Source organism: Pseudophryne corroboree, chromosome 12 (assembly GCF_028390025.1).
Source record: "Pseudophryne corroboree isolate aPseCor3 chromosome 12, aPseCor3.hap2, whole genome shotgun sequence".
Lineage (NCBI taxonomy): Eukaryota > Metazoa > Chordata > Amphibia > Anura > Myobatrachidae > Pseudophryne > Pseudophryne corroboree.
This window is the reverse complement of record NC_086455.1, coordinates 155,219,821-155,363,999: the sequence shown is the minus strand read 5'-3', so window position 1 is coordinate 155,363,999 and position 144,179 is coordinate 155,219,821. Positions and strand designations below refer to the sequence as shown.

At 46.9% G+C, this 144,179-nt stretch overlaps 1 long non-coding RNA gene across 1 annotated transcript; it reads right to left on the bottom strand.

The window, feature by feature from the left end:
• Positions 1 to 42,541: 42,541 nt before the first annotated feature.
• On the bottom strand, positions 42,542 to 130,061 carry LOC134980543 (uncharacterized). Its single transcript, XR_010190427.1, has 3 exons — positions 129,747 to 130,061; positions 45,592 to 45,696; positions 42,542 to 44,153 (listed from the first exon to the last, which is right to left on the bottom strand). It is a non-coding gene; the product is annotated as an uncharacterized LOC134980543 (long non-coding RNA).
• Between the last annotated feature and the right edge of the window lie 14,118 nt (positions 130,062 to 144,179).

The following is a 144,179-nucleotide window of genomic DNA, read 5'->3' as shown; positions in this document are numbered from 1 at the left end:
ATTTACCGCTGCTCCTTCTAAAATTAAATTTAACCTGTCCAGAGACGAGTCCCAAGCCTTGGTTGCATTGGGCTCGTATGATGACATAGTGATCAGGCCCGCCGATAAGGGCGGGGCCATTGTTATTTTGAATCTGGATGATTATAAAGCCGAGGTATATTCGCAATTGGCACATATGGAAGTTTACCAAAAACTGACTGTGGACCCTACTTCTAAATATCAGAAGGAACTAACCCATATCCTCAATATGGCTGTGACTGAGGGCAAATTACCGCCTAAAATGTTGAAGGCACTCTCCATCAAATTTCCTCGTGTACCGGTGTTGTACACATTGCCTAAGCTACACAAGGACAGTTTAAATCCTCCGGGCAGGCCTATCATCTCCGCTCCTGATTCCCTGTATAGGCCAGTGGCACAGCTCCTGGACTCGATCTTGCAACCGTATCTTCCATTAAAATCAACATTTTTGAAAGACACTACTTCATTCCTGCTGAAACTACAGGAGTATTCATCAGTTCCTGAAGGGACGTTACTCTGCTGCTTAGATGTATGCAGTCTGTATACTGTGATCCCCCATACTGGGGGTTTGGCGGCCATGTCCGCTTTCCTTAGTACTCATCTCCCTGTTGACAAATTTGACCATGAGTTGTTTTTGACCTTGCTAGAACTTACTCTCCGTCGCAACTATTTCTTGTTCGACGGACAGTTTTTTCTGCAACTCAGGGGTTGTGCGATGGGGTCCCCTGTGGCCCCGTCGTACGCCAACATCTATATGTTCGTCCAAGAACAAGAATTGTTTTTCATTAATCAAGATATCAGAGATAATATTCTTATGTTTTGCCGCTATATCGATGATATTTTCCTTCTATGGAAAGGGGGTGAAATGGCATTTAGGCAAATGATGTCGGATATTAATGGTAGAGATGGTCCCGTTAAATTTACCTTTACCTGCAGTACCAGTGAGGCACACTTCCTTGATGTAGCCATTAGTGTAGTGAATGGCGTGTTGACCACTGAGGTTTTTCATAAAACTACAGATCGTAACACCCTTTTAACATCATCTAGCCATCATCCAGAATCTCTAAAGAAAGGTTTACCTCGATCCCAGATGATGCGTGTTGCACGCATTGTCAGTGATCCTGAGGTTCTTAACAGAGAAATTGATGCTCTTGTGTTGAAGTTTCTGGCTCGTGGCTATGATAATAATTTACTTCAGACCTCTAAGAGGGAAGTGTTGGCAATACCGAGGCATGTGCTTTTAAAATCCTCTAATAAGCAACGGAAACCGAAAATCCCTTTTCCCTGTGATTTTTCCACCTCTAATCCCATTATGAGACGGGCCACCCGGGCACTATGGCCCATAGTTTCTACTGACCCAGATTTAAAAGGTCTTAAACAGTTTACTCCTATGATGGCTTTTAGACGGGGGAGGAACATTAGAGACAGGGTGGTCAGAACAGATATCACCGGGATGGGGGTTTCCCAATTGCCTAATGTCCATTATAAAGCACCCGGCTGCTATCGTTGCAGCGGATGTACTACCTGTAGGTATATGTTTTCCTGTAAAGCCTTCCAACATCCCCATCATGAGAACAAAAAATATGACATTAGATTTGTTCCCACTTGCTCCACCACCCATGTCATTTATATTATTATCTGCCGCTGTGGATTGTTTTATGTTGGGCAAACCATTCGTAAATTTTCTGAACGAATGGCTGCCCACAGATCAGCGATTAAACTGATCCTTGAAGGCAAGTTTGTTGACCAGCCGGTGGCTAAACATTTCAAACAGGCTGGCCACTCCTTAGAATCCCTCAGGTACTTCATGATTGATCATGTCCCCCTAGCAATCCGTGGGGGTGATAGATCTAAATCCCTACTTATTAAGGAAGCACGCTGGATTACCCGATTGGGGACTATATCTCCAGGTGGCCTTAATGAGAAAATTAATTGGAGTACATTGATGTAGTCTTGAACTCTGAATATTTGTCTGTGCTTGTCAACTGCGTTGAGAAGACACGTATATCCTGATATTCTGTGTTGTATCGTTTATGGCCATTAGTATGTTTTTTGCTACAGATGTCTGATAATGTATTTTTTTTCAATCTCAGTACATGTTCTTAACATAGTTTTGTTTTGTTAGTTATATGTTTTCTGCTCCTGTACAATAGGTATGGGGACGTTATGGTTAAATTTTTACTTTTCGGTGCCTCCGACCCTCCCCTCTCCCTATGCAGAATCTCCCCTGCTTGACCCTCCTACTTCTTACCGAGGTGGATCCAGCGATTGGCTGACGGTGAAACGCACACCAAAGTGTTCCCTTAGCAACCATCAGCGGCGGATGCGGAAATGACATCGCGGATAGAGCAGTGGGACCGGAACGCGAGGGAGCAGGCGAGGGGAGGAGACGCCGTTGGTGTGGGTCTCTATTTATTGTGGTAAGTGTCTTTGTATTTCATTTCTGTCCATTCTGAGGACGGGGCTTGTCGCCCCGAAACGTTAATGGTATGAATTAAACCTTTTTTCTACGATTTTTTTGCCTCTGAGTGCCGTTTTCCATTGGACTGCTATATATATATATATATATATATATATATATATGAGATTTTTTTGTATAATCATTGGTCCTCAGAAATGAATAAGTATTAAAAATTAATATTAGGAAGGCCTGCATTTATATAATGTCACATTTATTGTGCAATCACAAACAGAAATATGCATCAAAAATATACATCAATAAGCAACAATAAAATGGTAAAATTCCAAGGAGAGAGTGATAAGATCAATTATTTGTTCTCTCCTTCATATGCATACATTACAAGTAATTTAATTCCTATAATAGTATAAAATACTTTGGAAATAGTAACTATTGGATAGTGGATACATGTTTAAAAATGGTGATTAACATAGGAATCGTACTAAGAAGGAATCGTTGCCCTGAGTAAAGATGGCCACCGCAGCACCTGTCTTTGGTGAGAGACTGATACCATTCTGATGTCCCTTATGCACTGTGTCACTTTAATTATGGTACTGTGATGAGCAAAATTGCACTAGAAAAATTGCACTATGTCACTTTACCAATGTATATATATTTTTGTTTTGATTTTGTCTCTTTCATGTGAAAGCATATGACTGATTCAGTTATTATATCCAAGTTGTGTTGGATTGTACAATAAAAGTTTTATATAAAATAAATATCTCTGTACTCAAGTATCTAGTGGATACCTGCGCCCATAGATATACACTATACCTACTTTTACCTTTGTTTCACATGTGGAAGTGAGTGCCCTGTTCCTGAATAGTGTATTAAAGGCTGCTCGGTTTCTCCCGCACTGCGCGGTAAAAAGGTATTCACACTTTCCTTTTCTAGGGTGGTCATTCCGAGTTGATCACAGCCAGAAACTTTTTGCTGCTGCTGCGATCAACTAGTCCACTCCTATGGGGAAGTGTATTTTAGCTTAGCAGGGCTGCGATCGCTTGTGCAGCCCTGCTAAGCTAAAAAAATGTCAAGCAAATCAAGACTAGCCCTAGACATACTTACCCTGTGCGACGATCTCAGCGATGCTGGGGCCGGCTTTGACGTCAGACATCCGCCCTCCGTTCTCCTGGACACGCCTGCGTTTTCTTCTCCACTCCCTGAAAACGGCTGCCAACGATCCGGATCCGCACAGGAACGCCTTCTTTCTGTCAATCTTCTAGCGGTCGTCTCTGCGACTGCTTTCTTCGTTGTCCGCAACGTAACCCGGCGACCCCTGTCGCCGGGCAACGATGTGCGTGCGCAGTGCGGCCGCCGCGCATGTGCATTCCGGACCCGTTCGCACCGCAGCGACAAACCGCTGCGTGCAAATGGGGCGGAATGACCCCCTAGAATCAGTTGATACTGTAACTTTCTTGGTTTGCTAATAAACCTAAATAATCCCCTAAATCTTCATTTTATTCCCCATCTGCCAACTGCGTGCCACCCTGCTCCCCCAAAGTCCTAGTACCCCAGTCTGAAGGCTGGTTAATCAGTCACTGTCACCGTCTGTGTCAGCTCCGTTATCCTTAGTTATTGTCGCCATCTTGGCGTCCAGCATTCTAACGTCTTGTACTGTATGTCTACTGCAATTGTGGATTATTTATGCTTGCTTAGTCTAGCAGTTCTACACTTAGCCTCCTGTTCCTACGATATGTTATACCCTGAGCAGATGTGCATATGATTCTTGGCCTCTGCCGGTGTAGAGAGTAATGGGTACCCGGCTGAGTGACAGGTTTGTACGTGTGAGCTGAATAATGCTGCTTTGGATGTAAATGCCATATGTTGCAAAGAATAGCATTTTGATGTTGCGATGGAAGTTGATGGCCAAGAGACAGCATTCATGGCTCCTCTCATTGATCCAGCATTAGTTATGTCTCATCCCCCCACATACATACACACAAAGAGAAAATCTGCTATCAAGGGAGCCCGCAGATGCCCAGTGGTGCTGGGTGAGCTGCAGCACGAATCTCCAAGTACAAAGAGATATATAAACTGGACATGTGCTTTTTATGAGAGCAGGACTTTGTGATTCACATGTGAAGGTTATCCGTCTAACACACTGGTGCAATTACCGGGAACTAGACCTGAAACACAAATAACACTTTTTTAGCATTCATAAATGTATATGTCTGGTTTCATTCCCTGGAAAATACAAATAATATACAATAGCTTCTTTTCCGCACTTCAAAGCTGCCCTTCCAACATGAATGTGAAATACAATACAAATGTTAAATCACAGCATTTACAATGTAACATGATAGAGACAGCTGAATCCCATTTACAGGACAGCCAAACAATGAAGACTCATATAAAGTATGAAGGTAAGACCTCCGCTTTAGTCTTATCCTGAATTCCCTTTGTAGGCTTGTCAAACAGCAAAGTGTAATGGAGTTTTCCCTCAGCCTTCATACATGGCAACACACAAATCACAGGGTTCAGAGCCACAGGCCAAGAAGACGCTGTGAGTAACAAAGATATATTTACTAAGCGGCAGGTTTGGGCTTCAGTCAATTTTGCAAACTGCTGATTTACTAAAGGCAAAACAGCTGAGATTTGACAGAAAATCAGACTTTAGAATGCAGCGTACCAGCCAAGAGTAATAGGCCAGAAGCAAGTTATCATTTTGGGGGGAACACCACTTTTTATTTCAATTTAAATTTGCCTGTTTTTATACTTTTTTTAAAATAAAATCTGTTTTATTATTTTCAATACAGAACATATACAAACATAGTTAACATCAGTGGTGGAACTTGTGAGTTTTGGGCCCAGGTACAATAATATTCTTTGGGTCCCCCTCCACAGGAGAGGCCGAGGCTGGTTGAGATAGGCAGAGGAATCTGGGCAGAGTCAGAGGGTCCAGGGGGAGGCATTGGGTGAAAAGTGGTGACTGGGGAGGCGGTGGCTGATAGAGAGCCTCAGAGTGACAGGGAGAGACAGTGAGTGACAGGGAGTGGTAGTGGGTGAAAGGGAGAGGCAGAGAGTGACAGGGAGAGGCAATGGATGATAGGGAGCAGCAGAGAGTGACAGGGTTGAAAGGGAGAGGCAATGAGTGACAGGGAGAGGCAGTAAGTGACAGGGAATGGCAGTGGGTGACAGGGAGAAGCAGAGGGTTACAGGGAACAGCAGAGTGAGATAGGGGGAGGCAGAGGGTGACATGGAGCTGTAGTGGTTGATATGGAAAGGCCGTGGGTGATGAGGACAGGCAGCAGATTATGGGGAGAAGCTGATAGGGGGTGGCAATGTGTGACAGGGAGATGTAGTGGGTTATAGGCTGACGGAGAAGTAGTAGGTGACAGGAAGAGGCAGAGGGTAACAGGGAGTGATAGTGTGTAACAGGGAGCAACAGTGGGTAACAGGGAGAGCAAGAGGGTGACAAAGAGGTAGTAGGTGGCAGGGAGAGGCAGTGGGCAATAGGGAGAGTCAGAGAGTGACAGGGAGAGGCAATGGGTGACAGGGAGAGGCAGAGAATGATAGAGATAGGCATTGGGTTTAAGTGAGCTTCAAAAAGTGACAAGGAGAGGAAGTAGGTGAAGAGTACAGGCAGCAGGTGCCAGGGAGAGGGTGACAGTGACAGGCAGTGGGCAACAGGGAGAGGCAGAGAGTGACAGGGAATGGCAATGGGTGACAGGGAGAGACAGTGGATGACAGACAGTGGGTTACTGGGAGAGAGGCTGTGGGTAACAGGGAGCTGCGGAGAGTGACAGAGAGAGGCAGTGAGCGACAGGGACAGGGAGAGAGTGACAGAGAGAAGCAGTGGGTGACATACTAGCAGAAAGTGACAGGGAATGGCAGTGGGTGACAAAGAGCAGCAGAGAGTGACAGGGAGAGGCAGTGGGTGACTGGGAGAGAGGCAGTGGGTGATAGGGAGCTGCAGAGAGTGACAGGTGACAGGGAGAGGCAATGCTACCCAGACCAGCAATAAGTTATCCCTAGCCCACTCCCCCCACCGCATAGACCATTTTAAGCAATGTCTGATGAATGGTCCAGTGCAGAGAGTAGAGACTGACCCCTTACCTTAGGTAGACAGGCCTTGTGTGTGCTGTGCTGCAGTAACATGCGGTGGGGTGAGGCAGGTGAGGTAGAGCCTTTCCTGTCATACTAACGTTTGTGCCAGAGTTTTGTCTGTATAAAGTATATGAAAAATACAAAGAATATGTTTAAAATATCTTTTTTGCATTATTCTAATTATTTTAAGAGCTAGAACTCTGGAGTGAAAAGTCTATGGCAGGTGAGGCAGTGCCTCCGCTGTCTATCTTTTCCGCACATCTCTGATCAAAACTCACCACATTTCCAGGAGTTTATTTATACTGCCGCACCAGTGTATAATGCCCAGATGAATATACTGCTGCACCTGTGTATAATGCCCAGATGTATATACTGCTGCACCTGTGTATAATGCCCAGATGTATATACTGCTGCACCTGTGTATAATGCCCAGATGTATATACTGCTGCACCTGTGTATAATGCCCAGATGTATATACTGCTGCACCTGTGTATAATGCCCAGATGTATTTACTGCTGCACCTGTGTATAATGCCCAGATGTATATACTGCTACACCTGTGTATAATGCCCTGATGTATATACTGCTACACCTGTGTATAATGCCCAGATGTGCCCTTTGGGTCATATATTGCGTGCATGGCTCCAGTGCTAGCCAGTTCCTCCTGAGCCATTTAGCTCACCGCACGTCCCTGCTAGTGATTGGGGAGTCCTGCCACCTATCAGGGCTGATGATCACCGTCACATACTACCTCTAATTACTGTAACAGATAGTTGTACATTTTTTCTCATTCACTGCTGTCAGTGAATTAAAGGCAGCTCACAACCAGTGTAACTGGCGCTGTCATAGTCTGCCTGACCGAGTGCCAAACCGAGGAAAGCACAAGGGGTGAGGGCCCCTGTCACAGACAGGGCAGAGGCCACTGTATTCCTGCCCCAACCTTTTCTCCACACCATACAGGACATAGTGTTTGTACCCCTGTCACCCACTCTCCCTCCCTGTTACCCACTGCCACCCCGACTTCTATTGTCACCCTCTGCTGCCCCCTGTCTTACACTGCCACCCGCTGCCTCTCCCTTTCACCCACTGCCGTGTGGCATATTGTGGACTTGGGTTGGGGTGGAGGAGGGAGGCCCAAAATATATTTTTGCACCTGGGCCCACCACTTACAAGTTCCACCATTGCACCTCTCAATATGTTTTAAAATAGGGTGTGCAGTCCAATCCTCCCTTGTGGCTGTGGATTTTGGGGATAATTCAGACCTCATCGCTAGGGTGTGTTTTTTTGCAGCCCTGCAATCTGATAGTCGCCGCCTACAGGGTGAGAGGAAATCGCTGTGCAAGTGTGCGTTCGCTTCATTAGCAGAGCTGCACAAACATCAGTTTGTGCAGCCTTTGCTCAGTCCAGGACTTACTCAGCCGCTGCGATTGTATCCTCCTGATCCGGGCCGGAGCTGACGTCAGACACCTTCCCTGAAAACGCCAGATCCCACCTGGGTTTTTCTGGACACTCCGGTAAAACGGTCAGTTGCCACCCACAAATGGCCACTGCCTGTCAATCACCTTGCATTCACACATGCGATCAGTTTTTCGCACCATCCCGTCGCTAAGCATGGATGCCCGGTGCTGCGGTCCGTCGCGCCTGCGCTTTGCAGTGCATACGCATGCGCAGTTCAGATCGCCTGCTGTGCGAAAACGCACAGCAGCAATCAGTTCTGAATTACCCCCCTTTGTTGGATTTGCAAAAGGGTGGGATAAGGGCCTCAAAACTAATGAAGATACGCCACTTAATGTATAGACAATCCTCCATAGTACATCCTTATAATGTATAATAGCGGACAATCTCCATTAATGTTTCTGACTCTGTCGCAATTACCTGATATTCTGCCATCAGAACACACTGATTATACAGTAATGAGGACCCAGGTATCTTGTTCTTACAGTATGTGAAGCAGGGACGTGCAGGCAGGGGAGGCAGTGCCTCCCCTCTCATTAATGAGTAAAATAATACAAGGGAGATACTTATGACACATTTTCTGTGTCAAAAGTATCTTCGTTATATTATTGTATTCATTTTGAGACATAAAAGGAGTTTAGGAGGCACTGATAACAGTGCCGCCTGTTGTGAATGGGAATGAGAATCAAGCGGGGGGCGGGGCCAAGCACTGGTCTGTAAAAGCCCATTGAAAAAACTTGTCAAAGCGGCACTAGTATAAGTGCCGCTTTGACAGGGGCAGATGTGATTGGACAGCGGATCCAGGGCTGGATCCGCTGGTCCAATCACCCATAAGATGCGGCATAAGTGCTCACCTCCTTCTCCTCCACGTCCTCCGTTACCCCAGCAGATACACCTGCATGTGCGCCGTGCGGAGACTTCCACCACCCCCTCCTGTGTCGCCCTGTCCCCCGGCCCGGTAACCTCGATCTTGAGGACCAGGGACTCGGTTTTTAAAAAAGGGTGTGTCCCCAGGGACGCGCTCCACTTGGATTGGCTATAAGTTTAATGAATGATGTCTCCCTTGTCCGCTGCAGAGAGGACTATAAAAGTGAAGGAGGAGCCAATCGGGCAAGGGAGACATCATTCATTAAACCTGTGGCTGTCAGCTGGCTGAGAAGGACGTGGTGACCCCTCTCTCCCCTACCTCTAGTGGCAGTGTAGATTGCGGAGACGGGGTGTGTGGCCTACTGCCCTGCAATATGCCAGGACCTCAATCTGCAGGGGACGCGGCGGCGTCTATACCGCTACCGTGAGCTGGGGACCGGAGACTTCCTGCATCTGCCGCCCGCTGCCTCATGCATCTGCTGGGTGACCTGGCATTGCTATCATCACCCAGAGTGGAGAACTGTTGACGGGACTCCGACGTGGATGACATACTGCTGTGATGCCCGGGAGTGCAGACGTCCTGACTGCTCCCGCTGGTCCCCGGTGATGAGGTGGGCTGCATCCCACTCCCCTGCCTGTGCTCCATTCATGCTTGGTGGGAGCTGCTACAGACACTACAGCCGAAGTGGTGGTGGTGAGTCCCTGGTGTCAGATAGTGTGGACACGCAGTGCTCCTGGTAACCACACTACGTTACACACTCCCCCCCCCCCCCTCCATTATCTCCAACTAAGCTAACTATACATACACTACGATCTGTGTATTGCCCTATCTCTATCAGGCGGGTTTATTAATGTAAACCTGTAGCCAGTCCTAGTGGAGCGCATTCCCGGGGACCTAACCTTTTTTTAAAAGTACATATGCCGCCAGCAGGGAGCCACGCTCAGGGATTAAAGCAGGGGTCTTCAACCCGTGGCCCGCGGGCCACAGGTGGCCCGCTGCTATGGTTTCCATGGCCCGCCGACGCGCCCGCCCGCAGCGCACATATGAACACAAAAACAAAAAAAAATTATTTTTTCCCTTTCCCGGAGTCATGTGACTCCCCCGCACTGTCACTGGTTGCCTGTGAAGAAGGGGAGTAGCTCCTCTTAGGCTGGTCAGTGGTCTGGTCACCCTTACTGTGTCTCCCTCCCTGTGTCTCCCTCCGCCTGCAGTGTTGAATAGGTGGGTGAGAGCGGCGGGGACCCGGCTGGGGGGGGTGCGGCAAGTTACCATTGAGAGCAGGGGGCAGTGCGGGAACCCGGCGGGCGGGAGCGGAGGGGGTGCGGCAGCATGTATGCAGCCTGAGCATGGCTGTGTGCGGCGGGGACCCGGCGCGGGGGGGGGGGGGGGGCTGCGGCAGGAGAATAAAAGTGTATAAGTGTTGAGGGCAGGGGGCAGAGCAGGAACCCGGCGTGCGGGAGCGGCGGGGACGGGGGTGCGGCAGCCTGAGCATGGCAGTGAATAAATTAGTATTGAGGGCAGGGGGCGTGGCGGGGGACCCAGCAGGGGGTGTATTAAGTATTAAGAGCAGAGATGGCAGGGAGCATGCTTTGACAATGCTGCTGTCTGTCTGTGATGGGGAGGAGGGAGGGTATGATAGCACCTATGTCTTGACATAGGCGCTATCATACCCTCCCTCCCCCCATCACAGACAGACAGTAGCAATATTGTGAAAGCATGCCCACATTATACCCACCAGTCCAGTGATACTGCCGTATGAGTCCAGTTCAGTGCTTACAGACCAACATCTTGAGAATACTCTGCGCATAGCGACTTCTAACATTGATGCCAACATCGACAAGCTGGCCAAGCAAAAACAATGCCAAGTTTCCCACTGATATGAACTTATTATAATAACAAAGGTAAAGTAGACCATGTTTCATTCATTAAATTACAATAATTATCTTTTGAAGTCTTTTTTATGGTCTTATGAGTCTAGAAAAGGTCTCATTACAATCATAAATTAAAATTTAGATTCTAAATACCGCAGTATAGCTTAGTGGCCCTCGGCTTCGTTTCATTTTTTTATGTGGCCCACACTGTCTTAAAGGTTGAAGACCCCTGGATTAAAGTGTTCCCCCTCCATCCGCCCACCCACTAGTTCCTCCAGCAGCGAGCAGTAGCTGCAGCCTACGGTGACATTGGAGAGCTGCTGGAATCCCTATTCCCATGGCCTTAGCACCGCGCCACAGTTCTCCACACACCGTGCAGCTGTGCCACCAGCGGAGGGGAGCCGTGAGGAGAGAGCCACCTGAGCGTGATGCCCCCTGGATCAGTTATCCAGACACGCCAATTAGAGATGAGCGGGTTCGGTTTCTCTGAAACCGAACCCGCACGAACTTCATGTTTTTTTTACGGGTCCGAGCAGACTCGGATCCTCCCGCCTTGCTCGGTTAACCCGAGCGCGCCCGAACGTCATCATGACGCTGTCGGATTCTCGCGAGACTCGGATTCTATATAAGGAGCCGCGCGTCGCCGCCATTTTCACACGTGCATTGAGATTGATAGGGAGAGGACGTGGCTGGCGTCCTCTCCATTAGAAATTAGATTAGAAGAGAGAGAGAGATTGTGCAGAGTCAGACAGAGTTTACCACAGTGACCAGTGCAGTTGTTGTTAGTTAACTTTTATTTATTTTAATATAATATATCCGTTCTCTGCTATATCCGTTCTCTGCCTGAAAAAAAACGATACACAGCAGCAGCCAGTCACACAGTGTGACTCAGTCTGTGTGCACTCAGCTCAGCCCAGTGTGCTGCACATCAATGTATAAAAGGCAAAGCTTATAATAATTGTGGGGGAGACTGGGGAGCACTGCAGGTTGTTATAGCAGGAGCCCCCAGGAGTACATAATATTATATTAATTTAAAATTAAACAGTGCACACTTTTGCTGCAGGAGTGCCACTGCCAGTGTGACTAGTGGTGACCAGTGCCTGACCACCAGTATAGTAGTATATTGTTGTATGTATTGTATACTATCTCTTTATCAACCAGTCTATATTAGCAGCAGACACAGTACAGTGCGGTAGTTCACGGCTGTGGCTACCTCTGTGTCGGCAGTCGGAACTCGGCAGGCAGTCCGTCCATCCATAATTGTATTACAATATATACCACCTAACCGTGGTATTTTTTTTTCTTTCTTTATACCGTCGTCATAGTGTCATACTAGTTGTTACGAGTATACTACTATCTCTTTATCAACCAGTGTACAGTGCGGTAGTTCACGGCTGTGGCTACCTCTGTGTCGGCAGTCGGCAGGCAGTCCGTCCATCCATAATTGTATTATTATTATAATATATACCACCTAACCGTGGTTTTTTTTTCATTCTTTATACCGTCATAGTGTCATACTAGTTGTTACGAGTATACTACTATCTCTTTATCAACCAGTGTACAGTGCGGTAGTTCACGGCTGTGGCTACCTCTGTGTCGGCAGTCGGCAGGCAGTCCGTCCATCCATAATTGTATTATTATTATAATATATACCACCTAACCGTGGTTTTTTTTTCATTCTTTATACCGTCGTCATAGTGTCATACTAGTTGTTACGAGTATACTACTATCTCTTTATCAACCAGTGTACAGTGCGGTAGTTCACGGCTGTGGCTACCTCTGTGTCGGCAGTCGGCAGGCAGTCCGTCCATCCATAATTGTATTATTATTATAATATATACCACCTAACTGTGGTATTTTTTTTTCTTTCTTTATACCGTCGTCATAGTGTCATACTAGTTGTTACGAGTATACTACTATCTCTTTATCAACCAGTGTACAGTGCGGTAGTTCACGGCTGTGGCTACCTCTGTGTCGGCAGTCGGCAGGCAGTCCGTCCATCCATAATTGTATTATTATTATAATATATACCACCTAACTGTGGTATTTTTTTTTCTTTCTTTATACCGTCGTCATAGTGTCATACTAGTTGTTACGAGTATACTACTATCTCTTTATCAACCAGTGTACAGTGCGGTAGTTCACGGCTGTGGCTACCTCTGTGTCGGCAGTCGGCAGGCAGTCCGTCCATCCATAATTGTATTATTATTATAATATATACCACCTAACCGTGGTTTTTTTTTCATTCTTTATACCGTCGTCATAGTGTCATACTAGTTGTTACGAGTATACTACTATCTCTTTATCAACCAGTGTACAGTGCGGTAGTTCACGGCTGTGGCTACCTCTGTGTCGGCAGTCGGCAGGCAGTCCGTCCATCCATAATTGTATTATTATTATAATATATACCACCTAACTGTGGTATTTTTTTTTCTTTCTTTATACCGTCGTCATAGTGTCATACTAGTTGTTACGAGTATACTACTATCTCTTTATCAACCAGTGTACAGTGCGGTAGTTCACGGCTGTGGCTACCTCTGTGTCGGCAGTCGGCAGGCAGTCCGTCCATCCATAATTGTATTATTATTATAATATATACCACCTAACCGTGGTTTTTTTTTCATTCTTTATACCGTCGTCATAGTGTCATACTAGTTGTTACGAGTATACTACTATCTCTTTATCAACCAGTGTACAGTGCGGTAGTTCACGGCTGTGGCTACCTCTGTGTCGGCAGTCGGCAGGCAGTCCGTCCATCCATAATTGTATTATTATTATAATATATACCACCTAACTGTGGTATTTTTTTTTCTTTCTTTATACCGTCGTCATAGTGTCATACTAGTTGTTACGAGTATACTACTATCTCTTTATCAACCAGTGTACAGTGCGGTAGTTCACGGCTGTGGCTACCTCTGTGTCGGCAGTCGGCAGGCAGTCCGTCCATCCATAATTGTATTATTATTATAATATATACCACCTAACTGTGGTATTTTTTTTTCTTTCTTTATACCGTCGTCATAGTGTCATACTAGTTGTTACGAGTATACTACTATCTCTTTATCAACCAGTGTACAGTGCGGTAGTTCACGGCTGTGGCTACCTCTGTGTCGGCAGTCGGCAGGCAGTCCGTCCATCCATAATTGTATTATTATTATAATATATACCACCTAACCGTGGTTTTTTTTTCATTCTTTATACCGTCGTCATAGTGTCATACTAGTTGTTACGAGTATACTACTATCTCTTTATCAACCAGTGTACAGTGCGGTAGTTCACGGCTGTGGCTACCTCTGTGTCGGCAGTCGGCAGGCAGTCCGTCCATCCATAATTGTATTATTATTATAATATATACCACCTAACTGTGGTATTTTTTTTTCTTTCTTTATACCGTCGTCATAGTGTCATACTAGTTGTTACGAGTATACTACTATCTCTTTATCAACCAGTGTACAGTGCGGTAGTTCACGGCTGTGGCTACCTCTGTGTCGGCAGTCGGCAGGCAGTCCGTCCATCCATAATTGTATTATTATTATAATATATACCACCTAACCGTGGTTTTTTTTTCATTCTTTATACCGTCATAGTGTCATACTAGTTGTTACGAGTATACTACTATCTCTTTATCAACCAGTGTACAGTGCGGTAGTTCACGGCTGTGGCTACCTCTGTGTCGGCAGTCGGCAGGCAGTCCGTCCATCCATAATTGTATTATTATTATAATATATACCACCTAACCGTGGTTTTTTTTTCATTCTTTATACCGTCGTCATAGTGTCATACTAGTTGTTACGAGTATACTACTATCTCTTTATCAACCAGTGTACAGTGCGGTAGTTCACGGCTGTGGCTACCTCTGTGTCGGCAGTCGGCAGGCAGTCCGTCCATCCATAATTGTATTATTATTATAATATATACCACCTAACTGTGGTATTTTTTTTTCTTTCTTTATACCGTCGTCATAGTGTCATACTAGTTGTTACGAGTATACTACTATCTCTTTATCAACCAGTGTACAGTGCGGTAGTTCACGGCTGTGGCTACCTCTGTGTCGGCAGTCGGCAGGCAGTCCGTCCATCCATAATTGTATTATTATTATAATATATACCACCTAACTGTGGTATTTTTTTTTCTTTCTTTATACCGTCGTCATAGTGTCATACTAGTTGTTACGAGTATACTACTATCTCTTTATCAACCAGTGTACAGTGCGGTAGTTCACGGCTGTGGCTACCTCTGTGTCGGCAGTCGGCAGGCAGTCCGTCCATCCATAATTGTATTATTATTATAATATATACCACCTAACTGTGGTATTTTTTTTTCTTTCTTTATACCGTCGTCATAGTGTCATACTAGTTGTTACGAGTATACTACTATCTCTTTATCAACCAGTGTACAGTGCGGTAGTTCACGGCTGTGGCTACCTCTGTGTCGGCAGTCGGCAGGCAGTCCGTCCATCCATAATTGTATTATTATTATAATATATACCACCTAACCGTGGTTTTTTTATACCACCTAACCGTGGCAGTCCGTCCATAATTGTATACTAGTATCCAATCCATCCATCTCCATTGTTTACCTGAGGTGCCTTTTAGTTCTGCCTATAAAATATGGAGAACAAAAAAGTTGAGGTTCCAAAATTAGGGAAAGATCAAGATCCACTTCCACCTCGTGCTGAAGCTGCTGCCACTAGTCATGGCCGAGACGATGAAATGCCAGCAACGTCGTCTGCCAAGGCCGATGCCCAATGTCATAGTACAGAGCATGTCAAATCCAAAACACCAAATATCAGAAAAAAAAGGACTCCAAAACCTAAAATAAAATTGTCGGAGGAGAAGCGTAAACTTGCCAATATGCCATTTACCACACGGAGTGGCAAGGAACGGCTGAGGCCCTGGCCTATGTTCATGGCTAGTGGTTCAGCTTCACATGAGGATGGAAGCACTCAGCCTCTCGCTAGAAAACTGAAAAGACTCAAGCTGGCAAAAGCACCGCAAAGAACTGTGCGTTCTTTGAAATCCCAAATCCACAAGGAGAGTCCAATTGTGTCGTTTGCGATGCCTGACCTTCCCAACACTGGACGTGAAGAGCATGCGCCTTCCACTATTTGCATGCCCCCTGCAAGTGCTGGAAGGAGCACCCGCAGTCCAGTTCCTGATAGTCAGATTGAAGATGTCAGTGTTGAAGTACACCAGGATGAGGAGGATATGGGTGTTGCTGGCGCTTGGGAGGAAATTGACCAGGAGGATTCTGATGGTGAGGTGGTTTGTTTAAGTCAGGCACCCGGGGAGACACCTGTTGTCCGTGGGAGGAATATGGCCGTTGACATGCCAGGTGAAAATACCAAAAAAATCAGCTCTTCGGTGTGGAGGTATTTCACCAGAAATGCGGACAACAGGTGTCAAGCCGTGTGTTCCCTTTGTCAAGCTGTAATAAGTAGGGGTAAGGACGTTAACCACCTCGGAACATCCTCCCTTATACGTCACCTGCAGCGCATTCATAATAAGTCAGTGACAAGTTCAAAAACTTTGGGTGACAGCGGAAGCAGTCCACTGACCAGTAAATCCCTTCCTCTTGTAACCAAGCTCACGCAAACCACCCCACCAACTCCCTCAGTGTCAATTTCCTCCTTCCCCAGGAATGCCAATAGTCCTGCAGGCCATGTCACTGGCAAGTCTGACGAGTCCTCTCCTGCCTGGGATTCCTCCGATGCATCCTTGCGTGTAACGCCTACTGCTGCTGGCGCTGCTGTTGTTGCCGCTGGGAGTCGATGGTCATCCCAGAGGGGAAGTCGTAAGCCCACTTGTACTACTTCCAGTAAGCAATTGACTGTTCAACAGTCCTTTGCGAGGAAGATGAAATATCACAGCAGTCATCCTACTGCAAAGCGGATAACTGAGTCCTTGACAACTATGTTGGTGTTAGACGTGCGTCCGGTATCCGCCGTTAGTTCACAGGGAACTAGACAATTTATTGAGGCAGTGTGCCCCCGTTACCAAATACCATCTAGGTTCCACTTCTCTAGGCAGGCGATACCGAGAATGTACACGGACGTCAGAAAAAGACTCACCAGTGTCCTAAAAAATGCAGTTGTACCCAATGTCCACTTAACCACGGACATGTGGACAAGTGGAGCAGGGCAGGGTCAGGACTATATGACTGTGACAGCCCACTGGGTAGATGTATGGACTCCCGCCGCAAGAACAGCAGCGGCGGCACCAGTAGCAGCATCTCGCAAACGCCAACTCTTTCCTAGGCAGGCTACGCTTTGTATCACCGCTTTCCAGAATACGCACACAGCTGAAAACCTCTTACGGCAACTGAGGAAGATCATCGCGGAATGGCTTACCCCAATTGGACTCTCCTGTGGATTTGTGGCATCGGACAACGCCAGCAATATTGTGTGTGCATTAAATATGGGCAAATTCCAGCACGTCCCATGTTTTGCACATACCTTGAATTTGGTGGTGCAGAATTTTTTAAAAAACGACAGGGGCGTGCAAGAGATGCTGTCGGTGGCCAGAAAAATTGCGGGACACTTTCGGCGTACAGGCACCACGTACAGAAGACTGGAGCACCACCAAAAACTACTGAACCTGCCCTGCCATCATCTGAAGCAAGAAGTGGTAACGAGGTGGAATTCAACCCTCTATATGCTTCAGAGGTTGGAGGAGCAGCAAAAGGCCATTCAAGCCTATACAATTGAGCACGATATAGGAGATGGAATGCACCTGTCTCAAGTGCAGTGGAGAATGATTTCAACGTTGTGCAAGGTTCTGATGCCCTTTGAACTTGCCACACGTGAAGTCAGTTCAGACACTGCCAGCCTGAGTCAGGTCATTCCCCTCATCAGGCTTTTGCAGAAGAAGCTGGAGGCATTGAAGAAGGAGCTAACACGGAGCGATTCCGCTAGGCATGTGGGACTTGTGGATGCAGCCCTTAATTCGCTTAACAAGGATTCACGGGTGGTCAATCTGTTGAAATCAGAGCACTACATTTTGGCCACCGTGCTCGATCCTAGATTTAAAGCCTACCTTGGATCTCTCTTTCCGGCAGACACAGGTCTGCTGGGGTTGAAAGACCTGCTGGTGACAAAATTGTCAAGTCAAGCGGAACGCGACCTGTCAACATCTCCTCCTTCACATTCTCCCGCAACTGGGGGTGCGAGGAAAAGGCTCAGAATTCCGAGCCCACCCGCTGGCGGTGATGCAGGGCAGTCTGGAGCGACTGCTGATGCTGACATCTGGTCCGGACTGAAGGACCTGACAACGATTACGGACATGTCGTCTACTGTCACTGCATATGATTCTCTCAACATTGATAGAATGGTGGAGGATTATATGAGTGACCGCATCCAAGTAGGCACGTCACACAGTCCGTACTTATACTGGCAGGAAAAAGAGGCAATTTGGAGGCCCTTGCACAAACTGGCTTTATTCTACCTAAGTTGCCCTCCCACAAGTGTGTACTCCGAAAGAGTGTTTAGTGCCGCCGCTCACCTTGTCAGCAATCGGCGTACGAGGTTACATCCAGAAAATGTGGAGAAGATGATGTTCATTAAAATGAATTATAATCAATTCCTCCGCGGAGACATTGACCAGCAGCAATTGCCTCCACAAAGTACACAGGGAGCTGAGATGGTGGATTCCAGTGGGGACGAATTGATAATCTGTGAGGAGGGGGATGTACACGGTGATATATCGGAGGGTGAAGATGAGGTGGACATCTTGCCTCTGTAGAGCCAGTTTGTGCAAGGAGAGATTAATTGCTTCTTTTTTGGGGGGGGTCCAAACCAACCCGTCATATCAGTCACAGTCGTGTGGCAGACCCTGTCACTGAAATGATGGGTTGGTTAAAGTGTGCATGTCCTGTTTTGTTTATACAACATAAGGGTGGGTGGGAGGGCCCAAGGATAATTCCATCTTGCACCTCTTTTTTCTTTTCTTTTTCTTTGCATCATGTGCTGATTGGGGAGGGTTTTTTGGAAGGGACATCCTGCGTGACACTGCAGTGCCACTCCTAGATGGGCCCGGTGTTTGTGTCGGCCACTAGGGTCGCTTATCTTTCTCACACAGTCAGCTACCTCATTGCGCCTCTTTTTTTCTTTGCGTCATGTGCTGTTTGGGGAGGGTTTTTTGGAAGGGACATCCTGCGTGACACTGCAGTGCCACTCCTAGATGTGCCCGGTGTTTGTGTCGGCCACTAGGGTCGCTAATCTTACTCACACAGTCAGCTACCTCATTGCGCCTCTTTTTTTCTTTGCGTCATGTGCTGTTTGGGGAGGGTTTTTTGGAAGGGCCATCCTGCGTGACACTGCAGTGCCACTCCTAGATGGGCCCGGTGTTTGTGTCGGCCACTAGGGTCGCTAATCTTACTCACACAGCTACCTCATTGCGCCTCTTTTTTTCTTTGCGTCATGTGCTGTTTGGGGAGGGTTTTTTGGAAGGGACATCCTGCGTGACACTGCAGTGCCACTCCTAGATGGGCCCGGTGTTTGTGTCGGCCACTAGGGTCGCTTATCTTTCTCACACAGCTACCTCATTGCGCCTCTTTTTTTCTTTGCGTCATGTGCTGTTTGGGGAGGGTTTTTTGGAAGGGACATCCTGCGTGACACTGCAGTGCCACTCCTAGATGGGCCCGGTGTTTGTGTCGGCCACTAGGGTCGCTTATCTTTCTCACACAGTCAGCTACCTCATTGCGCCTCTTTTTTTCTTTGCGTCATGTGCTGTTTGGGGAGGGTTTTTTGGAAGGGACATCCTGCGTGACACTGCAGTGCCACTCCTAGATGGGCCCGGTGTTTGTGTCGGCCACTAGGGTCGCTTATCTTACTCACACAGCGACCTCGGTGCAAATTTTAGGACTAAAAATAATATTGTGAGGTGTGATGTGTTCAGAATAGGCTGAAAATGAGTGTAAATTATGTTTTTTGAGGTTAATAATACTTTGGGATCAAAATTACCCCCAAATTCTATGATTTAAGCTGTTTTTTAGGGTTTTTTGAAAAAAACACCCGAATCCAAAACACACCCGAATCCGACAAAAAAAATTCGGTGAGGTTTTGCCAAAACGCGTTCGAACCCAAAACACGGCCGCGGAACCGAACCCAAAACCAAAACACAAAACCCGAAAAATTTCAGGCGCTCATCTCTAACGCCAATGCCTCGCCTCACGGAGACCCCCAACAGAGGCCAGGGCTGTCACCTCCTCCTTACCCCGAGTACTGTCTGCCCCTAACCCCCTCCTTGCCCCCCAGCACTACCCCAGATGCTATCTACCCTTAGCCCCTATATACCCCCAGCACTGCCCCTAACCCCCTCCTTGCCCCCCAGTACTACCCCAGATGCTATCTACCCTTAGCCCCCATATACCCCCAGCACTGCCTGCCCTTAGCCCCTTCCTTGCCCCCGAACACTATTCCAACTCCTGTCTGTACTTACTCCCTCTCTACCTCCAACACTGCCTGCCCTTACCCCCTCTAATCAGCTTTTTCCTACCTCTCCCCCCACAATCAGTGTTGTGACCCAGAAACTGTGGAGTAGGACACCAACTTTTTAACGTAACGGGCCCCCGGGACCCACACATTTTTTCGCTCGTCGCAATCACTGCTCCTCCTCTTACATTAGCAAGGCCCTACTGCTATAGAAATGTATGCATTCTATAGCAGTGGGGCCTTGCTAATCTAAGAGGTAGCCTGAGCGCTTAGGGAGGGAAGTCTTAAAGAGCAAGTTGTGTGCCATCTCTCTCTAGAGTTAATGGAAGCCCTGGACAACAAAATTGCATTCATGTCCTCCTCCCATCCCTTCCCAGCCCCAAACATTAATTTTATTTTTTCTATGAAAATGTACAATATATCACAAGTATAATGAGCAGGCAGTAGCGGGCATTGGCGGCAGTGACAGTAGGGGTCATCGGCAGGATTCGGCAGACATTATGGCTGCAGTGCCTCACCAGCCACTGACCTCACTGCATGCCACTGATGTGAAGCATCAGTCTTTTTCCAGTTTTCATCCTGCCACACAAGCGTATACAATTAATATTTTATACATTGGCATTTACATAGAGTATTAGAGGAATCTCACACATTGAGGGTCATTCCGACCCGTTCGCACGCAGTGGTTCTTCGCTGCAGTGCAAACGTGTCGGAACTGCACATGCGCGGCGTCCGCAATGCGCACGCGCGTCATTGCCCAGCGACGGGTGTGGCCGGGCAGCAGCTAGAACAAAGAAGAAAGTGATCACTAGCGCGATTGCAAGAAGATTGACAGCGGGGAGGCGTTCCGGAGCGTATACTCACCGTTTTCCGGGCGTGGAGATCCGAACGCAGGCATGTCCAGGCGTTTGGAGGGCGGATGTCTGACGTCAATCCCGGTACCTTTGTCGCTGGATCCGTCGCACAGGGTAAGTAGGTCTGACCCTGGTCTTGTTTTACACAAAACTTTTTTAGCATAGCGGGGCTGCACAAGCGATCGCAGCCCTGCTATGCTAAAATACACTCCCCCATAGGCGGCGTCTAGTTGATCGCACGAGCAGCAAAAAGTTGCTACATGCGATCAACTCGGAATGACCCCCACTATCACTACATATGTCCGTTTCCTCTGAGAGATCCCAATAGCCAGAATGTTACTGAGTTTATTGTACAAACAGAACCAACTGTATTTCAGGGGCAGAGGTCTAACCAATCAGTAACATCTGTTGATTCAGTGTGATTTGTGCAAGGCTGTGACAAATACTTTGTGCACCAGAGAGGGAATCACAACATACTGTAGTATGTAAAGATAAGAGAATTGGTGGAAAACATTTTTCTTTGAAGAGATTAAAACAACATATGAAGGTCCACTGGAAATAATAACTTTATCACAGAAAGTATTTGCACGCCCCTGAGCTTTTCATTCCTCTATTACTGATCTTTTACCGATCAAGGGCCCTCATTCCGAGTTGATCGGTCGCAAGGCGAATTTAGCAGAGTTACACACGCTAAGCCTACGCCTACTGGGAGTGTATCTTAGCATCCTAAAATTGCGACCGATGTATTCGCATTATTGCGATCAAAAACTACTTAGCAGTTTTAGAGTAGCTCCACACTTACTCTGCCTGTGCGATCAGTTCAGTGCTTGTCATTCCTGGATTGACGTCAGAAACACACCCAGCGTTCGCTCAGACACTCCCCCGTTTCTCCGGACACTCCTGCGTTTTTTCCGGAAACGGTAGCGTTTTTATCAACACGCCCCTAAAACGCCGTGTTTCCGCCCAGTAACACCCATTTCCTGTCAATCACACTACGATCGCCGGAGCGAAGAAAAAGCCGTGAGTAAAAAAACTATCTTCATAGCAAAGTTACTTGGCGCAGTCGCAGTGCGACTATTGCGCATGCGCACTAAGCGAAATTTCACTGCGATGCGATGAAAAATAACGAGCGATCAACTCGGAATGAGGGCCACGGTTCGGGTGTGTCTGCAGTACCTACACAACAAAGCATACTGATAATAAATCATTGCAATGGACCTTATTCAGCTTCAATTGCAGTTTTGCTATTTTAGCAAAACTGCAACTGGCTGCGATCGCATGCTGGGGGCTGCGCAGCATGCAAATACCAGGCAGCGATACGATCACAATGCTAATGCGATCACACCGCTGATTTATTGAAGCCCCCTGCCTCCGCAGCCAGGCTGCAAGACAGCCATTTTTCTGGTTGCAGTGGCTGCATGTGATGTCACTCGGCCGCCCTGACACCGCCCCCGTTTCTGACAACATGCATGCCCAATGCTGAGTCGATGTCTGCGCAACACCGCGTAGATGCCCCATTCTGCCCCGCGAACGCCACAGCCTGTCAACACTCCCATTTCACTAACTGTAATTAAGCTCTCTTGTGTATATCAAGGAAATACCTTCTCTGTATTACATGGCAGTCACTGATGCTCTGTGTATTACATGGCAGTCACTGATGCTCTCTGTATTACATGGCAGTCACTGATGCTCTCTGTATTACATGGCAGTCACTGATGTTCTCTGTATTACATGGCAGTCACTGATGCTCTCTGTATGGCAATCACTGATGCTCTCTGTATTACATGGCAGTCACTGATGCTCTCTGTATTACATGGAAGTCACTGATGCTTTCTATATTACATGGCAGTCACTGATGCTTTCTGTATTACATGGCAGTCACTGATGCTCTCTGTATTACATGGAAGTCACTGATGCTTTCTGTATTACATGCCAATCACTGATGCTCTCTGTATTACATGGCAGTCACTGATGCTTTCTGTATTACATGGTAGTCACTAATGCTTTCTGTATTACATGGCAGTCACTGATGCTCTCTGTATTACATGGCAGTCACTGATGCTTTCTGTATTACATGGAAGTCACTGATGTTTTCTGTATAACATGGCAATCACTGATACTCTCTGTATTACATGGCAGTCACTGATGCTCTCTGTATTACATGGAAATCACTGATGTTTTCTGTATTACATGGCAGTCACTGACTGATGCTCTCTGTATTACATGGAAGTCACTGATGTTTTCTGTATTACATGGCAGTCACTGATGCTCTCTGTATTACATGGCAGTCACTAATGCTCTCTGTATTACATGGCAGTCACCAAGCACTGGGCTGTAAAAGCCCATTAAAAAACAGAGGGAAAAGCGGCACTTATACAAGTCCTTTGTTGACAGGGGCGGGTTCACAGGCCACATAAAAACACGCCCCTGTCAGCGAGGCAGATGTGATTGAACAGTGGATCCAGTGCTGGATCCGCTGATGGTCCAATCACCCATACGCGGCGGGGTGAATCGGCAGCGGGACCCGGCGATAGTAATGATAAAGCTGTCACTAGAGCAGCGGCAGCCCCGGAGGCAGCGGGAGCCCCAGAGCTGGAGAGCGTGCGGCGGCAGCCAGCGCTCTTACCTCTCCTTCCTTCTCCTCTGTCCTCCCAGCCAGCAGGATCACCGGCACCTATACTCTCCCCGACCAGGGGCCCAGGACCACCCAGGTGAGAGAGGGGGGCAGTAGGCCTGGTGGTAAGTGACTGGGTAACTCACCTCCAGATCACTTTGGCTGCAGGGACAGGGAGGTGCATTATATATATATATATATATATATATTATATATATATTTATATATATATATATATATACTTTACATGGGAATGGATCGGCACTCCGTTCTCAATGATATAGGTGCGCTGGTGCCCTCTCTATGGTAATGGTCAAACAAACAGGAAGAAATTGAGCGGCACTCAGCGTCTTGTTCAAACGTAAAAAAGTGTATTAAAACACCAACATGAACCAACGTTTCGGGACGCGCAGGTCCCTTTGTCAAGGTGTACGGCTGTACACCTTGACAAAGGGACCTGCGCGTCCCGAAACGTTGGTTCATGTTGGTGTTTATATATATATATATATATATATACACACAGGTCTATTATTCCCAATTATCTGGTCCACATAGTCATAGCGTGCCGATCCAAAGCTTGTCAACATTTTATTTTAATAAATATAGTTTCCTCTGGACATACAAGTGTACATATAAGAATCTTACCTTGAATAGCATGGAGAGATAGAGACCCCCCACCGGAACTATCACCACACGCTGCGCACACGCCGTTTGGTTCTAGAGACGTCACGATTGCCGCGATGTGACATAACTGGACCCTGACGGCGTGTGCGCAGCAGGTGGTGATGGTTCCGGTGGGGGTCTCTATCTCTCCATGCTATACAAGGTAAGATTCTTATATGTAGACTTGTATGTCCTGAGGAAATTATATTTATTAAAATAAAATGTTGACAAGCTTTGGATCGGCCCGCTATGACTATGTGGACCAGATAATTGGGAATAATAGACCCGTGAGTGCCGCAGCACCCTCCTCATTGCTACCTGCATACTTCTGTACACTATATATAAATCTCAGTGCCTCCCCAGCCAATGACCTCACCGCACGTCACTGGTATCTATAAAAGATGGGGGGCATACGGTGCACGGGGGTCCATTAGTCAATGGGGAGGGGGGGGGGGGGCACACTGTACCTTACTTTGGGGCTGCCACTGAAGAAACCACTGGGATAGTGTCACACATAGGGGTATATTCAATAAAAGTTGGATCCATTCCGACACGCAGTTGTCGGAATAGATCCGACAACCCCTATTCAATGGACGGCCGCTGCTGTCAGTGGCTGCGGATGCGCTGACAGCAGCGGCCAGGAGTGCAGATGGCGGCGGGGGTAAGCTGGGCCGCATGGGGAGCAGAGATCGTCGGCCGGCGGGGGGAGATAGCTGCGGGGGGGACATGTCTGCGGCGGCGGGGGGAGGCACTGCAGGAAGAGAGGTCTCCCTGCAACGCCTCCCCCTGCCGCCGCACACATGTCCCCCCCCCCGCAGCCATCTCCCCCCGCTGGCCGCCGTTCTATGCTCCCCCTGCGGCCCGCAGCACCGCTTGTCTCCTCACCTCAATCCAACTTGTTTTCAAGTCGGATTGAGTTTGTCGAAAAGGGGGCCAAAACCTGTCGGATTTGGACCCATTTCTGACAGAAGCACTTGGATCGGCGGCTATTCCGCCAATCCACGTGTTTTCCGACAAGTCGGGAATTCCCGACTTGTCGGAAAAAATCATCCTCTATTGAATAGGTGGGAACCCCTTCCGACCTATTTCTGTCGGAAGCTGCTGTCTTTCCGACAAGACGGCAGCTTCCGACAGTTATTGAATACAGCCCATACCATTTCCCTGTATTAGCAGTAGACTCTGGTACTTGTTCCAGCGTGACAGAGATTGAACTGGGACCCCCACATCCGCCTGATAAAACCCTCCTGCCTCTGACCTTTTGTTTGCAGTCTCCTATTGCTGAGATCCCAGGGCAGAACTGTGACGATTCTATCAGCACTTACTCCTCCAATGACGGGCCAGCCATCAGATATTCCGGATTGTCAGTCATTGTATTCCTATCACTGGCTTTATGGAGCGTAGAGTGTCCGGACATGTGTATCTTGTATAGCTCATTTCCCTGACAATGGCAGGCCTGACTTTCACTAAGTTTAATGACTTGTAAATTCTATTGGGCTCTGTGTGCGCAGTGGAAATATTGGGACCATTCGACAAAGACCGCGCTGCAATTATTACAGCAGCTTTACAGAGGCTGGATGAGATAATGGTGGTTTCCCGGACAGTTAGCGTGCCCCATCATGCCGCGCTTATCTCGCCATCCAGAGGCTTCAATTAATTTTCAGTCAGCCTCACGCAGATTTGGTTTTGTTTTCATGGCTGCCTACACTAGGGCTAATTAGCAGAGACGGGCTGCTGAGCATCCAGCCGCGTCCAAATTAATACCTAATGAGTTTGTCTTGACATGTGCGTAAAATAATCTCAGGGGCACCCAGTTCCTGACACAGAGTTTGCTTAAGTTCAATATATAATCAATAATTATCATTTATATTATATGAGGTATTGCCAGCGTTCGTATTGAACACCCTGTGCCAGCTTTGATCTATCTTCAAACACCTGGCAGTTTGCAGATTTGTGTATACGAAGCCAAAACCATGGGCTGCAGCATAACAAAAAATATATACAGTACTCTATACTGTACAAGTGTAAGGGTTGTGTCTATACTTACTGTAGCAATTATTTTGAGTAATATACCTCTAGGGACTGTTTATGAACCATGGAGATGAAAATAAAAATGTCAGAATTTTTGTCTGTTTGTTCCAACATCACACAAAAACTAATGGATGAGTTTGGATGGTTTATTTTTCACTATTGTATCACTTAGTGACCTAGAAAGTAACTGAGGTATGTATGACCTCAATGGGACATCAAGGAGAGGAGCAATACAGGAAAACCCAGATGCTTGACACCCAGTGTCATGTGTCCATATATTGCACACCACGATTACAAAGAGTTATAGATGTGTGTGTGTGTGTGTGTGTGTGTGTGTGTGTGTGTATATATATAAATACATAGATATGTATTGATATACAAGATATATTTTGCATTAAAAACTGATTATATATCAATCACTAATCAGGCAGGTTATCTTGACTTATGAAATTTCATCTTACAGGAGAATGCACACCAAGACAAATACTACATGCTATGGTTACGCCTGATGCGAGTTGATATATACAGTATCATAGTCGCTGTTCATGTTACTTGCAACCTTTAAGTGTTAAATTAAGTAGCAACAGATTTTTGATCTTTAAGATAATATTTGTTTTACTAAAGTGAACTTATGTCGCTGTTGTGCGAATTCGCACAGTGGCTGATTATCGAATACCTACGCATGCGTATGTACCACAATACGCAGGCGTGTCGCCAAACAGCGACAGAATGGTGCGAAAATTTTGATTGCAAGGCATTTGCAAGGTGATTCACAGGAAGAGGACATTTGTGGGTGGTTACTGGACGTTTTTCTGGGAGTGTCAGAAATAACGCAGGCGTTCCCAAGTGTTTTCAGGGCTTGGCTATGACATCAGCTCCGGCCCCGAACAGCCTGTTTGTATCGCACTGTAGGAGTAAGTCCTGGGCTACGCAAAGACTGCGCAGACTGGAAAAATCAGTACATGGCGAGTGAGTTCCGAACGGATTTGCAGCTGTCCACTGGCTGGTGGAATTTTCGCATGGCGTACACATGCAATCGCACACTTGCACGGAGCGGGTTTCTGATCGCAGACCTCTGCAGTACGCAGAGAAGTGATCAGGTCTGAATTAGGACCAATGTTACATGGCACTACTGTCTTTTTACTATAAAATGAGTTCCCAGAACAGTAGTGCCATCTAATATTGTGATGTATATTTTATATTGTACACACTGATCACAACATTTCTTTGTAAACAATAATTTGCAGTTTCTCCTTCAGTAAGTAACACAAAAAGATGCTTGGGGATACTAACTTGTGAGCAAGCCATGTAAAGCTGACCATGGGAGAAGCAGCTGGTCCTGAGATCTGCACCTGCAGCCCTGAGCGTTTGCCCCTGCGACTTGATCGCCACAGCAAAGCAGATGCTTACAGAAAACTGCAGGCGCGTGAATTGAAAAGGAAAATTGTTGAGCATAAGGGGTATTCGTGGTATAAACACAGTCTCACCTGCACCACATCTTGTTAGAATCTCTGCCTCCATTAGGTTTCTCCAGTGTCAGACTGGGGTATGAAGGGCCCGCCGGGGGAATGCAGTGATAGAAACCCATACTTAAGGGTGTCTACAAAGGGGGTGTGGCCAGCCTCCACAGAGGCTTGACATACAATATAGTCTAGTGCAGAGTAATGCAACATATCTACCATGTATAATACAAGTGCACAGTCTGGAACCTGATCCCTAGAGGAGGGAGTGGACCCTCAGGCAGTGGGGCCTACCGGTGGTTTCCCTGGTACCCCTGTGGGCCAGTCCGACCCTGGGTCCCTCTGCAGAACAGTCACTGTAAGTCGGGTTCCGTTGCATAACTTGGGTGGAGTCAAGTTTCCTTTATCGCTCCTCTCCCTGATATCATCGAGATCATACATACCTCAGTTTCTTTCTAGGTCACTAAGCGATACAATAGTGAAAACGACATCCAAATTCATACAATAGTTTAGTATGATGCCGGAACGAACAGACAGATAAACAAACATGGAAAATTTAGATTTTGTTTTTTTGTCTCCATAGTTTATAAACTATAAAGTATACAGTATTTCTCAAAAAAAATGCTATGTACAGACACAACCCTCGCAGTTTCATTACATGTATAAATATCCGAGTATAGAAAACTGGCGCTGCAATATTTGTGCTCCTGTTATTAAAGCAACTTTGTCATTTTATTGAAAAGATATGCCAATGGGACTGGGCATCGGAAAAATGTCTGTGTTCGATGTTACTAGGACAAAGTTAAGGCTGGTATACACGGGAGAGATGTGTACTGATCGCACGTGGCTGTTTCTTTGAAAAAAGTTTCTATTGTTTAGTCCAAAAGAAGTAGAATGTGATTTTCATTGACAGCATGGCTTCCATCTAAATATATGTTATTAGTAGCGAATGTACAAAAGATTTTATTGCATCAGAATGGGCCAGACACATGACATTTGCAACGCTAAATACATACTGTAGAGGAGTTGGTGTAACAAGGAGAAGATATGTATAAATGTATATGTATCTCGCAAGGCAGGATTAAGAGTCATATGAGCCTGGGGCTGAAAATAATTAAGGGCCTATTGTGAGATGCCGAGGAACTGTGACCAGTACCGCATGGGTGTGGCCAGTGCTTTGTGGGTGTGACCAGTGCTGTGTAGGTGTGGTCAGAGCTATGTGGGTGGGCCCAGTGCTGTGTGGGAGTGTCCAGAACTAAAATACATCAAATACTTCTAAATACATAAAAATAGATAAGTTGCATCATTTCAATTCTACAATTCTATGACTTAAGATTTATGGCCATCCGTGAAGGTGCTGGACAAGTGGTTGCCCACTCATTTGTTAACTGGGGATGCAGTCAGTTTACCTCCATTTAAAATCCCGACGTTCAAAATCCCGACACCAATTGACCGATGGTCAAAATCCCGACAAGGTCAAAATCCCGACATGGACAAAATACCGACATTTAAAATACCGACAAGGTCAAAATACCGACATGTAAAATGCCGACAGGTCAAAATACCGACATGAGTTTTTCATGATTTTTTTTCATTGAAACCGACTTGTTCATACTTTACCATCCCAGTGGACCTGGAGGGGGAATATAATAGTGTGCCGAGCGCAGCGAGGCACCGTGCCCAAAGCATGGCGAGCGCAGCGAGCCATGCAAGGGGACGCAGTACACTTTATATGGTGTCCATGTTGACTTATGTCGACATACACACAAAAACACAACATAAACTGCAGGTCGGTATTTTGACCTGTCGGCATTTTACATGTCGGTATTTTAACCTTGTCGGTATTTTGTCCATGTCGGGATTTTGACCTTGTCGGGATTTTGACCATCGGTCAATTGGTGTCGGGATTTTGAACGTCGGGATTTTGATTGGAGGTATTTCATATCGATCCCGTTAACTGCTTACCATACAGGCTAATTATATAGAAACAGAGAGAGATACAATTCTTTTTTTGTGGTTATTATGAAGCTGGAACCAAGTTATTACATTATTAATAAAAATGAGATGAATCTGTTTCTTGATACTAAGATTATGTTACTTCTAACCAGACGTTGCCTTGAATTGCGCTGGCAGCCGATCAGCAGTAAGTCACATGGGAAATGATGATTTTCTGCTAATGTCATTTTCACAATTATTAGAACCTGAAAGTGATTATTTTTACTTGTTTGCGGGAAAAACCTGGCAAACACATCTGTATTTATTTTGGCTTTGAGATCAATATTGGAAGAGAATGGAGACTGATTATGGGAAATAAAAATTATTCCTCAAGTCTTTTCCAAATTTCTGAAAATGGCAATTTGATGTGTTGCTGTCTTTTAAGAGAATATCATCCGGATGATACAACGCTTAACATGCCCATCAAGATTAATTTCGCTGGATATGCGGGAAAAGTTCCCGGTGAGGCAGAAATGATATTATATTATAATATTGTTATCTTATAATAAAATAATGACCAATCCCTGTTCTGTTTTCAATGAGCCAATGATGTATGCTTACTTGTAAACGAGCCCTAAAATTAACTTTGCCGTTCCCTTTTTAAAACACAATACCCGTAATGATGTGCGCTGCATGATGGTGGGTACAGAACGCTGTACATATGCCCTGTTGTGCGGTAAACACGCATTACATGTTACTTTATTTACTGTTACATTCTTGAAGACGTGTGAAAAAGATTTGATGGTTTGCCTAAAAATAACACAATTGTGTGTATATATATATATATATATAGGTTAGAGGAGAGGAGAATTCGCACACAGAGATGTACAGGTTTTCCACAGTAAGGACAATGGGGGTCATACTGTCCCGCTCGCACGCAGCGGTTTTCGCTGCGGTGCGAACGGGTCTGGAATGCGCATGCGCGGTGGCTGTAATGTGCGTGCGCGACGTTGGGATAGGCATATGAATATCCTTACAAAGAATTAAGGTTCAAAAAGGGTTGCGATTACCTAAAGGATAAAAAAAAAATGGGCAGACTAGATGGGCCAAGTGGTTCTTATCTGCCGACAAATTCTATGTTTCTCTGTTGCCGGGGACGCCGGGTTACGTTGCGTCCTACGAAGAAAGCGGTCACAGAGCCGACCGCAAGAAGATTGACAGGATCCTGGGCGGATCTGGACCGTTGTCTGACGTTTTTGGGGAGTGGTAAGGAAAACACAGGCGTGTCCAGGAGAACGGAGGGCGGATGTCTGACGTCAAAGCCGGTTCCAGCATCGCTGAGATCGTCGCACAGGGTAAGTAGGTCCAGGGCTAGTCATGTTTTGCTTTAATTTTTTTTAGCTTAGCAGGGCTGCACAAGCGATCGCAGCCCTGCTAAGCTAATATACACTCCCCCATAGGCGTGGACTAGTTGATCGCAGCAGCAGCAAAAAGTTGATGGCTGCGATCAACTCGGAATGACCACCCATATGTGTTTGGAATTCCCTGCCTGAGAGAGTAGTAATGGTGGACTGTGACTTTTAAGAATGGGCTAGACAAATTCCTAATCGATAAGGATATACAGGGTTATGGTGCGTAGTCACGCACTATAGTTATAAAGAAAAAAGAGAAATAAACACAACGGACGAAATTAGCAACAGACAAAATTAGTCCTAAAAATAATACAGCGTAGGAGACCACAAATAGGTTGAACTTGATGGACAAATTGTTTTTTTTTCAACCTCAGAAACTATGTTACTATGTACTATGCTTTTAAACTATCCCTTATTGGTTATTGAATGCCTGAGACAAATCCATGGTAAATGATCAGAAAACTGCTTTTCAATGGTAAATTATATGTTTTCTTAAATGTGAACTTGTACAGTATACAAGATAGGAACAAATGCTAAGAATTACGCCTAACAATAAAAGCAATTCCGAGTAAGGAAAACACTTTCTTGGGCAAATATCCAAATTCTGATTCCGTCCATAAGATTTACATGGCACAATTGGGATCTATTTACCAAGCCCTGGGTTGAGATAAAATGGACGGAGATAAAGTACCAGCCAACCAGCTCCTGACATTTTTCAAACCCAGCCTGTGGCATGGCAGTTAGGAGCTGATTGGCTGTCATGTTATCAAATGCAATTTCCACCCAAGGCTTAGTAAATAGACTGCTAAATTTGTGAAACTCCAATATCTCACTAGTACTATGGGGGTCAATCCGAGTTGATCGCTCACTAGCTAGTTTTAGAAGCCGTGCAAACGCTATGCCGCTGCCCACTGGGGAGTGTATTTTAGCTTAGCAGAAGTGCGAACGCCTGTGCAGCCGAGCTCTGCAAAAACAGTTTGTGCAGTTTCTGAGTAGCTCTGAACCTACTCAGCGCTTGCAATCACTTCAGCCTATTCGTGTCCGGATTTGACGTCATACACCCGCCCAGCGAACGCCCAGCCACGCCTGCGTTTTTTTCAGACACGCCTGCGTTTTTGCAAACCCTCCCTGAAAACGGTCAGTTGACACTGAGAAATGCCCCCTTCCTGTCAATCTTATTGCGGCCGTCAGTGCAACTGAAATCTTCACCAGAACCTGTGCACAACCACAACGGGCTTTGTACCCATATGTCGCGCGTGCGCATTGTGGGGCATACGCGTACGCAGAAATACCATTTTTTTTGCCTGATCGCTGCGCTGCGAACAACGGCAGCTAGCGATCAACTCGGAATGACCCCCTATATACAAAGTTAGCAAGAAAGACTTATTAGGCGGACTCTAAAGAAATTTTTGTCTGAGCAATTTTAAGGTGCAAAAAATAAAAAAAGATAAAGTCACACCAACTCCTAATTTGTTATTCTTGTTCACAACACTACTTTACTTGCTAATGTGTTAATGTCTCCTCCAATACTTTGTTGCTTTACATTGGATGTGGACAGAAAAATGAGTTAGGGCAAATATACTTCAGTGCTACAGGCTGGGCTGCACAACTTGCACAATAAATTCAGTGACCCTCACCCTCAAGGTCTCAGGTCTGGAAAGATAGGTATAGTATCAGCTGTTCTTCCCTCTTCATTGATACTAAAATCCTGCCCAGGCGCTCTATCTGCCCCCCCCCGTGCCCCATATCTAGCCAGTAATTGGCCTATCTCTTGCACTATGGTGAAGGTGAAATAATATTTATTACCTAGCTTCCGTTCCATCTCATCTCCTCATATTCTGAGGCTGATGAGTGCTTAGACATATTGCCAGGGCTGTCTAAATCTTCCATCTGTGTCAGTATTAAAGATAATTCATATAACCTCTACGTAAATGGGAACTGGTGACTGACAACCAGACTGCACAAAATTAACTACCCAGGTTCCCCTCTTTACTGTAGAGACAGCACAGACCACGAGATAAAGTACCAACCAATCAGTTTTTAAAGGTCATTTTTCAATTACGGCCTGTAACGTGTTAGTCAGGAGCTAACGGGTTGGTACTTTATCTCTCTCCACTTTATCTCTTTCCAAGGTTTGATACATATATACCTCAGAACCCTCCCTCTAATTATCACTGATGTTTCTTCCCTCTCTTTCTTCTCTTCCTCTCCACACACACTTACTTCAATCCCCCTCTTGTCCCTTAAAGTTATGTTATGGAATCTGCTCTTCTGTAATTACTTACTAGGTTTTTTATTTACACTGTACATTTTTGACCTTTGCATAGGACTATTACTTTATGGCATTTTCTGTATTTACCTGATGCCTTCGCTAGACTTCACTGAACAACACAAAACAAAAACACCACCACTTACAGTACATAATTTTTCCTTATACTATAGTTTCCAGAAACACTTTGCGCCCACACATTTCAAGCACAATCACAGGGTTTCAGAAGAACTTAGTGCAGTACAATACAATTATGTAATGTTTGCTTATTTGTATTATACCTTTCGTGATCAGTCATGTTTTCTGATCTCAAACTATGGTATTTTTCGATTTGTATGTTGTATCAATGTATATTCTTCTTATTTTCAAACAGTATGGAAATTGCAATTCTGTAATTAGTCCAGGTAATTGAACTGAGCCAACAGACATTTGGTTTGGTTGTAAAATAATGTGTGTTTACTATACAATGCAGGGGTACCGTGTGTGGACTAGGGAAATCTAACATTTTTGCTTTGGATACAGAGTGTGCAAGTACACAGTATGAATAGCCGGCGGTTGGGATGCCGACAGGGGTGCGTTAGTTAGCATAAACTCCCTCCACTACCCCCTAACCCTCCCTGACCACAGCCTAACCTCCCCTATCGGTGCCTAACCCAAAAGCCCCCCCCCCCCCCCCCGTGGTGCCTAAACCTAACCTCCCCTTTCCCGGAGCCTAAACCTAACCCTCCCCCTTAGTGCCTAACCCTAACACATCCCCACGGGTGCCTAACCCCCCCCCCTCTCTGCAGCCTAACACAAACCTTCCCCACCCCATAGCTTAACCCTAACCCTCCTGGGGTGTGGCTACACCTTAGACCCCCTCTTGCTGGCTAAACATAAGGTGGCTGTTAATACTTATCTTCAGGATTCCATCGTCAGTGTTCTGACAGCTGTTGGGATTCTGGTGTCGATGTTATGGCTGCCTGGATCCCAACCAGAACGTATACCTTTAAAAGAACAAAAGAGGCTATGTCCCCATTCATCAATCAATTCATTTTGGCACCGAGGGAGTTAATCCTAAAGGTAGGGGAGCTGCTACTTAAGGATAAAAATATCTGTTGAAATGAAGGAAGGTGTGCATTCTTTGGGAGATGTTATTCCTTTTTGTTTTATTTAGGAAATTATTGTGCAATTATAACCTGTATGTCATTGTTATTAAGTGTGTTGATAAATAAGCTTTAGAAATATTTTTCAGATTAAATACATTTAATCTAGCGTATTCTCCATAATTCTTATTGAACCTGTGAGCCTTTGAGGCCCAATGCTACATACAGTACATATGTGTAATTAAGTGTGAACTATTACTATTTGTGCAAAGATTGTAATGACTCCCTTAAGATCCTTTGTGGTGGCATTGAAATTGTGTATCAGTGAGTGACGAAACTGCGCTCTGCCACGACCCAGCTGTCCTAGATTGTGGTATCTGAGGAAGGCTGGAACTGTGACAATACCACATACTTTTCACTTCATATCTGCAATATAAATTATGGGGAATATGTAATGAATGTAGGAATTGCTTCAAACGTGCAGAATAAGAGAACTTCTATAGCTCAGGTGGTCTACTAGAAAATAGGGACATCCTCAGGGACATATTGTTTAAACCGTGGACTGTCTCTGGCAATCAGGGGCACCTGGCAACTGCACAACAATATTTACAATTGTGTAGGGGAAAATGCAAAAAACAAGCATTACACTACTGGAGTACCTGAAGCGATAACATTAGCAAGGAATAAAAGTTACATAAATTGAATCTATGGGGTCCAGCTGACTGCTTGGGGAACTGTGCCAGAACAATAGCCGCAATCTGTAGCCCATAGGCTACAATGGACTACCATAATCTGATGACTGCATTAGTTACGGGGACCAATATCATGCATGCTTCTCATTCCGGGATATTGGTAAATCTGGCAGCATTGCATCCCCCCACCATGGGGTATGCGGCTGCCGACGTGAATTAAAGGGATCTCAGCAGGTATTGGAGAAATCTGCTGCAGTCCCTCCTTAATTTATTCCGGTGATACTTAATATTTGCATCTAATTTTGGGGCAGATGTATTAACCTGGAGAAGGCATAAGGAAGTGATAAACGAGTGATATGCACAAGGTGATAAAGGCACCAGCCAATCAGATCCTAACTGTTAATTTACATATTGGAGCTGATTGGCTGGTGCCTTTATCACCTTGCACATATCACTGGTTTATCACTTCCTTATGCCTTCTCCAAGTTAATACATCTGCCCCATTGGTTGATAAATAGGCCCCTGACACTGGAAGAGGCTGTTTCAGAAAGGTCACAATTCCAATAATACGATGTTTTCGACTTTCACTTATCCTTCAGTATATTGTCAATTCATGTTTTGCAGAATTGATAAAATATGAATAAAAAATGATGGTCAGTTATGCCAGTTGTATTGTCTGGTTGAGTTAGGACTGGAAACACAGAAACATTCCAGCGTGGATACGTCTAGAATATCCCGGCCAAAGAACAGGGAGATGTGTCGAAATTATGCCATCCCTACGTTGTGCAAATGAATGCCACACAATGGAAAGAGTGATGTTCTTTGTCCTCACCATATCTTCATGTTCTAGCTGTTGCCCCGAGGGAAGAAAACGATGATACAAAGAAAGTAAAAAACAGACCAGTCTTGTTTTTAATGTAATAAATGATGCACCAACAATTGAGTGACTCACAGACCAAAGTGATTGGATAAAGAATTGTCAAATTGAAGGTATTTAAATGGAAAAATGGAATCATCCGTCAGTGCCAGAATGCGCTACATGAGTCACCATTTGGCAGAGACTGTATTAGTTGCTATCTAGACATATGCAATGTTCTTACATTTTCTTAGGAAAAAAAAAAAACAACAACTCATGGCTCTCTGCAATAATATCCCTTGTTCTCGCTCGTAGCCCATTTGTGTTCCAGATGTGTAGAACAATTCTGGGGACGGAGCCAGGGTAATAGCAGGATGTGTCCTTTCTGCAGCACCCAGGGACTGTTTTATGGTGTGAGAGTTGGACAGAAGCTCTGTAATCTTACTATAGGATCTTGTTTTCATTATCTTATTGGGGGAGTTAATCAAATCTTTCCTTGCATAAAAGATAATTACTAACTTGCCGACCAGTGTATATTACTCACTTGAACCAGAAGTGATTGTGGGAACTGGAAGGCTGTAACGAGTGGCTGATGCTGCCTGGACACTTCAAGAACCTGTGTGAATATTACATGTGACTAACGCTGTGTAGCCTTTGGGATTTGTGCCTAGGCTGCTACTCTGGATGGTTAGTTGTACAGTACATATAGTATTAGTATTCGGTCTGTTCAGTCAGTCTCTACAGTGGAACCATAAGGGATGACCTGGTTTTGAAAGAGTGAAAATTAAATATACAGTAATGAACTTTGCAAAGTATTTCCTTAAGTAAAAACAGACTGCATTTCACTTTCTTTAGTCCATTTTCTCTCTAGAATGCTCAGTGGACAGCTGAAGCCACTGTTATTCAATTAAGAAAAATTGCATCATTCAGCTGTTGTTGTTTTTTTTTAAGCCAATGCACCAAGCTATTCAAGGCACTTTGCGGATGTGTTGGCAAATATGACAGCATCTGTGGAGGTTCAAAACTTGGGGCCTAAAGGCCAGTACTCACTGGCCGATGGCAGAGAGATGTGTGCTGAGCGAACCGCTCAGCACACATCTCTCCCGGCGCTCAGCACAGCGCGATCTGTGCTGAGCGGGCGGGGGGAGACGGGGGGGCCGCTCACTTCACCCAGCGGGTGAAGTGAGCGACCCGCTAGATTGGCCTGCATGCAGGCCAATCTAGCAGCAGCGATAGCGATGCGCGGGGCTGCGCATCGCTATCGCTAAGGGGGCTACACACGGAGCGATCGTGCTTAAAATCTAAGCAATCTAGTCAGATTGCTTGGATTTTAAGCAGCGATCGCTCCGTGAGTACCCCCCTTAATTCAGACCTGATCGCAAAAAAAAATATCCTCTAACCCAGAGGTTCCCAAACTGTGTGCCGTGGCTCCCTGGGGTGCCTCGGGACACTTGCAGGGGTGCCCTGGGTTGGTGGTCCAGGACCAATTCAAATTATTCATGGTCAATATAATAGGCAAAACCAGTGCTGGTGGCTGCCAATCATACAATATGTGGCCAAACAAAAGCAAATCTTGTCCCTCACCACACAACTGACCCTAAGGATGACATACAAACGCGATCTACTTACTGTAATATTTCTTTCTAAATTTCTCAATAAGAAATTTTTGGCCTAGGGGTGCCGTGAAAAAAAAAATTGTGATATTCTAGGGCGCCGTGATTCAAAAAAGTCTGGAAACGACTGCTCTAATGGGCTAAACCATGCTGCACTGCAGGTGGGGCAGATGTAACATGTGCAGAGAGAGTTAGATTTGGGTGGGATGTGTTTAAACTGAAATCTAAATTGCAGTGTAAAAATAAAACAGCCGGTATTTACCCTGCACAGAAACAATATAACCCACCCAAATCTAACTCTCTCTGCACATGTTACATGTGCCTTTAGATTTCAGTTTGAACACCCCACCCAAATCTAACTCTCTCTGCACATGCATACCTCCCAACTGTCCCGATTTTCGCGGGACTGTCCCGCTGTCCCACCTGCGGGCTGCAGTATCCCGCGATGGGGGGGACAGTTGGGAGGCTCTGTCTCTCGCTGCCCTGCTTTGCTATTCAGTGGCGACAGGAGGAGAGGGGGCATGCCAGCGGCTCACAGAGCACTGGGCATGCCCCCTCAGTGACGAAAATGGGGGTGTGGCTTGCGAGTCCTCCCGCGAAGCACGCCCCCTTTTGCACAGACCACTCCCCTTTTTCGGGAAAAATGTGTGTCCCTCCTTGGGCCAGGACAAAGTTGGGAGGTATGCACATGTTACATCTGCACACCTGCAATCGGCTGCACACCTGCAATTAACTTTTGATGTGAGTTAAAAACTGTGAATAAATCCCTCAGTGCAAGATCTTCCTCCTCGCTCTCTGTGAAGATGGAAGATACCTGTGGATTAGGAACAGAGACAAGGTACTACTTTAATAGCGTACCTGAATACTTACCTGCAGACTCTAACATACTGTAATACTTGCCTGGGTATCACACTAGGTAGCAGTCCTCTTCTGGAAAGCCTAGCAGTGAGTGGACAGTCTAGGCCCCTCTTTCCCCAAGCAGCTCCAAAATGAAATTAGTAAGCACCCCCATCGCATAAATAGGTCTCTCTCCCTCCAAGTAGCCCAGTCAGTATCTTATTAGCAGCATCTAAATTGAATGCAGAGACCCGCCCACCAGTGTCGGACTGGGGCATGTAGGGCCCACCGGGGGAATGCAATGGTAAGGGCCCGTGTTTAGGGGTGTGGCCAGTCTGCAGAGGGGGTGTGGCCTGCCACCTCATTGGTTTGACTAACCATTAGAGAGTGCAACATCTGGGCCGTTCATAAATATATACAGTAAATTCAGCTGCTGCATGCATGATAATGCACCAGATTAATAACAGATTAATAACAGCAATGCACTGTAGAAAGTACACCATAGTCCAGTATAAGGTAACATATGTATAATGTATAATTCAAGTGCACAGTCTAGAACCTGATCCTTAGAGCAGGAGGTGGGCCCCCAGGCAGTGGGGCCCACCGGTGGTTTCCCCTGTACACCTGTGGGCCAGTCCAAGCAATATTATCCGCCAATAGAATATATTAATTACCCCATCATCTTAACATTACATTAATAGCCCAACCACGGCATAACCGAAAAATTCTACCCCCGTAAACAAAATGACATTAAACCATGCCTCCCACACACATCTTATGACACTCTTCCCTACATTAAATTACCCCCCTACCCCAACCCACACATATCCCTGTAGTGTGTAGCATGTGTTATGTGGAAACTCCTCCGTCTGCTGTCTGTACACTCTCAGGAACCAGCACCAGCCGGCACCAGTCTCTCATGTGCTGATGGATGGAGGAACACGAAGAAAGATGAGGCTGGAAGGAGAACAGCAGAGGGGAAAGGGGGGAATGATCAGCCATCATAGGTAAGGTGTATCAGAGCATCCTACGCTAGGCTGAGGGGAAGCTGTGCCAGTCAGCTAGCTGGTCAGCCCCAGGTCTGGTCTGCAGGTAGTACAACAATGGCGGGTCGAGCCCTCATAACCACGGGAGCATAGACCAGGGCCTCAGACTCTCTCCCCTACTTCCAGTCCAGCTCTGGGTGCAGGGTGGGCCCATAATTCAGTCAGCACCAGGCAGGGCAGTAGAGAACTGGGCTGGGCCTAGGTACTTTTCAGGGGGTGTGGCCTAATCAAGGAGGCGTGGACATGCACCCTTAGAAAAAAAATACTGAAAAAAATGGTATTTTAAGCACATCAATGGCCACACTGCAGCCCTGGGCCCGTGTAATTTGTACCCTCTTCCCACCCCCTCCCCCCCGCACCACTGGCACCAGGGGCCCCGACTCATCGACTAATGTGCGCTGCGCATACACTGCACACATGGTAACTCGCCATTGATATTTTTGCTTTGATTTATGATGTCATTCCTATCTATATCAGCCCCAACATTAGCCAACCAATGCTGGTTAAGCACAATTTTCAAAGTATCTGAGAAATTGTTTTTGTGAAATCATCATTTTAATATTTTATGATTTCATGCCCACAGGCGATCATATAAAGTGAGCAATGGGTTGCGTGGCCGGCTCTCGTAGCGCTTTCCTTCTTGTCTGCTGTACAATGGCGTTCTATGGAAGGCGGTGCACTTAATTTTGTGGGAGGTAGGTGCTATTACATGGCTAATTGGATACCCCCATACTGTATACATAAATGCAAAACATAAATAAAAGAAACACACATACTGTACACATAAATGCAAAACACAAATAAAAGAAACACACATACTGTAAACACAAATGCAAAACACAAATAAAAGAAACACACATACTGTACATATACACACAAATAAAAGATAGACAGATACTGTACAAACACAAATAAAATAAACACATAGTGTATACACAATACACACAAATAAAAAAAACATGCATACTCTACAGTACACACAAACACAAAACATAAATAAAAGAAAGAGACAAAGTACAAACAAACATAAATAAATAAATAAATAAAAGAAACAGAGACATACAGTACTGTACACACAAACACAAAACACATAAAGCAAACACACACAAACACACCGCTTCTCCCCCACAATAAATAAAGATAAAGCACATTGCTTCTGTGTCAGTAAATAAGTTGTGTCGCTGCAGTGTCTCTAAGGAGCGTTCAGATAAAGGTTTCGCCATGTATCCCAGAGGCCACCGCCTGCAGGAATCTCTGTAGTTAATCTCTTGTTTGCATCCCCTGATTTGTTTCCTATTACCGCAGATGTCCTGTGGACAGGGCTGAGGACCGACGTGATGTTCGCCCTGGCGACTCTTGTAATTGGAGACGGTGTGGCTGGAAATGAATCATCTGGCTGGGCCGTGTGAGTAACATATGGGGCCTACCAGAGAAGCACATAGAGCGCAGGTAGTGTTACGGAATAATTGGACGAGATGAATGGAACGCGGAGGTGACGGGCCGGCATTGAGTCATTTCTCAGGGAATGCTCCCAGTGTAAACCTTTTAAACGATCATCACTCAGCGCTGATAAGATCTGACTAAACACCTGTTCATGAATATACACCTGGCTGACACATTACTGTTCCAGAGACGGCGACACAAGAGCAGACAGAAATCAGACCTTTATTCAGCGCACTCACGATCAGGTGTTTTTTAATTTTTTTGCAAAATTATTTTTTTTATCCTTTGAAATAAATGATTAAACCTGCCATTGCGAGAAGTACTCTCCACTGCTGCACTCTGCCTCTCCTATTTACATCTCACCCAGCAGAGTTTTATAGATGTGATGTCACTTAGGAAATGGTCCCCTTTATTACAGATGGGTGTAATATGGTATGCCGGCTGTCGGGGTCCCGGCACACAGTTTACCGGCACCAGAATCCCGACCGCCGGCATACCGACAGCGGGGTGAGCACAAATGAGCCCCTTGCGGGCTTGCTACACTCGCCACGCTATGCGCGCCACGCTATCTATTCTCCCTCCAGGGGGTCATGGACCCGCAAGAGGTAGTAACAGTGTCGGTATACCGGCTGTCGGGATTCCGGCGCCGGTATACTGTGCGCCGGGACCCCGACAGCTGGCAAACTGAAGACCACCCTTACAGATGGTTATGTGTACAGATTCCTGACATGGATATTTAGATGGATTGTCAATGAAGCCAACAAGCTGGATTATTATTTATTATTAATGTCTACTTATATAGCGGCAGCATATTCCATTGCGCCTTTTAATTTATTTTTGGATGCTTTGTCACTTTTCTGGCATAAAAGAGCCCCATTAGCGCACCGCGTCCCCTTGCATGTTCGGGCAAGGTGGCTCGCTCCACTACTGCTGCGCTCGGCACGGGTTACTATTCCCAATTGTAGTCCACGTTGGATGGTAAAGTATGAAGAAGTAAAAAAAAAGTGTGTAGACCGTATGTGTGATGACCTTTGTCATGTCGACCTTTTTGTACTGTTTACCTTTTACATGTCAACCTTTTGATTATCGACTTATAGGGCCTAATTCAGACCCTGTCGCTGATGTGCAAAAATCGCAATGAAGCCGGTACCGGCATGTGCAAGGTCCTAAACTGCCTTCTCCTCAGAATGCACTTTAAGACCTGGAGGGGGCGGAAATGGGTCATCAATGCCGCGTTTTGAGGACCGTGATGCTCCGTTTAAACAGAGGCATGTCTGGACCGTTGCTAGGTCAGGTCACTGTGTGTGTGTGTGTGTGTGTGTGTGTGTGTGTGTGGAGGGGGTTTGGACCCAGCATGTGCGGAGACTTGCCGTGCGCTGGGCATCCCCACACATGTCAAAGAATTTGATCGTAGATCTGTGTTTTTTGCACATCTACGATCAGATATGAATTGGGCCCTGTAGACCAGATACCAGGCTCCACGTGGTTCTTATCTGCCGTCAAATTCTATGTTTCTGCGTTTCTGGTCTTATAATGATTTGGACTAATAGAAATGTTTTTGAGTGTTATTTTTTGTTCATGTAAAGACTTATTTATTGTTGCAACTCCTTTATTATTATTATCAGTTATTTATATAGCGCACACATATTCCACAGCGCTTTACAGAGAATAATTGTCGATTCACATCCCTGCTCCAGTGGAGCTTGCAATATATAGTCCCTACCACATGCATTGCACACTAGGGTTAATTTTGTTGGGAGCCAATTAGACTACCAGTATAATTTTGGGTTGTGGGAGGAGTACCCAGAGGAAACCCACGTGAGCCCAGGGAGAATATACAAACTCCACACAGTTAGGGCCATGGTGGAATTCGAACCCACGACCTCAGTGCTGCGAGGCCGTCATGCTAACCATTACACCGTCCGTTTATAATACAAACATATTCTGGGGGAAGGACTGCACCCAAACCATGCCAGGAAAATGTGCTCACCACATTACGGAGCAAACAAAAGCTCAGGGTCGCAGAGTCCTCAGGTTTGCAACACACATGCAAATTGACCTTTGGCAAAGTAGATGGTGATTATACATGGTGCAAATTGCTTGTTTATTGCCGTGTCTGCCGGGCACACTTGTAAATCATTTCAGAAGAGGGATGCCATGTGAACCGTCATCTTCAGATTACGCTTAAGGCAGGGCCGGTTCTAGCCCTTTTTGCGCCCCGGGCTGGAAATAGGGGTGTGGCTTCATACAGGGGGCGTGGTCAGTTATGCCCCCTGTACAGTAGAGTAGCGCCGCTGAAATGCTGTGCGGTGCGCGATGACGTAATTGCGCACCGCACAGCAAAGGTCATCTCCACGAAGGGAAACTAGACGCATAGCGTCTAGTTCCCTTCGTGGAGAGGACCTTTGCTGTGCGGTGCGCGATGACGTGACCGTGCACTGCACAGTAAAGGTCCTCTCCACGAAGGAAAATTAGACGCTATGCGTCTAGTTCCCTTCACAGCGGGACACCGCGGGCAGCGGCAGTGGGACACAGCGGGCAGCGGGGGGCACAGCAGTAGCGGATCTTGCCATGGTGCGGCGCCCTCCGGATGGCGCCGGCGCCCTCCAGAAGGCGGCGCCCCGCGCAAAAGTCCTGCTTGCCCGTGGCAAGATCCGCTACTGGCTTATGGCCAGGTAATGGTGGTAGAAGGCAGCAACCACATTGGGGACAGGAGGCAGGAGGTTTCTGTGACTCCAACAAGCAACACAACCTCAGGGCAGCAAGATTGTGTATGAGATACAGTATGTAGCATAGGACCCTCAGATAACATCAGTCATTATTTTGTCTTTGCAGCATGTAAAGGGTTAACTGGTTGCAGTAATGTTACAGGTGAACAGTGAAATTAATAAAACGAAAAAAAAAAATCACATTTTCTCTTTGCAGTTTCCATTTTCAATGACATATCTGTAAAACGAGAAGAAATGAACGGGAATTCTGCCAGGGAAAGTTTTCTGTGAGTTTATTTTCTGACTCACATCTGCCAGGCTGGGTTTGTTGGTGCAGTCAGTTCATCAATCATCCAGGACCAGGGGCTGCGATCCGCCGTGGTATGATTACAAGTTTATCCACAGGGAGCTGGTACTGGAGCCGTCCCGGTTGGGTTAATAGAACAGTCCTGTACAAAATGGGTTTAGAACGTCATAGGGGCACAAAGCAATCTAAACGTCGGGGACACAGAAATGGGATTTGATTAGAAATAAACTTCTCTCCTCTTGCAAAAAGCAAAAACATCTCACATGGAAAAACAAAATAAATTATCATTGGAAGCTGCTGCCGTTGCGTTGCAATCTGGGGGCTGGAAGACAGCTGGAAATGTGAGAGGGAACGTAGGTAGAGGCTTCTCGCATCATTTTTAATATGAAGGAAAGAGTTATATTTTCTGCAAATCAGTTTGCAAATCGTAATATACAAACAGTGTAAAAATGGCAGCAGGGGTATAAAAGTCACTTAAAATGCACATTTATGCAGTTAGTTATTATTATTATTATTTTTTTTACCAATGAACAGACTGTAAAACTAACATCCTAAAACCCGGAACCTTTCTGAAACATTTAGCTTCTTCGGCTTTACCAGCAAGTTACAGTTCTAAGGTAATAGGATGGGTAGAACCTCTCCCCCCACCCACTCCCCAGAAGATGCACCAAATTATTAATCAGTATTGGGCAAAGAGGATTATTTTACGATGCCCCCAGCCCATCCTGGGACACACTGGCAACCTGCCAGTCTCCGCCCACTAAGTGTGTCCTAAGTGTCTTGTCATCATATTTAAGTTTACCATAAAGAAAATATAAAGTGTCACAAAAAGGTTGGTCTTCAGTTTGCCGGTGGCCGGGCTCCCGACGAACAGCATCCCGGCGCCAGAATCCCGACCGCCGGCATACCAACAGCTTTTCTCCCTTTTGGAGGTCTATGACCCCCCTGGAGGAAGAATAGATAGCGTGGCGAGCGTAGCGCGCCACTGTGTCCGCAGCGAGCCCGCAAGGGGCTCATTTGCGCTCACCCAGCTGTCTGTATGCCGGCGGTCGGGATTCCGGCGCCGGTATGCTGGCCGCTGGGAGCCCGGCCGCCGGTACACCATACTACACCCCACAAAACAACTGCAACATTTTGTATTAACACAGTCGTGTGGCAGAACTAGCTAAATTCCAACAATCTCCGAGATCTGCTGTTGCGTTGCCATTCTACACTGTGGATCTAATTCAGACCTGATCGCAACAGCAAACATCTCACATGGAGATCCGCTGTTGCGTTGACATTCTACACTGTGGGCCTAATTCAGACCTGATCGCAACAGCAAACATCTCTAATGGGCAAAACCATGCTGCACTGCAGGTGGGGCAGATGTAACATGTGAAGAGAGAGTTAGATTTGGGTGGGGCATGTTCAAACTGAAATCTAAATTGCAGTGTATTTACCCTGCACAGAAACAATACAACCCACCCAAATCTAAGTCTCTCTCCACATGTTACATTTGCCCCACCTGCAGTGCACATGGTTTTGCCCATTAGAGAAAAATGTTGCTGTTGCGATCAGGTCTGTCTTAGGCCCTGTACGTGCAAATTCACATCTCACGGAATATGCAATCTATAAGTAGACCTGGGACAGTTGCAGTAATTCAGCTGTGTGCTCCGGCTGGGGTGGAACTGGAAACCTTTAAGACCAAACACCAATGATGAAACGTAGAACGTTTTGCGGCCAAATCTGGAACAAAGGAAATATTGCATGAAACAGTTTTGAAACTCTGCACATCTCTAATCAATCCCTTGATATGCTGTTTGATTTCTTGGTATAAACATTCAATATTTAGGAAATAAATCATTTTTAAGACTTCTTCTTATCCAATCCAGGAATCAGTCAACTAAAACGATGGTCTGCGAGGCGCCTCGTTCATAACAGCCCTATCGTATGAGAATAAACTTATGATAAGATGAAAACAGAGACATACTGGCAGGGAAAAGGGTCAGATTTATTTTTATAGCTGAGGTTGTGGAGAAAGTATGAACGGCCCCTCAAAGCAATATTACCATCTGCTCCACTTGTCAACTCAGGATTATATGGGGGGTAACTGTCAGTCCACAATACAGGAACTCAAGATAACCATAATGACACAAAATGGACCAGGAACGTGGGGCTGCTGACCCCATAAGGGTAGAACCAGCCTAGCCTGTGTATTGACAGGGAGAGCACCTCAACACCAAAAGACAGACCACAACTGCTACCATTCCTACCTTCAGTGGCTAAATATTCATCATTTTCTGGTGGGAGGGCAGCTTGCAGATATCTCCAGTTCCTGGAAATAGATTTCTTAGCTTTAAATGGAATAAAACAACTATAGAGTCCCACCTTTCAGGAGGTACTGGGGACACCTCTCAGGAGATACTGGGGACTTGGGGATCAGAGTTCAGGAGCCAGAGCAATCCACCAATGAAAATATATAACTGCATACCAGGCGTGTGGAGCTGGAGCAGGGTCCGGCTGCTGGAAGGCTGATATCTCTGGTTCTGAGCATAGTAGTGACAAGCTGCCAGTGTCCACCAAAAGGGAAGAGTCCCATCTTTTGGAGAATAGTCAAATAGAACCAGAGATATCTGGCTGGGATGAGCAATTAATAGTCTCCGATGGGGAACACTGCTTGGAAGTCAGATATCTCTGGTTCCCCAGGGCCAGTTTTCAAAAATCTGATACCACTGGAAAGAGGGGACCCTCCGCTATCAGCCTAGGACCCTTACCCTCCTGGGGCCCTTGGGCAACTTCCCACTGAGCCCATACGAAAAGCGGCCCTGCGTGACCTGCCCACACACAACTGGATAACTAACAAGCTTCTTTAATTAACGTGTGTTGCCACCGCCAGCATGGAAGGAATTAAAGGGTCTATTTACTAAGCCTTGAATGGAGATAAAGTGGACGGAGATGAAGTACCAGCCAATCAGCTCCTAACTGTCATGTCACACTTTATCTCCATCCAAGCTCAGTAAATTGACCCCTCAGTCTTCATTTAATTCCCAGGCTGCTAACTCCATGGCACCCCAGGCTGCAGCCTAATGGTTAATCAGACTCCGAGCAGCAATCTAGGTTCAGGGCCTTAGCTGGTTCATTTCCTGACATCTATCCTACGTAGATTCAAGTCATCTTATGATTATTCTATTATCTCAACAGGTTACCTTAATTTATTCCATTCTTTTTCAGGTGTCACTGTATTTCCCTTATTTTTTTTCACTTTTGTATATCATTGTTACTCCCAGGCTATTTTGTGCCCGCTTTGTACACCTAGGTGTCCATTGGGGCACATGGTTTTGTGGAGGAAGATTTGCGGAGCAGCAGACGTTGCACGGGCAGAGTGGAAAGGCGACATTGCCAGCAAAGTGCAGCGTTGGTGAATCGTGCATCTCCTCTGTACGCCGATACAAAACGGAGATTTTTACAGCATGAGATCAGCAGTGAATTGAGATAAAGGGATGGAGACAGTAAACTTTCAGATGTGTTCATTGCCATAACAAGATGCACACAGCCACATCCATCCGCAAATAACTTACATACATACATACATACCTTCCATGTGACGTGTTTTGTATCTGCATTTTGTATTTCAGCAGAGAAGCAACTTTCTGGGAGAACTCTGAACAATGCAATACAGTAATTCTAAATGACCCTGGTAACACGCACCCCATATCGCTCACTCTCATGGTTAATATCAGTCATTAAGGAGGTGAATATGATCAGTATTTGTGATTGTAAATGTCAACCTAACCCTAAAATCAGCAAAAATCGTGTGTCAACATTGTGTCTGCCGACATTCACATTGTCGACATTCTGAACTTGAAAAAAACACAATAAAAGTCACTAGGGTAGAAAAATTAGTTTAAAACTGATCAGGTCACAATAGTTGAAGATATACTTATGAAAAATATTCTGGGGCAGATTTGTCAAAGTTTGGAGACAGATAACGTGGAGAGAGATAAAGTATCAGCCAATCAGCTCCTAACTGCCATGTTACAGGCTGTGTTTGAAAAATGACAGGAGCTTTTTGATTGGTAGTTTATCTCTCTGCACTTTATCACTGACCGAGCCTATGATAAAACTCCCCGCTATGTGACAAATGTCCTGACATTTACTGAAAACAATTACAAACACAAAGGGGGTCATTCCGACCTGATCGCTAGCAGGTTACTTTTAGCACTGCTGCGATCAGATAGTCTCCGCCTACAGGGGAGGGGGGATTCGCTGTGCAGGGCTGCGCTCGCTTGTGCAGAGAGCTGTACAAACAAAAGTTTGTGCAGTTTCTGCACAGCTCAGGACTTTCTCAGCCGCTGCGATCATCCAGGACGGAGCTGACATCAGGATTCCTCCCTGGAAACGGCTGGGCACGCCTGCGTTCGGACGGACACTCCCTGAAAACGGTCAGTTGACGCCTCCGGCCGGCCTCTTCCTGTCAATCTTCTTGCGGTCGCAGGTGCACCGCTTTCTTCGTTAGTTCTGTCGCTCCCTGACGACGCTATGTCGCCAGGGAGCGACGCGCCTGCGCATTGTGACCCATGCGCGGGCGCACCACAGACCTGATCGCACCGCTGTGAAAAACGGCAGCATGCGATCAGGTCGGAATGACCCCGAAGCACCAATACCAGCCACATATCATTATTAATGTATATGGAAGATTGGAAGTTTGTACAGTATCAATTTTTATTCGGTGCTTATAAAGTTACAGGGGTACTTAGTTTTATTCTTGTGCAGATCACTAAAAAGCTTTGTTATAGTGATTAACAAACGTAGCTGTTTTATACACCTGTAACTTTCCACACTGTCACTCACATCCAGAAGACGGAAGAAGTATATACTGTACAGATGGGTCCACATTTATCTTGAGTTCTTTGCTGCGCCTAGGCACACCATGGTTTATTGACATAAACCCTTAATCTATTGTTCTCAGCTGCAATACAATACAGAGAGAACAATACAGCAGGGGATTAAGTCATTACAGCAGGGGATTAAGGGGGTCATTCCGAGTTGATTGCAGCAGCAAATTTGTTAGCAGTTGGGCAAAACCATGGGGGTGATTCCAAGTTGATCGCAGCAGGAATTCTGTTAGCAATTGGGCAAAACCATGTGCACTGCAGGGGAGGCAGATATCACATGTGCAGAGAGAGCTAGATTTGGGTGGGGTGTGTTCAATCTGCAATCTAATTTGCAGTGTAAAAATAAAGCAGCCAGTATTTACCCTGCACAGAATTAAAATAACCCTCCCAAATCTAACTCTCTCTGCAAATGTTATATCTGCCTCCCCTGCAGTGCACATGGTTTTGCCCAACTGCTAAAAAATTTCCTGCTGCGATCAACTTGGAATTACCCCCCATGTGCACTGCAGGGGAGGCAGATATAACATGTGCAGAGAGAGTTAGAGTTGGGTGGGGTGTGTTCAAACTGAAATCTAAATTGCAGTGTAAAAATAAAGCAGCCAGTATTTACCCTGCACAGAAACAAAATAACCCACCCAAATCTAACTCACTCTGCACGTTATATCTGTCCCCCCCTGCAGTGCACATGGTTTTGCTCAACTGCTAACAAAAATCCTGCTGCGATCAACTCAGAATTACCCCCTAAGTCTGACTGACCTGGCTCAGTTAATCCTATTAAAAAGTTAAACACCAAGATAAACGTGGACCCATATATATATATATATATATATATATTTATTTATTTATTTATTTGTAAATGGTTTATCCTGAATACGATCATAAATATATATTAATTCAGCAAATCTTGGCCACGAAGCTCATTCATTGTAACCTGATGGTGTGTTATTTGCTCCAAATACCACATCAGTATTAAAATTGTTGTTATTTAGGTCACAATGATTTGGGAATTATTATTGTCTGTTCTTTCATAGAGTAAATGGAGCATGGAGGGTGGGACAGGGGAAATCCCTACTGCCTGAAGGCCAACCCCCTTCCTCTGGGATCAGTACTAAATGCCGGTGGTCGGAATCCCGGCGGTCGAAATACCGACACCGGAATCCCGACCACACAATCCCGACAGGGGTGGCGAGCGGAACGCAGCCCCTTGCGGGCTCGCTTCGCTCGCCACGCTGCGGGCACGGTGCCTCGCTACGCTCGGCACACTATTATATTCTCCCTCTATGGGTGTCGTGGACACCCACGGAGGGAGAATATGTCGGGATTGCGGCGGTCGGGATTCCGGCGTCGGTATTTCGACCGCCGGGATTCCGTCCGGCGGCATCTTGACCGGATCCCCTTCCTCTAATGTCAAGTTCCAGAACATGTACTAGAATTCTACATTGTTACAGTTACACGAAAATGGATGAATATGGGGGCTTGATTCACTGCTACAAACAATCCATCAAGTTTGGCCCTCCAGCCAAAGTACAGGAGCTGGTTGGCTCATAGATCTGATGTTTTCTTGTATGAAAACAACATTTTAGATACAGCATATTGCAAACTAAAGGGGGGTGCACACGTAAAGATGTGTGCCTAAATTCTAAGCAATCTGATTAGAGTGCTTAGAAATGACGCACACATCGCTTTGTGGGGCTAATTCAGACCAGATCGCTGCTGTGCGTGACATCACACGCAGCCGCTGCTACCCGGGATGAGAAAGGTAGCTCCCTGCCAGCGCACAGGAGCTGCGATGGCAGGGAGCTACAGTACTTGTCAAGTGCAAAAGCATCACCGCTGTGCTATGCTTTTGTACTTGTGCGGGGGGCAGTGTCAGACTGGGGCATAAAGGGCCCACCTGGGGGGGGGGGGGGGGGGGGATGCAGTGATAGGGGTCCATGTTTAGGGGTGTGGCCAGTCTCCAGCCACCACATTGATTTGCCTAACCATTATGGATTGGGCCCCTTGATAAATATATATATATGCAACATATACTGCTAGTGCATGCATGATAATGTACCAGATTAATAACAGCAATGCATTGTAGAAAATACACCATAGTCCTGTGCAGTTTAAGATAACATATGTATAATTCAAGCGCACAGTCTGTAACCTTGTCCCTAGAGGAGGAGGTGGGGGGCCATGTAGTGGGGTCCACCGGGGGATTTCCCTGTACCCCGGTGGTCTAGTCCAACCTTGGCGGGGGGGGGGGGGGGGGAGGTATAGGGCCAGACATGAGGGGCGGACTAGCCCCGTGCTGTGCGTTCCCCCGCATGTCATGGTAAATGATCATAGATTAGTTAAATTTAGCACATCTATGATCAACTCTGAATTACCCCATGTGTGTATAGCCCATAGCGAAAGCAATGGGGGTCATTCCGAGTTGTTCACTCGTTATTTTTTTCTCGCAACGGAGCGATTAGTCGCTAATGCGCATGCGCAATGTCCGCAGTGCGACTGCGCCAAGTAAATTTGCTATGCAGTTAGGTATTTTACTCACGGCATTACAAGGTTTTTTCTTAGTTCTCGTGATTGTAATGTGATTGACAGGAAGTGGGTGTTTCTGGGCGGAAACTGGCCGTTTTATGGGAGTGTGTGTAAAAACGCTACCGTTTCTGGGAAAAACGCGGGAGTGGCTGGAGAAACGGAGGAGTGTCTGGGCGAACGCTGGGTGTGTTTGTGACGTCAAACCAGGAACGAAACTGACTGAACTGATCGCAGTTGCCGAGTAAGTCTGGAGCTACTCAGAAACTGCTAAGAAGTGTCTATTCGCTATTTTGCTAATCTTTTGTTCGCAATTTTGATAAGCTAAGATACACTCCCAGTAGGCGGCGGCTTAGCGTGTGCAAAGCTGCTAAAAGCAGCGTGCGAGCGAACAACTCGGAATGACCCCCAATATACGGCCCCGCGCATCGCTATCGCTGACTCTAGATTGGCCTGCATGCAGGCCTGATCTAGTCAGATGGCTCAATTCACTGCTGGGTGAAGTGAGCGTTTTTTTTTTTTCTCTCACTCAACATCTCTGGGACACATCTCTTCGTGTATACCACCCCTTAAGAAAAAAAGTAACCAACACTTAAGTCATCCCATACTTAAATAATATATACAATTGAACTTACAAAAAAAAAAAAAGCAAATGACCTGCATTTGGCCTACTAGACCTAATGCAGTTCTCATGGAGGTTTAGACACTGGCCGGTGTGTACGGGGGTGCCCTACTCCAATCCCAGGACTATTGTGTATTCACTATATGAATTGCCAATATTTACTATATAAATAGCAGCATACCAGACTCTGCTTTTTGGCACTCTTTGAGGATAGGTGTAGGTGCACACCAGTGACATGCACTCAGGGTACGCAGGGGAGCCAAAGAGGGAGTGTCAGAGAGAGAGAGCAGAGGTGAGGCAGTTGTGAGCTGGGAATACAGGGAGTGTCAGGGAGAGAGCAGAGGTGAGGCAGCTGTGAACTCAGCTTCCCTTCTGTGATAGACACTGCCTGGAGCTGGAGGCGCACCACACTCTAGCCAATAAGGGGAGGGGCTATGATGTCTGCGTCACTGAGATAGCGTGGCTTTCTGCAGTGTCAGGTGACCTATTAAGGAAGTTCCGCGGCATGCGGCCAGGAGCAGCCAACATGAAAGAGAAGCTGATGATCTAGACTGCTAACACGTAGCGGAATGTGTAAGTGAGAGGCTGCTGGGGTTGTGCAAGTGGGCACAGGACTGGCACATGTTCCTCCTGTGGGCAACATACCTTCCTGTCATAGTGAACAGGTTAATATGTTTCCTTTTAATGCAGTATACTGTCAGTGTTGGTGAAAAAGTATCACCCCAGACAATTATTCATCACAGACTAATTTGTCTCTTCTCATAAATGATGCAAAGAACAATTGATTTATATTCAAAAATCAATTTACTACATATTTTAAATGGCCACTGGAACCCATTGTAGAATTTGCATAGGTAATAAAGTATAGTGTAACCTAATTTCGGAAGTAATAAAGACTATCTCAATTACAGAGCTTAGACTGGTGTTACTGTCCTTTAGCACAGAAGGATTTTCTGTACTTGCTAGTTTTTATATACTCAAGTTTCCTGTGCATGCAGTAGCTATACACTATGTATTGAGTTTTTAAAATCTAGTAACAATTGGTGTGGGCTGATGCCTTGAAGCCTAAGATCTGTTGTATTGACCTGTTTTTGCTTGTTAGCAGAGGGTGTAAGTTAGCCCAGTGGTTAGCATGCTTAAAAGTACAGATTTGCTATGCTGCTATGGGCAGCGGGCCTAATTCAGACCTGATCGCTCCTCTGCATTTTTGCAGAGGTCTGCGATCAGATAGTAGCCGCCCAGACAGAGTGAAAACCCACCCTGAGCAAGTGTGGGAATGCATGCGTACACCATGCAAAAACTTTGCCAGACAGCGGACAGCTGCAAATCTGTTTGCAACTCATTCACCATGGAATGATTATTCCAGTCTGTGCAGTGTGTGTGTAGCCCAGGACTTACTCCTACAGTGCGATACAAACAGGCTGATTGGGGCCGGAGCTGACGTCACACACCCTCCCTGAAAAAGTTTGTGAATGCCTGCGCTTTTCCTGACATTCCTAGAAAACGTCCAGTTACCACCCACAAACATCTGCTTCTTGTCAATCACCTAGCGTACACCTAGCGATTTAAATTTTTGCACCATTCTGTCGCTGTTTGGGCTCACGCCTGCACATTGCAGTGCATGCACAGTCATTCGATAATCGATCATTGCGCAATTTTGCACAACAGCAATCAGGTTTGAATTAGACCCAACCTCTCCACTGCTAAAAACCCTGCACTTTATACCCGAGTGGGACACTGCAGTGCCTGGGTGTGCGCCTTTTGCTTCTGTGAATATATGCAAATACTGCTATAAAACCTTTCCTTAGTGTACATCCGTGTGCCTACATGTGCAGAGTCCCCTGACTGTCTTGCTGATATATCGCTTGGGGCGACTTCAGACACAACCATCGATCACACCATGCTAAGTGAGCAAATATCCAATGTGAGCGATTATCCGCCTGCACTCGCAACCTCAATCGCAACTGCGACTCATGCGGTGAAGAAAATAATTGCTCAACTGCGTCCAACATCGCGTGCAGCTGAGAATCAGGCGCCATATGTACCCCATCACTGACATACCCCTTATTATCACGTTCCCTTCCCCGTTCATCGGGTATTAAATAAGAACAGTGCTTAGAGACTGTGGGGGTAATTCTGAGTTGATCGCAGCAGCAAATTTGTTAGCAGTTGGGCAAAACCATGGCCCTCATTCCGAGTTGTTTGCTCGCTAGCCGCTTTTCGCAGCAGTGCACACGCTAAGCCGCCGCCCTCTGGGAGTGTATCTTAGCTTAGCAGAATTGCGAACGAAAGATTAGCAAAATTGCGAATATAAATTTCTTAGCAGTTTCTGAGTAGCTTGAGACTTACTCCTACACTGCGATCAGTTCAGTCAGTTTCGTTCATGGTTTGACGTCACAAACACACCCAGCGTTCGCCCAGACACTCCCCCATTTCTCCAGCCACTTCCGCGTTTTTACCAGAAACGGCAGCGTTTTTCCGCACACTCCCATAAAACGGCCAGTTTCCGCCCAGAAACACCCACTTCCTGTCAATCACACTCCGATCACCAGAACGAAGAAAAATCCTCGTAAAGCCGTGAGTAAAATACCTAACTTTTGAATAAAATAACTAAGCGCATGTGTGATACCCTGAAACTGCAGCCCAAATCAACTGTGGCACTACAGGTGCCAGCATGACTTTAATAAAAGTAAAATGTTTGCTGGAGTTGCATAGCACTGTGCCAGCAGCCTACGGCTTGCAGCACAGAAGGAGTTAACAGCACAGCTCATAGCTATACAGATTAGTCTGCAAAATGCAAAGGGCATGACTCACTCATTTGCAGACTCAGAGCGGGAAACTGAGAGCGGGAAACAGAGAGCGGGAAATCCCAGATAGAATGTGTACCTGGGAATGCAGGGTTATAAAAAGGTTGTCCTGCAGCAGCCTAGGAGGAGGACAGTCAGTGAGGAGAGTGAGCAGACAGTGAGGTGGATTTAGCCAGAAAGATGTAGCCCCAGTGAGGGCTCCCCACATGTTTAGGTGGGGAGTGATGCCAGCCACAGCAAAGCACTTGATGACAGAGGGAGACATCGCAGTGTAAGAGCAGCAGTATGCAGAATCCAGCGAAAGGGTGATGCCAGGAGAAAAGTGTGCTAATGGTGTGAGTCTCAAGAGGTATCTGGGTGAAGTGGTCGGAAGCCACGCGGCGTGAGTAAGCGCCCCCATGGAAAAGTATCTCGAGAGGTATCTGGGTGAAGTGGTCGGAAAGCCACGCGGCGTGAGTAAGCGCCCCCAAGGAAAAGAATCCTCGCTAAGTAAGAGAGAGAGAGACGGTCACCTGATGTGTAGCACTACTGGTCACAGAATGCCCTGGTACGTAATGCTGTTTGCCATGTATATGCCGCTGCGACTAAGCGAGGCGCTGGAGGAGGTGCCCTGATATGGGATCCACTGTAACTTATGCTTTGTGCTGGAGGAGTGTTCACAAGTTATCCCTGCAATATCCCTGTTTGATGTTTAAATAAACTTTATGCTGTTTATCTGAGATGGCCTGGCGCCCAATTCTTTATGCGCTGCACCGACACCTGTAGTCCACACCCACAATGTACTTGTAGTTAAAGACCTGATTCTTCAGGGGACCCTCTGGTAACTGTGCCTGAACCCATGACCAGCCGGGGCAAGGTAAGGGTGATGTACTATACACAGTGACTGCAGATCTTGCATACCTAGAGCTAATACTAGTGGGCTATCACACATGCGCTCTGCGAACATTGCGCATGCGCAGTAAGCGACTAATCGCAATATAGAGAAAATCGGCAACGAGCGAACAACTCGGAATGAGGGCCCATGTGCACTGCAGGTGTGGCAGATATAACATTTGCAGAGAGAGTTAGATTTGGGTGGGTTATTTTGTTTCTGTGCAGGGTAAATACTGGCTGCTTTATTTTTACACTACAATTTAGATTTCAGTTTGAATACACCCCACCCAAATCTAACTCTCTCTGCACATGTTATATCTGCCTCCCCTGCAGTACACATGGTTTTGTAGGCCCAGTGCTGCCCCGCCACGGACTCTGTGCTGCATGTTTCCAATAAACATCTACAGAAGCCAGAGGAAGGTGCTATTACTCAACACCTAATCCGCATTCATGTTCTCACAGAGGACGCATTATGCCTGGTTTGTCATTGGGCCCCGTGTGCGTTTTTTTTCTATATGCCTTTCTAATGTGTGTGTTACCTAGACGCTCCAGTGTGCTGCAATTGCCGTATTACTGATCACAGTTCCATACGGAGTCCGCGGAGGGTAAACAGACCTGTCCGTCAGCAATCGCGCTCTCCAGGGCTGGTCTTTGGCAGTGAAAGGGTTATTTAATGCACATTCAGGACAACAAGTGTTTCTAACTATAATGATTAATAGTTTCGCCTTTGTTGGGAATACGTCCAGCTCCATCCATCTCTCCGGCTATAATTTAAAACACACTGGGAGAAAGTGAGATACACATCTTGTTATTAAATATGTTCTCGGTTGTGTTAAAGAAAAACACACAGTGTAATAAGCAGAGTCAGCGGCGGCATTACCTGGTACTGGCAATAGGTGTTTTGTAAATGTCAGGAGGACGGATGTTCTGCAGGAAATTCTATAATGTCCTACAGGGCTGATACAGTATTAGAAGCAAAATGGGCGCATGTTAGTAAAATAAACATCCCAGGCAAAATAGCGTAATTCAGTCCATGGGATATATGTATCAAAGCATGGAGAGATATAACTTGGAGAGAGATAAAGTACCAGCCAATCAGCAAATGCCATGTTATAGGCCATGTTTGAAAAATGACAGTTCGGAGCTGATTGGTTAGAACTTTACCTCTCTCCACTTTTCTCTTCCTGGTCGGCTTGTACTAAAGAAGTTCTTCTATCACAAAGGGGGCAGGAATGAATGGCATGTATTACAGTATATACTAGTAAAGGGACACAGGTTACCCATATGCCTTGTCACTTCAGTCTGCCCCCAGCTCTGACTGCTGCCCAGTCCCACTCCGCCCCAACTTGGTCCCACCATGCCCCCATCTCTGCTGCTTAATCCCACCCTGCTCACGCTCCGTCCCACCCCACCACCATCTCTGCTGCTTAGGAGCTGGTCGGTTGGTACTTTATCTCTCCACTTTTTCTCTCTCTAAGACTTAATACATAGACCCCATAAGTAGGGATGGCCATTGGTGTAATTGCCATTGATGGTTGCCATCGATGGCGATATGAAAAGTAATAATCGATGGCTGCTAACTATGCAGTGGATAACCATTGATGGTTCCACTATCGATGGTCATCCCTGTTTATTCACTGACTGGCCCATGGGCCAATCAGAATACAGGGACGGGGCTTTGCACGTGTCAGGGGGCGGAGCTATGCTCTGTGTCCCAGCACCATATTTAACAAAAAACATCCGGCTTGTTCTGAATGCGCACACTTTCAAGGCCATGAGTAATGTTAGCGTTCACTAAGGTGTCCCCTACCTGTGCCAGATTCAACCGCTCCTCCAAACACACCAATGACAGTATACTATTGGGCTAATTTATCAATGAGTCATACATTTCACTGTGAGTCATAAAGTGCACCAGCCAATCAGCTCCTAACTGCCATGCTACACACTGTCTTTGAAAAATAACAATTAGGAGCTGATTGGTGCAATTTATCGCTCACAGTGAAATGTATCACTCGTTGATAATTGAGCCCATATATCCCTCACAATTACTGGTAGCTAACCCCTATTTCTCTAAAAAAATAAATAAATAATAATTTAAAGCCCAACAATTTCCAGCTCTGATTTTATGGGATATTTGGGTGTCTCCGCAGTCTCCTCCTCCAACTGGAAGGACAATGGCCCTCATTCCGTGTTGATCGCTCGCTAGCTACTTTTTGCAGCCGTGCAAACGCATAGTCGCTGCCCACGGGGGAGTGTATTTTCGCTTTGCAAGTGTGCGATCGCATGTGCAGCCGAGTGGGATGAAAAAGTTTTTTGCAGTAGCTCTGGACTTACTCAGCCCTTGCGATCACTTCAGCCTGTCCGATCCCGGAATTGACGTCAGACGCCCGCCCTGCAAACGCCTGGACACGCCTGCGTTTTCCCTACCACTCCCAGAAAGTGGTCAGTTGACACCCATAAACGCCCTCTTCCTGTCACTCTCCTTGCGATCGGTTGTGTGAATGGATTCTTCGCTAGAAGCATTGCACAGCAACGATGCTGTTTGTACTCGTACGACGTGCGTGCGCATTGCGGTGCTTGCGCAGTAGTAACCTGATCGCTGTGCTGCGAAAAACGTCAGCGAGCGATCAACTCGGAATGAGGGCCTGTATCCCCAGCACCCTGACAGTCACTTGCATTTTGAATCAATTTTACAATAAGCGATTGATGGATGTAATGTAAAAGTTCACTCATCCAGCTGAGAATTTATTGAGTTCCTAATGATACATCAATTTGCGGCGCTACTGCCCATCGTTATTACAGTGTGGAAGGGTTAATGAGATTGTGTGATATCCGCAGTCTAGTGACAGCTTTATTAACATCTTTATCGCCGAATATCGCTCTGAAGTACGAGGCGGAGCCAGTGACCGGTGACAACTTCCACAGGACCCATAATATACAGACTTGGCTCATAGTGACTTTCATCTTTCCCACTGATTTATTCTCCTCATCCATACTGTTTTCTCCCCCATTTTATGTGTTTAATGGATGGATTTAATGCACTCTTTCGGGACTGAGGTGGTGGCGTTGTCACGGAAGCAATGATCTTCGCTGTGGTGATAAATGCCGGGTGACATCTTCCTGGCTGGGGATCTTCGCAGAAGGTCAAGTGTGCGTCTCTTTAAATAACATCAACCTGATAGACTGACAGGGGCCGGAGATATGAATATGTATCTGGAATATTCTGTCATAATGTCCTGGGCGAGACGCTTCCTGGCTGGGGACACATAAAGTTGTAGGAAGGCCGTGAGGTAGAACATTCCGGATAATTCATTACAAGGTGCCCCCCCCCCCCCTCACTACACACACCTTCCTGCCCCCTCTCCTGCTCTATCTACCTTGGGAATTCCATCACTTCCCATTTCCTGGAGTCTCAGGAAACACATCTCAGCCTGATAAGAACGTTTCTTGCAGATTTTGTCAGATGCTAAAGTGGAAACAATCGATGACGACATCAGGGTAACTGGAGAGTACTTATGTACTGTACACATTGGGGGTCATTCTGAGATGATCGTAGCTGTGCTAAATTTAGCACAGCTACGATCATTCACACTGACATGCGGGGGGACGCCCAGCACAGGGCTAATCCGCCCCGCATGTCAGTGCCGTCCCCCCCCCCCTCTGCAGAAGTGCAAAGGCATTGCACAACGGCGATGCCTTTGCACTTCAAGAGTAGCTCCCGGCCAGCGCAGCTTTAGCCTGCTGGCCGGGAGCTACTCATCGCTCCCCGCCCGCAGCGGCTGCGTGTGATGTCACGCAGCCGCTGCAGCCCGCCACCCGTTCGGTCCGGCCATGCCTGCGTTGGCCAGACCGCGCCCACGAAACGGCGGTAAAACACCGCCATTCCGCCCCCACCCAGCGACCGCCTGTGCCTGTCAATCAGGCAGAGGTGATCGTAGTGGCCCGATGGCCTTGGGCCGTCTGGCATGCACCGGCGCACTGCGGCGCCGGCGCATACGCAGTTCTGACCCGATGGCACTGCTGCGATAAACTGCAGCGTGCGATCGGGTCAGAATGACCCCCATAGATAGCAATACTGCACAACAATGCATTTTATATACTGTATATATACTGTATGTATAAACACGGTCAAGTCACATTATTATGCCCACCTCATACATGTGATGTTGGCAGCGCGTAGCCCATGAAGTACATCACGTGTCATGCGCTGGCTTGGTGGGTATATAAGGTGTTTGATAGGCCGTCTGCACGTATGTCATGAGTAAAAGGGGTGATTTATCTGAGTTGCAAAAAGGGATGATTATCGGCTTTCGGTCCAAGGGTGGCAGTATGTCTGACACAGCGCAGTGTGTGACCTCTCCGCGTGCTGCTGCGGTGAAGGTGTATCGTTACTGCACAAATAGCACAATGGCGAATAACAGGCGTGGAAACTGCGGCGCACCACGTGCCATTGATGAACGCAGCATCGCAGCATCACTTTACTGCACCGGGGGTCACGTGACAGCCCTCCAATCACCGGTCCCTGGGTCTGGTGAATATGTGTGTCCATCAGACACACATAGCTGATCACACTGTTGGCTGGTACTTTATCTCTGTCCACTTTATTTCTCTCCAAGGCTTAGTACATAGACATAGACTTCTTTGTCTCTTTATAAAAGTTGGCCACCCCTCCTCCTCCTAACTTTTTAGGCCATTTCTGCCCCATCTCCCTCTTTGCGTCCAGCTATGGCTCCTCTCTCCATTTGTGGTCACAATGGGCCTAATTCAAACCTGATCGCTGTGCTGCAAATTACACTGTCCTGCGATCAGATAGTCGCCGCCCAAGGGGAGTGAAAATTTGCCTTGTGCAAGTGTGCGATTGCATGTTTACACCGTGCGAAAAATTCCACTCAGTCAGCGGACAGCTGCAAAACTGTTCGCATCACACCATGTAATATTTTTCCCATTCTGTGCAGTGTGTGCTTAGCTCAATGCTTACTCCTCCAGTGCGAAGAAATCAGGCTGATCGGGGCCGGAGCTGACGTCACACAACCGCCCTGAAAACGCTTGGGAACGCCTGCGTTTTTCCTGACACTCCCAGAAATTGGACAGTTACCACCCACAAACGTCCTCTTCCTGTCACTCACCTTGCCGTACAATCGAATTGTTCGCACCACCCTGTTGCTGTTTGGCGACGCGCCTGCGCATTACGGTGCATAAACATACGCAGTAGTTTGATAATTGCCTGCGGTGTGAAAATGCACAGAAGCGATCTGGTCTGAATCGGGCCTAATGTCATTACTGTATGTATTATATGTATTTTGTGAAATAACCATCACGTGTGTGATGTAGGTGTATGTCTATCTCATATGTACGGAGATGCGGAACCACTGCTTCACCACATAAATATAAAATAATAGTAATCATATGGGGATAGTGGGAGAAAATCAGCCCCGTCCCTTACATTTGTTCTCAGACAGCTGGGATAAATTCGGTTTTGCAGGACTGCCAGACATCAGAACTCTGCGCAGAGCCAGCTTACAGCCTTTATGGAAAAATATATATTTTTTTTATTTTACTAGAATATCAAAGGGCATGAAAAGAAAGGAAAAAAAGAGGTGTGAGGAGCTGCTGGCAGCAGAGTCTCGCCCATTGAAAAATGGAATCTGTCTGGGATCAGCACTTGCTAATCTGCACAAAGGGAAAAAGATGACAACATTCGCCAAATGGATTGGCTTAAAGTAATTAGTTTGGGTTTCCATGAAAATGAAACACATGGGGACCGTGGATAAAGCTTTCTGCATGTGCTTCATGTACCCTGGCCTTATATTTGCGGCATGCCACCTGCCCGGCTTTGCACCCGACAAGTGACGTTTAACAGGTGCTTAGCCCGGACCTGTGATATACGGGGAGCACTCAATACTCCGCTCCGATTTATGTAGATGGATACAAAGCAGATTGGTGCTGCTATATTGGGAATTTTTTTCACCCTGAAGGGAGAAGGCTGCGAAACCAGAATAATCCTCTCTTTCCCCGCACTGAGCTGACAAAATGACACCAGGCTTTAATCTTTTTGAATGTGAATATTTTAGCTAGATGGTCCATGGAAAGTAATGGATTTCATTCATGATTTACCATGACCAGAATGTGAAATGAGGACACCGCCAAGCTACGGAGTCGCAGGGAGTGGAACTGCCTCTTCACAAAGCTATTAGTCAACAACTTCCTACATTACCGAGCATCTTTAAAGAGTAATTTCTCTCTTCAAAATATATTTGTTTAACAAAGTAAAACTCACGACTCTACCTCCTAGGATCCCTGCCTGTAGTTCCTGTTACACTCTGCAGTGTTTAGCATCCTGCCCTGGGATCTGTGGGCGCCGAAGATTTTGCTTTTAATATTGTAGATTTGTCTGGACGCAGCGTTTGCGGCCCAGTAGCAGATATTCTGAGGACCCCCCCAGTACCTCAATATGACATCATTTATTTGCAAGATACATTAAGGGGTAAATGTATGAAGCAGTAATAAGAGTGGAGAAGTGAGCCAGTGGAGAAGTTGCCCATGGCAACCAATCAGCATTGACATAAGATTTATCATTTGCATACTATAAGATTATACATAGCCATGGGCAACTTCTCCACTGGCTAACTTCTCCACTCTTTTCACTGCTTCATACATTTACCCCTATGTCCTGGACCGAACAACAGGGACATATAACAAGCACCCAATTTTCTCAGTGGAGCTATTAACCATCAAGGGGGCTTATTGTATCTTGCGCATGTTTGCCCAGTGTATGCTGTGGAGCCGAGCGAACGCAAGTTTGGGTGGTTCAGTCAGGCACAACTCAGTTACGTTCCTGCTGAGGGCGAAGGGACGTAACTGAGTGGTAACAAGGTGCACGTTGGCCGTGTTCAGGGATAGCGGGAGGATGAAATTGCGCGTTTTCCGTGGATCTCTTGTCCCAGGGATAGGGCTGGTGCCCATTGATGATAATGACAATGGGCATTAATTAACCAATCTGTTCTTTCCCTCTTCTTATTCTTTTGAAAATGAATATATTTGAATTGACTCTCTGCATTTTGACGACTTGAGTGAAGAAATGAAAAATAACACCCCAACAATGTTTCAGACTTCCTTTATGGTGGGTGGTTTTGTAGATTACTATTGCTGGATTTTATTTATATGGTGCCACAAGGCTCTGGCAATGGCGTACATATTGGCAGATAATATACGTCAAGAACATGCAAGTATGGGTTGTCTGCCCATGTGGCAAATTCCAGTGACAATAATACTTCCCTTTATAGATTCCTAGCTACACTTTGTGAAGTTTCAGGATAATATTACAGGTACTACATACCTACTCTCCTGGACGTTGCTGTATCCTCCAGGTTTTTCAGGTAGTCCCCCGCACCCCTGGAAGAGTGACCGGGTCTCCCACATACCGCCTGCTTCCTAGTGAAACGGGCAGGATGAGAAGGTTATGCCGGGAATTGTGGCTCTGCATAGAGGGGCGGGGCAGAATAACGCAAGTACGTCATTGAACCCCACCCCCTACTTGAAGTTACACGAAGCAAGGTATTTTGCCGCAAGGGGGTCGGGGCCTAGTGATGTGACAACCTAACCCTGCCCCCTGAAGTGGCCAATGACCTAAAATGTAGATAGGGCTAAGAAAAAAAAAAAGTGACATTACCAGTTCTAGTGATGAATTAAAGCAACAGGTGACAGAAGAGGATGAAACATTATCACCGCGAGATAAGTCTATATTTGCCATAGAAAGAAAGGACATAAAGGTCAAATGTGCTCAGACAACCCCACAACGCTAAGTACCTTTCATAAGAGAAGAAGCAAGGCCAGTGCTAATGAAGCAAAGATATGTAATCGTATTGCACTCTCATACTACTAATGTAGAATAAACTTAATGTAATGGGCTGCAAACATGTCCTCTGTGTGCATTACAAAGTCTGCATTTGCAGTTTAAGGTGATAGCCTCACACAATGTAATGGCTTTTGGGGTCGGAACAGTGCCTGCGCCGCAGTGCGCCGGTGCATGCCAGACGGCTGAAGGCCGTCGTTCCCTAGCGCCCCTCCCTGATTGACAGGCAGAGGAGGTCGCTGGGCGGTAGCAGGCGGCACGACGGCATTTGGCCGCCATTTTAGGGGTGCGGTCCGGGCAACGCAGGCGTGGCTGGACCGTGCGCGCAGCCGCTGCGACCAGGGGCAGCGACAAGCAACTCCCGGCCAGCCGCAGGAGCTGCGCTGGCCGGGAGTTACTCAACAAGTCCTTGTGCGGGGGGGGGGGGGGGGGGGCGGACAGACATGCAGGGCGTCCCCCCGCATGTCTGGGAACATGATCGTAGCTGTGCTAAATTTAGCACAGCTACGATCAACTCGGAATGACCCCCTTGGTTAGGCAATATATTGGGGGTCATTCCGAGTTGATCGCACGCTGCTGATTTTCGCTACACTGCGATCAGGTCTGTACTGCGCATGCGTATGCACCGCAATGTGCACGCGCATCGTACGGGTACAATGCGGATCGTTGCTGAGCTATGGATTTAACGAAGAATCCATGCGCACAGCCGATCGCAAGAAGATTGACAGAAAGAGGGCGTTTATGGGTGTCAACTGACCGTTTTCTGGGAGTGGTAGGGAAAACGCAGGCGTGTCCGGGCGTTTGGAGGGCGGGTGTGTGACGTCAATTCCGGCACCAAAAAGACTGAAGGGACGCAAGGGCTGAGTAAGTCTTGAGCTACTCTGAAACTGCACAAAATGTTTTTGCAGAGCTCGGCTGCACAGGCGTTCGCACCCTTGCAAAGCGAAAATACACTCCCCCGTGGGCGGCGACTATGCGTTTGCACGGCTGCTAAAAACAGCTAACGAGCGATCAACTCGGAATGAGGGCCGTTGTCAGGAGCTGCTTGTGAAGTTCTGTGAGGTTGTATGGAGCTGTAATGGTGAAGAGGAAAGAGGCACCCAACTGCCACGCAGCAGGCACATGATAAAACATTTGCCACCAGCAGCATCTGAGGAGTACAACGCCTCCCATCACGCCCCACTAAATAAGCCTACTGCCCTGAGAAACGCAGGGCGCGCACGGAGGAATGAATAGTCAGCTGTTGCACGCAGAGTGTTACATAAACAGCCGGTGGCCTCGGGGACAGTTGGACTGAGAGACAGGCAGCCGGCCACTGACATCTGCACTGCCAGACTCGTCCCAGTGCCAACTGGAACTGCACCCGGGCAGCTGTTTCCCTGCTCGCTACACAACTCCGGGCTAAAAGAAACTGTACACCAGAAAATCACTGCTGTATGTAAGAGTCTGCACGGAGAGATGGGCCATACTTTCCTGTCCTTCTGCTCTAATCTGGGAGAGTTCCCTGCCAGTGGGCAGTGGGGGGAAGGGGCAGCAGGTTGTGTGTACAAAGCGGCTGGATTCAGAGGTAGAAGTAAATGCCTTCGCCACTGCGATCCCGCAACCATCCGTGAAAATATGCATGTGCAGAGGCGCCCACCATCTGTACAAAGGGCCTAATTCAAACCTGATCACTTTTGTGCGAAATCGGCTGATTATCGAATGACTGCACATGCGTACGGATCGTAATGCGCAGGCGCGAGGCCAAACTGAAAAAAAAATTCCTTTTTTTTTATCGCTAGGCGAACGCAGGCTGATTGACAGGTAGCGGACATTTGTGGGTGGTAACTGCCCGTTTTCTGGGAGCGTCAGGAAGAATGCAGGCGTTCCCAAGCATTTTCAGGGCGGCTGTGTGACGTCAGCTCCGGCCCCGATCAGCCTGTATGTATCGCACTGTAGAAGTAAGTCCTGGGCTGCGCACACACTGCACAGACTGGAAAAATCATTCCGTGGTGATTGAGTTGTGAACGGATTTGCAGCTGGCCGGTGTTTGCAAAGCTTTACGCACGGCGTATGCAGACTTACACGGGGCGGGTTTTCACTCTGTCTGGGTGGCGACTATCTGATCGCAGACCTCTGCAAATTTGCGGAGGAGCAATTAGGTCTGAATTAGGCCCTAAGACCCTGTGGCTGCTCCGAAAGGCCATCGCAACTAAGCCGCCAGAAACGTAACAACTGCAAACGAAGTTGCAGTCGCAGGCTGAGACGCTGCCGAAATGCCTGCGTTTGACTCACGTCCCCTCCCCCAGCGTCATGACAGTGGCAAAATGAGCAAATACAGTAATTATTTGCGTCTTCTTTACTCCATTCAGCGAAGTGTCTGGAGACTGTAATTGTGCTACATTTGGGCATTAGTTAATGGGAGCTGAATTGTCCCAGATTGTCCATCAGTTTCCGATGAATTATGACAAGTAATAATGCTCTCAGCCCCGAGGCACAATTAACAAACAGGACAAAAAGTTATTTTTAAACATTTTATTCAGCTGTAGTGATGCAATATGGTAGGATTGTGATTTTCCAGAGTCTTCCGCTGGTAATTGGCGCCGCGTTGTCTTCTCCCCCCGAGCCACGCACGGGTTACATGTTGTCCGATAATGGTTTATCATGCTGGCACTGATGCTGAACACTCATCTAGTTCGTGTTTGTAAATGTGGATAAAAGCAAATAAATCAATAGAGAGAATGGTTCTATATAACCTCTCAGGACAGATGGAATTTCAATGTCTTATTAAAAACAGAATCACACATCCCCCCTTCTATCATTCGGCTGAAACACAGAAAACATTGGCCCTCATTCCGAGTTGTTCGCTCGCAAGCTGCTTTTAGCAGCTTTGCACACGCTAAGCCGCCGCCTACTGGGAGTGAATCTTAGCTTATCAAAATTGCGAACGAAAGATTAGCAAAATTGCGAATAGACACTGCTTTGCAGTTTCTGAGTAGCTCCACACTTACTCGGCATCTGTGATCAGTTCAGTCAGTTTCGTTCCTGGTTTGACGTCACAAACACACCCAGCGTTCGCCCAGACACTCCTCAGTTTCTCTAGCCACTCCCGCGTTTTTCCCAGAAACTGTAGCGTTTTTTCGCACACACCCATAAAACGGCCAGTTTCCGCCCAGAAACACCCACTTCCTGTCAATCACATTACGATCACCAGAACGAAGAAAAAACCTCGTAATGCCGTGAGTAAAATACCTAACTGCATGGCAAATTTACTTGGCGCAGTCGCACTGCGGACATTGCGCATGCACATTAGCGACTAATCGCTCCGTTGCGAGAAAAAAATAACGAGCAAACAACTCGGAATGACCCCCATTACCGGAACCTAAGCATCTTACTACCACGTTTATTACACATCTAAATGGACGCTAGCTTATTCCCGTGGCGTGTGATAAACGGGAATCGTGTCACAGCCACACAAACCACCTAAATGACAAAGTCCAAGTTCTGCAGTATGTTCTGTACCTTCCCCTCACTGAGGTCTCCTGACACATGGCTGTGGGTGTATTATATAACAGCTGCTAATTGAATTTCACCAAGGGTAAAATCATAAGATTAAGCAAATCTCTGTATTACCAAGATTTACTGTCCTCTGCCGCTTCCTGTTATTAAAAACTGGTTTCACACGGAGCGCACAGAGTAACTTCTTATTCTGTGTATAAACGCCAGGCGCTGTGATAGATAACATACTCAATATGGTATGTGGAAGATACATGGCGGAATTGTACCAACATCTTGCGGTACATCCCGCCACTTACCGCGCCAATACTAATCACATATGTACTAACAGATGCGATTAGTATCGTAAAGGGCAGTCCCTGGATTTTCGGGTTTCTGACCCGGGAGTCCGTTGTCTGCGCATGCGCAGAGTGATGCAGCAGCACCGGGGGATGCTGGGAGGGATCCGATTGAATCTCTCTGACAGCACCAATGCGGAAAGAAGCCCGGAAGCTTCTGGTGTTACCCTCCACATCGGCAACCCGGCATCCGGGTCTTAGTACATACGGGAAATGTGGTGAAACCACAACATTTTTTTTTGGGGGGGGGGGGGGTTTACTACATTTTCCGGTTAGAACATCCTGCCTACAATTGCTGCCGATCCTCCAACATGACCCCTTTCACTAGGTAAATAATGTTCTCCACCTGGACTTCACACTCCATGGGCCGTATGTAATGGCTTCCGAGATGTCCGAACTCGGATGCCATTTTTTAAAACAGCAAACATTTGTCAGGCAAAATCTGGTTGGTTGTGCCTTGTAAAGGTTTGCTGCTTTAAAGAAACGTTCAAGTTCGTCCGGAGTCTCGGAGCTCCGGCTGTCGCGCAAGCCATTACATCCGGCCCCTTGTACGATTGCCATCACCTGTGTGTTAAAAACTCCCTTCTAAAGTTGGGCCTACACTATACAATTATCTGGCAGATCATCTGCCATATCTGGCTGGTTGGAATGAAAATCTGGTTCTGGATGAGAGCATCCACTGGAAAACGGACAAAACTGTTGTTCCGACAAACTGGTTACATCTGTGAGGTTACTATTCCCAATCATAGTCCACGTGGATGGTAAAGTATGAAAAAGTTCCAAGAAGTTCACAAACAAAAACCTCATGTCAACCATATGTGTGACGGTCTAATGAGACGCTGTAGATCTATTGACCGCATACCCTGAAGTATTTCCAGCAGTGAAGTCCCTATTGCGTTATTCAGTCAGTGCATTGTTTGCCTTTACTCAATTGCCGCCCAAAAATTGACTCCTACCACCAGTAACGCTCAACTGGAAAAGCAATATTTATCTGATTAATACCAGCAATAAGTGACTTTTTATTGGCATGAAAAACTGCAATAACAAAAATAATAATAATTATATATATATATATATATATATATATATATAAATATATATAAACTAATTACAGCATTTGGGATAATCATACATAGAGAGGCTACTTAGGGCCTGATTCTGAGTCGGAGATAGTCGTGGACTCCCATTGGTGTCCGACGCAGTCCTATAGCAGGTACAGTGTCTCCGTCTCAGTATGACCTCCTATGTGAATGGTTGGGCCCATGGGCTTCTTTCCACATTGCCTTCTGAGAGGGATCCAATCGTGTGTCATATGACGCATGTGGAGACAGACTCCCGGATCAGTGATCATAAAGGACAGCTTTTATCAGGAGAGCTGCGTCATATGACACACGAGCAGACGCACTCCCGGATCAGTGATCATAAAGGACAGCTATTATCAGGAGAGCTGCGTCATATGACACACGAGGAGACAGACTCCCGAATCAGTGATCATAAAGGACAGCTATTATCAGGAGAGCTGCGTCATATGACACACGAGGAGACAGACTCCCGGATCAGTGATCATAAAGGACAGCTATTATCAGGAGAGCTGCGTCATATGACGCACGAGCAGACGCACTCCCGGATCAGTGATCATAAAGGACAGCTATTATCAGGAGAGCTGCGTCATATGACGCATGAGGAGACAGACTCCCGGATCAGTGATCATAAAGGACAGCTATTATCAGGAGAGCTGCGTCATATGACACACGAGCAGACAGACTCCCGGATCAGTGATCATAAAGGACAGCTATTATCAGGAGAGCTGCGTCATATGACGCACGAGCAGACGCACTCCCGGATCAGTGATCGCAAAGGACAGCTATTATCAGGAGAGCTGCGTCATATGACGCATGTGGAGACAGACTCCCGGATCAGTGATCATAAAGGACAGCTATTATCAGGAGAGCTGCGTCATATGACGCACAAGCAGACAGACTCCCGGATCAGTGATCATAAAGGACAGTTATTATCAGGAGAGCTGCGTCATATGACACATGTGGAGACAGACTCCCGGATCAGTGATCATAAAGGACAGCTATTATCAGGAAAGCTGCGTCATATGAAGCACGAGCAGACAGACTCCCGGATCAGTGATCATAAAGGACAGCTATTATCAGGAGAGCTGCGTCATATGACACACGAGGAGACAGACTCCCAGATCAGTGATCATAAAGGACAGCTATTATCAGGAGAGCTGCATCATATGACGCACGAGGAGACAGACTCACACATCAGTGATCATAAAGGACAGTTATTATCAGGAGAGCTGCGTCATATGACACACGAGGAGACAGACTCCCGGATCAGTGATCATAAAGGACAGCTATTATCAGGAGAGCTGCGTCATATGACGCACAAGCAGACGCACTCCCGGATCAGTGATCATAAAGGACAGCTATTATCAGGAGAGCTGCATCATATGACGCACGAGCAGACGCACTCCCGGATCAGTGATCATAAAGGACAGTTATTATCAGGAGAGCTGCGTCATATGACACTAGAGCAGATGCACTCCCGGATCAGTGATCATAAAGGACAGTTATTATCAGGAGAGCTGCGTCATATGACACTAGAGCAGATGCACTCCCGGATCAGTGATCGCAAAGGACAGTTATTATCAGCAGAGCTGTTATTTGCTGAAATCTTCAGGCATACGGCGTTAGTAAATGCCGACATGTACAGTATGTGATTAGCAATGCCGTGCGTGGTGCATCCAACCCGTTGTGTGTTGCGGTGACATGTCCTCAGTAGACATCCTCCACAATGCAGAGAAAAGTGTGTTGCATTTTGGAAAATATACTTACACAGCGAGGTTCCTTTAAGCAGAATTATACCTTGTTGAGCCCGTGTTTAATGTGACTGTAGGTAGACATTACTTTTAAGGCCCAAGTGACATTTGCAAACCGTTATTCATGTCCCTGTATTGCTGTTACGAGGGTGCGACGGGAGGAAAGCGCACGCTGAGACTAGATAAAGAGCTGTGAACATCTGGTTATAGGCAGAAAACAGGGACATATTTTTCCTTTTCGTGAATTAGAATTTCTCCAGTATGTGGTTTTCAGACGCTGGCAGATGTGGATGAAAATCATAATTCCTGGCACCACCGGGCGCGAGACATTTCTATCTTCTTACAAGAAAGTAACTGAAAGTAAGAAGTAAACAATGTAAGAAGACAGAGAGTTCCCAGGACGCGTCTTCCACATCAGAGGAGCGCAGCCGTTGCCGGGACTGTAAACTATCGACTGGAGATGAAACTGACACAAATAAAATCTATTTGTTTACCTCCTGGTTTTCTTTACTGTCAGACCAAATACAGCGGCCCACGGGCCTATGTGCTCTTTCTGTTTTCTGGGGATATTTATTTTTATCGTGTATGTATATACAGCGCAAATCACATTACGCAGCATTGTACAGGAACAGGTCCAGATCTGCTGATGTTATTTCCTTGTTTCTGGCTGTTGGATTCCATCCCAGAGAGGAATGCTACTTAACTAACTAATTAAAGCTTTAACTGCATTGACTGACTGTTTAAACTTACTGGGGGTCATTCAGCTCAGTGAAAAATGCGCGGGACCGTCGGGAGAAGGCACGCAACTAGCATCTTCCATTATCTCTCCTTGTAGAAAAGTGAGCAAACACTGCTTACTGCCATAAGAAATGTGCGCAGATGGACATTGCGGTAATACATGGCGGCACATCGCCCTGAATTGAACTGCCCCTGTTGCTTTCAAGCATGAACCACAAGATGCATTATTTTGCACTGTATTTGCAATTAACAGATCGGTTGAGGGGCTTCTTCAAAACATCAGATACGGGGGGGGAGGAGGTCTGCTGAACAAAATCTGGCAGTGGGGTATCTACAATGGGGGAAAAGTCAATGGAGACACCCATACCACACACCCATCACACAGTATAGACCCCACGGTGTGCCTGTAGTAGGGATGGCCACCTACTATCGATTTAAATTCATCAATAGTCTATGGCCAATGTAGAATGTTTTTCCATCGATGGAGGTGAACCAGATGGTTCCCCACAATCAGTGATACATAAACACCATGACACTCCTGCAAAGGTCCGTCCCCGGGCTCTGACTGGGCTCTGATAAGCCTGCAGCTTAATGAAGAGTAAAGCAAGAGTGACCATCGGTGGGTGAAACCATCGATAGTTCCCTTGTAGATGGTTTCCCACCATCAAGGTTACCCATCAATTGTACCATCCACATCTGTGTTGATATAAAGTTCACTTGCACAACGTAAAACTGAATTTTAGTGCAATTGTTGCCCTGGCAGCAAAGATCTTCATTCAGAGTTACAGATATTTTGCATTTGTGGCCAGAGCCGTTGAGACAGCTGCGCGGCCCCGGTACTGAAGGAGGTGGACCCAAATTCGGGAGGTGTAGCCATGTCCCCTCCGGGGAAAAAAATGTAAATGACGATGTACAGCGTCGGGAAGTGTCGCTGTGCACTGTAAAGGAAGGCATTGATGATGATTCCAGCACCACCTCACACCCTTCCATCCTTCATTTTGGTGTTCCTCAGGGTTCTGTCCTAGGCTCCCATCTGTTCTCCCTGTGCACCTCTTCCCTGGGTGCACTCATTAATTCTTTTGGCCTTCAATACCACCTCTATGCTGATGACACACAACTCTACCTCTCCTCTCCTGATCTGTCCCCCTCTGTCCTCTCTCAGGTTTCCAGTTGCCTCTCTGCCATCTCCTTCTGGATGTCTGAACGCTCTCTGAAGCTCAACATGGATAAAACTGAACTCATTATCTTTCCCGCAGCCAGAGTAACACCCCCGACCAATATCTCTATCACTGTTGACAACACCATCATGTCTGTCGCCCCTTCTCACTAGATTGGTAGCTTTTCTTTCCTCTTGTTGTCAAAGTCCTCTTCTCGACACATTTCACTCACAGCTCTTCTCTTACTCAGCGAGCATCTTTACCCGCTTTTTCTCCTGCTGGTAAAGGCTCATCTCTATCTATGGCCGCCAGCCCCAAGTAGTACGATGATTACTCCCTCGCTACATCTTAGCTGTATTATGTTTTGAGAATTGTGGTCCTCTTTGTTACCTGTACTCTATTTTTGTTATTTATTTACTGTAATGCTAAGTTTTGTCTCCCTGTACTGTCCTTTGTACGGCGCTGCAAAACACTTGTGGCGCCTTATAATTAAAATGTAATAATAATAATAATGATGAGGATAGGGGCATCTTTGAGCGCCAATAGGACAGCTACGCTGTAGATGTCTGTATGCGTTATAATCCCACCGCCTGCAGCCAGTGCAAATTGTTGCATCATCGCATTGATTCTTACAAAAGCAAACATGGACTTGCAGCGCTGCAATGCAGGGAGCCTCAGCTTCAGGGAACGTAGCAGTGTACGGCATTACCATGGCACTGATATACTATGATGGTGCTGAGTTATAGAGCGGCGGCACAGCAGAGCCATGTAAAGCAGAGCATTAGATGTTGTTTGATACAAAGACATACGCATGCCTAAGGAGTAGATCAAAGCTCCCGGGAAACTGCACTAGCCTCGAGTTAACTTACGGAGGAATAGATGCAGAGCTCAGCACAGTTCATAAATCTAGTGCAGGAGATATTCCAAAGACAGTGCTGTGCACCCTGCTGTGCGGAAAGCGGAGCACAGGGACTAAGCTCCGCACAAGAGCTGCTTCACCGCAGCACAGATAGGGACAAAAGTTGGACTTCAGCTCAGAATGCCCGATGGTGTGAGAATGCTAAGAAGAAAACTTGCTGCAATAATAATAGTATTAGAAAATATTAATATATGCATAAATCCTAAAAATTGTGTCAGAATAAAATGAGGGAGAAAAGAATGAGGCAGAAATGAACGTTACTGTGAAACCACTGAGGTAATATCACTCCACTGCACGGATCTGGCCATCTTACCCAATGAATCTAATGCTTTAGAAATTAATACTTTACAAAATTATCACAACAGTCAAATAAAATAAATGCCATTAGTCTTACAGTTACTCACCCAGCTCTTCACGCCACTGATAGCAGGCAAGAAACCACAGAGGGATAGAGGGAACATTCATAGGTTACGATCCTTGACCTGGCGTGTCTCACTAGCCTTATATTGCCCCACACCTCTAAGCTTCTTGAGCAGGGTGTCAGCAACCGCCTCTTCTCCATCATCTCCTCCCACTCCAAATCTGATATCTCCACTCCATTGATATTGCCATCACCAAGGTCACCAATTACCTCCTCACAGAGGAGGACTCTTCAAGAGTCATTTCTCAATGCCAATCTTCCCCTACACATGGAGGCACTTGATATCACTGCCTTCTTCTTCAAATGTATCTCTGCCTCCCTCCTCACCTGTGGCTCTGCTCCCTTCACCACCAGTGCTTCCACCCCTCTTGCCACCTGCGCCTCTCACCAACTGTGAAGAAAAGATACTATTTCTGCTGCAGTGCCTGATGGAGCAAGCGTAGTAGTTTTATCATGGAGACATTACAGTGCCTGACATGAATCATACAGGGGAGCCCTGAACAGGATGAGAAGATCAGGTCAGTAGTCTGTGTTGGGCAGGGTCGTAACTAGCACTGTGCCAGCGGTGCCTGGCACCCAGCACATATGCAGCGCATATGCACTGTGCACGCAGAACCGCTGACAATACTTGCACCACTGCTGTACTAGTATTGTATGTCAACCACAGCAGTTTAGTGCCTGACAGTGACTGGCCCCACCCTGCCTTCAGTCACAGAGATATGGGGGAGGAATGATGATGATGATGATGATGATAAGGAGGAATGAGGAATGGGGGATTTACTGTGGAGTAATGTGAATGAGGAGCTGTACCTGGCATAATGTGTATAAGGGTCTCCGCCTGACATTACATGTATAAGCGTCTCTTCTGTAGAGTAATGCATAAGGGACTCTACCATGGCATAATGTGTATTTGGGGCTCTTCTGTGGCATAACCTGTATAAAGGGGTCTACTGTGTGGTGTAACGTGTATAAGGGGCTCTACTGTGTGGTGTATCGTGTATAAGGGGCTCTATTTTGTGGTGTAATGTCAATAATGGATACTACTGTGTGTCGTAATGTGACTAAAGGACACTACTGTGTGGTGTAATGTGAATTTGCCAGCCACCCCCGGACTGATGCACTGTAGTGAGTTGGCAGACATCCAAAGTAGTCCCTCCCATCCCCAAGACAAAGTCCGCACCCTTCCTGTTCCTATACCTGGCTGCGCTCTTTTAACTTCTACTCCTCCCATCCTCACTCTCAGGCCAACCCCTCCTTTCCCCCTATCCTGTCTGTACTCTAAACTTCTCCCACGTCTAGAGACCAGGGCAAAGACGTGTTGTACAATCTGAGGGTATATCCTGAGAATTGCTGTAACTGGATATGCATTGTCAGATCTTTCTTGCAAGCTCTGACCTGTATATGATAATAGATATATCCCTGCAATTTAGTTATTGCAGTCAAATTTATCGCATCCCATCCGCATTGGCCCCGTAGTACGAAGATGTAGTGTAGTAGTGATGTAGTGTAGGGAGGAAGTGCGGTGATGTACTATGCCACGACACCCCGCTGCCCATGCAGGAAGAAATTCTCTGTGGCGCTAATCACACCCAGTGCCTACCTCCCAACATTTCGTAGAGTGGAAGAAGGACACTTGCGCGACTAAGCTGCTCCCGATTTTGAATAGGGGGCATAGCTTGTGTAAAGGGGGTGTGGCTTTGTGGGAGTGCCGCAACCGTTTTCGCCAGTGAGGGGGCATACCCAGCGCTCTGTGAGCTGCTATCATGGCCCCTCTTCCTCTGACTCCAGTGGATAGACGCTGGGCGCATGTGCACAGCGTCTATTCTCCGCTGCTCTGCTAAGCAGAGCAGCGAGTGCAGGAGCCTCCCAACTGCCCCCAGCCCCCCCCCCCCCCCCACCATTACCACGGTACACTGCAGCCTGCAGGTGGTACAACGGGACAGTCTCAAAAAATTGGGACTGTCACACGAAAATTGGGACAGTTGGGAGGTATGCCCAATGCAGAACACGCAATAGTCCCATTATAAATTTCAGGGCCCGTGTGGACAGAGCCGGCCCTAACCAATATGATGCCCTAGGCAAGAGTTTGGCTGGTGCCCCCTAGCACCGCCGCTAGTTCTGCAGGAGATGCCTGGCATGAGTCAGCTGGCAGCTCCGCTAACGTTGGGCTCCTTTTGTTTATGAAAATGCATCTTATTTGCATTACTATGTGGCTAGGATGCACAAGCAGCTTCTGCTGATAAAAATGATATGCAGCATGCCTATATTCTGTGTGCGACTGCGGCTGTATCTGCATACGAAATGCTACATGACAGTGATTTCCAGGAATACACTGCAACGTAGAATTTCGTATGCAGATACAGCTGCAGTCACACACAGAATATAGGCATGCCGCATATCATTTTAATCAGCAGAAGCTGCTGGTGCCCCTAAGCATACCAAATGCCCTAGGCATTTGCCTAGTTTGCCTATGCCTAAGGCCGGCTCTGCGTGTGGACCTTGATCTGACACTGACTCTAGGGATATTCCATGAAGGAGAATGGAGATTGGGGTGCCTGCAGAAGGCACCAGTACATGCCGACAAGAGGGGGAGGTGTGTATCACGTGACTTATGTATAACACATTTATTTACTAGTAACTCCTTAATATGATCAGGGGTATATTTACTAAAGCTTCTAAAAATGAAAAGAGGTGATGTTGCCTATAGCAACCAATTAGATTCTGTCTATCATTTTCTAGGATACAATAGAGAAATGATAGACACAATCTGGGCAACATCACCACTTTTCATTTTTGAAGCTTTAGTAAATGTACCCCCTCAGTGTGTCACTGAATGCAGAACACAAATGAGTTAGGGGGGAGAGGAGAGACCTGTGTTGCTATTATTAGGCTGTTACTAATGCATGTCTCTGATATTACAGGGAGCTTGTATATAAAATAGATGAAAGGTGTTTTATGCCGTCCTCAGATAAAAGCCTCTGTCAGAGTCACATAGCTTCTGATATCTGGAAATGAAGCTGCTTTTTCTGCGCTCTCCCGTGAGAAGGAAGATTATTATAGTCAGGCTGATTATTTAGCACAAGATGGAAATGCATGTGGGAAATGAATTCCCCTAAGTGAGTGAGATAACCAATTATACATATGTTACATGAAGTTCTGTCAATGTGTGAAAACCTCAATCCCTGCTCTAGTGCATGGAATATTATCTAAGCGTTATATTACTACAGCGCTATGTATAGGAAATTATTACTTCAGCTGTGTATTTCTATAAGTTGATAATGAACAGAAGTCAGTCTGCAAATATTAATTACTATGCTATTGGTGATACTTTGCATATACTGTGCATTAACTATATACCTCCTACAGTGTCACGTGGAAGCTACCTATTGGATACGCTGTATTGCTGCTTATCAGTTACATGTAGCATCTACAGTATAATAAATAGACGTCTTTCAGAAATGAGCCATTATTGCGTTATGAATTAGAGTATAAATCCTAAAAAATATAGTCAACGATCTAGTCATGCCGTTTAACTGGAAGGATCACAGAGGCCAAAAACTTGACACAACTTTGTACTAGAGATGAGCTGGCTCATTCTTCCAAAATCCAAGCCCACCCGAACTTCAGGGGTCCCAGAAAATACATGCGCCAGCTCAGGTTTTCCCGCCAGGCTTGACTTTCAAAACGAGACAACATTTTACAAATTTATGATAATTTGTTGTAAATAACACTCTCATCAACAACCTCCTCATTACTGATCGGAGGTAGTACTTCCAAAAAATTATTTTGTGGGGGCCCAAACAAACCAAGACTTCAGCCAGAAAAGTGGCAGGCCCTGTCGCTGAAGTGCTTGGTTTGTTAAACTGTGCATGTCCTTCATAAACATTCTTCAAAGGAAGAGAAATATTAGAACTCGAGGACATACACTGAAACTGGAGTGGGGGAGGTTCAGGGGAAATTTAAGGAAAAATTACTTCACAGAAAGGGTAGTGGATAAGTGGAATAGTCTCCCATCAGAGGTGGTAGAGGCTAAGACTGTAGAGCAATTTAAACATGCTTGGGATAGGCATATGAATATCCTTACAAAGAATTAAGGTTCAAAAAGGGTTGAGATTACCTAAAGGATAAAAAAAAGGGGCAGACTAGATGGGCCAAGTGGTTCTTATCTGCCGTCAAATTCTATGTTTCTATGTTTCTATCAACAACCTCCTCATTACTGATCGGAGGTAGTCCTTCCAAAAAATTATTTTGTGGGGGCCCAAACAAACCAAGACTTCAGCCAGAAAAGTGGCAGGCCCTGTCTGTCAGGAATCTGCATTCTCCGTCGCATCACTACTGTGGAACTACAGGTTCCAGCAGTTCAGTTCTGTTCCAGTTCCAGTTTTCAGTCTACTGCAGCCTGGAGTACACAGTGCTTCAGCTAACCCACAGCTGATCTGAACACCTAATCCAGCAGGGTGTGTCCTCACAGATACAACATCCAATCATCACAGACCAAGGGGTATAAACTCCAGTTCCTGGCACAGTCTCATCGCCTTGGACAACACGTCACATTCTGTGAACAGGCGTCTCCTGTTTGCAGTCATCTGTCTGCAGAGATACCCCTGTGTATTGGACCTGTGGAACTACAGGTCCCAGCAGTTCCAGTTTCCAGTTCCAGGTTCCAGTCTTCAATCCTTTGTTTCCAGCAGTCTTCTATTTCTGGCATCTCCAAGTCATCTCCCTGTTCCAGTGTTCCTGTGGAACTACAAACTCCAGCCACAATCCACCAGCAGTAAGAGACTGTCTCCTGCTTAAGCCCGTTAGGCTATCTGGACTTGTGCTTCATAGACTGTACATTTATCAGAGTTCTGTTTTTTCCAAAGTTATTTCATCCTGAGTTATACTGAGACTGTGTGCTTTTTACAATTACCGGAGTTCTGTTTGTTTCAATCATAGTTACCAGTGACTTTTGAATATTTATTTCCTTTTATTTCTGGTTTTGCATTCCACTGCAATTGCATTCCATTGCACCTGTTATTCAATTGCTTAGTGATCCCTGTGACATAATAAATATCAGCGCCTATGCGCAGGACTATTCTTCGGTCTCCTCGTGTATTACGTCACACCAACACTGACCCACTAGCGCCCCCGCCGGGGACAGACAAGTTACAGAATCCTGACACTGTCGCTGAAGTGCTTGGTTTGTTAAACTGTGCATGTCCTTCATAAAAGTGGGTGGGAGGGCCCAAGGACAATTCCATTTTGCACCACTTTTCTTTTAATATTGGGCTGTATTTTGTGGGGACATTGGGGACGGTCTTTGTATTACTAATTCGCAGCACATTTTTAACAAGACATTATGTGGCACCTCACACAAATTTATTTTAATTAATCCATCAATCAGTCGATCATTCTTTTATTCTTTAATGGCCTCTTCTCTGTCGACAGAGTCCAAGTCTCATTGTAATTTTTTTTTTTTTTTTGTAATAAACAATCAATTGATCAGTCTTGTATTTGTATGGCCTTTTCTCTCCTGACTTGTAGCAAAACAAAAGGTGGATATAGTCCACATCTTAATTTGTTTTTAACAGTCAATCCAATCAATCAATCAATCAATCAATCAATCAATCAATCAATCATTATTTGATCTGCCTTCCACTATGTATTTCCATTTCCCTGTACTTCCCTTGGATGTCTGAACTACTTCATGATTAATGAAAACATTCTGGGTTACTTTATATGGGGTCATATAGTTTATTAAACCGCCATCCTGTCTGCCACTTTCCTAGATGAGCCATGTTTGAAGTTGAACTGCCACATGTTCGTGCCACCCACTGCTATCGCCTAGTTTAGTCAGCCAGCTACCTCGGTGCAACTTTTTGGCCTAAACTGGATGAAAAAAATATTGTGAGGTGGTCAAACATTGAGCAGAAATGACTTGAAATGTTGTTAACTGAGGTTAATAATACTGTAGGAAACCAAATTATGTGACTCTAGCTGTTTTATACATTTTTGAAAAAATACAGATCCGAAACCAAAACTCGAAGTTAATATAGATTCAAAACCAACATCGGTGCACATCTCTACTTTCTACCAGAAGGTATAGGACACGTAGGTGCTATATATCGCCTATTAACCCGTCATAAAAATGAGTATCTATCAGGACACCGACAACGGTAGCATGATGCATCCTGACACACGCGGCATCACAACAGGAATGTACCAGGGATGATGCAGCAAACATTTGTGCCCTGTGTAACATATGTGACAACAGTATTACAGGAACACCCCGGTGACCAATGTCTGGCCGGCCACACAAAGGGAAAGTAGAAACATGATACCTGGCAGGTTTTCTGCCTCATTGTGCCAAGAGAGCCAGCTGCTGACAGCCACATATCACGCAACGTTCCTGTATGAAGCCGCCAGCAGCGTCTGAGAAAGCACCTACTGCAGGGAAGCTTACAGTATGTGAGCAAAAACATTGCACTTTTTTATGTTTCGGGACTCACAACTGGAAAATGTTCATATAGGTGACATGTGGGAGCGACATGAGTCCCCAGGAATGTCTGCTGCACAAGTTGCATGATAATTATTAATAATTATTTTATCATAAAATTAAGTAATTCACATGAAACCTGTATCATTTAGGTAACAAAGTTATCAGAGGGTGCAGCCCTTGTTTTGTTAGGAGACAAATAGTATTGTTGGTGTTGCATTGTGCATAACGATGTACACCAAATGCACCCGATATCTGCAAAAATGCTCACTTACCGCTGACAGCGGAGGAAATGACGCTCTAAGGCAGACTTCCATTTCAAACTTATGTTCTCGTCCTTCAGATCTGCCCTTTCCCTCGCTAATCAATCATACTTCAAAATTCTCATCTCCTCCCAGTCTTCCAACCCCCGGCGCCTCTTTGCCACTCTCAACTCCCTCCTCTGCCCACGGTGTGTGGGGGGTATCTTAATGGCATTGCTTTTGCCAGTGCCGCAATAAGTATGGTTACTCTGTAGGAAAGTCTCTCCTGCCTTATTGCTGCCTCTGCTCTGGTAACTGGTGTGAAACACCCTCCCAGCTACTGATAGAGCACAGGAAGACATGAAGTGAGCACCCCATTCCATGACTTTTGTCTTTTACTGTGCATGGGGCGTCCTCCCCCTTGAGGCTGCCTGCTACGTTTTTTGGGCTATTGCTAGTGAGTGTTGTATCCTCTTGCTGTACTCCAGTGTGTCCATTATGAGTTTGCCCCGCTTACCCGTCCATGGTTGTGCGGAATCCTGCTACCTCTGTGGGGACAGTATTATGGAGCTCATAGCTAACCTGACCTATCAGCCATAGCTCAAGATGTGCTGCCTACAGTAGCGGATCTTGCCACGGGCAAGCAAGACTTTTGCCCGGGGCGTCGCCTCCCGGAGGGTGCCGCACCAGGGTAAGATCCGCTGCTGCTGTGCCTCCCGCTGCCCGCTGCCGCTGGCCGCTGTGAAGGGAAACTAGATGCGTAGTCTAGTTTCCCTACGTGGAGAGGTCCTTTACTGTGCGGTGCGCGATGACGTCATCGCGCACCGCACAGTTCAGAGCGCTACAGTAGTCTGTACAGGGGGCATAAATGACCACGTCCCCTGTACAAAGCCACGCCCCCTATTTCCGCCCGAGGCGCACAGAGCCCCAGAACCGGCCCTGGCTGCCTATTGTTATTCAGGTGCGAGTTGTACAACGGTTGCAGCCTTGGTCTGTGATTGCGTTTTGGGGGAGCATACAGATGTGTTCACTATAGCTGCAGAAGGAGCACCAGGTCCAGCGTGACTCAGCGCGTGACTGTTTTCCTTCCACCAAAATTGTAATATACTGATTGTGTCACTATTTTTTAGGCTTGCCACGTGCTGTATTGATTATTAACCAATACAAAAAAATGCACAAAATGAAAAATAAATTGGAGATTTTATATCACGTCACACTCACTAATCCACCCGATACCTGAAATCTGTGTATTTTTAATTTGCAGAACTCAGGACCGTCGCACAGAATTAGGACTACTGGACTATGCTTATAGTCTACACTTATTAATACGGATGGGATGTAGTGTAGCTTGGAGCCATCCACAGTGCATGGGGAGGAACAGAATATTGCATGGGGATAGGGGCGCAAAAAAAAGCTACATCTGGGCCTCAGTATTGAACAGCACAGTTTAATCTTGCGTACACTGAAAATATAAAAAGTGCTTACAATTTAAGCTGGTAAAAGATCATTATTTTTAGAATTTATTATTTTCCAGCTTTGGAAAGCAATTTACTGGCGATGAAAGACACCCAGAGCTTACTGCAATGTTTTGCTCATTTGCTTATTATGTAATGCTCAGCTGTGTACCATAAATATCCTGAATCCAACATTACCTGAACAAAGCAAAGCTTGCATACCGGAATATGGGAATATGCTACCAGACGCGGCCAGTCAGACAGTATTGAGAATGATACAGTATATACTTGTACAGTTTGAAATTCATTTGCAAAATTGGGGATCATTCTGAGTTGATCGTAGCTACGATCAGGCACTCAGACATGTGGGGGGACGCCCACCACAGGGCTAGTCCGCCCCGCATGTCAGTGCTCCCCCCCCCCGTAGGACTGCAAATGCATCGCTTTTGCATTTCAGGAGTACGACCCGGCCAGGAGAACCTCTTCGCTGCCTGGGTCGCAGTGGCTGCATGTGTGATGTCATGCAGCTGCCGCAGCCTGCCCCCCCCACCCCCCCCCGACGGTCCGGCCACGCCTGCGCTGGCCGGACTGTGCCCCCTAAACGGCGGCTTAACACCGCCGTCCAGTCCCTTCCCGCCCAGCGACTACCTCTGCCTGTCAATCAGGCAGGGGCGATCGCTAGGCAACGACGGCCTTCGGCCGTCTGGCATGCACTGGCGCACTGTGGCACCGGTGCACATGCAGTACTGACCCAATCGCACTATGCAGCATGCGATCGGGACAGAATGACCCCCATTGTTCAGAGCCAAGTGTAGAAAAACAGTATACAAATTTAAACTTAGCTTTCGAAACTCAGCCGATGGTGTATACATGTGTGCATGTATATACTAGTGATGTGCACCGGACATTTTTCGGGTTTTGTGTTTTGGTTTTGGATTCGGTTCCGCGGCCGTGTTTTGGATTCGGACGCGTTTTGGCAAAACCTCCCTGAAAATTTTTTGTCGGATTCGGGTGTGTTTTGGATTCGGGTGTTTTTTTTACAAAAAACCCTCAAAAACAGCTTAAATCATAGAATTTGGGGGTAATTTTGATCCCATAGTATTATTAACCTCAATAACCATAATTTCCACTCATTTCCAGTCTATTCTGAACACCTCACACCTCACAATATTATTTTTAGTCCTAAAATTTGCACTGAGGTCGCTGGATGACTAAGCTAAGCGACCCAAGTGGCCGACACAAACACCTGGCCCATCTAGGAGTGGCACTGCAGTGTCAGACAGGATGGCACTTCAAAAAATAGTCCCCAAACAGCACATGATGCAAAGAAAAAAGAGGTGCACCAAGGTCGCTGGATGGATGGCTAAGCTAAGCGACCCAAGTGGCCGACACAAACACCTGGCCCATCTAGGAGTGGCACTGCAGTTTTCTAGCAAGAGGATGAGTGCTTCCATCCTCATGTGAAGGTGAACCACTAGCCATGAACATAGGCCAGGCCCTCAGCCGTTCCTTGTCACTCCATGTCGTAAATGGCACATTGGCAAGTTTACGCTTCTCCTCAGACGATTTTGATTTAGATTTTTGGGTCATTTTACTGAACTTTATTTTTTTGGATTTTACATGCTCTCTACTATGACATTGGTCATCGGCCTTGGCAGACGACGTTGATGGCATTTCATCGTCTCGGACATGACTAGTGGCAGCAGCTTCAGCACGAGGTGGAAGTGGAACTTGATCTTTCCCTATTTTACCCTCCACATTTTTGTTCTCCATTTTTTAATGTGTGGAATTATATGCCAGTAATATATCAATAGCAATGGCCTACTACTATATATACTGCGCACAAAAACTTAAATGCACCACAGGTATGGATGGATAGTATACTTGATGACACAGAGGTAGGTAGAGCAGTGGCCTACTGTACCGTACTGCTATATATTATATACTGGTGGTCAGCAAAATTATGCACTGTCCTACTACTATATATATACTGCGCACAAAAACGTAAATGCACCACAGGTATGGATGGATAGTATACTTGATGACACAGAGGTAGGTAGAGCAGTGGCCTACTGTACCATACTGCTATATATTATATACTGGTGGTCAGCAAAATTATGCACTGTCCTACTACTATATATATACTGCGCACAAAAACTTAAATGCACCACAAGTATGGATGGATAGTATACTTGACGACACAGAGGTAAGTAGAGCAGCGGCCTACTGTACCGCACTGCTATATATTATATACTGGTGGTCAGCAAAATTATGCACTGTACTCCTACTATATAGACTGCGCACAACTTAAATGCACCACAGGTATGGATGGATAGTATACTTGATGACACAGAGGTAGGTAGAGCAGTGGCCTACTGTACCGTACTGCTATATATTATATACTGGTGGTCAGCAAAATTATGCACTGTACTCCTATATACTACAATGCAGCACAGATATGGAGCGTTTTTCAGGCAAAGAACGTATAATACTGGTGGTCACTGGTCAGCAAAACTCTGCACTGTCCTCCTCCTATATAATACTGGTGGTCCCCAGTCCCCACAATAAAGCACACTGAGCACAGATATTTGCAGCACACTGAGCACAGATATGGAGCGTTTTTCAGGCAGAGAACGTATAATACTGGTGGTCACTGGTCACTGTTCAGCAAAACTCTGCACTGTCCTCCTCCTATATAATACTGGTGGTCCCCAGTCCCCACAATAAAGCACACTGAGCACAGATATTTGCAGCACACTGAGCACAGATATGGAGCGTTTTTCAGGCAGAGAACGTATAATACTGGTGGTCACTGGTCACTGTTCAGCAAAACTCTGCACTGTCCTCCTCCTATATAATACTGGTGGTCCCCAGTCCCCACAATAAAGAACACTGAGCACAGATATGGAGCGTTTTTCAGGCAGAGAACGTAGATATTTTCAGCACACTGAGCACAGATATTTGCAAGCACACGGAGCACAGATAATTGCAGCACACTGAGCACAGATATTTGCAGCACACTGAACAAACTGAGAGAACGCCAGCCACGTCCTCTCCCTATCATCTCCAATGCACGAGTGAAAATGGCGGCGACGCGCGGCTCCTTATATAGAATACGAATCTCGCGAGAATCCGACAGCGGGATGATGACGTTCGGGCGAGCTCGGGTTAACCGAGCAAGGCGGGAGGATCCGAGTCTGCCTCGGACCCGTGTAAAATGGGTGAAGTTCGTGGGGGTTCGGATTCCGAGGAACCGAACCCGCTCATCACTAGTATATAGTGTACTGGTTTACACAAGAGCCTGTATATAGCTATCCTTTGATGCTGAGACAGATTCCCCTGATTGTGTCTTCTGCATTCATTCAGCAGGATTGTATTGAGAATCAGTGCACGCTGCCATATCAGCATCAATGCGTCATTGCACCAAAGTGAATCTGAGCGCAGTGAGCGACATTTACCAATACAGCACAAAAGCTGCTTCTGTGCATTCATGATATTTTTGCAGCTGCTTTAGGATATTGGCCCTCATTCCGAGTTGTTCGCTCTGTAATTTTCTTCGCATCGCAGCGATTTTCCGCTAATTGCGCATGCGCAATGTTCGCACTGCGACTGCGCCAAGTAAATTTGCTAAGAAGTTTGGTATTTTACTCACGGCATTACAAGGTTTTTTCTTCGTTCTGGTGATCGTAGTGTGATTGACAGGAAGTGGGTGTTTCTGGGCGGAAACTGGCCTTTTTATGGGAGTGTGTGAAAAAACGCTGCCGTTTCTGGGAAAAACGTGGGAGTGGCTGAAGAAACAGGGGAGTGTCTGGGCGAACGCTGGGTGTGTTTGTGACGTCAAACCAGGAACGACAAGCACTGAACTGATCGCACTGGAAGAGTAAGTCTCGAGCTACTCAGAAACTGCTTAGAAATTTCTAGTCGCAATTTTGAGAATCTTTCGTTCGCAGTTTTGCTAAGCTAAGATTCACTCCCAGTAGGCGGCGGCTTAGCGTGTGCAATGCTGCTAAAAGCAGCTTGCGAGCGAACAACTCGGAATGAGGGCCATTGGCGGCTTTGTAAACAGAGAATGAATTTGGGTTGTACATGTCAGGACTTCTGAGTGTCTGTCAAGTTCAAAACTCCCAACTGGCAGCGATACACTTGTTTCCTACGGCGACTGCATTAACAAAATCATTACCAAGAAGAATCTCTCCTGCAAATCTATGCTGGCATAGAAGTCACTGTGGGGTGGTATAGAAGTTCTACAGGGTTTAGGTAGGTAGTCAATAAGTCAACATCATATGGTTGACATGCATAGGTCAACAGATAAAAGGTCAATAGAGGTTAAAGCATACCTGCCTACTTTTGAAAAAGCATTTCAGGGAGATTGTGAAAGTAACAACTAAAAGCGCGGGCGTGTGCTGCTACATTGGAGAGGCGTGTTATGAAAATGACTTACATCCAAATGTAAATGAGGCCCAAATTTAGTAATATCTATTTGTTGAAGAAAAGACACTGATATTCTGCAGGAATTGTTTGTGTATTGTGTTTTACAAGAGGTTCCGTATACTGTAAGTGGCCACAAGAAACCTTATTTAAATGCATGTAGCCATAGGGATCATTGGGGGTCATTCCGAGTTGATCGCTAGCTGAAAATGTTCGCCGCGGTGCAATTAAGGTAAAAAAACGGCACTTCTGCGTATGTGGCGCAGTGCGCATGCACGATGTACTTACACAACGGCCGATGTATTTTTACACAAGGTCTAGCGAAGCTTTTCAGTCGCACTGCTGACCGCAGAGTGATTGACATGAAGTGGGCGTTTCTGGGTGGCAACTGACCTTTTCAGGGAGTGTTCGGAAAAACGCAGGCGTGCCAGGAAAAACGCAGGCGTGGTTGGGAGAACGCAGGGCGTGTTCGTGACGTCAAAATAGGAACTGAACAGTCTGGAGTGATCGCAAGCGCTGAGTAGGTTTTGAGCTACTCTGAAACTGCACAATTTTTTTTTGTAGCCGCTGTGCGATCCTTTCGTTCGCACTTCTGCTAAGCTAAAATACACTCCCAGTGGGAGGCGGCATAGCGTTTGCACGGCTGCTAAAAACTGCTAGCGAGCGATCAACTCGGAATGACCCCCATTGTGCCTTATCACCAATGCAGGGAAATGACACTAATGATCCCATTTGAATGTATTTATCTTTGATTTCCCCCCCCCCCCCCCTCCCCCAAGAATGTAACAGCTACATAATGGGGGTAAGGTGTAATCAGGGAGATTGCTGCACTATTCAGGGAGTTAGGGAGATTGCTGCTATTTCAGGGAGTTTCCTGCAGAATGATGGAGGGTGGGCAACTATGGGTTAAAGTTGACAGGGTCAAAAAATCAACAGGGTGTGATGTTCACAAATGGCTGACACAAGTTTTTTTTATTTCTTTGGGTCAATGCTTCTACGTTTGGTAATATGTAGCTGTCATCAGTAGACACGTATTCGCTTGCGGGCTAGCTTTGCTCGCCATGCTTCATTCAAGGTGTCTTGTTCCGCTACCGCTGCGCTCGCCACGGGTTACTATTCCCAATCGTAGTTCATATGGATAGTAAATCAAGCAAATGTTGGGAAAACATGGGGGAAAAAACATGTGTCGACCATTTGTGTCTCAAGACTCTCGACCATTGTGATGTTGACCTTTTTGAACCTGTCGACATTTGTACCTGTCAACAGGAATCCTGTTCACTATACAGTATGGTGGCAACCTGACTGTCTACCTAAACACCGTAGATCTATCATCCAGATACCGTGTCGTGTACCTGGGTGGAGATGTTTTGGGTACAATGCTGGTGCCAGTGTTACACCGTTTAGCTCTCCTATTCTTCTGAACCAAGAAGCTATGAATGCGGAGTCAATGACAAACTGCTCTACCTGATATTATTATTATTAGTAGTATTATTATTATTATTATTATTAATAATAACCATTATTTATATGGGGGAAGAATATACCTGACACCAAGTAAAATTCCAGTGCACCCTCCTGCTTAACTGCTTATTTATATGGCGCCACATGGGATCCACAGCGCCCAGTTACACAATACATAAACAAATAAGCAAAACAAGACAAAAAAAGTGACTTATAGTTCAATACAATATAGAACAAGTACAGAGAATATATAGCGACATCAGCAGACAACACTGAAATAAGTATCAAGGTGACAGAAAACTGAGCGATCTGGTGCTGTTGATGGGAGTATAGAGTAGAAGATGGTTTCTGTAAGAGAAGGATAAGCACATGAGGGAAGAGGGCCCTGCTCGTGAGAGCTTACACTCTGAAGGGGAGGAGAAGACACAGGGGTGACACAGGTGGGGTAGACAGTGAGCATGGGATAGAGGTCGTAGGATGAGAGATGGCTGGGCATGGTAAAGAAGCGGGTCTTCTGGTAGAGAGGGGGAGAGTTCCAGAGAAAGGGAGCAGCACGTGAGAAGTCTTGGCGGTGGGTGTGGGAGGAGGTAATCAGTAGGCAGAAGAAGCGGTGTGCATTAGCAGAGCAAAGAGGGAGTGAAAAGGGAGATAAGGTCAGAGATGTATATGTGAGGGCTTTGTAATTGAGTGATACAGTATATGAAAATTTTTTATGACAACTAGTTTGTATCTACCAGTCGTGCTGCAACGTCCCAGCGCTCCCTCCAGCGCAGCGCAGAGCTTCTGAGGATAACTTATATTATCAGCAGACAACTGACACTGAATCACAATCAGTTCCTCTCTGGGGGGATTTGTGCTGGAAGAACGCACTGCTGGGATGAACTCGTAGTGAATGCGCTTTGGACAGGTATTGTTGTTTTTTGGGAGACGATGTCCTCGGGAAGTTCCTGATACCTTCGCACCATCCATTTCTGAGGCCGAAGGCTGAGAATATATCCCTGGCATGAGCGGCGGCAGACTGTGCATTGCGCAGTGCTTTTATAGAGTGTATCATAATAACGTGACACAGTTGCCGGGCATTTATCTTCAGCGCCCTCTCATCTCCTGACAAACCGCTTATTGCTTTTCCCTTCTAGTTCTGCAGCCTCACTGACATCTGTCCGCACTATTCTAACTCACACCTTGTAAATTGTACTTAAACAATTAGTTTTATTTAGTAATCATTGTAGAATTCATTTGCTGAAGATGGTACTGTCACCTAGGAAACATCTTATGAATGGCGGCTCCTTCGCGTGCAGCCGTTTGCCCAAGGCTCCTTCATTTTGGTCCCAGTCCAAAGCTGGGAGGATGACCCTGAAGACTACTTACAAGTCACAAGCAAAAGATTATCTTCCTCACCCCCATCCACAGCCATTTAAGGTGGGTACACACTGATAGATATATCTGCCGATCAATTGATCGGCAGATATATCTATGGACGGATCGGGCAGTGTGCTGGGCATACGCACTGCCCGATCCGTCGGGGACTAAAGTCATGAACCGGGCGGGCGTGTACACATGCCCGCCCAGTTCAGCTGTCAATCACCGCCGGCCGCCGCACCACAGCATGTGTACGGGCGGGCGGTTGGTATCGGTAGATATAATGGACGCCGGCTGTGATGCGGGGCCGACGCGATATGTCTGTGAACGACGGAGTTCACAGGCATATCGCACGTACACACGGACCCTGCGATATATATCGCCTGTTCAATAGAACCGCCGTTATATCGGCCAGTGTGTACCCACCTTTAGAGGTGGTTAAATAAAACTGACTTTGCTACAGTATTTCTGGACTAGAAGTGCCCTCGAGACAATGCCTGTGTGCAACTGCCCCTGCTGATCTGTGTAGGGAAACAGATTACCATAGGGTGCAGAGTTTTGGGGATCGCCTCTACTTTACATACTCGTATATCCACCAAAATTTGAACATTAGGAAATATGTAACAAATTAGAGGGACATGTACTAAGCAGTGATAAAAGTGGAGAAGTGAGCCAGTGGAAAAGTTGCCCATGGCAACCAATCAGCATTGACGTAACATTTATAATTTGCATACTATAAAAATATATAGAGTAGCTTATTGGTTGCCATGGGCAACTTCTCCACTGGCTCACTTCTCCACTTTTATCAATGCTTAGTACATGTCCCGCTTAGTTTTATTGAGAGATAATATTTATGGCGCAAATAATAACAGAGGGCTTTGTAATGGCTCCTAGGGGCCTAATTACTAAGCCTGGGAGACTGATAAAGTAGAGAGAGAGAAACCAGCTCCTAACTGTCATTTTATTCAAGCACAGCCTGTAACATGACAGTTATGAGCTGATTGGCTGGTACTTTATCTCTCTCCATTTTATCTCTCTCCAAGGCTTAGTACATCTGCCATCTAGTTTCTATAGTCAACTCAGAGGTCTGCTCACATGTTACAGCTTCTGGCCCCCAGCAGCATGCTCTCCCTGTAATTGGGTACCCAATACTGCCTACACATCTCCATTTCCAGATCTTCGACCCTATGTCTTGCGTGTCCACTCACTTTCCATTATTATCTTTTGTTTTGCAGACCTGGGAATACCAACATGCTATGAAGGCCTGGAATTCATCTTGGTGCTACCACAGCACATGCTATGAAGGCCTGGAATCCATCTTGGTGCTCCCCCAGCACATGATATGAAGGCTTAGAATCCATCTTGGTGCTACCCTAGCACATGCTGTGAAGGCCTGGAATCCATCTTGGTGCTTCTCCAGTACATGCTGTGAAGGCCTTCAATCCATCTTGGTGCTCCCCCAGCACATGCTGTGAAGGTCTTCAATCCATCTTGGTGCTCCCCCAGCACATGCTGTGAAGGCCTTCAATCCATCTTGGTGCTCCCCCAGCACATGCTGTGAAGGCCTTCAATCCATCTTGGTGCTCCCCCAGCACATGCTGTGAAGGCCTGGAATCCATCTTGGTGCTTCCCCAGCACATGCTGTGAAGGCCTGGAATCCATCTTGGTGCTAACCCAGCACATGCTGGGAAGGCCTTCAATCCATCTTGGTGCTCCCCCGGCACATGCTATGAATGCTTGGAATCCATCTTGGTGCTCCCCTAGCACATTCTGTGAAGGTCTGGAATCCATCTTGCTGCTCCACCAGTACATGCTGTGTGAGTTCATGATGTCATATGGGCTGGGTGGGATTAGGACATGCCGGGCCAGGATGAACAAGCTCCCTGGGACGGTACTTCACTGCACATATGGATATCATCTTGATCATATGATGCCTCTATTGATTAGGTGTAACCAGGGCTGGAGCTTCCACTAGGCAGCTTTAGGCAGTTGCCTAGGGGCACTGGAACCAGAGGGGGCAGCCTGCTACAGCTACCTGAAGAAGGTACCGTGGTCCTACCTCTTACAGCCGCCGCAATCCCCCCAGCACTCATCTTACAGTAGCCGTGACTGCCTTCACCCACCACAGGCAGTAACTTTGACATCTCCTGGAGTCCTGGCCAGGGGTGACATACTGTGCTACTCTTCATTCCAGGCTCTTTCACAGACTACTCTGCAATGCAGCCTGCAGGTAAAGGTGGCTGCACAGTGCACTCTCTGCATTTGATAAGGAAAGAGGGTGAGAGCAGCAGTCTGTGTGTGTGTGCGAGGGGGTTTGAGAGATGAGCAGCAGGCATGCACACAATCTAAGGGGGATAAGCAGATGCATGCACACAGATTGTGGGGGATAGAACAGCAGACATTTAACGAGGGGGGGGGGAGAGGTGAGAGCAGCAGGCACCCACAGAGACCGGGGAGATGGGGAGAAGAGAGCTCCATGCAACAGACTGGGGTGGGGGAGAGCAGCAGCATGCCTTTCACCTGAAGGGTGGGTATGGGGAAGGGGCAGTAGGCAGAAGTTTTGCCTAGGGTGCCAAGAAACCTTGCACCGGCCATGGGTGTAACTGCATCCTCCTTCTATGTCAGACAGGCAGTATATTAAGGGCTTCATTTGGCCTTTAAAGTAGATCAGGCTAGAAGGTGCCAATCTGCACACTGACAAAACTGTGATGTGCCGCCGTTTTTAGAATTTGGAGGAGGATGAATCCTATATTAGCCCAGTTTTCTGCACTACATGTAAAAGCAGCCATTTGTCCATACCTCCATATCGTTCCAATTTCAGGGGACAGTCCCGAGTTGTGGGGAGTGGGGAAGGGGGAGTGAGATATACTGCAAATAGCTTTTGCTTTACTAAAAAGTATTATTACACCCATCGGGGGTGGGGGAAGTGTTGTTGGAGTAGCAGACACGCCTACTATGACACGCCCACCCCGTCATGTGCAGCCACACCCCTCAACCTGATTCTACATTTTGAATGAGACCCTTAATGGTGAGTATAGATTATTGCTACTCAGCCTAATTCCTCCTGCGGTTTCCTTCTATGTGATTGCTGATCTTTTACTGTAAGGTTTCCCTCATTACATTCAACATTATTAGTGTCATTTTTCTAGCTGTGCGTGTACAGGAACCTGCTTTGGCTTTAGACTACAGCTTTTCTTAACAATCCATTTTTCAACCCGAGTCTTTGCTAACTTAATTTCCTTTTAATATATTTTGCTACATTCCTTGTATTTCCACAAGGAGTTTTCAGTCCCTTCTAGTTATAGCAATTTAATGCCCCTTCCCTCCCCTTATTACCTCCAATACTTTCTTATTAACCACTTCGGTTGTAGTGTATTAAAAAAGAAATTGCTAAATGATATGCACCATTATTTATTTCCAGGGCAAACATCAGTGATTATTTTATTATTGTCCATCTAAGATCGAGTTAATTTGCAACTTACTAATAAAATGTTGATTTTTTTTTTAAAACAAAAGTTACATGTGTGTTGTAATTACAATTTCCTACCGGTAAGTTACAGTAGGTTTCAATGCAAGTATTAAACACCCTATCAGTTTCCTCCTAGTATAGTACTATTTAATATTTAAATCTAATTCCTAATATTAGTATGTTAACGGACAAAGGACCTCATTCCGAGTTGATCGCACCAACCAACTTTTTGCTGCTGTGCGATCAACTAATCTCCGCCTATGGGGACGCCTCGACACGCCGGCGTTTGACTCACCACGCCTGGAAAACGGTGAGTATCCGCCCCAGAACGCCTCCTGCCTGTCCATCTTCTTGCGATCGCCGCTGCAATCACATTTGTCGCTGGCGGCGTCGTTGCCTGGCAATGATCGTCGCCAGGCTATGACGCGTGTGCGCAATGCATGCACAATGCGTCTGCAGCGCATGCGCATTTCCAACCCGTTCGCACCACAGCAAAGAACCGCTGCGTGCGAACGGGTCACAATGACCCCCAAAGAACGAGTGACATTTACAACAATAGTCCCAACATTCAAATGAACCCAAACGGACGATTTATCTGCTTAATTAAAGAAGTTGAACCAGTCCTTGACTACTAAACAGTCTGACCAACGCTCGCCTAAGTCCAAGAGGTCCTCTAAGCGAGCGCTTATCTCCTCACAATCCACTGCTGTCACTGACACCTCGTCTGATGAAGATGGCACATATACTGACCCCTCAGGTTCTGACTCAGATACGGCTGATGGGGAGGGTAATTCACATGTGGATGTTCCTGATCTTAAGTTAATTCTGCAGATTACGGATGATCCCGAGCCATCCGTCCCTCCTAAGAAACCAGATAGGTTCAAGCGTCAGAAGGTGGTTAAACATGTTTTACCTCACTCTGACCACCTAGTGGATATACGTCAGGAGCCCTGGGAAAACCCGGGTACGAAGTTTGTGGCTCAAAAGAAGATGCTGGCTCGCTATCCCCTCGCGCCAGAGCTGTCTAAGAATTGGGAAACACCTCCTCCAGTGGACTCACATGTGGCTAGGATGGTGGTTTCCTCAGCTCAACCTGTCACTACCGTAACGTCTCTAAAAGAGCCTACGGATAAACGTGTGGAGGGTTGTCTGAAAGCGATTTACACCCTCACGGGTGCTGCACAAAGGCCCACTATTGCAGCTACATGGGCTGCAGAGGCTATTGAAGCATGGGCCTTGGAGTTAGAAGCTGAAATCTCTTCTGACCATGCTAGACAATGCTTGTCATATATTGTAACAGCTTCTCGAAATATTAAAGAGGCGGCTTCTGATGCCGGTATCCTAGCAGCCAAGGCCTCTACTACGTCAGTCCTGGCTCGCCGGATATTGTGGCTGAGATCCTGGTCTGTGGATCTGGACTCTAGAAAAACCCTGGAGGTACTCCCTTTCAAGGGAGGAATTCTGTTTGGGGAGGACTTAAATAAGATTGTGGCTGACTTGGCTACTGCCAAAACTGCCTGTCTGCCTAATACCGCTCCTTCTGTGTCGAAGGCTAAAGGTACGTCCTTTCGCCCCTTTCGTCCTTCAGGTAAAGCAAAAGGTCAGGCGTACCATTAGCAGGCCCGCACTTCCAATCCTGGTAAGCCGAAGCCCAAAAGAGCCTGGGCTGCCCGTCAGCCAGCTGCCAAGACCGATAAGCCTGCCGCATGATGAGGCGGGCCTCCCCCTGGGGGATCCCAAGGTGGGGGGCCGGCTTCTAGGGTATACCCAGGAATGGTTGAAGACCACTTCAGATGCCTGAGTACGGGAAGTCATCACTCGAGGTTACGCCATAGCCATAGCCTTGGTTTAACAATGGCTCCACGAGTCTTCACCAAAGTTATGACGGTGGTACTCCGCTGTCAAGGGGTCAGGATACTGCCGTATCTGGACGACTTGTTAATCCTGGCAAATCCCCCAGATCTTCTCCTGCGTCATCTGGATATGGCGGTCCGGTTTCTACAAGCCCACGGGTGACTCATCAACTGGAAGAAATCCTCCCTGGTCCCTGCTCAGAGCATGGTGCACCTGGGAGCGCTATTGGACACTCACAACCAGAGGTTGTTCTTGTCTCAGGAGAAAGTCCTGAAGATTCAGGACAGGATTTGTTGCTTCCTTTCTAGTCCGCAAGTGTCGATACATTCGACAATGCAGGTGCTGGGCCTAATGGTATCAGCATTCGACATGGTGGAGTATGCTCAATTCCATTCTCGCCCCCTCCAGAAGCTGATTCTAGCCAAATGGGACGGCCTGCCTCACCGGATCAGGTCTCAAATGATCTTCTTGACTCCGGAGGTCCGTCTGTCGCTACACTGGTTGCTCCGGGACCAACAATTGTGCAGGGGTCGTCCCTTCTGGATATCCAGCTGGGTCCTGTTGACGACAGATGCCAGTCTAAGAGGTTGGGGTGTGGTGCTGGAGCAACACTCCCTTCAGGGTCGGTGGACCAAGGAGGAATCTCTCCTCTCGATCAACATTCTGGAATTGTGGACGGTCTTCAATGCGTTGAACCTGGCCCAGCATTTAATTCAGAACCGTCCTGTTCAAGTACAGTCGGACAACGCCACCATAGTGGCTTACATAAATAATCAAGGCGGCACTCGAAGCCGTTTGGCAATGAAGGAAGTCTCACGGATTCTACGTTGGGCGGAACGCCAACTACCGGCCATATCGGCAATATTCATTCCGGGAGTCCTGAATTGGGAAGCGGACTTTCTCAGTCGTCAGGACGTGCATGCCGGCGAGTGGGGCCTCCATCCAGAAGTGTTTCAACTCCTCGTGGAAAAGTGGGGTCTTCCAGATGTAGATCTGATGGCGTCTCGACACAATCACAAGGTTACGGTCTTCGGAGCAAGGACAAGGGATCCTCAAGCAGCATTCGTGGATGCGCTGGCGGTGCCGTGGAGGTTTCGGCTGCCGTATGTGTTCCCTCCGGTGTCACTCCTGCCCAAGGTAATTCGGAAGTTCAAGCAAGAAAAAGGAAATCTGCTTCTCATAGCTCCAGCGTGGCCCAGACGGCACTGGTTCTCAGACCTGCAGGGCCTATCGTCAGAGCGTCCAATTCTACTTCCACAACGCCCAGACCTCCTCGTTCAGGGCCCCTCTGTCTACCAGGACCTAGCCCGGCTATCTTTGACTGCGTGGCTCTTGAAGCTTCTGTCTTGAGGGCTAAAGGGTTTTCTGAAGGTGTCATTAAAACTATGTTGCGGGCCCGGAAACCGGCTTCTGCTCGGATTTATCATAGGGTCTGGCATTCCTACTTTGTTTGGTGCGCATCTAACAATTATGACGCTTCCAAGTTTAGTACAGCCAAACTTTTGGCTTTTCTGCAGCAAGGCCTAGATTTAGGCCTGCGTCTGGCCTCCCTCAAGTTTCATATTTCTGCCTTGTCGGTGTGGTTTCAGAGAAAAATTGCGACTTTACCTGATGTTCATACTTTCACTCAGGGTGTGTTGCGTATCCAACCTCCCTATGTCCCGCCTGTGGCTCCTTGGGACTTGTCGGTGGTTTTGGAGGCGTTGCAGGAGCCTCCATTTGAACCTCTTGGTTCAGCTGACCTTAAGTGGCTTTCCCTTAAGGTGGTGTTTCTGCTGGCTATTGCCTCAGCTAGAAGAGTGTCGGATTTGCGTGCCTTGTCCTGTAGTTCCCCATATCTGATATTTCACCGTGACTGGGCGGTTTTTAGGACTCGTCCCGGCTATCTTCCTAAGGTGGTTTCTTCGTTCCACCTTAATCAGGAGATTGTAGTTCCGGCACTTGTTTCTCCTGATCTGTCTCCCAAAGAGCGGTCTTTGGATGTGGTACGGGCTCTCCGTATCTATGTGAAGAGAACTGCTCCTATTAGGAAATCTGATTCTCTTTTTGTTGTGTTTGGGTTTCACAAACGTGGCTGGCCTGCTCACAAGCAAACTCTGGCCAGATGGATTAGAATGGTGATTGCACATGCTTATGTGAAGGCTGGTCTCTCTGCTCCTGATCACATTAAGGCCCATTCTACTCGGTCTGTTGGACCTTCTTGGGCGGCCCAACGTGGTGCGACCCTTGAACAATTGTGCAAGACACGTTCATAAGGTTCTATGCCTTCGATACTGCCGCTTCCCAGGATGCTTCCTTTGGACGCCGGGTTCTTGTGCCCGCTACAGTGCGTCCCCTCCTATAAGGAACTGCTTTAAGACATCCCCATTGTCCATGCCTTGTGGAGCCCAGTGTACCCCCAGCAGAAAACGAGTTTTATGGTAAGAACTTACCTTTGTTAAAACTCTTTCTGCGAGGTACACTGGGCTCCACAAGGCGCCCACCCTGACGCACTTAGCTTCTTTGGGTTGGTATGGCATTAGCCGCTGACACTTCTCCTGTCGGGAGAGTGTGGTGTTTGTGGCAACTGGCAGTTGTCGTCTCTTTTACTTGCTACTGCATTGGGCTGGTTAACAAAACTGAGCTCCTGTGCACGGAGGCGGGGTGATATAGGAGGCGGCGCTATGCATCTTGGGAAGAAGGTCAAAGCTTTTGAGCCTGTTGGTGCTTCGGATCAAGATCCTACTCTACACCCCATTGTCCATTCCTTGTAGAGCCCAGTGTACCTCGCAGAAAGAGTTTTAACAAAGGTAAGTTCTTACCATAAAACTCGTTTTATATATATATATATATATATATATATATATACATAGATAGATAGATAGATAGATAGATAGATAGATAGATAGATAGATAGATATAGATAGATATAAGCAGTACGGCTGGTGTATTGGTTAGCATTACTGCCTCACGGCACTGAGGTCATGGGTTCGATTCCCACCATGGCCCTAACTGTGTGGAGTTTGTATATTCTCCCTGTACTTGTGTGGGTTTCCTCCCACAATCCAAAAATATACTGGTAGGTTAATTGGCTTCCCATGTGAATGGGCAAAATATTCTCTGTACAGTGCTGCGGAATATGTGTGTGCTATATAAATAACTGGTAATAATAATAATTATATATATATATATATATATATATATATCTATCACTCTTTTCATACTCTCAATAAATATTTCTGTAGCTTCTAAGCTTCTACCTGTAACCTATATTCAAATAAAGTCAAACAGCAGACAAGTCATGTAAAATGCTATTTATTACTCAGTGGCTAGAGCGTAGAGTAGAGACTCACTTCCCAATTCTATCTCTCGTAAGTGCATGAAGTGAAAATCCCCGTTTGGCTGCAACTTGGATTTTTGGCCCTTATATGAGATGTCCCTTAATATTAAACACACCATTTCTTCAATATTAAAACATTTCACAGCAAGTCTTCCGAAATCTTGGAATGAAATAAAATGAAAGCATTTTTTTCCCCCCTTATAAATGGAAGATAAACTGGCGACGGAATTTTCACAACATTTGGTTCTGATTTTTCAAGATGTAAAATGCATAAATTCTGTAGAGCTGTAGAACAGTCAGATTTCATAAACACCGGATAAATGTGACTGATCAGAATAATACGGTGAAATGATCAATTTCACCGCAAATATATGACTTCTGTTGGTAACAGCGCCCAGATTCTGTTATGCTGTTACATGTTCCCGTCTGCCACAATCTGTCTTGGTAATCCTCTCTATCTGGACTTAAACCTAGACTGAAATTCAGTTCCTTGAATAGTTGCAGACTCCAATTCTCTGTCCTGAGGGCTCTAAAGAGATCAGCTCTTAAAGTATAAAATATATTACCGCATCCTCCTAATCTATATGCACAAGCTAATTCTGCTCTACTGTATGTGAAGGGCCTGTTGTGTGCTGCCGCAGGGGGTGTGACCAGCACCGCAGGGGTATGACCAGTGCTGTGGCCATGTGGTCTGGACCGGGTGTGGGGCATGAGAAATGGGCTGTGGATAGCACCCCTTCAGTCACCTCAATCATCCTTTTCCTATATCAACAGTGTCATAGGCAAACGCAGGGGAAGGGGGGGGGGGTTCCAGTTGCCCCGGAAACCCCCTCCTCTTGGCAAGTGGCTCAAATTATGACAACAATAGCAATAGTGTATAATAAGATGACTAGAGCTGCCGCCACACTATGTAGTTTGAGGGACAGAGTGGAGCTGCTGCACATGCCCAGTGGTAGCAGCTTCTTCTACCAAGTTTGCTGTGTCTGTGAATCTGAGCCCTCAGTCAATGCACTGGACCAGAGAGTAGCTAGCAGGAAGAAGAGACAGGAGCCTTACCTTAAGGTGGGAGAATGTGTGCTTAGAAAGTGCAGTACTATTATTTTTGTGTATTTATTTATTATGGTATGTTTAACCTTTTCCTGACCACTTATTTGTATTATTTAAATGTTTAACACAGCTTATACTATAGACTATCTATAGTGTTAAATATTAATACTGTATTCCATACAGTATATAAAAAGAGCATTATGTACAGTAATGTCCAGGGTTGTTGTTACCAGGTTATTCTGCTGCTCCCCCAGACTCCCGCACTTACTCCAGTGTTCCACAGAGTGGGAGATTGTGGACTGCATTTGAAAACCCCCCCTCTAGAAATCCTGCGTTTGTCACTGGGTGTTATGTGATAGTCTTCAAATAAACAAAAGGTAACACCCCTAAATTTAGCACATCTACGTTCAATTTCTCAGACATGCTGGGGGGGGGGGGGGGGGGGGGGGGGCAGCACCAGACATGTGGGAGTCCGTCCCACATGTCTGGCTCTGCCCCCCCCCCCCCCCCCCCCCTTCCCCGCGCACTGGTACAAAAGCATTGTACGGCAGTGATGCTCTTGTGCCTGACAAGTACCTCCGTCCCAGCGCAGCTCCTGCACGCTGGCAGGCCACTAATCTCTGCATCCCGGGTCACAGCGTCTGTGTGTGATGTCACGCAGCCTCCTCAGCCCGCCCCCCCCCCCCCCGACGGTCCAGACACGCCTCCATTGTTCAGACAGCGCTCCGCCGATGGCATTCTAATGCCGTTGGCACGCCCCCTCCCGCTCCGTGTCAGGCTCTGCCTCTCGATCACAGCCCTGAGATGCTTTTAGCATCTCTCTGGGCTCCCAGGGTGCGCACACACAATGCGGCCGCTGCACGTGCGCACTCCACAAAAAGATTCAGACTGCGATTGTTGCCCCTCTGCAGCGATTCTGTTTGATAAGCCCCCTGTCCTCTCACACACGTGTAGTCAGCTGACCACGCATGCGCAGTAGCTGAAAGTAAATCGATCACTTTACTCTTACACAATGCACGGATGGGCTCCTATTGGAGCGACTGTCACTGCATGTGTATTTTATTACATCCCAGCAATACATCATTACTTCATGCAGCAATAAGAAATTAGATTTATTGAGTCTAAAAGCTGCCAATTAATAATTGGGCACTTCAGTAAAAGACTGACACTGCAGCTACATAGTAACATTTCCATAGTAATAATAATAATAATAATAATAATTATTATTATTATTATTATTATAAACATACTCAGACACATAGCATGATCTTCAAGTTATGCCCTTCCCACGCCCAGGGGTGTAGCGAGGGTGGCTCTAGTGGTGCACAAGCTCCAGGTGCTGGAAAAAGTAGAGGGCGTGCCGCCTGACCACCCCCTCCCTCCGCCTGCATTACCAGGAGGAGGAGGAGCAGAGGGGACGCACACTGACTAGGACTCATAGACTAGGTAGGAAACAGGGCAGGCCAGAGGCGACAGCTGGAGACACTGACAGCCGGCACATGTCGGAGCTCTGCTCACCCTCTTTATATGTCTCACTGTCTACTTATAGTTGGGCAGTAGGGTTACTTCTGTCCTACTACATCACTCTCTACCCCTGCTGCTGCTGCAGCAGCACCTCTTTATGCCCCAGCTGCTGCATCACCTCTCTCTACAACAGTAGCTGCAGCACCTCTTTCAGCCCCAGCTGCTGCATCAACTCTCTCTATAACAGTCGCTGCAGCACCTCTTTCAGCCCCAGCTGCTGCATCAACTCTCTCTGCCCTGGCTGTAGCACCTCTCTCTGCCCCAGCTGCTGCATCACCATCTCTGCCCCAACTGCTGCAGCATCCCTCTCTTCCCCAGCTGCTGCATCACCCCTCTCTGCCCTGGCTGTTGCAGCACCCCTCTCTGCCCTGGCTGCTGCAGCATCTCTTTCTGCCCCGGCTGCTACAGCACCTCACTCTGTCCCGGCTGCTACAGCACCTCTCTCTACATTGATGCTGCAGCACCCCTCTCTGTATTAGAAGCTGAGAGTAACATGTGTAAGCTGCTCTACTGTGGCATAACGTGTATAAGGGGCTCTACTGTGTGGCATAACATGTATAAGGGGCCCTACTGTGTGGCATAACATGTATAAGGGGCTCTACTGTGGCATAACGTGTATAAGGGACTCTACTGTGTGGCATAACATGTATAAGGGGCCCTACTGTGTGGCATAACATGTATAAGGGCCCTACTGTGTGGCATAACATGTATAAGGGGCCCTACTGTGTGGCGTAAAGTGTATAAGGGGTATTACTATGTAGTGTAATGTGAATAACGGACAATTCTGTGCAGTGTAATCTGAATATGTACTATTATGTGGCCACACCCCTTCTCGATGGAGCCACTCTCCTATATTTTTGGTGCGTTCCATCGGCGCGCACTGTCCCTATATTAGTCATGGGGGGCACCCAAAATAATTCGTCCTGAGGTCTAGAATCAATTTAGGATTTTTTTATATTTATTATATTCAAATATAACATGCCCTACATGTTGGCCAGGTACCCAATTCAGTACAGGGGAGGGGGACACTAAAACATAACCCTTGCTCCGGGCACCATGGCACTTAGCTACACCTCTGCCCACGCCTAAATAATGGGGGTTAATAGCAAATCAAAAAAGTGAGCAATTGGGCAAAACCATGTTGCTCTGCAGGTGGGGCAGATGTAACATGGGTATGTAACTGGTGGGGACCCGGGGTGGGACCTACGTGATGTTATGTAGCGGCAGCCATTCACTGCACTGCCAACTGTAACCCAAGACCAAAAACAGAGAGAACGGAAATGCCCCCCTGGGTTAGCAGGAAAGCCAAGCAGGTTTTGTATGGGCGGGAACTAGGGGGACAGCAGCTGGCAGCCTGTGACAGGAAAAAGCGGGCCTATTTTTATTGGAGGGCCTGGAGCTGCAGCTCCACCTGCCCCAGTGTTAATCTGGCCCTGTATAAAAGATGTAATGAGTATAAGGCCTGACTATCGACTAAAAACAATCAATGGTTTATCTGAGGCAACCTACTGTAAAATCTGTGATAATCTGCAAAAGCCCCAACATAAGGCAGACCACTATAGGTCGACATGCATTAGGTGGACAGGGTCACTAGGTCGACAGGGTCATTAGGTCGACATGTACTAGGTCGACAGGTCAAAAGGTTGACATGAGTATTTTAACTTTTTTTGGTGTCGTTTTCTTCGTCAAGTGATGGGGAACCCCAATTAGTGCACCGTGTCCCCTCGCATGGCTCACTTTGCTCGCCATTCTTCGGGCAAGGTGCCTCACTGCGCTCGGCACAGGATACCGTACCCAATTGTAGTCCACGTGGATCGTAAAGTATGAAAAAGTCCAAAAATTGGGAAAAAATGTGAAAAACTGACCTGTCGACCTAGTACATGTCGACCTAATGACCCTGTCAACCTAGTGACCCTGTCTACCTAATGCATGTCGACCTATAGTGGTCGGCTTAATGACTGTCGCCCTTAGTTGTGTCGACCTAATGACCGTATCCCCTTTTGCCACCAGATTTCCGTTTTCCCTCCTCGATCTATAATGATGTAAGTTATGAGCTAAGGACGTGTATCTGGGAAACAGGGGGATAACTGTGTAGAAAGGCGAGGACAGAACACTGGGGCAGATGTATTAACCTGGAGAAGGCATAAGGAAGTGATAAACCAGTGATATGTGTAAGGTGATAAAGGCAGCAGCCAATCAGCTCCAATATGTAAATTAACAGTTAGGATCTGATTGGCTGGTGTGTTTATCACCTTGCACTTATCACTGGTTTATCACTTCCTTATGCCTTCTCCAGGTTAATACATCTGCCCCTTAATGTTGTTTCTGCGTGCTAACCGGAAAACAGGGCTTGATCCGCTGTGAGGAAATGCCCAGTTACCTACAGGTATATCCACCGTGTTCCTCATTCCCCACCGCAATGTGTTATACAGCTTTCAGCTACAATTCCAAAAACTTTCACCGATAAAAAAAAAAAGCAAAGCCTTGGGAAAAACATTCACAATTTCCGGGCCGCTAGCAGCTGCCTGGTTGTTTATCCAGCACAACAACAAAAGATTAAGAACTCTGTTTTTATTTTATTTTATATTAATGGATAAAGCTCGGTTTTCACCAGCAAATCATAAACCATCTGTCAAATGGTGCAGAAACATTTACAAAAAAAAAAAAAAACTCCTTAAGCCGAAACCCCAATGCACAGCGGTATCTCAACCCAGATTATTAACTCCTCAGGAATTCGGGGCTGCGGATAATCAGCCCTCGGACTGCCCAGTCACTCCCTTTGGCTTTTGGCTGGATCATTTTTTATCCAGGTCAAAAATTACAACACCCCAGGGTGTGTTACAGATTCGGGAGGACATGGTACATACTGCAGTGCCTGAAGCATCTGTTTTCTATCACGCAGTCCTATTTGTACAACAAAACAGCTAAGAGGCAGGTTTTAATGGGAGTCAATAAGAACAAAAATTGAATTCAGCTGGATAAAGTTTGCAGAAAAGTTTGGGAAAAGAAATGGTGAGTGACATCATCACCAGTTATACATACCGGTTGCTGTATGGACGCATGCAGGCTGATTTTGAAACAAGATTAATGTATAAAATAACCCACGTATTTTCTATGATATTAATGTCATTTCAGGATTTCTATCACTAATTTGCAATGAACTGCTTATCCAGCAATCAGCGAGTTAGGGCCGCCAGCACAAGAACTCACCCCACATTTTGTATAAAGCTGTTCTTGATAACAATTTAATAAAACTTAAAGATCGTTTTATACCAATATAGGAAAAGTACAACAAAATACCTGTGTGTAGCTAAAAGCCCACTAATGATAGTTAATAAAATGGATAATAGATTGGGGGACAGATGTACTAAGCTTTGAAAAGTGATAAAGTGGAGAGTGATAAACTACCAGCCCACCAGCTCTGAACTGTAACTCTCCACTTTATCACTTTTTAAGGCCCTTAGAACCCGATTCTAATTCGACGGAGATGCGGCCGCTGAATCTGGCCCATTACGTGCTATGGATAATAGATGTTGCATTTGTAGACCGTCATATGGGCCTGGACAGTGGTGCCGAGAGAGGGGGGGAGAGGGTACAATTTACCCGGGCCCAGGTCTGATGGAGGGGCCCAGTGAGGGTCCAGTAGGGGCCCAGGTTCCTCCCCCTTACCTGGCAGCAGCAGCTGCAGCTCTTCTCCTCTGCCCAGCACACTCTGCTGTGTACTGGGCTGCAGTGTGGCCATGGAGGTGCTTAAAAAAAATACTATTTTTTTCAATATTTTTTTCTAAGGGTACATGGCCACACCTCCTGTGATTAGGCCACGCCCCTTGGAAAGTACCTGGGCCCAGCCCGGCTCTCGACTGCCCTGGGCCTGGATAAGCATCTGTGGACATTGGGCCTGATTCAGGTTTGTTAGTGAAGCAAAAAAGCACACATCTGGGCAAAACCATGCGGCGCTGCAGATGGGGCAAATGTAACATGTGCAGAGAGATTTAGATTTGGGTGAGTTACATTGGCGTCTCTACAATGGGTGCAATGTGTGCGGTCCAGGGGCGGCTCATACCTCACACACTGCATCCATGTTTTTTAATACTTACCGTTCCGGAGTCCCGCGTTGGGCGCTGTAGCGGCGGCAGTAGTCACAGCCAAAATGGCCACCGCACATGTGCAGTAGTGAAATTAGTCTCCGAAACATGGCGGGCGCCGGAGACCTGCACCTGCGCAGTAGACTCCAGCACAATTCCGGAGCCTACTGCGCCATGGAGAGCAGGGGGCCCAACCGGAGTCTGCACACAGGCTCTCTCCTCTGTTAAAATGCCCTGGGGGGTTATATAGTTTCTGTGCAGAGTAAACACCGGCTGCTTTCGCATGTAGCCCACAAATGTTAGACAGTTTTATTTTTACACTGTAATTTAGATATCAGTTCGAATGCACCCCACCCAAATCTAACTCTCTCTGCACATGTTACACCTGCCCCACCTGCAGTGCAGCATGGTTTTGCCCAGATGTGTGCTTTTTTTTGCTTTGCTAACAGACCTGAATCAGACCCTATGGGGGTCATTCCGACCCGACCGCTCGCTGCAGTTTGCTGCAGCGCAGCAATCGGGTCAGAACTGTGCATGCTCCGGCACCGCAGTGCGCCCGCGCATGCCAGCCGTTGTTGCCTAGCGATCGCCTCTGAGGCAGAGGAGGTCGCTGGGCGGGAGGGGGAGGGACGGCGGCGCAGTCCGGCCAGCGCAGGCGTGGCCGGACCGTTGGGGGGGGGCGGGCCGCGGCGGCTGCGTGACATCACGCGCAGCCGCTGCGACCCGGGTCAGCGAAGAGGTTCTGACTCCTGAGATGCAAAAGCATCGCCGTTGTGCGATGCTTTTGCATTTCTGTGGGGGGGGCGGCACTGACATGCGGGGTGGACTAGCCCTGTGCTGGGCGTCCCCCCCGCATGTCTGAGTGCCTGATCGTAGCTGTGCTAAATTTAGCACAGCTACGATCATCTCGGAATGACCCCCTATGTCCACAGAAGCTCATTCAGTGCCTTAAGGTATAAATGATCCAGTTGTTACAAAGTGTAAAGATGTTTCAAACCTATTAACTCCTATTTTCTATCTTTATGCGTCTTTATCTAGTATTGCCCAATCTTAAAATCTTCTTTATTAATTTATAAAATATATTCAGTTTTTATCTGATCAAGTTCCATCTAAACTGCTATCATGAAATAGTGAGAACAAAGTGCTATGAAATTGGATAATATGGAATATTTATGTCCTTTGAAAGCCCACGCAGCAAAGGGTTTTATTTATATGCACACATTTACAGTAATTAGCCTGCAATATGAGGTCACACTTAATTTAGTTTTTAAATATTCTTCTCATTAATAGTAATCCCTGCAGAGCAGGCATTTCGTGTAGGGAAGAAACTCTGAAAGTTATAATGCGGTAATAATTTAGAAAATAAATCCAAGAGGAAATATATGCCCCGAATTATAATTGCAACAGAGATGAGAGAAGTTCTCAAAACTGTTCAGCAAGGTATTCCCTTCTTCCTAGTTTCATCCTTGGAATTTTGCATGTTGGCCTGAAGGGTTGTCAATCCTACCCCAAACAGCAAAACCAAGCAGACAGGGCCGTTGAGACAGCCGGATACTGGAAGGGGCACGGCCAAATTCAGGAGGCGTAGTCACGCCCACTCCAGCCAAAAGTGCAGAGTGCCGTGCAATGCATGCTGCAAAAGGGTACATTTATTCCCATCAGCTGCTGACCTGGGACCCTGGCAGGCCCCCTCAACAGGTGAGGGCGTTGGTAATTAGTAACCCACTCCCTACCCCTAGTGGCTGTTGTTGGCCCAGCTCTATTCATAATCTAAAAAGCAAACAAACACAGTGGGAGCTGCTCAAATCAATTTGGCAGTACTTTTCAGGTGCATGAAAGGCAGGGATCATACAAAACAGAAATCAGAAAGAAGAGTTGTTCCCCCAGGTGTTCTCCAGCACACTAAATAGTACTTTCAACAATGCTAGAAAAACTATATGGTAATAGAAATTCAGAGATATTTGTTGCATGCATTTGCAAGTACATGGCAAGCCACCAGGCCACTTCGCGGCTTCTCTGATACCGGCGGTCCCTACACTGCATGATAACAGTACCCACTCCTGGCCATGTAATTGTCTCTTGTAAGGCCTCATGATAAGGGCACATACAAAAATACAACCAAATTGCGAGCTAGCTTACCTAGGAGCCACCGCTGGGATCTCCAAGTAGCAGTACAGGAATCAGCCTGACCGCTGGTATCAGAGAAGCCGTGAAGTGGCCTGGTGGCTTACCATGTATTTGCAAATGCATGTAACAAATATCTCTGAATTTCTTTTACCATATAGTTTTTCAAGCATTGTTGCAAGTACTATTTAGTGTGCTGGGGTACACCTGGGGGGACAACCCCCCTTTCTGTTTTCTATTAATAATCAAGTTTAAAGTCACATTTCAAGGAGTTTATCAATGAGGCAGAAGCAAAACTCAGTGATCATATTGCCAGAACTACCTACCTGTTCTGTCCAGAATTTTGACACATGCAAATTCTCTAACTTCCATATTGTACTATTCAGCTTATCCGCAGAGGCATAATTTCTCAGTCATATACTGTATCTGTATCTATATTACATATTATTTCTGCATTCAATTAACAAGCTTCCAACAGAATCCCACAACTCGCCTAAGATATGGGGAAATAAGGATATTACTACATTATCAAATAATTGTCGTGTGCTCCAATATTCTGAATGACCCTTTACAAATATCTGAATATACACTCCGGACCATTATAAATATGGACTCTGCATATAAGGAGAGATCATTCCGCGGCGCAGGAGGAACAGGAAAACCCAAAGGAAGATTTGCAGATTGCATCACGGCAGCTGCTTTCATTTCCAACCACAGAAATTCATACAGATCAATTAAATACTTCATCAAACTGCAGCCAGCACCAGCGTTTCACCGCTGCAAAGTCTCGGAAATGACGGCCTCAAATGTTTCACATTATTTTTATGCAGCATTTTAAAAATTCTGGGATTAAAAGTTAAAACAAACTGAACAAAAAGTTGCGTAACCTAAAAACAAGATTTTATGCAACTGTTTTGTTGAGTCATTAACATGAGATCCGGTGATAACAGAACTGTTGGCCCAATACTGTATATCTGTGCCCCGGCTGACCTGCAGGAGACTCCATCACTCTGACGCCGGTTGAGAAGAAGTGTGGGAAAAGCTAGAGGAATAAGTTTTGATTACAGGTATGGGACGTATGACCTGCCAGGATGTGGCGTGTTGTGAGATGGATCAGATGATAATCAGAGACAGCACGGAACACGTGGAGGGCAAACCAGTTTCTTCTCATAGAGGGATAGGGAAAGGATTCTCAGGGGACAGGAGTTCGTGCTGCAGATATACAGTCCTGTTCTTCCTTAAAGTGTCTGCCTACACTGAGCAGGAGATAGTAATAGGACCAAGTGCAAACATCTGCTCCAGATATTTATCCCACACACTCTACTCCGTCGGCGTTAGTGTCTTAGCCTTAACTATTTATTCATCCAACAGAGAGTTTGCTCAGTAAGTGAATGTTCAGCTTGTATTGGGCAGCTGAATCTTCCTGGGTAAGGATCTGAGATCTAACTGTCCATCCAAACCCTATTCATGACCATCCGCTCTATTCTAATCACACCCTAACCTTTACCTTCCCTGATTCTAATCCTAACAACCGTTATCACACCTACCCCTCCAAGTCGGACCTCAGCCTACCATGAAGTAATTCCCCCCATCCTCACACACCCACAAAGCCTAATCCACTACTGTGCAGACTCCTTGTTGCTGCTCAAGGGAGGCTTCACTCCTTTAACCAAGATGGCCGCCGAGGCTAGTATTGTGCACTGTTAGAGAGCCACAGTGCAAGAAACAAGTCTTCCACTTTGCATCTGAGAGACCTGCCATAACCTGCCTTCCAACACATTATCAGTGATCCTTCCAGGCATCCGCATACACTCACTGGCAGGTGAGCTGTATGACACCCAAGCACCCCTCCATGAGATCCAGTGTGTGTGTAAAAGTGAGTACGGCTGTACCTCATATACCAGAGGCTCTCAAACTCGGTCCTCGGGAGCCCACACAGTGCATGTTTTGCAGGTAACCCAGCAGGTGCACAGGTGTATTAATTACTCACTGACACATTTTAAAAGGTCCACAGGTGGAGCTAATTATTTCACTTGCGATTCTGTGAGGAGACCTGCAAAACATGCACTGTGTGGGCCCCCGAGGACCGAGTTTGAGAACCTCTGTCATATACCATCAATAAGCCACTCCACTGGTTAAGAATCTGGGCTGTTTGTTGTCACACGGCATCCGCTGGTGTGTACAATAACTCTGCCACATCATCAACCTGTACACACATATTTCCAGCAATCCTAGCCTCCTGCAGCCACACAAGGACTAGATCCCATGATTTGCTTGGGAGGTAGCAGCAATGGAAGAGAGGCACAGGGACTAAGGGTAGGAACGAGGCAGAACCCTAAGCTATTGTCTCCATTTCTTTACCTAAATGAGTCAGAAGCCAAATACGACTCCAAAACAATGGTGACTTGTTCAGTGTTTAATGGAGAACAAATGTATTGTATATATGCACCCTGAGAATTACATAATATTCCTGTAACATTATTCTGAACCAATTTTCCATTTTCTGCAAGATTGTGTATTTACTGAATCTGTAGAAATAATAGGTAAGCAGAGAAGGTCAAAATAGAAATTTGCAAATGTTGCATTTTTTTTGTACATTAATTCTGTCTTTTTGATGAAACAAATGACACGGTTTAAAAAAAAAAAATATATATACAGTATATATATATATATATATATATATATATATATAATTTCACATATCTGTGTTTTGGATGTATATATACAGTGAACCTGTTGACATAACTCATAACTTAGATACAGGGGGAAACCTTCTGATCGCTATCTCAATATCCTCCATAGCCACAGCAACACCATATAAGTAATATGGATGCGGGTCACCCCACCCTCATCAGGGGCTGGCTGGGCAGGGGGGGGCAGGGTGTCACCTGACTCAGATTGCCTGTGAAAATCCGGGCCGCTTTCTTGAGTCTGCCCTCCAGGCTGAAAGTTGGCAGCCGGCCCTGGGCCCCCGTCCCGGATCTCTGTGATAATTACCCTGTGCTGCCACAGAGAGAAACAAAGAAACAAGGAGCCTACTAGGTGTAATATATATTAGTAATAAATTGGGTGCTGAAATGCAAGTGGATGAACACATGAAATGGGCTCATACTAAAAACGGGTTCAGTATGATTTTCCGATGGACGGGATGCCGGCTGTCTGTATACCAACATCGACATCCCATCCATCATAATCCTGACAGGTCCCCATTCAGCCCGCTAGCCCTCACCTTTTCCCTACCCTAACCCTCCCTACTGGGTGCCTAACCCTCCCTGGTGGTGCCTAACCTTAACCATCCCCGCTTGGAGCCTATACCTAACCCTCTCTTCCCCGTTGCCTAAACCTAACCCACCCCACTTAATGCCTAACCCTAACCTCCCCTTCTATGTGCTTAACCCTAACCCTCCCTCCCCGGTCCCTAACACTAACCTTCCCGTCTCTGTTCCCTAACCCTAAACCCTCTTGTCCTGCCTAATCCTAACCTCACCCCCGCGGAAGGACGCAAACGTGTCCAGTTGTGTTGGCTGTCGGTAATGTGACACCAGCATCCAGAGCGGCGTCAGTATGTAGACACCGGTACTGCATCCTCCCTCGGGATCCCGGCATTGATATATTGACCGCTGGGATCATATCCGCCGGGAAGCTAACTGCTTCCCCACAAAAAATATATTGATATTGCCTATCTGTGTTTCGGGAACTTCAGTAGATATCTAACATCTTCTGAATTAGTCCCAATAAGCCCCTATTTTCTGTAGCGTTGCACCTCCATGCCCCCTAACGGCTACAGACTGTCACTCACCTGGTGCCTACAGCCTCCTGTGCATACCCAGTCAATAAAAATTGGAAAACAACGAAAGCATCTCTCCAGAATCCACCTCTGACACAGGCCCTACGTTCCATAAAGAAGAAGATCGTGAAGAAACACCACAGAATTTGATGAGAACGTTAATATTTCCTGTGCTCCTCAGCTACACAAAAAACGTCTTCTTCTTTTTTATACTGCATGTTCTTCATATCGCTTTTTTATACACTATGTGTTTCTCCCCTTGTTTTCTTTGTTGGTCTAGGTTCGCTGTATACTGAACAGGTGTGATACACAAGGAAGTCGCCAATGGATTTTGGCAGTCGTATGTATTTTCACTTGTTTGTTTAAAGTCACTTGTTTGGTTTATGAAAAATAGTAACTTAGCGCTTTGCAACACATATATATAGTTTTGGGTATTTTGAGGTTGCTGAATTAAAAAATGAAAGTAGTCTTTGCGAATTGCCTCAAGTTCTTAAGATAATGGATACACTTAATTAATGGGAAACTTAGCCATGACATGTGCCTATGGGAGTCTACTGGAAAATTCTAAGAGGGGAGACACGTGAATATTCTAGATGATCCGTGCACAATAATTCTATAATATTCCCCCTCAGTATATAATATAAGTGATCGACCACTGACAGCTTGCAGTTGAGCGATTTGCGTTATCTATTGTGTTTTTTTTGTTTCTCCTCAGTGTATCTCAAAAATAAGAGCCAATCTGGCAAATCCGATGTCATATTCTGAATCAACACAACAAAGTTACCCCAACACCGCTCTAATATGATTGCCAATTAAATTATTTTTTATTAGTATTATACATATATGGCATAGTCTATCCCTGGCCATGCTTTGTGTCCTGAACACAGGTTTTAACCAGCACAGACTAGGGTAGTGACCCAGTGGCCACAACATGTTGGGTTCAATGATAAAGCTCTCATTGTGACTCTATGCTCCTGGTGAGCTCCATGGGAGATCTGCCCCCCCCCCCCCCCGTTACTGTGATGGGTACAATGTAATTTTGGCATATTGAGCTTGCCCGCCTCAACATCTCCTGGTTACATTCCACAACACATTGTTTACTGTCTGTTCTATGCAAGGAAGAAGATTCGCGCACAAGTTTTCCGGAATTTACCTAAGTTCATTAAAAGGTGACAATTTTTACCCAGCTCGTCAGAGCATTAACTGGTCATTAAAAGCAGACAATGTTTTGGGCTTGTAGAAGCCATGACATGTTCTTCATATGAGTCAAGTAGGACACAATTGCTGGGAAACAGAAGTATTATATTGTTTCAACACTTTCTGAAGGTTGAACAGATAAAATTCCATATCTGTCATCAGCACCATTTATTAGTTCAGGAAACCTGGGTTATAATTACCAGAAGGCACTCTCTGCGAGCAGGAGACTATAGTGTCCATCAACAATAACGTCACCTGAGAGCATGGCGGCCTCTCTCCAGGTTCTCCTTTATTGGCTGTGCTGATATCATGTCTGAAGGAAAGTAAAACTGATAGTCTGAAGAGATCAATCCCCACACTTCCTAGCGTTTCCTGAGATTGTCCGTCAGAAGCACAGCTGTACGTCCAGCAGAGACTTGAGCACCACCGCTGGGCTATTGATCTTGAAGACAATGTTCCAAGGGAACGTCATGTCCTGCACACACTGGCGAATGTTTAGCATCTCTCGGGAGTTGTGATCTGTTTGCTCCAGTGAAAGTTACAGCATTCTACGACCCCTCGGGACAATGACATCGGTTGGGACAAGAAAAGTATTTACAAAGACCAGAATAAAGATGAATTATTATTTAAAAGGTTTAAAAAAAGATGAAATGCATCTGTTGTCGTGGAAGTTAGGAGAATATTTATGCAGGTCTACTGTTGTTCACACTGATTCTGTCCACCTTGGCAATGGGTAGTCTGAAAATTATTCAGCATTCATTATTTGCCTATTTATCATTCAATATTTGCAGCATATCCCCCACAAACACACATTTTTGGGGTATACCTGCAAATGTTAAGTAAAGCCACTCCTCCTCTGTGATTGGCCACGGACTGCAGTGATGTCATGACTCTGGCTATGTCATGACTGACATCACTACAGGGCCAAAACATTCAGTTTTTTGGAATATTTCGGTTAACGGGTATCCATATAACGGATACCCAGGGTTGGACTGGCCCACAGGGGTACAGGGGAAACCCCCGTTGGGCCCCACTACCTGGGTGTCCCCATCTCCTCCTCTAGGGATCAGGTTCTAGGTATTAACTTGAATTAAACACATGTTACCTTATACTGCACAAGACTATGATGTATTTTCTACAGTGCATTGGTGATATTAATCTGGTACATTATATTTATCAAGGGCCCCAGTCTGTGCACTCTCCATTGGTTAGGTAAAGCAATATGGGTACTGGCCACACCCCTAAACATGTGCCCCTACCACCGTGTTTCCCTGGTAGACCCTTTATGCCCCAGCCCGAAACTGCGGATACCTGACCTGTACCAGTGTATTTTTTATGATGTACTGACTGGTGCAAAAACACTATTTTTGTTTGCATTTGTCACATTCACCAGCCGCTGTGTCCATTCGCATTGATTTGAAACCTTTAATATAACAGTGCGACTCAAATTCATGTTTGTTGGAGAATCATTAATCTTTGGAAGAAATATAAAGTTATCTATCTATCTATCTATCTATCTATAAAAATATAAATATATATGCCAAACAAGCAGTGCCGTAATTAGGCGTGTGCAGAAGGGGCATTGCCCATAGCGCACACCTAGTTAGAGCGCATATTCCCCCTGCGCTCCCACTGCCCGCATACCCGTTCAAGGGGCACAAAGTGTGCAGCATTGTAATGAGTCAGGCTGACTCATGACAAGCCCCTGTACCCTGTGATGTGCGCTGTCACCGGAGCGAGGGGAGGAGGAGGAGGGACTCGAGAAAGAAAGGCAGAGACCCCGCCCAGCAATACCTGTTGGTCACGACCCCACGCCGGGTCCAGCTTGAGAGGGGCACGTGAACTGATGTGCTGCTGGCCTTGCCTGCATTCCCAGATCTTTTTTGCGCCCCTATATTTTTTGCGCACACCTAAGGCGCGCACTGCCCCTTTTTTCCATAGGGGGAAATGCAGGCAATGCTCGATGCCCTATCTTGCACACAGTGCTAAAATGTCTAGTTACGGCACTGCAAACAAGTACTGTCTAACGTGTGGTGTGTCTGGCTTAACGTACAGCAAACTATAGAAGGAATAAAACACTGTAATTAGAGGTAATGCCTGGAGCTCTGCAAAGTTTAGTAGTTCCTCTGATTATGATCCTGATCAAATGGTTGGAAATAAGAGGAAGCCCATCTGACGACGAGATACAAACCTGATTAGGCAGCGGCAGACATGAAAGTGTCTAGGTATTCATTTCTGGATTCGTTAACAAGGGGAACCTGACAGAGCAAACAGCGTACCTCAAAAGAAAATAATTCAGAAGTCAGCGATGAAAGAACAAATATTGACTGTAAAAAAAAATAGGGAAAAAAAGTATCTGGGACTTTCACAAAACTTTTTTGGCTTTGATTTTCAAATTGAACTCATTTCTAGATGTTGCACTGAATCAGTCGCCGTAATTGGTAGCAAGGAATACCCCAGGGCTTTGGGACATGGAGCGGATAGTAATTTTATGGGAAATATAACTTAAAAATATTTAAGAAAAGAAAAAAGTCAATTATATGGGAGTGATTTACTCTGGTTGGGCAGAGTGCTGAGACTGTCCATCTGTCAAATGCCATTTCCACATTTACACTTTGCGTTTACGTAATTATATTTCCGCTTACTGTTCTCATCTGTATAGTGATCCCCATTTTATTGGTGCCTTATAACTTTGTGTAGGCTTTTTCATTGTACACATTGATCTTATCGCTTCCTTATTATTCCGTTTCTTACTGTACTAAATCCAACCCCATAGAGTTTATATATGGCATCCAACCTATACTGTCTGGCGCAAATATACTATTGTTGTCTGAATTTGTCACCTTCACCAGCCACTGTATTTGTCCTCATTGATTTGAAACTATTCATATACTGGTGCAAATTTGTGTTTATTGAAGAATCAGGACTCTCTTGAAGGAATATAAATGACTCTCTCAAAATGAGACACCTTAATTAAGCAACAGCAGTGATTGTGTAGAAACTGGCCATACACGTGAAAGTATGGACTGGGTGCCCCATTTTTTATGTGCCAGCAAATATTTGCAGCATGATACGTACACATCGTACTGTGCTATGAAAGTCTTCCACAAGTCCTGCACAAGAGGAGGAAAAGAAGAGCTCTCATTTGGTTAGCAGCAGGTCTATCACACCCAGTCCACAGTCTTCTTCCCTGTAATGCGGCGCGTTGGGACACTGGCGCTAACAATAGTGACTGGCTGCTGTGCGAGTCTCCGGGAGAGCCACTGCCAAAGGGAGGACAGCAGCTTAGCTGCTTCCAGGAGGAGAAGCAGGAGAAACATTACCTGCCCCTCCCCCACTCGCCGTACCTCCAACCCCATCCGCGGCATCCCCACACCCCCCTCTACCATCCACGGTAGCTTCGGACCCCCTCCCCCACATGAAGCACCCCTGCACCCGCCCCTCCCCCACCCGTGGCACTACCGCACCTGCCCCTCCCCTGCCTGCGGTGGCTTCAGACCCCCACCCGCGGCAATAGTGGGGGTCATTCCGAGTTGCTCGCTAGCTACTTTTTGCAGCGCTGCGATCAAATAGTCGCCGCCTATGGGGGAGTGTATTTTCGCTTTGCAAGTGTGCAATCGCATGTGCAGCCGAGCTCTGCAAAAACATTTTGTGCAGTTTCTGATTAGGTCTGGACTTACTCAGCCCTTGCGATCCCTTCAGCCTGTCAGGTCCCAGAATTGACGTCAGACACCCGCCCTGCAAACGCCTGGACACGCCTGCGTTTTTCCAAACACTCCCAGAAAACGGTCAGTTGCCACCCACAAACGCCCTCTTCCTGTCAATCTCCCTGCGATCGGCTGTGCGAATGGATTCTTCGTTAAATCCATCGCTCAGCAACGATCCGCTTTGTACCCGTACGACGTGCCTGCGCATTGCGGTGCATACCCATGCTCAGTAGTAACCTGATCGCTGCGCTGTGAAAAATGGCAGTGTGCGATCAGGTCGGAATGACCCCCATTGTGCTAGGACTACTACAGACCATTGATGACTTATCAATGCCAAATAATCATTGCACCCCGTGCACAGATAAGCAGCACGCTAGTAACGGTGTAGCCCTTTTGGCCTCAGATTTCTACCATAAAGCTTTGTCTAATGCTCCGGGAACTAATTTATTTACAGCAGAGTTGATAATTCTCCTTTCACTGACCCTCATCTCCTCCAGGCTGAGCACATTCCACCCTCTCCGAGTGTGTGATCTCCAGCCACACTTCCATCACCTGATGTGCTATTTTGTCTGAGCAGTTAGATTCCACAGAAAAGCTCTGTTCTGACTCACGGTTGGATCATTGGATCCTGGCCAGGTCACATCAGGAAGGTGCGAAGCTTCAGGAGAACTGGCCAACATGCTTGGTCCTCCTCTCATGTGGAAATCACAGAAATCAGTGAGATGAGTTGCGGCATTTCCAGTGTTTGTGAGATCTTTTTAATTGCCTGCTGCAATCTAGAAACAGATACTGTATGTGGGGGGTCATTCCGAGATGATCGTAGCTGTGCTATATTTAGCACAGCTGCGATCATTCACATTGACATGCGGGGGGACGCCCAGCACAGGGCTATCCCGCTCCGCATGTCAGTGCCGGCCCTCCCCCGCAGAAGTGCAAAGGCATCACACAGCGGCGATGCCTTTGCACTTCAAGAGTAGCTCCCGACTAGCGTAGCTTTAGTGCGCTGGCCGGGAGCTACTTATCGCTCCACGGCCCGCAGCGGCTGCGTGTGACATCACGCAGCCACTGTGGCCCGCCCCCCGTTCGGTCCGGCTACGCCTGCGTTGGCTGGACCGCGCCCACGAAATGGCGGCCTTACTGTAATGCTAAAAAAAAAATTGGAAAAATCTTATAATGGAAACATCCAAGTTCCCAACCATGACTGGATGACTTCCGTCTGCCAAGAGATTTTTGACACTGTTAGAATAGAAGGTGACTACTCGTCCCTGAGTAACCTGAGTGTGGTTACTCCACCACTGAGGAAGTCGGCCACTGAAAAGATAGCGGCAGCTATCAATTAACTTAATTCAATGGTGTCACAGAATGGGAGGAGAGGTGCCCCCTCTCCGAGCAGGAGCCTGGCGGCAGATGACTCTGTTGCCTCCCAGAGTTCTGCCTCTGGTTCCTTCTCACTTTCAGTAACCACCTATTACTGACCCTTCCCACAGTGTAGTGGTCGGGAGTCATACACTGGCACCTGGAACAACTTCTCCCAGACTCCTACCACCAGGACTTAGGAGCACCTTCTTATAGGACTTTGCAGTCACGCTTGCTGCACCACCTCTTGGCTAGTTTTGGCTAATTCCTACTGGTCCCTCACTATGGACTAGTGTACACTGAGTAGCTGGTAGAGGGTTTCAGCTTGGAGACACTGGGCTTATTCCAGAACAGCTGGAGAATTAACGAGCATTTGGCGCTCCTCTGGTAGTCACAGGTTGCAGATGCCGGAGTCTCAAGGCAAGTTGTTTATTGCTCATACAGTATGTCTTCAAAAAAGACAAGTACATTGCTAAATGTGTTTTGGGCAAATCAGAGCATGCAAGAAGTTCACAGAAGTACAATCCTATCTGGGTGGTCAGAGTATACGCTCTCAGGGCCACATCAGCCCTTTATATAGTAAGAGGAGACATAAGTGTACCGGGCCCTAAGATTTCTATGTTTGGCCCTGATCATGAGGACAGTAAAACACTGGATGAGTGACAGGCCTGGATGAGTGACAGGAGACTACAGTATATTGGGCAGTACAGTATTTAGGGTGCAATAGCCGGGGTGACACCGTCTGTACAAGTTGCAACATAATATACTTGTCTGTCCTCTTAAAAAAAAATAAGATTTTACTTACCGATAAATCTATTTCTCGTAGTCCGTAGTGGATGCTGGGACTCCGTAAGGACCATGGGGAATAGCGGCTCCGCAGGAGACAGGGCACAATAATAAAAGCTTAAGGATCAGGTGGTGTGCACTGGCTCCTCCCCCCATGACCCTCCTCCAAGCCTCAGTTAGGATACTGTGCCCGGACGAGCGTACATAATAAGGAAGGATATTGAATCCCGGGTAAGACTCATACCAGCCACACCAATCACACCGTACAACTCGTGATCTGAACCCAGTTAACAGTATGATAAACGCAAAGGAGCCTCTGAAAAGATGGCTCACAACAATAATAACCCGAATTTTTGTAACAATAACTATATACAAGTATTGCAGACAATCCGCACTAGGGATGGGCGCCCAGCATCCACTACGGACTACGAGAAATAGATTTATCGGTAAGTAAAATCTTATTTTCTCTGACGTCCTAGTGGATGCTGGGACTCCGTAAGGACCATGGGGATTATACCAAAGCTCCCAAACGGGCGGGAGAGTGCGGATGACTCTGCAGCACCGAATGAGAGAACTCCAGGTCCTCCTCAGCCAGGGTATCAAATTTGTAGAATTTAGCAAACGTGTTTGCCCCTGACCAAGTAGCTGCTCGGCAAAGTTGTAAAGCCGAGACCCCTCGGGCAGCCGCCCAAGATGAGCCCACTTTCCTTGTGGAATGGGCTTTTACTGATTTTGGCTGTGGCAATCCTGCCACAGAATGTGCAAGCTGAATTGTACTACAAATCCAACGAGCAATAGTCTGCTTAGAAGCAGGAGCACCCAGCTTGTTGGGTGCATACAGGATAAACAGCGAGTCAGATTTTCTGACTCCAGCCGTCCTGGAAACATATATTTTCAAGGCCCTGACAACGTCAAGCAACTTAGAATCCTCTAAGTCCCTAGTAGCCGCAGGTACCACAATAGGTTGGTTCATGTGAAATGCAGAAACCACCTTAGGTAGAAATTGAGGACGAGTCCTCAATTCTGCCCTGTCAGAATGAAAAATTAAGTAAGGGCTTTTATATGATAAAGCCGCCAATTCTGACACACGCCTGGCTGAAGCCAAGGCTAACAGCATCGACACCTTCCATGTGAGATATTTTAAGTCCACAGTGGAAAGTGGTTCAAACCAATGTGACCCTAGAAAACTCAACACAACATTGAGATCCCAAGGTGCCACTGGAGGCACAAAAGGAGGCTGTATGTGCAGCACCCCTTTTACAAATGTCTGAACTTCAGGTACTGAAGCCAGTTCTTTCTGGAAGAAAATCGACAGGGACGAAATTTGAACCTTAATGGATCCTAATTTTAGGCCCATAGACAGTCCTGTTTGCAGGAAATGAAGGAAACGACCCAGTTGAAATTCCTCTGTAGGGGCCTTCTTGGCCTCACACCACGCAACATATTTACGCCAAATGTGGTGATAATGTTTTGCGGTTACGTCCTTCCTGGCTTTGACCAGAGTAGGGATGACTTCTTCTGGAATGCCTTTTTCCTTCAGGATCCGGCGTTCAACCGCCATGCCGTCAAACGCAGCCGCGGTAAGTCTTGGAACAGACAAGGCCCCTGCAGTAGCAGGTCCTTTCTTAGAGGTAGAGGCCACGGTTCGTCCGTGAGCATCTCTTGAAGTTCCGGGTACCAAGTCCTTCTTGGCCAATCCGGAACCACGAGTATAGTTCTTACTCCTCTCCTTCTTATGATTCTCAGTACTTTTGGTATGAGAGGCAGAGGAGGGAACACATACACTGACTGGTACACCCACGGCGTTACCAGAGCGTCCACCGCTATTGCCTGAGGGTCCCTTGACCTGGCGCAATATCTGTCCAGTTTTTTGTTTAGACGTGACGCCATCATGTCCACCTTTGGTTTTTCCCAACGGTTTACAATCAGGTGGAAGACTTCTGGGTGAAGTCCCCACTCTCCCGGGTGAAGGTCGTGTCTGCTGAGGAAGTCTGCTTCCCAGTTGTCCACTCCCGGAATGAACACTGCTGACAGTGCTATCACATGATTTTCCGCCCAGCGAAGAATCCTTGCAGCTTCTGCCATTGCCCTCCTGCTTCTCGTGCCGCCCTGTCTGTTTACGTGGGCGACTGACGTGATGTTGTCCGATTGGATCAACACCGCCTGACCCTGAAGCAGAGGTTTTGCTTGACTTAGGGCATTGTAAATGGCCCTTAGTTCCAGAATGTTTATATGAAGAGATGTTTCCATGCTTGACCACAAGCCCTGGAAATTCCTTCCCTGTGTGACTGCTCCCCAGCCTCTCAGGCTGGCATCCGTGGTTACCAGGATCCAATCCTGAATGCCAAATCTGCGGCCCTCTAGTAGATGAGCACTCTGCAGCCACCACAGGAGAGACACCCTTGTCCTTGGCGACAGGGTTATCCGCTGATGCATCTGAAGATGCGATCCGGACCATTTGTCCAGTAGATCCCACTGAAACGTTCTTGCATGGAATCTTCCGAATGGAATCGCTTCGTAAGAAGCCACCATTTTTCCCAGGACCCTCGTGCACTGATGCACTGAGACCTGGCCCGGTTTTAGGAGGTTCCTGACTAGCTTGGATAACTCCCTGGCCTTCTCCTCCGGGAGAAACACCTTCTTCTGGACTGTGTCCAGAATCATTCCTAGGAACAGTAGACGTGTCGTTGGAATCAGCTGCGATTTTGGAATATTTAGAATCCACCCGTGCTGACGTAACACTACCTGAGATAGTGCCACTCCGACTTCTAACTGTTCCCTGGACCTTGCCCTTATCAGGAGATCGTCCAAGTAAGGGATAATTAAGATGCCTTTTCTTCGTAGAAGAATCATCATTTCGGCCATTACCTTGGTAAAGACCCGAGGTGCCGTGGACAATCCAAACGGCAGCGTCTGAAACTGATAATGACAGTTTTGTACTACAAACCTGAGGTACCCTTGGTGAGAAGGGTATATTGGGACGTGGAGATAAGCATCTTTGATGTCCAGAGACACCATATAGTCCCCTTCTTCCAGGTTCGCTATCACTGCTCTGAGTGACTCCATCTTGAATTTGAACCTTTTTATGTAAGTGTTCAAGGATTTCAGATTTAAAATTGGTCTCACCGAGCCGTCCGGCTTCGGTACCACAAACAGCGTGGAATAATACCCCTTTCCCTGTTGTAGGAGGGGTACCTTGATTATCACCTGCTGGGAATACAGCTTGTGAATGGCTTCCAAAACTGCCTCCCTGTCAGAGGGAGACTTTGGTAAAGCAGACTTCAGGAACCGACGAGGGGGAAACGCCTCGAATTCCAGTTTGTACCCCTGCGATACTACCTGTAGAATCCAGGGATCCACTTGCGAGTGAGCCCACTGCGCGTTGAAATTCTTGAGACGGGCCCCCACCATGTCTGAGTCTGCTTGTAAAGCCCCAGCGTCACGCTGAAGACTTGGCAGAAGCAGGGGAGGGCTTCTGCTCCTGGGAAGCGGCTGCATGGTGCAGTCTTTTTCCTCTTCCTCTGCCCCGGGGCAGAAAAGAGTGGCCTTTTGCTCGCTTGTACTTATGGGAACGAAAGGACTGAGTTTGAAAAGACGGTGTCTTTTTCTGCTGATGTGAAGTGACCTGGGGTAAAAAGGTGGATTTTCCAGCCGTTGCCGTGGCCACCAGGTCCGATAGACCAGCCCCAAATAACTCCTCCCCTTTATACGGCAATACTTCCATGTGCCGTTTGGAATCCGCATCCCCTGACCACTGTCGCGTCCATAATGCTCTTCTGGCAGAGATGGACATAGCACTTACTCTTGATGCCAGGGTGCAAATATCCCTCTGTGCATCACGCATATATAGCAATGCATCCTTTAAATGTTCTATAGTTAACAAAATATTGTCCCTATCCAGGGTATCAATATTCTCAGTCAGGGAATCCGACCATGCGACTCCAGCACTGCACATCCAGGCTGAGGCGATTGCTGGTCGCAGTATAACACCAGTATGTGTGTATATACTTTTTAGGATATTTTCCAGCCTTCTATCAGCTGGTTCTTTGAGGGTGGCCGTATCAGGAGACGGTAACGCTACTTGTTTTGATAAACGTGTGAGCGCCTTATCTACCCTAGGGGGTGTTTCCCAACGCGCCCTAACCTCTGGCGGGAAAGGATATAGTGCTAATAATTTATTAGAAATTAGCAGTTTTTTATCGGGGGAAACCCACGCTTTATCACACACCTCATTTAATTCATCTGACTCAGGAAAAACTATTGGTAGTTTTTTCACACCCCACATAATACCCTTTTTTGTGGTATTTGTAGTGTCAGAAATGTTCAATGCCTCCTTCATTGCCGTGATCATGTAACGTGTGGCCCTACTGGACATTACGTTTGTCTCGTCACCGTCGACACTAGACTCAGTATCTGTGTCTGGGTCTGTGTCGACCCACTGAGGTAACGGGCGTTTTAGGGCCCCTGACGGTGTCTGAGACACCTGGACAGGCACTAATTGATTTGCCGGCTGTCTCATGTCGTCAACAGTTTTTTGCAAAGTGCTGACATTATCACTTAATTGTTTCAATACAATCATCCAGTCAGGTGTCGACTCCCTAGGGGGTGACATCACTAACACAGGCAACTGCTCCGCCTCCACATCATTTTCCTCCTCATACATGTCGACACACGCGTACCGACACACAGCACACACACCGGGAATGCTCTGATAGAGGACAGGACCCCACTTAGCCCTTTGGAGAGACAGAGGGAGAGTCTGCCAGCACACACCCAGCGCTATATATATATACAGGGATAACCTTATATAAGTGTTACTCCCTTATAGCTGCTGTTTATATCGTTATTTGCTGCCAAAAGTGCCCCCCCTTCTCTTTTTTACCCTGATTCTGAAGCAGGACTGCAGGGGAGAGTCAGGGAGCCGTCCTTCCAGCGGAGCTGTGAGGGAAAATGGCGCTTGTGTGCTGAGGAGATAGGCTCCGCCCCTTCACGACGTCCTTATCTCCCGCTTTTTTGTGTAAAAATGGCAGGGGTTAAAATACATCCATATAGCCCAGGAGCTATATGTGATGTATTCTTTTTGCCACCTAAGGTATATTCTGTTATATTGCGTCTCAGGGCGCTCCCCCCCCAGCGCCCTGCACCCTCAGTGACCGGAGTGTGAAGTGTGCTGAGAGCAATGGCGCACAGCTGCGGTGCTGTGCGCTACCTTAGTCTGAAGACAGGATGTCTTCTGCCGCCGATTTCACCGGACCTCTTCGTCTTTTCTGGCTCTGTAAGGGGGACGGCGGCGCGGCTCCGGTGACCCATCCAGGCTGTACCTGTGATCGTCCCTCTGGAGCTAATGTCCAGTAGCCTAAGAAGCCCAATCCACTCTGCACGCAGGTGAGTTCGCTTCTTCTCCCCTTAGTCCCACGATGCAGTGAGCCTGTTGCCAGCAGGACTCACTGAAAATAAAAAACCTAAACTAAACTTTTATTCTAAGCAGCTCAGGAGAGCCACCTAGATTGCACCCTTCTCGGCCGGGCACAAAAATCTAACTGAGGCTTGGAGGAGGGTCATGGGGGGAGGAGCCAGTGCACACCACCTGATCCTTAAGCTTTTATTATTGTGCCCTGTCTCCTGCGGAGCCGCTATTCCCCATGGTCCTTACGGAGTCCCAGCATCCACTAGGACGTCAGAGAAATAATGTTTTGTTGTGAAATCTTATGCGGGAAACACAGACCCATAACGTGACACAGGAACGAGATACATAGGGACGCAACAGACACTCAATAATAGACTTGTCAACAGAGAGACTTATATAGGAGGCCTTGTGGGGTTAACCACATAATAAAGGCGTACATCCAGTATGACGCTGTTAGGTTTTAATGTGTGTATCTTGTGACGGGGCCCTGTAACACATAACCCACCACTATAACCACTGTGTGACACATCCTGGTAAACACAACAGCAATGAAAGTCTCTAAAGTTTTCACTTTTCCTTTCTTTTTCTTCTCTTCACGTTTTTTCCAGTCAACAACTGGTCTTTATTCTCTGTATTTATTAGATTACAGTAAGGAGCGCAGCCTGTAACCCGGCGCAGCTCCCCCTCTGATCTGTCACGTTGTGCGTCTCTCGCGTCTCTCCGTCATCTTTCAGAGCTGAGAGAAGGGGAGTCAGGACCAGGAAGTTTCTCCTCTGGAAATCAGGGTGTTACAGAACGTCTGCTCGCCTGACGGGAGAAGAGAAAAATGGAATTCTGAAAACTTGGCTTCCTCCCAAGAGCCGCGCGGCCTGGATTTAGCCTCCCTCAGAACAGGCCGGCGCTGCAGGCTGCCAGGATGAGATCACAATGTGACATTCCTTTTGTTTAACATTATTGTGTTTTTAAGGCTGCTAGAAGCCCTTTCTCCAGAAAAGCTGTAAAGAGGTGCCAGGGTTAATATAGGGCAGTAAATGAAAGATACATCGGCTGGTATTTGATCTCTGGCACCTCATTTTATTAACAGCCATTCCTTATGACTTCCAGCTCTGCAGATAGAATACGAACGTGATCATATAATACCATGTGCGGAACCAGCCAACCATAATAGTCTGTTCAGTGGGGGGATAATCGTAAGGCGGCTGATGCTAAGACCTATATTAAAGTTATTACCGCTCCGCCGACATTACAGATTTATAGGTAACACCGGTAGTACACTGCTATTTAATTAGGGGTCATGATGTGGAGAGTTGGGGTTCTTTGCTCAGTTCTATTTCAGATGGCTGCCGTATTCACCATATTATAAACCCTAGCGTACATAAATGATGCATTTCTGCAATGTAATCTGCTCTGTGGCATGCTGCATTCCAGCATGCCACGGAGCATTGGCCCCCTAGGCGGTACCACCGCATACTCGGATTGTGGTGTCACCCCTTCTGAGAGGGTGTACCCATTCCCTGCTCTTACATCTTACAGCAGCGGACAGGAAGGTGAGTGTCAGATGTGTCTCAGACTGCACAAACCAGTGACAGGGTGGCCATGTGACGAATGTCAGGGTTAAATTTATATGGAAGCAATCCCATGGATTATAGATGAGATTGAGTACAATACCTGAATTTTGGATTGGTCTAGTCTAGATCCCCGGCAGGAGACAAATCAGGAAGGACCCGCTTGCACCATAGTTAGGGCCAGGGTTACATTACGTCATTACGTTACGTTACGTCATGCTTTCCTATTCTCTCGCAAGTTGCAGGAGATTCCAGGTTTTTCGGGTAGTCCCTTGCACCCACGGAAATGGTCGAATCTCCCACATCCCACCCATTCCTAGTGTAGCATGCAGGAAGTTGAAGTTGCACAGTGAATTGCGAATTAGCATCATTTAGCCCTGCACCCCTTCCCACTGCCCCCGAATCGTGACACTTTGGGCCGAGGCCTAGTGACATGACAGCCAGGTTCCACTGCCCGGACTGGCGAGCAGCGTTTCCTCTACAGGCTTCTCCCAGAGAGGAAACTTCAGTAGTAGATAAGTACAGTATGGGTTCTCTGCATCATCTGCATCCCCTGGGGGTAAATTTACTAAGATGGGAGTTCTATTTAAGATGGGATGTTGCCCAAAGCAACCAATCAGATTCTACTTCTCATTTATCTAGCACCTTCTAGAACATAATACCTGGAATCTGATTGGATGCTATGGGCAATATCCTATATTAAATAGAACTCCCATCTTAGTAAATTTACCCCCTGGTTGGATGACCCGGGTCAGACTGGTCACACTGCCCCGTTATACGGGTTATTCAAGTTGGATTCCTGGATCACTCGAATGTTGTTGTTGTTTTTTTTTTTTTGTTTGGCTGCATACAGGGATATATTCTGTAGACATCTACACCCTGATAGCTACGTAGTGATATATTCTGCAGATTATCACATTACTGGCCTCCTTAGTGATCTGCAGAACATTGCTCTGTCCCGTCTAACCCCTGACCGCTACATAGTGATATACTGCAGATCATTTCATTACTGACCTCGCTAGTAATCTGCAGAACATTGCTCTGTCCTGTCTAACCCGACAGATACAGTACATAATATAGTAATATATTCTGCAGATTATCACATTACTGACCTCCTTAGTGATCTGCAGAACATTGCTTTGTCCCATCTACCCCATGACTGCTACATACAGTAGTGATATATTCTGCAGATTATTACTACATTACTGACCTCTCTAGTGATCTGTAAAACATTGCTCTATCCCATCTACCCCCTAAAAGCAATGTAATGATGTAGTCTGCAGATTATTACATTTAATGTCTCTAGACACCTGCAGAACATTGCTCCATCCTATCTACCCCCTGACAGATACATAGTGATATAATGCAGATCAGGGCCGAAACTAGGAGTTCTGGCACCCGGGGCGAGCCATTAACTTAGAACCCCCCTCCCCCCCCCCCCCCCGCATTCAAGTGTGTGTGTGTGTGTGTGTGTGTGTGTGTGTGTGTGTGTATATATATAGTAGCAAAAGGTGCGGCACTGAAGGTGCGGCATTTGAAACGCAGGACCGTGTGTGTCTCTTAATTACAGAGAATCAGCTTCAGTGCCGCACCTTTTGCTTCTGTATCTACTTACACCTGTGAGGGCACCAGCGAAGTAATTCATACTGCACTGGGAGTGCAGTATGAATTACGGTTACACAATGTGTATATTCTATCTATCTATATATATATATATATATATATATATATATATAATCTCAACTTCATAAGGGCAAAGGGTATAGCTAGGCATTTTTATTAGAGATGAGCGCCTGAAATTTTTCGGGTTTTGTGTTTTGGTTTTGGGTTCGGTTCCGCGGCCGTGTTTTGGGTTCGAACGCGTTTTGGCAAAACCTCACCGAATTTTTTTTGTCGGATTCGGGTGTGTTTTGGATTCGGGTGTTTTTTTCCAAAAACACTAAAAAACAGCTTAAATCATAGAATTTGGGGGTCATTTTGATCCCAAAGTATTATTAACCTCAAAAACCATAATTTACACTCATTTTCAGTCTATTCTGAATACCTCACACCTCACAATATTATTTTTAGTCCTAAAATTTGCACCGAGGTCGCTGTGTGAGTAAGATAAGCGACCCTAGTGGCCGACACAAACACCGGGCCCATCTAGGAGTGGCACTGCAGTGTCACGCAGGATGTCCCTTCCAAAAAACCCTCCCCAAACAGCACATGACGCAAAGAAAAAAAGAGGCGCAATGAGGTAGCTGACTGTGTGAGTAAGATTAGCGACCCTAGTGGCCGACACAAACACCGGGCCCATCTAGGAGTGGCACTGCAGTGTCACGCAGGATGTCCCTTCCAAAAAACCCTCCCCAAACAGCACATGACGCAAAGAAAAAAAGAGGCGCAATGAGGTAGCTGTGTGAGTAAGATTAGCGACCCTAGTGGCCGACACAAACACCGGGCATTTCATCGTCTCGGCCATGACTAGTGGCAGCAGCTTCAGCACGAGGTGGAAGTGGATCTTGATCTTTCCCTAATTTTGGAACCTCAACATTTTTGTTCTCCATATTTTAATAGGCACAACTAAAAGGCACCTCAGGTAAACAATGGAGATGGATGGATTGGATACTAGTATACAATTATGGACGGGCTGCCGAGTGCCGACACAGAGGTAGCCACAGCCGTGAACTACCGCACTGTACTGTGTCTGCTGCTAATATATAGACTGGTTGATAAAGAGATAGTATACTCGTAACTAGTATGTATGTATAAAGAAAGAAAAAAAAACCACGGTTAGGTGGTATATACAATTATGGACGGGCTGCCGAGTGCCGACACAGAGGTAGCCACAGCCGTGAACTACCGCACTGTACTGTGTCTGCTGCTAATATATAGACTGGTTGATAAAGAGATAGTATACTCGTAACTAGTATGTATGTATAAAGAAAGAAAAAAAAACCACGGTTAGGTGGTATATACAATTATGGACGGGCTGCCGAGTGCCGACACAGAGGTAGCCACAGCCGTGAACTACCGCACTGTACTGTGTCTGCTGCTAATATATAGACTGGTTGATAAAGAGATAGTATACTCGTAACTAGTATGTATGTATAAAGAAAGAAAAAAAAACCACGGTTAGGTGGTATATACAATTATGGACGGGCTGCCGAGTGCCGACACAGAGGTAGCCACAGCCGTGAACTACCGCACTGTACTGTGTCTGCTGCTAATATATAGACTGGTTGATAAAGAGATAGTATACTCGTAACTAGTATGTATGTATAAAGAAAGAAAAAAAAACCACGGTTAGGTGGTATATACAATTATGGACGGGCTGCCGAGTGCCGACACAGAGGTAGCCACAGCCGTGAACTACCGCACTGTACTGTGTCTGCTGCTAATATATAGACTGGTTGATAAAGAGATAGTATACTCGTAACTAGTATGTATGTATAAAGAAAGAAAAAAAAACCACGGTTAGGTCACTGGTATATACAATTATGGACGGGCTGCCGAGTGCCGACACAGAGGTAGCCACAGCCGTGAACTACCGCACTGTACTGTGTCTGCTGCTAATATATAGACTGGTTGATAAAGAGATAGTATACTCGTAACTAGTATGTATGTATAAAGAAAGAAAAAAAAACCACGGTTAGGTCACTGGTATATACAATTATGGACGGGCTGCCGAGTGCCGACACAGAGGTAGCCACAGCCGTGAACTACCGCACTGTACTGTGTCTGCTGCTAATATATAGACTGGTTGATAAAGAGATAGTATACTCGTAACTAGTATGTATGTATAAAGAAAGAAAAAAAAACCACGGTTAGGTGGTATATACAATTATGGACGGGCTGCCGAGTGCCGACACAGAGGTAGCCACAGCCGTGAACTACCGCACTGTACTGTGTCTGCTGCTAATATATAGACTGGTTGATAAAGAGATAGTATACTCGTAACTAGTATGTATGTATAAAGAAAGAAAAAAAAACCACGGTTAGGTGGTATATACAATTATGGACGGGCTGCCGAGTGCCGACACAGAGGTAGCCACAGCCGTGAACTACCGCACTGTACTGTGTCTGCTGCTAATATATAGACTGGTTGATAAAGAGATAGTATACTCGTAACTAGTATGTATGTATAAAGAAAGAAAAAAAAAACACGGTTAGGTGGTATATACAATTATGGACGGGCTGCCGAGTGCCGACACAGAGGTAGCCACAGCCGTGAACTACCGCACTGTACTGTGTCTGCTGCTAATATATAGACTGGTTGATAAAGAGATAGTATACTCGTAACTAGTATGTATGTATAAAGAAAGAAAAAAAAACCACGGTTAGGTCACTGGTATATACAATTATGGACGGGCTGCCGAGTGCCGACACAGAGGTAGCCACAGCCGTGAACTACCGCACTGTACTGTGTCTGCTGCTAATATAGACTGGTTGATAAAGAGATAGTATACTACTAATATTATATACTGGTGGTCAGGTCACTGGTCACTAGTCACACTGGCAGTGGCACTCCTGCAGCAAAAGTGTGCACTGTTTAATTTTAATATAATATTATGTACTCCTGGCTCCTGCTATAACCTATAACTGGCACTGCAGTAGTGCTCCCCAGTCTCCCCCACAATTATAAGCTGTGTGAGCTGAGCAGTCAGACAGATATATAATATATATAGATGATGCAGCACACTGGCCTGAGCCTGAGCAGTGCACACAGATATGGTATATGACTGAGTCACTGTGTGCTGTGTATCGCTTTTTTCAGGCAGAGAACGGATTATAAATAAAAGTGGTGGTCACTGGTCACTATCAGCAAAACTCTGCACTGTACACTACTGAGTACTCCTAATGCTCCCCAAAATTAGTAAATCAAGTGTCTAAACGGAGAGGACGCCAGCCACGTCCTCTCCCTATCAATCTCAATGCACGTGTGAAAATGGCGGCGACGCGCGGCTCCTTATATAGAATCCGAGTCTCGCGATAGAATCCGAGCCTCGCGAGAATCCGACAGCGTCATGATGACGTTCGGGCGCGCTCGGGTTAACCGAGCAAGGCGGGAAGATCCGAGTCGCTCGGACCCGTGAAAAAAACCATGAAGTTCTGGCGGGTTCGGATTCAGAGAAACCGAACCCGCTCATCTCTAATTTTTATACTTTTTATTTTGGGCTACGGATGAAGGAGGAAAGGAAAATAATAACCCATATATTAATACATACATAAAATCACACACCAATACAAAATACATACTGTCACGCACACATACATTCACTCACATACATACATACATATATATAATCACACACCTGTACACACATGTATACTGACACATATGTATACAGTGACACACAAGCACACATACAGATGGGATGTAGTTATGTGACTGCCGGTCACAATACTTCCCCCTATATCCCGCCCCCTCACAATCCCGACGGTCGTCATGCCGACCAACAGGGACCACTCCCACCCCAGCGTGGCGAGCGCAGCGAGCCCGCAAAGGGGCTTGCTGTGCTCGCCACCCCCCCCCCCCGACGGCATTCCGCTCCCGGGATACCAGCGTCGGTATGCCCGGTCACGCATACCACACCCATACATATGTAGTCACACACAATCACACACATGCACACATTCATACACACATATAGCAGTCACAGAAACATACAGTGCCCCTTCCCTGAGTACTCACTGTTTAGGCTGTGCTGCTCTTCCTCTCCTCTTTCCCATGTTGCTGGCTGGCATGGCACTGTGTGTACAGTGCCGTTTAGCCCCGCCCCCTTTTCGGAATTTCATGTTCACTGCAGCAGTGGCTGCAATGATTAAAGGCACTAACAGTGGGGTTAGGGGGAGGGGGGAGTAATTTCTCCCCTGTGCCCCCTCTTAATGCGGCTCTGCACGCTGCAGAGATGAAACTGAAAGTAAAGTACAGCTCCCGGCAGCAAGTGCTGCTGGGAGATGTAGTTTAATTTCAGTGTCTTCTCTGCGATGCGGTGCGTGTGCCTGCTGGCTAGACGGCCGGGAGCTTGCAAAGTCTGGAGCTCAAGCTGCCCGGCTCTATGCTATCGCTGCCGCATAGGGAGGGGGCGTTAGAAGGGAATTAAAGTGACAGTCTCGGCGCCCTCTCCAGTCTGGCGCCCAGGTCACATGCCCCCCTAGCCCCCCCTTAGTTTCGGCTCTGATGCAGATTATTTCATTTCTGACCTCTCTAGTAATCTGCAGAACAGTGCACTGTAGTATTTAAACCCCCCTAACAGATACAGGGTGGGATGTACTAAGGGAAAAATGCGGTAAAACCCCCGTTTTCAGGAATTTTACAGCATTTTCAAATGTACTAAGACTCGGCCGCCGGGTTTTCATCTCCCAGAGTATTGCCATCCTTGGATAGCGATAACCTATAGAAGCCTATGTGCTTATTATCGCCGGCCGCTGCAACCCGCCGCCTCCTGCCGCAGATACCTACCACCCTCCACCCCGGCATACCTTCTTCCAGGCAGCCTGGACCCGGAAGTTAATCTCCTCCTTCCCGTAGCAACGCAGCTGGAGGTCCTTCCAGCTGCAGGGGGGGAGGAGGAGGTGCGGGGGACAGCCTACTGCTTTGTTCCCAGCAGCTGAGGAGAAGGCGAGCCCAGGGAGGTGACAGAGAACCCCACAGACCACCTCACCGGTACCGCGGGGGGCCTTCGTCATCGCATTGCGAGGGGCGGCGTTGTATGTTAATACATCCCACCCACAGACTGATACTGTATATTCTACAGACAATTACAATACTGACTTCTTTAGAGATCTGCAGAACATTGCTCTGTCCCATCACCCCCCCGACAGATACATAGTGATATGTTGTGCACATTATTTAATACTTAAATACTCAAACTTAATTCCTGTGGACGCCTTTGTCACTGAATCTCGGCGGTTGTCAAGGGAACTCCATATCGGCAAATAATTCCTTGCCATTTCCGTACACCCGCTCTTGCACTTCCACGGTGCAGACACCGCTAATCCCGCCGGTATTCACGGTAAAGTGATCACTTGTTCTCTAAGCTTTAGCTACATATCTAGATCCTTTCAAGTGGACTCTTCAGATAAGACAGGAATGATCAGACTGTGGAGGAGATTGTCCCGGAAGCCTGTATTCCCCTATTACACATCAGCCAGGAGCCCTGTCAGCCGCCCTGTCCTCTCCGCCTGCCAGTCCCCACCTGGATTACAGGACTATTTATATGTAAATAAATTGTTTTCCTTCCTTAACTGAATCACGGCCAGATTCCCGCTCTCCTGGTAGAACCCAGAAGACGATTAATGATTTTCTCTCCTGACTGAACACTAGCAGTTTCTCTATGGAGTTACTGTAGATAAAAGCTTTAATATGGAACGCTATTTAATTTTTAAAGGACTCAAGTGTGGGAAACGACATCATCCCATAAGGAATATTTAGTAAATATGAGGGTAAATTCTTATAACAATTTCTTCATCTTTATGTAGTAACATTAACATGGCAGTAGTCGTTACAGTAACAAATCGCTAGTGTGCTACTGTATCTGTAGTTGGTGACTAGTGGCATATTCCGGGTGAAGTTTTGGAGCAGATGGTGGACTGGCACCACTGCAGATGACAGGAATGGGGGCTTTGTGTGATCCACAAATCTCTATGAAATGTCTATTCCTGTGTTACCTGAGGAACGTTGGTTTCTGTGCCAGTGTAATGAGCTGTTGAAGTAATTGAAGTCAGGAATTATTTTTATCCCCACACGTTCCCTGCCTCATAGTGTGAATATCTGTCCGTAACATTCCATTTTTTCACTGTTCTGTACTTGCTATTTGATGAGGATCACAGGCTGGTGCAGTGTGGTGAGGGTCACAGGCTGGTGCAGTGTGGTGAGGGTCACAGGCTGGTGCAGTGTGGCGAGGGTCACAGGCTGGCACAGTGTGGCGAGGGTTACAGGCTGGTGCAGTGTGTGAGGGTCACAGGCTGACACACTGTGGTGAGGGTCACAGGCTGGCACAGTGTGGTGAGGGTCACAGGCTGGTGCAGTGTGGTGAGGGTCACAGGCTGGTGCAGTGTGGTGAGGGTCACAGGCCGGTGCAGTGTGGTGAGGGTCACAGGCTGGCACAGTGTGGTGAGGGTCACAGGCTGGTGCAGTGTGGTGAGGGTCACAGGCTGGTGCAGTGTGGTGAGGGTCACAGGCCGGTGCAGTGTGTGATGGTCACAGGCTGGTGCAGTGTGGTGAGGGTCACAGGCTGGTGCAGTGTGGTGAGGGTCACAGGCTGGTGCAGTGTGGTGAGGGTCACAGGCTGGTGCAGTGTGGTGAGGGTCACAGGCTGGTGCAGTGTGGTGATGGTCACAGGCTGGTGCAGTGTATGAGGGTCACAGGCTGGTGCAGTGTGGTGAGGGTCACAGGCCGGTGCAGTGTGTGAGGGTCACAGGCTGGTGCAGTGTGGTGAGGGTCACAGGCTGGTGCAGTGTGGTGAGGGTCACAGGCCGGTGCAGTGTGTGAGGGTCACAGGCTGGTGCAGTGTGGTGAGGGTCACAGGCTGGTGCAGTGTGTGATGGTCACAGGCTGGTGCAGTGTATGAGGGTCACAGGCTGGCGCAGTGTGGTGAGGGTCACAGGCTGGTGCAGTGTGTGAGGTCACAGGCTGGCACAGTGTGGTGAGGGTCACAGGCTGGCACAGTGTGGTGAGGGTCACAGGCTGGCGCAGTGTGGTGAGGGTCACAGGCTGGCGCAGTGTGGTGAGGGTCACAGGCTGGCGCAGTGTGGTGAGGGTCACAGGCTGGCGCAGTGTGGTGAGGGTCACAGGCTGGTGCAGTGTGGCGAGTGTCACAGGCTGGTGCAGTGTGGCGACGGTCACAGGCTGGTGCAGTGTGGTGAGGGTCACAGGCTGCTGCAGTGTGGCGAGGGTCACAGGCTGGTGTAGTGTGGCGAGGGTCACAGGCTGATGCAGTGTGTGAGGGTCACAGGCTGGTGCAGTCTGGCGAGGGTAACAGGCTGTTGCAGTGTATGAGGGTCACAGGCTGGTGTAGTGTGGCGAGGGTCACAGGCTGATGCAGTGTGTGAGGGTCACAGGCTGGTGCAGTCTGGCGAGGGTAACAGGCTGTTGCAGTGTATGAGGGTCACAGGCTGGTGCAGTGTGGTGAGGGCCATAGGCTGGTGCAGTGTGGTGAGGGTCACAGGCTGGCGCAGCGTGGTGAGGGTCACAGGCTGGCGCAGTGTGGCGAGGGTCACAGGCTGGTGCAGTGTGGCGAGGGTCACAGGCTGGTGCAGTGTGGCAAGGGTCACAGGCTGGTGCAGTCTGGCGAGGGTTACAGGCTGTTGCAGTGTGTGAGGGTCACAGGCTGGTGCAGTGTGGTGAGGGTCACAGGCTGGCGCTGTGTGGTGAGGGTCACAGGCTGGTGCAGTGTGGTGAGGGTCACAGGCTGGTGCAGTGTGACGAGGGTCACAGGCTGGTGCAGTGTGGCGAGGGTTACAGGCTGTTGCAGTGTGTGAGGGTCACAGGCTGGTGCAGTGTGGTGAGGGTCACAGGCTGGCGCAGTGTGGTGAGGGTCACAAGCTGGTGCAGTGTGGTGAGGGTCACAGGCTGGTGCAGTGTGACGAGGGTCACAGGCTGGTGCAGTGTGGCGAGGGTAACAGGCTGGTGCAGTGTGGCGAGGGTAACAGGCTGGTGCAGTGTGGCGAGGGTCACAGATTGGTGCAGTGTGGCGACGGGTGCGGTCCGGACAATAGGGGCGTGTCCGGACCGTTGAGGGGGGCGGGCCGCGGCGGCTGCGTGATGTCAGAGTGCAGGAGCTGCGCAGGTAGGGAGCTACTCGCCAGGTATAAAAGCATCGCTGCCGTGCAATGCTTTTGTCCCTGTGCGGTGGGGGGAGGGGGTTAGGGCCTGACATGCGTGGCGGACTAGCCCTGTGCTGGGTGTCCCCCCCCGCATGTCAGAGTAAATGATCGTACATGTGCTAAATTTAGCACATCTACGATCAACTCCGAATTATTCCCATTGTCATGGTTCTCACACATGGTGGCCCAGTCTGGACCAACTCTAAAACTATCTCTGATTAGGAAGAAGAAGAAGAGGGGAGATGGCAGCTCCAGGCACTATCCTCCGCCTCACCGGGAACCCAGAGATACTGCAGAGAAAAACAACAGCTGGAAGTGGTTACACGGCTGCTTGGAAAAGGAATATTTGGATTTTGCAGACGCTGTTGTCCAGTTATGATAAGATCAGATTCCAGCGGGCTGCCAGGAGCTGGAAATGCTTTTTCTGATTATGCAGAATTCAATTTATATCTTACCCATTCCAGAGGAGATTTGTTTACACAGAAAACAATAGATGGGCGGGCCTAAGAAAGTAAAAAAAAAAAAATCCCAAAAAAACCTTCCACAAAATTAAATGGTTTATTGCGAAATAAAAAAAAGTTGTGCGTGTGACGCAGCATTTGCTGTAGAGATAAGGCGGCCCCCACATATTCCAGATTTGGTTCCCCAGCAGCAAAGAGTTAAATTTCCCAGCTCCGCCGCGTTTCCAGCCGTAATTCCAGCGCCCAGTAATTATGTGAAAAGCTTCCCGAGCAATCTCTTCATCTGTGAAAGCTGCACTGGAAATAAACAAATCAGCATTTTCCACCACTTACTGGGCGCAGTAAAGATTATTGGGCCATTCATCGGATTCTTTCACCTGCATACATTTACTAATTGTTTTTTTTCCTCCAAAACAAAGACATGAAAGGTGCCCATCAGTGATAAGCCGCTCGGCCGGCAGACAACATAATCCGGCAGGCCTCTGGTTTCTCACTCTGAGAACAAGTGAAGGATAATCGTCACTTTACCAAATGAAAAGTGAACTGCAACATCTTAGGCGGAAGGCCACATTGTGTAGTGTACTGTGACTCGACAGGTTAATGATGATGATGGAGTGTGGGTAACCAGGGGCCGGCTGGCCTGGGGGGCAGGGTGGCATCATCTCTAAGGACACTTAAGGGGGGTACACACCTAGAGATGTGTGCTGAGCGATCTATCACAGACCGCTCAGCACACATCTCTCCCACCGCTCAGCACTCAGCGCAGAGGCGTCACCGGGTGTGGTGACACCCTAAGCGCACTCTGTACTATTACACCACCCCCCTGCTCAGGCCGCCCGAAAAGGGGGCGTGGCCTCGCAGGTGTTTTCTCCTTTGCTCCGGGGGCATGTCCAGCTACCCCCGGAGACTGCTCAGCGTGCAGTGCCAGCTCTTATTTGTGACAGGAGCCGAGTGCTGCAGGAGATTATCTTACTGCAGCACACGGCTCCTCTCACTGCAGAAGAGCTGGCACCTTGGTGTCACCCAGGGTCGGACTGGCCCACAGGGGTACCAGGGAAACCACCGGTAGGCCCCACTGCCTGAGTGCCCACTCCTTCCTCTAGGGATCAGGTTCCAGACTGTGCACTTGTATTATACATGGTACATATGTTGCATTACACTGCACTAAACTATTGTGTATTTCAAGCCTCTGTGGAGGCTGGTCACACCCACTTTGTAGGCTGGCCACACCCCTAAGTATGGGCCCCTATAACTGCATTACCCCGGTGGGCCCTTCACATACCTCCCAACTTTTCATTTATATAAAGAGGGACACACGCGCGGCTAAGCCGCGCGCGCTCCCGAAAAAGGAGCGTGGCCTAAGAAAAAGGGGCATGGCTTCGCGGGAGGACCTGCAATCGCGAGCCACGCATCCATTTTTGTCGCTGAGGGGGCATGCCCAGCGCTCTGTGAGCCGCTGGCATGCCCCCTCTCCCTCTGACTACAGTGAATAGACGCTGTGCGCATGCGCACAGCGTCTATTCACCGCTTCTCTGCTAAGCAGGGCAGCAAGTGCAGAGTCTCCCAATTGACCCCCCCCCACCGCGGGACACTGCGGCCCGCGGGTGGGACAGCCCCCCAAAAACGTGAATGTCCCACGAAAATCGGGACAGTTGGGAGGTATGCCTTCATGCCCCAGTCCGACACTGGTGTCACCCCTTCCGAGGGGGACACCCGGGTACGGGCCGCACCCCCGCTCCCACCTTCTGACGCCACTGACTCGGCGCGATGTGTGCTGAACGAGGGGGTGGGGGAGCCGCTCACTACACACAGCGCTGAAGTGAGCGACCGGCTAGATTGAGCCTGGCTCAATCTAGCACCGGCGATAGCGATGGGCGGGGCCGCGCATCGCTATCGCTGGGGGGCATACACACCAGAGATCCGTGCTTAACTTCTAAGCAATATAGTCAGATTGCTTCGATTTTAAGCACGGGTTTTTATTTTTTAAGACAATACTTGGAATGCCTAATCTTTCTTCAATAGGCATCCCCATGTATATACAGGCTATGGGGATTTAATAGATAGGCACTTAAGCAGATGGAGTTTTCTCCTTTTAGTAAATATACCCTTAGAGGAGAGTCAGCAGTATCACATTTATATAAGGCAGCATGGTGCCATAGTGGTTAGCACTGCTGCCTCAGAGCACTGAGGTCATTAATTCAGTTCCCAACCGAGGCCTTATCTGTGCAGAGTTTGTATGTCCTCTCAATGTTTGCGTGTGTTTCCTCCCAGTGCCCTGGTTTCCTCCCACACCACAAAAACCTACTGGGATTATAGCCTGTACGTGCCGTTAGGGCAGGGAATGATGTGAGGGAAGTTCTGGATTATATCTGTAGAAATAAAGTAATGGGTTGCTCTGATCGGTCACCCATTGCATTTTAAGGGCGGTATTCATATGATATATCATGCCCAATCTCCTTTCTAAAGTGATCCCCGTTATCACGCATATCGCGCCCATAGCAATCAGGTTTATTAATAATACCATTTTTACTTATATAGCGCTCTTTCTCCAATAGGACTCCAGGCGCTTAACAGATACATAGCATAATATAGTACAGAAATAATGAAGTACAGAACAGCTTTCCATAAAATAGTAAATACAGAAGCATGAAGATACTAAAGGGACATTATGGAGATGCTGAGTAAACAGGAAAGTCTTGAGTCTACTTTTGAAGGATTCTATAGTTGGGGCCTCTCGCACTGTGCGGGGAGGTGAGTTCCATAGAGTCGGAGCCGCATGACTAAAAGCTCGACCCCCAGATGAATTACAGGAGATTCTAGGTACTGCCAAAAGTCCTTCATCTACAGACTGCGTTAATCGAGTGGGGCAGTATGGGATCAGAAGCTGCTTCAGGTACCTTGGGCCCTGGTCATGTAGGGCTTTGAAACTCAGTAAGCCAATCTTGAAGATGATTCGCCATCTTACAGGCAGCCAGTGAAGGGAGTAGAGGATGGGTGTTATGTGGCTAGAACGGGGCTGGTTGGTTAACAACCTGGCAGCTGTGTTTTGCACCAGCTGTAGGCGGTGCAATTCTATTGCTGGGAGACCAAGGTAGTGGGCATTACAGTAGTCTATTCGAGATGATACAAATGCATGGATGACTTTTGGCAGATCATCTGAGGGAATTAAGTGCTTGATTCTAGATATGTTCCTCAGGTGAAAGAATGAGGATTTGATTGTGGCTGATATCTGATCTTTAAGTGTCAAGCCACCATCCAGGACAACACCAAGATTCTGCACACGATCAGTGGTTTGTAATTCTGAATCCCCGAGTGTAAGTCCAGTTGGTTGGCTATGCTGCAGTCTTGTCCTTTGATGTTGCAGTCCTGTCATAAGGACCTCTGTTTTATCTGGGTTCAGTCGCAGCCAACTGGCACTCATCCACTCCTGGAGTTCAGCTAGACAGCCATTTAGGGTTGCTATTGGGTTATCAGTGCCCGGAGCAAAACACAAGTACAGTTGTGTATCATCGGCATAGCAGTGGTAGACCAGGCCATGGCGCCTGATTATTTCACACAGTGGTAGCATGTATACTGCAAAAAGCATGGGAGATAGTATAGAACCTTGTGGGACACCACATGGCAATGGCACTGATGGTGATGAGTATACTCCAGACGATACTCTCTGTAACCTGCTTGTGAGAAATGATTTTAACCAGCTTAGGACAGTGCCATCCAGTCCACAAAAATGTATCAGTCGCTCAATCAGAAGCCCATGGTCCACGGTATCAAATGCTGCAGAGAGATCCAGAAGGATTAATATTGAACAGTCACCTCTGAAGATCATTTAACACACACACCAGGGCTGTTTCAGTGCTATGTCTTCTCCTGAATCCTGATTGGAATGGATCATAGATATCATGGGTTGTCAGGCGGGTTTCCAGTTGATTTGAAACCACTTTCTCAATAACCTTTCCTAGAAAAGGAAGATATTTGAAAGAAATTCAGCCTTTGGGCTACACCCCCTCCCCCTTGCCTGTTGCCAAGCACCAAGTATGTAAAAATGGTGTATGTTTTGTGTCCAGCAGGGAAGTAGTTAAAAAATCCCAAAGGAAGGGGCTGATGAAGCTGAGTACTATATCTGTCTCTCGCACTGGGACACAAAGTGCATCTCTTGGGGACTCAACAATATGTTGGAGATGACCTGAGTTATTCTGTGAAACTCCCCCACAAACAGAACCACCTTAGTTCGTTTGAGTAAGTGAGTTAGGTTTCTGTATTTTTTTTATTTCTTTTCATTTGCTGAGATTGCTGTATTCTGTGTGTGCTTTTAAAATATGCTCAATAATCTTTGTAACCTTTTTTGTTTAACTGCGTGAAGGGTTCGGTGCCTCGCTACTCCAGGGGTAGTGAGCTGAAATTAGGATACTACACCCGTCAGCAGAAACAGAACGGGTGTGGAAGGGGGCGGAAAGAATTGAATACCACTGTAAGTGCCCAAATAGACAGGCTGACACCCCTACCCCGATGCTGTTACCCCACACCCCTCCTACTTCACATTTATCTCACCCCTACCCCAATGCTTTTACCCACACACCTCCAATACCTCACATTTATCACACTCCAACCCGATGCTGTTACCCCACACCCCTCCTACCTCACATTTATGACACTCCTACCCTGATGCTGTTACCCACACACCTCCAATACCTCACATTTATCACACCCCTACCGATGCTGTTACCTCACACTCCTCCTACCTCACATTTATCTCACCCCTACCCCAATGCTGTTACCCCACACCCCTCCAATACCTCACATTTATCACACTTCTACCCGATGCTGTTACCCCTCACACGTCCAATACCTCACATTTATCACACCCCTACCCCGATGCTGTTACCCCCACACACCTCCATACTTCACATTTATCACACCCCTACCCCGATGCTGTTACCCCACACACCTCCATACCTCACATTTATCACACTCCTACCCGATACTGTTACCCCACACACCTCCATACCTCACATTTATCACACCCCTACCCCGATGCTGTTACCCCACACACCTCCATACCTCACATTTATCACACTCCTACCCGATGCTGTTACCCCTCACACCTCCATACCTCACATTTATCACACCCCTACCCCGATGCTGTTACCCCACACACCTCCATACCTCACATTTATCACACCCCTACCCCGATGCTTTTACCCCACACACCTCCATACCTCACATTTATCACACTCCTACCCGATGCTGTTACCCCTCACACCTCCATACTTCACATTTATCACAATCCTACCCGATGCTGTTACCCCTCACACCTCCATACCTCACATTTATCACACCCCTACCCCGATGCTGTTACCCCACACACCTCCATACTTCACATTTATCACACTCCTACCCGATGCTGTTACCCCTCACACCTCCATACCTCACATTTATCACACTCCAACCCGATGCTGTTACCCCACACACCTCCATACTTCACATTTATCACACTCCTACCCGATGCTGTTACCCCACACACCTCCATACTTCACATTTATCACACTCCTACCCGATGCTGTTACCCCTCACACCTCCATACCTCACATTTATCACACCCCTACCCCGATGCTGTTACCCCACACACCTCCATACTTCACATTTATCACACTCCTACCCGATGCTGTTACCCCTCACACCTCCATACCACACATTTATCACACTCCTACCCGATGCTGTTACCCCTCACACCTCCATACCTCACATTTATCACACCCCTACCCCGATGCTGTTACCCCACACACCTCCATACTTCACATTTATCACACCCCTACCCCGATGCTGTTACCCCTCACACCTCCATACTTCACATTTATCACACCCCTACCCCAATGCTGTTACCCCACCACACCTCCATACCTCACATTTATAAGACTAACACCCCTACCCGATGCTGTTACATCACACTCCTCCTAACTCACATTTATTTTGCCCCTACCCCGATGCTGTTACCCCTCACACCTCCATACCTCACATTTATCACACCCCTACCCCGATGCTGTTACCCCACACACCTCCATACTTCACATTTATCACACCCCTACCCCGATGCTGTTACCCACACACCTCCAATACCTCACATTTATCACACCCCTATCCCGATGCTGTTACCCCACACACCTCCATACCTCACATTTATCACACTCCTACCCGATGCTGTTACCCCACACCCCGCCTACCTCACATTTATCACACCCCTATCCCGTTGCTGTTACCCCTCACACCTCCATACCTCACATTTATCACACCCCTATCCCGATGCTGTTACCCCTCACACCTCCTTACCTCACATTTATCTCACGCCCCTATCCCGATGCTGTTACCCCTCACACCTCCAATACCTCACATTTGTCACACTCCTACCCGATGCTGTTACCCCACACCCCGCCTACCTCACATTTATCACACCCCTATCCCGATGCTGTTACCCCTCACACCTCCTTACCTCACATTTATCTCACGCCCCTACCCTGATGCTGTTACCCCACACACCTCCAATACCTCACATTATCACACACCTACCCCGATGCTGTTACTCCTCACTTGTCCAATACCTCACATTTATCACACCCCTACCCCGATGCTGTTACCCCTCACACCTCCAATACCTCACATTTATCACACCCCTACCCGATGCTGTTACCCCACACATCTCCCTACATCACATTTATCACACTCCTACCCGATGCTGTTACCCCACACCTCCGTATTACACATTTATCATACCCTACCCCAATGCTGTTACCCCACACCTCCGTATTACACATTTATCATACCCTACCCCAATGCTGTTACCCCTCACACCTCCTACCTTACATTTTACATCACTGTAACTGTAACAATGGGTTATTTGTATTTCCTAAACCGAAATTCCCTTTCCATTTACCACTATAAATAGTGTCCAGTGTGGATTGGGGGGGGGGGGGGGCATAATCAGGACGTGTCCTGTCCTCCCCCACACACGACTGCACCCACCCCATGCTGTCTGGACGCCAGCCGCTGACCGCCATCCTGTGGAAATACTTCTAGACTCCTTTAAGGGATGTTTAGTGAATTCTAAATTGAATTAAGTCTTCTGTTTCCAGCCTCACACAGATCTCAGTGTGTAAATGTGCGAATCATCGCAATAGGCCTGTCACTGAGACACAATCAGACCTTTGCCAAGTCCTTCACAGCAGAAGCTCATGTAGAAGAAAACTTTGTTCTTTAATCAATATTGAAAACAAATGTGCAGGTCTTGGAACAACATCATCTTGGGTTTTTTTTTTCCGTACTCCTCAATTTTTCTGACTCTCCTCCCCCCCCCCCCTCTCCCTCCCATACAGGCCTGAGGATACCGTCATTGTGCTTTTATGGAGTGAGGGAAATGGGGAGGCAGCTTGCCCGGAGCCTGAGGAATGTGCCATCCACATAGAGCCCAGGTGGATGACTTGTGTCCCAGGGGGCTGCACATACAAGGAGAGGGGGCCACATGTGTGTGAAACAGACCACTGACTCCCATACCCTGCTAATTACTAAGATGATGCTGAAACCAGAGACTTATCAGTAGACCTGCATTGGGACTCTTACCCTTTCTCATTTAAATATATGTTCCACTTGACTTCCTATAACGTAATCCTTATGTTGTGTAAAACAATACGTTTTATACACCCTTCAAGGCTCCGTCACTGTATGCTCAAACAAATGAATTTGTTGAATCGCTTAGTAATCTGTATGAATGGAAAATAGAACCTGGAAGGTTTAAACCTTTGATTCCGTAACAGGTTTTTCTTTTGCAACATTTGGCACAAGGTTTCCAGAAGAGAGAATCCCACAGAGGATAATTAGCAAAGGGATTATTACCATGAAACTCTGAGCACATTCCTGCTGGCTCAGCGACTTGTTTTACGCAGATCCTCCTGGTAACGTTACTACTACAGGTTCTGCTGTGACATTGGGAGTTTGATGGAGTTCCACATATTGGCCTATTCCTTCAGAAAACAGTTACTGTGGCCAACAGTCATCACTGAAATGTGCTTTGGCCTAGAATGATGCCTCATTTATAATTTTTTTAATTAAAACTCTATCCATCGACCCCTGTACAGACGAGGACACATTTGTTGGGACCCTCTTTTAAAAATAAAAATAGAGAAACCAAGGTTTCCACTGAGACGCCCTGAAAGTGACAGAAGGAATTGGCCTTCTCCATTGTGTATACCATATTTAATAAAAATCAGACTATGCATGAGATGAATGCTTCCACAGAATATTTAAATGAAAATGGCAGAACAGAAATGGGGGGACCCTTAATCTAATAATTTGTTGCCCAATCATTAGAGGCAATCACTGCAATGCAGCCATTTCTGTAGCTCTCAGTGAGACCTCTGCACCAGTCAGCAGTAATACCCCTTTTACACTCGCACTCCCGGGTCACTCCCGGGATGCTTCCCGGGATGCGTCCCAGGATGCCTTCCCGGGACTGACCCCTTTCACACTGCACTAAGACCTGGGATCGACCCGGGACAGCCCCATTTACACTGATCCCGGGATATCCCTGCAAATGCATATGCATGTCATTAGAAATGGCCTTTTCTGGCTCACATAGATGAGGTCACACTAGTCAACAAAGGGAGGGGTGGTGCCTGCTCACACCATTGCTGCAGTCATGGCCGACGGAGTACCAGTGTGTATGCCTGAGCTCATGATTCTTTCTGCTTTGCAGATGTTTCATACAGCCACTGACAGCATGATGCAGCTTGACACACTGTGCAGTATACTGCACATATATTTTATGAGGAGGAGGAGGGCGCAATTTATGCTGGATGGGGCTGCTAGTCGCCGCCAATATTTGCGCAGGAGGAGAGCCCTCATATCATCCAGGATGAGTACCATCCTGAGCGTGAGTATGGGCCCTAACCGCTCATTTTGGTCCAGAAATCGCCGGCATGGAGAAGCCTTTATGAGGACCGTGGAAGCTTACCAGGATGAGGAGTGGATGGCTAACTTCCGTGTGTCTCGTGCAACCTTTAACTACATCCTGGAATTACTTACCCCAGCACTTGACATGCAGACCACCAGGCTTAGGAGACCCATCGAGGCACGCAGGAGATTAGCTATTGCATTGTGGTGGTATGCTACCCCAGGAGAGTACCGCTCAGTCTCATGCTTGTTCGGTGTTGCGATCTCCACCTGCTGTGTCGTAGTCCACCAGGTGACTAAAGCAATTGTATCTACCTTATACAAGCGCTTCATATCTCTACCACAAGGACAGCGCTTACAGGATACCATCAAAGGATTTGTGAAGCGAGGCTATCCGCAGTGTGGAGGAGTGATTGATGGGACACACATCCCCATTATTGCCCCACGTGACAACCATGCTGACTATTTTAATAGGAAGGGCTGGCACTCCATCATATTACAGGCTGTTGTGGACCACAAATATTGGTAAGTGTTTATTTTTGGGGTGGTGGAATGAGTTGCATGTGTGAGTTTTACATTCTAACTTTTTTCAATTTTACTGTTCTTTAGTTTCCTAGATGTGTTTATTGGCTGGCCAGGCCGATCTCATGACTCCCGAGTTCTTGCCAATTCTGACCAGTACAACATCGTAGAGGAGAAGCAGGGAGGCTGGCTGTACCCCAAAGAGTGTGCAAAGATTGTGAATGGGGTGGAGATCCCTGTCCACATCATCGGGGATGCTGCATACCCTTTACGCCCCTGGATTATGAAAGGCTACACCCAACAGGTCCAGTTAACCCCAGAGCAACAAACCTATACTCACACCCTGAGTTCAGCAAGGATGGTGGTTGAGAACGCCT